Source organism: Homo sapiens, chromosome 17 (assembly GCF_000001405.40).
Source record: "Homo sapiens chromosome 17, GRCh38.p14 Primary Assembly".
NCBI lineage: Eukaryota > Metazoa > Chordata > Mammalia > Primates > Hominidae > Homo > Homo sapiens.
In genome coordinates this window covers 21477822-21610002 of record NC_000017.11, presented here as the reverse complement: position 1 = coordinate 21610002, position 132181 = coordinate 21477822, and the positions used below count along the sequence as shown (strand labels likewise).

Here is a 132181-nt window from a genome sequence, read left to right as displayed (position 1 = left end):
GAAAAGAAAGAAAAGGCACGTGAAAAAATAATGCCAATGCACTAGAATTATCTTTGATGACATTAAATATAGCCTGGTCTTCTTTTAATTCTTTTTAAAATTTACGTAGATTTCTCAATCCTTTGATACTTTTTCCTCAACACATCTTATATTCTCATATGTTAATGTATGGCTACATAGGAGAGGGCTCTCTTACAGTTGGACTGGAACAGCTTGATATTTATATTGATATTTACATCTAGAGATGCATCGGAAGTGTAACACTGACCCGTGAGCAAGATGAAAATGGCATGTGCTAGTTAGTGATTCATAATGTTGCTTTAAGTTTAGTGCCAACTGGTCTACATCGTTGAGAATGTTTAGTTTGATGGTTTACACAACTTGGCTTAAGAAGTATATGACCAACAATGTATGAGGGAGCCTGCTGTAAAGACTTTTCTGCACTTACCTTTAATTATTATAGTAAGCTCAAATCTTGAAGGTTCATAATATATACAGATAAACTGTGTCCGTGAGACTGAGAAAGGATCTTTAGGGAGAAAGGCTCTGTTCCTGAAAGACAGACATTCAATGATTTCCTGCATTTTATTTCTGTTGTACTTTATCTTTATTAAACACTAATAAGGTGGTTCTTATAGGGCCTCATAGGCCTTTTTAGTTTTCCAACCTATTCATACTTGGTGCAAACCTAGTAATTTTTTGCGTGATAGTATTGGGATTTTACTCTGAGGCTAGGCTTCACACTGTAAAAACAGCTTTTTGGAATTGTATCATTTTCAGTCTTTCCATCGTGTTCCACTGTCCCAGCCACACACACACACACACCAGATATGAAGACTACAAGCAACCTCAAAAGGTGTAACACGTCTATAGTAGATGTTTTTACCTCTTGTGAAATCTAAGGAAAATATACTAAAAGTGAAGGCATCAGTAAAACAGTATCATTTTAGGTTGACCTCGAGTATTTCAACATCAGTCTAGCTTCAGAACAATACATTTGCAAGGGGAAATGGGGTACTTTTGTGGTTTTTTACACCTGTTATTTCAATTGAAATTGAAAAAAACTAATTTGAACTAACTATAACCATGAAAAGAAGGTTTTATCAGTATTGAAATAAAATAGCAAAATGCATTTGTGGGTCTGACCTCAGGACACATTTTAAATAGTCAATACTACCTCTAACTCATTCCCCTTTCTCTGAGCATCAGCTTTTATTCTTATTCCATCTTACTTAATTTGGCACTGACAGATACAGACTCATTCTTACAACATATACCATCAGAAGTGAAACCTTCACACTCTCCAACTCTTGAAAAATCTGAGATGCACTTTGACTATTCTCAGATCATGGATCTATTACTTGGATCAAAAAGTACTGCACAGGGAAGTAGATACTATGATCTCTGACATTACAGTTTGAAGGCTGGAGTGAGAAAGGGATAGCTCCCTAATGAGGGAGTATCATAGAAATGATATTTTCGTGGTCATACTTTTGTGAACTAGGCAGACATCCCTTCATGTCAACTACATCTCTACTTTGAACAGATAAATATCCATGCATATACAAAATTATATAGTAATATAAGCATGACTTTTCATTAAAATTTTAACCAAAACAGTCTATTTAGGTGAATAAATACTGATACAGGAGATAGTTTTGCTTGAATGATCTTTACCCTTGGGGAGACATTTAGGTCATACTTTGTTATGAAATGACTGTCCACCATATTTATGAGTAAACTTTCATAATTTCTTTATTGTCTAAAGTAAGCACAAAAACCCTTTCAGTTAATTAATATCCCTTTTTAATATACAGAATAAATATAAGAAAATAGCACAAATGGTATTATGCCAGCACACAGAAACAGTTTCTGTTAAAAGTCAATCCTGTATTTTGAGAACTTGACAAAATCATAATTGAAAATAGTGTGTTGTCTTACATGCAGATGTTGTGTAATCAGGGACATCCAAATCAACTTACATCCAAATATTTCACAATTAGTCTTATTCTGTGAAGTATTATAAAACTACGCTCTCAGGAATATAAAAGCACAAAGGGAGCCAGGACTCCAAATAGCCATTTATTCATTTCCTAAGGTTAGGTACAATGAGGACTGCATTTTCAACATTATCAGGGCCATACAGACATTGGAGCTTAAGGATAAGATCCAATTTCATAGCAATCTGTTAAAGGATAATCCAGTGTAATGACCCAAGTGTTCACCATAATAATTACCATCTTGAGTGATGATGCTATGAATAGAAAGGAACACTGCATCTCTAAAATAAACTATGTTTATATGACATGAGACCAATTTGATGGAAAGAAGGCAAACTGAATGGTAATTTTGTTTTTTTAATTGTTTTCATTGTGTGTACTCATCTGAAAATACAATACCATATAATTAGAAAAGTTATAACAAAATAAGACTGGAAGCCTTAACTTTTTATATCAAATGTTCTGCACACAAATATAGCCTTTTACTGAAGATCTATGGCTCCAAAATATTGGTAGCTATAATTATGCTTTGTAAAACAGAAGCTATGAATGCCTTACTACAGAAAGACACAAAGAACCATTTCCTTACTCACTCGCTGCTAGTAGACCCCGAGGCACAGCATTTCCTGCCCAGATACCTGATTATTAATCCAGTTTTTGTTAGGGGTATACTAACAAACACAGATTGGTGTTTAAACCAGTTAATGTAAAGAAATGCTGTAGGAACTGAAATATTCCTTTTAAATTAACAAAAGTGTTCTTTCTAGATAGTTACATGAGGACCCAAATGTATACCAGAAAATCATTTGATGAATAAGGAATTAATAAAAGAATGTTTTGTTATATGGTTTTAGTACTTTGTTGGTGCCAGGTTAAAGACATGTGGCCCTAGATAGGATAACTCTACAGAAGAGAATTTAATTTGTTTACCTGCTTCACTAGAAATCCAACAATTAAGGCAGTGACTCTATTTTCCAATATTCATTTCCTCCATTTTCTCATCTCTTTTTGATTGATGGTATCATTTCGTTATTTCATTTTCATTGACATGGAATTCATTTTGGCTAAAATGACTTTTTGACTATTTGTGTGTATGTATATATATATGATTTTAAAATCAATGAACAATATTGTTTCTCTATTTCCAAGATTATCCCTCTATATTCTCTAAAGTAGATACTGTGAAACAGTCCAGATATGAGTCTAGGAATGGCAGTACGAAATACTGTAAAACTGGAAGCAACTTAGGAGGTAATCAATAGGGAAAATGAAAATATAATTGACTCTAGTTAATGTAATGATGCATTTATTTTACATTTTTCTTGCCTTCCTGAGATAAGTCCTGCCTGATTATAGTATATGTTTTATGTATTGCTGAATTTTGATCATTAGCATTTTGCTGAGGATTTTTTCCATCTATTTTTGTTGAAGATATTGTTCTGTGTTTTTGTTTTGTTTTTTTTTTTTTTTGATGCTATTGTCTGGTTTTGTTACTAGGGTAATACCAGCTTCATAGAATAAACTGGGAAGTGTATTCTCTTTTTTTTTTGCAAGAGTTTTTAAATAATTGTATTAATTCAACTTTGAAAGTTTGGTAGAGGCATTCTTGGCTCGAATTTGTTGCTGTTGTCATTGTTTCCTGAGGTGGTAGTTTTGATTACTAACTTTATCTCTTTACTTGATAAGATTTTATATTTCTCCTTGACTCATTTTTGCTAATTTGAACCTTTCTTAGAATTTGTCCAGTTCTTTAAAAATTTCTAAATTTTAGATATAATTGTTCATAGGTACTTTTATAATAATTTTTTATTTAAGTTTAGTGTCCTTTTAAAAATTTCATTAATACTTGAATAGTTTCTCTTTCTTGTTGGTCGGTCTATCTAAATTGTGGCCACTGTTGATGTGTTCAAAGAAACAATTTTTGGCTTTGTTGAGGTTCTCAATTGTTTTTCTATTTTGTATTTCACTAATTTGTATATCCCTAATACTTCCTTGTGGTTGCTGTAGTTTTAATTTGCTCTTCTTTTTTCAGTGCCTTATGGTGGCAGGTTAGAGAATGTTATTTTTGAGTATGAGAACTACTTTTATTGCATGACATAAGAGATATTATGCATTCTTAAAGTATTTTATCTTTAATTTTTAAAGTATTTTCTAATTTATCTTATTTCTTTTTGGACCCATTGGTTATTTAATAGCATGTTGTTTAATTGCCACATAATTCTGAGTTTCCCAAATTTTCCTATTGCTGATTTATTATTTTACTCAATTGTTGTCTGAAAATATACTTTGTATGATTCCAATGTTTAAATTCATTGAGGTCTATTTTATGGCCTGGGATACGGTATTCCTGGATAATGTTGCGTGTGCACTTGCGAATCTACTGTTGTTACAGTGTTAAATGTCTAATCACTCTAGTTATTTTATAGCATTGTTCAAGTGTTCTATTTCTTTGTTGATCTTTTGCCTAGTCATTTTATCCATTTGTGAAAGTATTAAAGGCTGCAAGAAGTATGTTAAATTGTCTAACCTTCATTTTTGGAGGTTTCTATGTCAATGGATTTTGAAGTCTTTTCATCACACATATGTATGCTCGTAATTATTTATTTTTGAGATATTGGCCCTTTTATTTTTATGAAATATCTCTCTTTACCTCTGTAACCCCTTTTGTTTTAAAGACTGTTTTTTTCTGATATTAATGTAACAATTCCAGCTTTCTTGTGGTTACTGCCTGCATCATATAACTTTTCTATCCTTTTTTTTCTATGAATTTTCATCTTTGGATCTGAAGTGTGTCTTCTGCAGACAACATGTAGATGGATCTTGTTTATTTAATTTGTTTTTCCTCCAGTCTGACAATCTTTTATTTGAATATTTAAATTCATTTTCACTTGAGGTTACTAGTATAGATTTACATCCATCATTTTACTTCAGTTTTCTGTATACCTTATGTCTTTTCATTCCTCTATTCCTCCTTTACTGCTTTCTTTTGAATTAGGTATTTTTTATAAAACATTTAATTTAAATTTAATAATATTTTATCTATATTTTTTCAATGTTTCCCCTAATTGTTACTTTAGGGTTTACTGCAGACATCTTATCACAATCGATTTTAGGTGCATAACAATTCTAGTGGCATATATGTATATATAAATTTTACTTTTGTTCACTGTTGTGTACTTTGGCTGTCCTTTTTGTGCTATTATGGCTGTACACATTACATCTATATATGCTATATACCCAATAATTTATTGTTATAACTGTTACTTGATGATATGTTTTGTTGTTTTGTCCTCTCCAAAGTTCATGTTGAAACTTAATTTTAATGTGACAGCATTAAGAGCTGGAACCTTGAGGATATGATTAGGGTATTAGGGCTCTGTCCTTATGGATGGTATGAGTGTGTTATACCATCCATAGTGTATAGAAGGGCTGGAGGGAATTAGGACATTAGGACCCTTTGCCTTTTCATCCTTTTCACTGTATGAAAATACAGCATGCACCCCCTCTGGAGGATGGAGTATTCAAGGCACCTCAGCAGACACCAAAACTGCCAGCAAATTGATCTTAAAATTCCAGCCTGCAGAACTATGAGAAATAAATTTCTTTACAAATTTCTCAGTCTCTGGTATATATATGTATCAGCATGAACAGACTAACACACTTGACATAATTTTATGTCTTAAAAAGATAAAAAGAAATGTACTATGTATTTACGGCTTTTGTTATATTAGCAGTCTTATTTATTATTTCAGGTCTTTTCATTTGTTCAGCATTTGGAACTTCTTCCTGACACCAGAAGGGCTCTTCTTAGCTGTCTTTTTCCTGGGTTATTCCTGGTAAACTAGCTGACCTTTGTTTCAAAGCATATGTCTCTAATAAAGTGCCAGTCTCTCTTATTTGCTTTTTACCATCACTTCATCGTTTTTCAAAGTACCCTTATGGTTGAATTTCCCCAAACTCTTCTTTTGGGAAAAGCTTTACACTCTCTGCTGTATGTTCTGCCCCTTCCTTTGGGCAAAACTTCTGAGCTTTGGCTCTGGTGATTGCAGCAAAGAGAGCAGCATTCTCCTCTCAGAGTGACAGCCCTACTTTGAGACTGGGTCACTGGGATGAGAAGTAGCCTTTGGTAATCTCAGCTTTGCCACTCCTGGAATGAGAACTTTGCCTTACAGACAAACCAGAAAGAAGGCAATCAGGGCTCAGTGTTCTCAGTGTGTTGCACCTAAACAGTCCTCATTCCATGAATTAGAGCTGGTAGGAAGAAGTGACATCCTACTTCTTGGCCACATTCAACAAAAGCTTAACCTCAAGAAAAGGTAGTGGCAGCAGGTGGGGGTTGAAATGAAAAATTCTGATGCACTGCTACTCCCAGAAAGATACTATAGCCCCCCAATGGGGTCTAGTAAAAATCCTGTGTTCTTGGCTACATTGCCTTGAGTAGAGTTTGTATCAAGATAGGCTGTGAGAAAAAGAGGTAAGAATGGGTTGTGGATCAAACGCAAAAAACTCTCACTGTTCTTAGTGAGTTTCAGTAGATTTTCTTGAATAAATACTTCATCATTTTCTATGTACCATTATGACTTTTCAAGTGACATAGGTGATGGTTGTTTTATAATTTTCAACAATTTTATAAAAGATCCATGGAACTCTTCACATTGCCATTCTAGAGGTGGAACTTCTGCATTTATTTCTTATGCAAGGAAATTAAGGTTTTCTTTCAGTTAATTTCTCTTCTTTCTTCTGAAATATGCTTTGGAATCTCACTCTCTGCAGCAAATTGGGTCTCAGTGTATTTCTTTCTCCAAGAGAAGTCTGCTAGATACTCAAATAATTTTTGTTTTATATTGTTATGTTTGAAAGATTGTTTTGTTGTTAAAAGACAATAGGAAGATCAACAGGAAACCCTCACATTCATCGTATGAATATTATCTTTTCATTCGGAAAGTTAAAATATATATGAGTGCTCATAAAGCTTTAAAAAGAAGTGGATTAAGTAATCAGTCTCCCTAGGCAGATAAAAAAGCACATGATATTTTGGTATTCCCCAACTTTTATTATTTAACTTTCATGTTCTAGCAAATAACATTCAACAATTTGTCAACTTATTTGCAGTCATTTATATTTTATATTATTAATTCCATTATTTATGCATGTGTTGAATAGACTTAAATATATAGAGTAGATGGCTTTCTGTTTTCCTGGCTTTCACTCCCTTTCTCAAGGCCTTGGCTTGTTCTTTAGCCCAAAGGGAGTGGGGTGGACAGACTACCTCCGAACCTTGGGTGCCTTTGATTTCTTTCTTTGTATTTGATGTCATTACAATGAACATTGATGCCTGCCATGTGCCAGGACTGAGTCCCGGATGCCCAGAGGAAGGAGGCACCATTCCCCTGAGCCTGCTAATGGGTCTTCCATCCACCCTTCTCATTATAATGCAGAGTTCAGGTTTTGAGACTAGGAAAACTTGAATTTGACTCCGCTGGGTCACCTGCCAGCTGCTGACAGCCACTTAATTCCTCTAGGCCCAACGTCCCTATGTGTAAGCACAATACACAATTAGGGTTGCTGTGAGCCTTATGCAAGGAGAGGCTTGGAAGTGCTTGGCAGCAGCAGATGGTCCACCCAGACTGTCTGGGTAGGCCTCGGTCTGCTTCCCTCCAGGTCTGTGCCACCTTCCCTCAGGCTCCTGCAGAGGCAGCCCGTCACCTTGTGACCAGGCTGGAAAACAGCACCTGGCAGGAGGGCATGGGGACTAGGAGGGTCCCTGTCTGGAGCCCCTGCCAGTCGACCAGGCAGCATCTCTGGGATGGGTGGCTGGATGCCAGTGCTCTTGTCCTGGCACCCCTCTGTTTCGTGCACAGGCTCGTGGTGGCAAACTTCCAGACCTCTCCACATTCTCTGTCCTGGTGATGGTGGGAGTGTCTGCCCCTCTGAAAGGTGCCCCTGGAGGTTGGGAAATGGCCATGCCCTTTGAACCTCACTTCTGGCCCAGGGTCTGGCTCAGACAGAGTGCACAGAGTGTGTGTTGAGGAGGGTGGAGGAGTGGCAGCCCTTTACCTATGAGCCAGTGCTCTGCAGGTCTGCCCAAGGGCCAACATCCCAGGTCCCAGCATCTTCTGAGAAGACATCCCAGTACCAGGGTCCCTGTTGGATAGTGCCTCTGCCCATCTCTCCTCTGGCTCCCAGCAGGTTCATGGTTGCAGTGGCCTGTGCGGGAGGGGTGCAGGTGATGGGGCCAGGGACTTTTGCAGGAAGGAACTAGGACATTGGCCAAAGAGGCTGCTTCCTGACCCCAATTGTGTCCCTAATTTACTGTGTGACCTCCACAAGTCATTCAGCATGTCTGGTCCTGTTTCCCCTCCCCCCCACTAAGTGATGGGTACAATAATACCACAGTCCCTGTGACTGTGTTTTATTCAGGAGTCAGCTGTGGGCCTCCCTGACACTCCATCCCCAACAAGGTCCAGTGTTGGGAGTTAGTTGGACCTCCACCCCGATCTTATATTTTCCAGCAGCATTTTGGGAAGGAATATCCTGAAAGGTAAGCCTGCCTGTTATCTCCTCAGAGGGTTCAGGAAAAGCCAGCCCTCTCTATCCCCTTTCCCCACTATGATCCTCCAGGTCCGTTCACCCAATCATTAGGCATGAACTAATTGAACACCTGCCAAGACCCAGGTAAGCTTTTGCATCTAGAGAGAACTAAGACACAGCCATGGTCCTGGGGGTCTCACCCTCTTAGATGAGAGGCCAGCAGGAGAGGACATGTGGGTCGGGTTCAAGAGTGGAGTAGGGAGTTGCAAGTAGCTAGTGCCCACCTGGGCATGGTCTCATGGGCCCTTGCCAGGAATGTGCATGCCTTCCTGTGGCCATTGTAAGGCTTTTAGCAGAGAAGGGAATGAGATTGAGAAAAAAAATCTCCATGGCCAGGGCTGCAAGAATGGCTAAGGTCCTTGGTGGTACCATGGGCACGTGGCAATGACCGGAGGTTTGAGAAGTAGAGTAGGCAGGGTCTGGTGGTCGAGGGGCATCTAAGGGAAATCAGACCGAGTTCTAGCTTCCCAGTTTGCACTCATGGGCAGACAGTGGTGCTATTTACTGAGGGGAGATGAATTGAGGAAGAGTAGGATGGAGGAAACACCGGGCCTGCCTGAAGGTAGATGCCAGACAAAGGGAGGAAAAGAGAAGCCTGAGAGGAAGAAGCAGGCACAGATCAAGGAAGAGAAGCACAAGAGTGCTGGCCCAAAGGGCAAGAAGTGTCCAGAAGAAGGGGGCTACAGAAAGGTCAAGTTAGATAAAGGCCATAGTACACTTATCCAATGTGGCCACCAGAAGGCCAGCTGGTCAAGGGTGTTGCTGAAGGCAGAGGACAGTGGGTCAGGAGTGAAGGTGAGGATGCAGATCGAGAGTGTAGACAACAGGCAGAAGGGGAGAGAGATGGTGTGGATAGAGGGGGTGTAGGGTCATAGATGGAAATATCCCCAAATTTAGGTGGATGGGCAGGAGATCATTGCTGAGAAGGGATCTCTTAAGAAAGGAGAGGTGGAGCAGAACAGAGGGGGCAACGATGTGAGGGTGGCAGTGACACAGGGTCATTGGAGAGTGGGGACACCTGTCTGTTGGGCATCGGCTCATGGCTTAGGGCAGGTTACTGGGCAAGCCCACAGACCCCTAGAAGAGAGGAGCTCCTGCCATGTATGGCGCAGTCTTGTCATTCACCATGCACTCTAATTTCACATATTGAGTACTTGGTATGTACTGGTCACTGTGTTGGACACAGGGGACATAAAATATGGTAAGACACATTCCCAAAGGGGCTAACAGTACTGTGGCCTCTTACTCAAAGGCTTGCACCCAGGGTTAAGCTTCTAACAAGTTGGAAGGCAGACATAGACACCTCCATTTGCCTTGAGTACAAACAGATGTTCAGAGAGGTTTAGTGACTGGCCGAAGGTCATGCTGCCAGGAAATGGCTGTGTCTAGGACAGTTCCAGGTCTCCTGCCCATAAAACCCACCCAGGCCACCACGTTCAGTTTCAGCCAGGTGGCCATCAGGGTTGACCACCCTGTTAGACTCGGCAAGAAGAATACAAGCCAAAGGCAAGCACATGCTCATTCTTCTGATCATCCTCTGTGTGCCCAGCCCTGTTGTGGGCATGGGCAGCAGGGAAGGAGACATGAATTCCAAATCGTGACCTTGCCATCTGCAGCTGAGGGTGTAGTTGGAGAATTTGATGTCCCAGGAGAGGGATGTCTCCTGTTTCCTGGCTCCCTAGGAGAGGGCAGAAAGCAAGCCCTCTTGAAGGAGAGAGAGGGTGGCAAGGGGAAGGTAAGCAGGGACAACTCTTCCCCTCCCTCAAAGGAGGCCACTCAGGAATCCCAGGGAAGCCAGGCAAAAGCCCGGAGAATAAAGGGGCCTCTGAGCCTCCTCTCCACTGCTGCAGTCCTGACTCGGGGATTTCAGGGTGCAGTCATCAATCCCGCCTCAAAAGGAGAAAGCCCAGGCCAGTGGAGCCTGGCTGCTGCAACTTCTTATACGAACAGCTCTGGAGGCCCCACATCTGAGCTGGCAGCCTGGACTGGAAGGAGCTGGGACCCCTTGTTCCTCCTCCTCTTCTGGGAACTGTGAGTGAGCCCTCACCCATGAAGGACCAGGAGAGGGCCACAGCAGTTTCCTCACTCTCTCCCCTCCCTCCTGAACTTCCACCTGGTCCTCCCCTTCCCCCATCCTATAATCCATCCAGTGACCCTTCCTCTCTGGATCCAGGCCCTGCACCCACTTCCTAGGTCAAACTCCAAGGGCAGCCCAAAGTCACTGTGATTGAGAGAAAGAAACTGACTTCAGGACAGACCCATCTGTTCTACTCCGGGGCCAGCTGGGGGCCTTTGGAAAGGGAAGCTGGTATCAGCAGGAAGCTGAAGCCAAGTTGAGGGGACTCCAGTGAGTCCCCTTGCCTGTGCTCCCTCCTACAACAACTCCCCCACCCCCAAGCTGGAGAAGCCACCCTGGGTGGTTCAGCTGGATTACGCCTGGCCCAACCTTTCCCTCCCCTGACTCACCTGCAGACCCAGGCTGACCCAGAAGCCCTGCTGCCTGTCTAGTGTCTGACCTCTGAGAGAGCAGGTTCTTGGGTCTCCCTCCATCTTCACTTCACATTCCTGTCCACCAAGAGCTCTCTCCATCCACCCCTCCCTTCCCTTCAGCCCCCATGGTCCTCTGGGGATCTCCCTGAAGGCTGCACCTGTTATTCACCTCTTAGTCCCTGGCTCCCTGCAGCCTGCAGGGGCCTGAGATGGGCACCAGGACAAGCTCATCTGCCCTGTCGCATCTTTCCCCAGCCACAGCAGTTGCCCTCATTCTAGATGGATTTTCTCTCCCCTTCCTAGAGCTGACTGTGTCCAGTAGAGGGAGGGGTGGGCATTAGTATGGAATGCCAGCCTAGATGGATGGTCAGTGCCAGGCTCCGGGACATAGGAAAGTCCATGGTCATGACCAGGAGTAGCTGATCACCAGGAATGCAGTTGGGGCTCCATGCCCGAAAGCTAGGGAGACTCAGAGCTGGATCTGGGCCACAGAGTGAGGGGACAGTGGCTGTTGGTTTATATTGAGGGGGAAATGGGGCTGACAGGACTAAGGCCCTGGGGCTGAAGGGCATAGGAGCTCTTGCTAAAATTTAGGAGGCTCTGTTTGGAGGAATCTAGTGTTGATAGAATTTCCAGAGCTGCTGCCTGGGCCAGGTAAGACCCACGGGACCCTTCTGTCCAGCTTAGGCTCCTGGTGGGTGCCTACCCTGTCTCATCACCTTCCTCCTAGCTAGAGGTCCCCTATGAGGCATGAAGGTGGTGGGGCAGAGGCCCCTGTCAGGGCCTTCATGTCTGCCTGGCGGCTGGACCACCTGGCCGGAGAAAGGAAGCCGAGGTAGCAGAAGGGCCTGCCTGAAGATCCTCTGAGCCTTCCTCCTCCTCTTCTACTCCTTGGCCCAGGTGGTTGTATAAATTACTATTCACCCTATAAAAATTGTTTAACTACATCATAAATATTTGGATAATGGGGGAAATCTCAATCTGATTACTGTTAGCATTTTGGTTTCTTTTCATTTATTCTCCTTCCTATGTGTGTGTCTTGGGGATTTCCCATAAGGGCATCGCAGAGTACTGATGATTGTGCATTCTGCTTTTTCACTTACCGTATTCACCTAGTCAGCCAGTGTCAGCTGCTGTACTGTACCAGGCACTAGAAACCAATAAAAAAGTGTGATTCCTACACTCAGGTAGCTTATTTTCCAGGACATATTGGCCATCAAATCCAGTTAGGATGTGGTATGCAGATATGATATCATATGGTTATGATATGATATGGTACATCTTCAAGAAGCTGTGTCAGGGACATGATGGAGAAGCCACTCTCCCAGGATCTTGTCAGCAAGAGGGAAATCCAGGAGTGCTTCCCAGAGGAGGAAGGTGTTGACGGAGGTGAATTCTAAAGGATTCTACAGTTCCTTCTCATGAAACCGTCTGGACCTGGTGCTTTTTTCAGTGGCAGATTTTTTTCTCGTCAGTGGTAATTAAGTTTCTACTCATTATCTAGTTCATTAGGGGCACTTTATATTTTACTAGGAAAGCATTCATTTTCTCCAAATTTGTAAACTCTCCACTTTTAAAATTTATTATGAATTTCTTTGTGGCCAAATGATTTTTCTAAGATTTTCATAGACATAGAAAAAATATATATTTTCTATTTAAGGGATATAAGGTCCCATATATACCAAATCAAGTTTTTGGTTATTCAAACTGTCACTTCTTTTGTATCCTTTGGGGGAGGAGGCTTTTACTGTAGTTCTAACAGAGATTTAGCCTTCCACTCAAATTTTGTCTATAAATCTCTTCTTTTACTAGTTTTTGCTTTTTGTATTTACTATGATGCTGTGGGGAGCATGCAGATTTTGAGTGTTCTCTATAATTTTCTCTATAAATTTTCTCTATAAATCTCATCTTTTACTAGATTTTGCTTTTTGTATTTACTGTGATGCTGTTGGGAGCATGCAGATTTCGAGTGTTCTCTCATTACGAATTGTGCCTATCATTACATGGTGTCCCTCTTTATCCCATTTCAGTGCTTAACCTTAAATTTCACCCTTCTATTATTATTATGGCCACTCTTTATTTTACTTTAGCTTTTGCACTTTCCTGGTATCTCTTGGCATTCTTTTATTTTCCACCATTATCATTGTTTAAGTGTTTTTCTTGTATATATACATCACTGGGTTTTTTTGTTGGTGGTGGTGTTGATTGAGACAGGGTCTTGTTCTGTTGCCCTGGCTGGAGTGCAGTGGCAACATCACAGCTTGCTTCAGCATTGACCTTCTAGTTTGAGGTGATCCCCCCACCTCAGCCTCTACAGTAGCTGGGACTACAGGCATGCACCATTACACCCAGCTAATTTTTTGTATTTTTTTTTCTTTTGGAGAGACGGGGATCTCACCATATTGCCCAGTTATCACTGTATTTTTAAACCCAAGCTGACCTTTGTCTTTTAATGGGAATTCATCTGTTTACATTTCATTATACAATTGATCTACTGTAGTTGATTTTATTTCTTCTGGCTTATTTTACATTTATTGGTTTACCTTGTGGGTTTTTTCCTCTGGTTATTGATCACTCTAGTTATTAATTTCCTTTTTCTAACCTTGTTACTCTTTCCATTTCATTATTGGCATCTACCCCTTCTCTGGAGTTCCTAATCAAACACATATTCTTTAGCATGTGATTCCATGGGGATTTTTTTTCTCAGCACTGTCATCTGGAGCTCCAACCTGTTGGTCTATAGACTCAGGTCTTTCTTTCTGCTTCAGTAAATCTATGTGTTGTTTGATTTGATTGTTGTTTTTGTTGTTGTTGTTTATTTTCTCTCTTCCCCTTTCTCCTTTCTTTTCTCTTCCATTTTCCTTTTTCTTTCCCTTCTCTTCTCTCTCTTCTCTTCGTTCTCTTCTCTTCCTCTCTCTTCTCTCCCTCCCCTCTCCTCCCCTTTTCTCCCTTCTCTCATCTTCTTTTCTTTTCTTTCCCAGGATCTCAGTCTGTCACCCAGGCTGGAGTGCAATAGTACAATCATAACTCATTGCTGCCTCAACCTCCCAGACTCAAGCATCTCTCCCAACTCAGCCTCCTCAGTAGCTGGGACTACAAGTGCATGCAAAAACACTTGGCTAATTTTTGTATTTTTTGTAGAGACAGGGTCTCACTATGTTACGCAGGTTGGTCTCAAACTCCTGGGGTCAAGCGATCCACCCACCTCAGCCTCCCAAAATGTTGGGATTACAGGCATGAGTCACAATGCCCAGCTCATTTAATCTTAGTTTGTGTGTTAATCATTTAACCTTCATCATTCCCCAAATCTCTCTTTAAAACTACCTTATAAAGATGTAAATCACTATAACTCTTATGTCTCTTCAACTTTTTTATATAAAGTGACAACTCAAAATACACTTTTCCATTTAATGTTATTTAATAAAAACCATTCTATTTTTTATGCTAGTATCTCCATTTGGCCATAAAACAATATATCTAGAAACAAAGTGTGAGCTTCAACAGAAACAATGATCTACTGTTTCTATCAACTTTTTACTATCCATAACCCTTCGCTTCCCATCTATCTTCCTCAAACAAATTGAAGTTAATTATCAACTTGAAATTTCTAGAGCTTATGCAACTTCAATTCATTTGTCTTTCCCTTGCTTTATTCAGCTCTACTGCCAAAATTACAACCTTGGTTAAATGCAACTGTCTGTGTGTCTAATCCTTGCCAGCACCCATGCAGCTGAACATGCCCAAAAGAACAATATAGCAATGATTTTCAACATTTTATATCCAGGCCAGAACTCTCCCCTGAGTTTCAGATTTATATGTTTAAATGCTTACTTAACATCTCCAATTAACTATTTAATGGAAATCCCAAAATTAATATATCCACAACTGTCAAATTCTTCACCTACATCATCTCCCATTTTACAAAAATTCCATTTTTTCCTAATGAATATTTACCATAGTCATCATTTTGCTCGAATATTTCCTCAAAGTGGTGCTTACCTTAATCGTATTACTAAAACTTTTTCTAAGCACTTCATTTTTCTGCCCTGCTTTGTTTTCCTCCTTAGAACCACCTGATGCACTGTATATTCTACTAATACACAGTTTGTTTCTCTTACCTGCTAGAATATAAATTATATAAGACCAGCGATTTTTTACATCATGTTTACTTTCCAATGCCGTACCAAGATCAGTAACCGACACTGAAACAAAGGTAGATTATTCAATTTTTTAAATGTGTCCTGTGGATTACTAGAACTGCAAAACTCACTTCAATAAGTCTACGACAGTTAAAAAATACATTCATGACACCTTATCTTCTTGGGGAATTACAGTGATTTCTAGTTTTTAAAAGTAAGAAGACATAAACTTCAGTTTGAAACCAGGACTCATCATCCCATAGTTAGAGTTGGACTTCTTTGTGTGCTCAGGGACTACAGAGAGGTCAGGGGTGTTGGCCTCAGCCTCTTTGACAAGGGAAGCGGGCACTCTGTGAGCTCAGGACCCCTGTCCCTAGCTAGCCTGGATGATGGCAGAGTCTGGCTCAGCCAGGTCCCTGGCCTGCACAAAGCCAGTGGCACCAGGTGAACATGCCCAGCTCAGTGACTGCCTGGAGCAGGTGTGGGGCAGCCAGACCCAGTGGGTATGGGCTTGGGAGCCTAGCCGCAGAGGATGAGCAGGACAGGGGCAGTCAGACAGCCCTTAGAAGGCCGCCATCCCTGAGCTGCAGGAAGAGATCCCCTCATCCAGCTCCTCCCCAGGGTCCCACTCTGGATCAACAGGAAAATGTAGCCCCTCAAGTGGTTGTGCATAACTGGACAGATGGGAAACACGCAGCTGAAGGCCATGTGGATAACCGCCTGCTGGTATCCCAGTTGACATCCCAGTACCACATATCGCTGAAACCCAGGTCACCACATCACCAACTGTCAAGTCGATGTGAACTGTTGATTGTTGACGAGTCCCAGGATCTTTTCTGCTCTTGAGCCTGACCATGAGGTAGTAGATGCCAAAGTCAGGCAAGGATTGCCAGGCCTGATGGAGGCACAGATGGGCCTGGTCGGTAAGAGCCAGGCCACATTCTGAGGGCTTCCAGGATCCGTGGGATGAGCTGCTTGGCCTTGAACTTTTGTGGAAGTGCAGGGTTGGGGGTGTGGAGGGAGTACCAAGACCACAGAGGCTGAGGCCCCTGACAACGGCGCCACTGCCCTGGGGGTGGTTGCCGAACCCGGTGCCTGTCTGCTGGAAGGCCTGCACCTCGCTGGCGGCTGTTCCCTGCACGGTGCAGCCCCTCCTGGGAAGCCAGCGGCAGCCCCTGCAGCATGCACCCGGCTGCTTCTGCCCCGCAGGTGGGGGTCGCTTGCCTCCGGTGAGTTGGATGCAGAACTCACAGCCAGAGACACTAACACCAGAAATGCCGTCACAGCCCTTGAGGTTGAGCTGCCTAGGGTGTGGGGCAGGTGTGCACTGGAGCGTGGCCTGGCTCTCATGGCAGGATTGCATGGGTTCCTTGAACAGCTCCCAATGCTGGCCTTAGCCCTTCAGGGTCAGCTTCTGGGGCTGGGAGATTTGGGGACACTCCTTGACTTATGTGACAGTGGCCAGGCTTCCAGCCCTTCTGTGGGTACCTAGCCCTCCAGCTTCTCCTCCAAGCTGTTGAGGGCTGCGTCCAGGCCATCCAGCCGAGTATCCACAGCTGGCTTGCCCATCTCCCCTCTCTGAGACAGCCTCTTTCCATAGGACTGCAGGGATGAGACACCATCAACCCCTCCTAGATGCAGCCCAGCCCTCCAGCAGCAGATCTCACTGAACAGCTCGCACAGCGGGGTCCAAGCCTTAGAAGTCTTGGGGCTGAAAGCGCAGCCAGAGGCGCCTGGCCCTGGCGCCCCGTTAAATGAGGCACGGCAGGTACCAGAGCCCTCTGTGTAGCAGGGATTCGTCCAGCGGGCGTTGGACCCTGGCGGGCGAGGGAGGGTCAGGCGGCGTCGGTCACCGGCTCAGCAGGTGGTCGCAGGCCTGGGTTGGCCACTGTCCCAGAAGTGAGCCAGCCTCCCCGGAAGAGCGCTGGAGCGAAGCTCCCCGCTAGGACCACCTTGGTCAGGTTGCACACCTCCTCGTCCGGTTCCTTCTAGTCTCAGGGGCTGGAGTGGGGCTGGAGGCAAATGAGCCCCACCTGCGGGGCAGGAGCAGCTGAGTGCATGCTGCAGGGGCTGTCACTGGCTTCCCAGGAGGGGCTGAACAGTGCAGGGAACAGCTGTCAGCGAGGTGCAGGCCACCCTTGGCCTTTCAGGAGACAGGCTCGGGACTCAAGCAACCACCCCCAGGGCCTTGGCGCCTCCGTCAGGGGCCTCAGCTTCTGCAGCCTTGGTGCTCAGGAACTGGAGTGGAGCCAGCTCCGGGACGCCGGGCACTGTGGAGGCTGTAGGTGGCGGCCGCGGCCCAGAAGCACTGACGAAAGCGCCTTGACAGATCAAGTCAAAATGTTACCGAGGGCCGGGCGCGGTGGCTCGTGCCAGTAATCCCAGCACTTTGGGAGGCCGAGGCGGGCGGATCACGAGGTCAGGAGATCGAGACCATCCTGGCTAACACGGTGAAACCCCGTCTCCACTAAAAATACGAAAAAAATTAGACGGGCGCCATGGCGGGCGCCTGTAGTCCCAGCTACTGGGGAGGCTGAGGCAGGAGAATGGCGTGAACCCGGGAGGCAGAGCTTGCAGTGAGCCGAGATTGTGCCACTGCAGTCCGGCCTGGGCGAAAGAGCAAGACTCCGCCCCCCAAAAAAAAATGTTATTGAGAAGGCCAGTTCATTCTCTAGGATGCCAGTGGCAAACAAACATGAGGATGACCAGGGAGACGAGGATTTTGAGTGCTTACTTTATAAAGTGTCTATAATATCTGCAGCAGAAGAATTTAATGGCAAGTTGTTCAGAAGATAAGCCTGGAAATCTTAAATGTCCTATACTCCTTTTTAATTATATTGTATGTTACATACTCTTTGGGGCAAGAATGATGGAGATTATGGAAGTGGAATAAGGGCTTTCCCTCTCTGTTTGCTTCAGACCACTTCTTTGTTACCATTATCACAATTGGTACAGTTAGCTGGATGTTGTGCTAAACACATTAAAGACATGTTATTGGATGCGCATTTTAACCATATGGGATAGGTTTTATTAACAGGGTGTGAATATGGTTCAAACAATTTCCCCAGAGTATGTAATGGATTAGCCAACACTAGTCTGTTTTCCTCCCAAGCCCTCTTGACTATTATTATATATTCTTCCCATGAGAGACCAGGAGATGCCTAAAGAAAGGGATCGAGGGAGCAGAAGACGTTTTGTGAGGAGGAGATATCTGAATGGTACTTCAGTATAAGTTGCTACACGGTTGTGTGCTATGACGTCTATCCACAAATAACCCAGTTTACCCCATAAAACCTTCAACCAACTTTCATGTCTCAATTTTTCTTTGAAGTATTCCTCTGAGTGTTGAAGAGAAGTATGAAAATTTGCTCCACAGTAAACTGCAGAGATAAACAGATGGCTATGAAAATACTACAACTATTATTAAGGAAGACGGCTATTTGCCTTTTAGTATAAATTGAGTCAATGAGATGCATAAATATTATTTCCAATATCAGTGAATATTTGCCTGACATAATTTATTATTATTATTTTCATTTTTAATTTGTAGATACCGTTGCACATATTGTGTACAATATGATGTTTATTTTTTTATTTTTTTTTATTTTTTTATTTTTATTTATTTTATTGATCATTCTTGGGTGTTTCTCGCAGAGGGGGATTTGGCAGGGTCATAGGACAATAGTGGAGGGAAGGTCGGCAGATAAACAAGTGAACAAAGGTCTCTGGTTTTCCTAGGCAGAGGACCCTGCGGCCTTCCTCAGTGTTTGTGTCCCTGGGTACTTGAGATTAGGGAGTGGTGATGACTCTTAACGAGCATGCTGCCTTCAAGCATCTGTTTAACAAAGCGCATCTTGCACCGCCCTTAATCTGTTTAACCCTGAGTGGACACAGCACATGTTTCAGAGAGCACAGGGTTGGGGGTAAGGTCACAGATCAACAGGATCCCAAGGCAGAAGAATTTTTCTTAGTACAGAACAAAATGAAAAGTCTCCCATGTATACTTCTTTCTACACAGACACGGCAACCATCCGATTTCTCAATCTTTTCCCCACCTTTCCCCCCTTTCTATTCCACAAAACTGCCATTGTCATCACGGCCCATTCTCAATGAGCTGTTGGGTACACCTCCCAGACAGGGTGGTGGCCTGGCAGAGGGGCTCCTCACTTCCCAGTAGGGGCGGCCAGGCAGAGGCGCCCTATTTTTTTATTTTTTATTTTTTTATTATTATACTTTAAGTTTTAGGGTACATGTGCACAATGTGCAGGTTAGTTACATATGTATACATGTGCCATGCTGGTGTGCTGCACCCATTAACTTGTCATTTAGCATTAGGTATATCTCCTAAAACTATCCCTCCCCCCTCCCCCCACCCCACAACAGTCCCCAGAGTGTGATGTTCCCCTTCCTGTGTCCATGTGTTCTCATTGTTCAATTCCCACCTATGAGTTAGAATATGCGGTGTTTGGTTTTTTTTTCTTGTGATAGTTTACTGAGAATGATGATTTCCAATTCATCCATGTCCCTACAAAGGACATGAACTCATTTTTTATGGCTGCATAGTATTCCATGGTGTATATGTGCCACATTTTCTTAATCCAGTCTATCATTGTTGGACATTTGGGTTGGTTCCAAGTCTTTGCTATTGTGAATAGTGCCACAATAAACATACATGTGCATGTGTCTTTATAGCAGCATGATTTATAGCTCTTTGGGTATATACCCAGTAATGGAATGGCTGGGTCAAATGGTATTTCTAGTTCTAGATCCCTGAGGAATCACCACACTGACTTCCACAATGGTTGAACTCTAGTTTACAGTCCCACCAACAGTGTAAAAGTGTTCCTATTTCTCCACATCCTCTCCAGCACCTGTTGTTTCCTAACTTTTAATGATTGCCATTCTAACTGGTGTGAGATGGTATCTTATTGTGGTTTTGATTTGTATTTCTCTGATGGCCAGTGATGGTGAGCATTTTTTCATGTGTTTTTTGGCTGCATAAATGTCTTCTTTTGAGAAGTGTCTGTTCATGTCCTTCGCCCACTTTTTGATGGGGTTGTTTGTTTTTTTCTTGTAAATTTGTTTGAGTTCATTGTAGATTCTGGATATTAGCCCTTCGTCAGATGAGTAGGTTGCAAAAATTTTCTCCCATTTTGTAGGTTTCCTGTTCACTCTGATGGTAGTTTCTTTTGCTGTGCAGAAGCTCTTTAGTTTAATTAGATCCCATTTGTCAATTTTGTCTTTTGTTGCCATTGCTTTTGGTGTTTTAGACATGAAGTCCTTGCCCATGCCTATGTCCTGAATGGTAATGCCTAGGTTTTCCTCTAGGGTTTTTATGGTTTTAGGTCTAACGTTTAAGTCTTTAATCCATCTTGAATTAATTTTTGTATAAGGTGTAAGGAAGGGATCCAGTTTCAGCTTTCTACATATGGCTAGCCAGTTTTCCCAGCATCATTTATTAAATAGGGAATCCTTTCCCCATTGCTTGTTTTTCTCAGGTTTGTCAAAGATCAGATAGTTGTAGATATGCGGCGTTATTTCTGAGGGCTCTGTTCTGTTCCATTGATGTATATCTCTGTTTTGGTACCAGTACCATGCTGTTTTGGTTACTGTAGCCTTGTAGTATAGTTTGAAATCAGGTAGCATGATGCCTCCAGCTTCGTTCTTTTGACTTAGGATTGACTTGGCAATGCGGGCTCTTTTTTGGTTCCATATGAACTTTAAAGTAGTTTTTTCCAATTCTGTGAAGAAAGTCATTGGTAGCTTGATGGGGATGGCATTGAATCTATAAATTACCTTGGGCAGTATGGTCATTTTCATGATATTGATTCTTCCTACCCATGAGCATGGACTGTTCTTCCATTTGTTTGTATCCTCTTTTATTTCATTGAGCAGTGGTTTGTATTTCTCCTTGAAGAGGTCCTTCACGTCCCTTGTAAGTTGGATTCCTAGGTATTTTATTCTCTTTGAAGCAATTGTGAATGGGAGTTCACTCATGATTATGTTTTGAAGTATATATATTGTGGAATGATTAAATCTAGCTAATGAACATATGCATTGCCTTACATACCATTTTTGTGGTGAGAATACAACAATTTTAAATATTTGTCCAATTCACATTTGGAAAATACAATTAAAATAAGTTTTAAATGCCTATAATTCACAATGCAGTCATAAAAATTAAACTGATGAAACACTAAAGTCATTTAAATGTATCCTTACTCATTGTTCTTGATCATATAGTAAAGCATCATCAAAATATAGTCTACTGTTTTAGAATTTGATTTTTTACATCTTGTCATAATTATGCTGTATAGATAAAACTGTGTGGTCTAAACGGATTTGAAGTCAGAAACTTGCACTGCCAAAACAACACTGTGTCTTATCAGCTCTGCCTCAATTTGCAAATCACGTAAGCTTTCTGAACTCCATTTCATTCATTTGGGAAGTGGGATCAATACACTAAATATTTCAGTTAATGCAAAGTAGAATACAAAAAGAACCACACTCTAGTTCCATTCCACATGAGCACTTCGGCTATTTTTCTCCAGAAATCACCTGTACACCATAGGAAAGTAAATTCATACCCACCTAGTTAACAGTGTGAGAATGTAAGTTTAAAGCATGTTTGACTAAGGAAACTTAATCATAATAAAATGGTTTAATTTCCCTGAGCATGAAATATTCTCCACAAGAAATGGCATGCTATGTTTAATTGGTTCTGGGAATGATTATCCAATATTAGTCACTTTCATATTAGTGTCCCCTAGAGTGGAAAATAAATAAGATAGTGATTGCACTTCTGCATGTCCATCTTCTGCCAAGACATTTTGCTAATGTGCAGTGTCTGCAACTTCCCATTTCTTGGCTAAGTTCAAGCTTTGTTAGTTTAGTGCTTAGGAAAGCCTCATGTTCTTACAGAAATTCTTTTGCTCTCATTACTTTTTGTGATATTATGGACAATAATTTGCCTTGGGAGCATGACAACTGATTCCAACAGTTGCCAATGTGGGGGAGGGGGGCGTCAAAAGGTAGGCTTTTTCAATGTCAATTTTAACCCAGCAGCAATTTCTGCAGTTGCAAATAATTCTATTTTCTTTCTGGTCACTTAAGTTCTGTCAAATTAAATTGGTGTTCAAAACTCATAGCACAGTTTTGCTTTTTTTTACTGCATCTGCAATTTGATTAGTGTGATATATTTTCATATATGAATGAATATCAATTAAAGGCAATGAACATTTATAGGTAACTTTTTCAGCCACAGAGGTTAGTAATTTTAACATGTAAACCATCTGAATTCATATTACAACCATATTTTTGTAATATAAGAAAATGTAGATTAAATAAGTTTTATTAGTATTTTAAATGTAATAAAATTATTTTCGGCTGGCTGCAGTGGCTCATGCCTGTATTCCCAACACTTTGAGATGCCAAGGTGGGTGGATCACCTGAGGTCACTAGTTCAAAACCAGCCTGGCCAACATGGCAAAATGCCATCTCTACTAAAAATACAAAATTAGCCATGCGTGGTGGCGCATGCCTGTAATCCCAGCTACCCGGGAGGCTGAGGCAGGAGAATAGCTTGAACCCAGGAGACAGAGGTTGCAGTGAGCCAAGATCGTGCCATCGCACTCCAGCCTGGTCAACAAGAATGAAACTCCTTTATAAAAGTATTTTCTTAAAATATTAAAATATAGTTTAATGTTTCATCAATATCATATGCCCATTAAAATGTTGTATTAAATAACTATAAGATTACTGAGAATAACTTATGTTTCAGACATTTCACTTACATTATTTAAATCAGACTTCCTAATAACCCACGTATAAACCTTGGTATGAAGTAACTGATCCTGAGACATGTAAATTATCTTCCGAAATTCAAGCATTTATTAAGTTTATCATCTCAGTTTTCTGACACCATGTGTAACATTTTTTTCTCCATGCCACATTGGTTCCTTACATTCCAAAGCTCTTAAAGAACATTGAAAGAAGCCAATGGCCTTCATCTGCATTTCAACCAACAATGCTACAATCACCCTTGTTCACAGTCCTGTCTTCATACAAAAAGAAATGTTTCCATTAGTTTCCAGCATCATCTCCCATAGTTATTATTTTGGTTTAGAACACTAACCCACTCTCAGAATTTCTCAAAAATACATTAAGTTGCTAACAATAGCACGTTGCACAATAGATCTCTTGAACTTTTACTCCTTCTCTCTGACTGTAGTTGTGTATCCTTTGACCAACATCTACCAAACTCCATTCCCAACCACGTTAGCTGCTGGCAAAAAAAAACATTTTACTCTACTTATTAACTTTTTTAGATTCCACATATGAATGAGACTATGTGATAATTGTCTTTCTGGCCTAGCTCATAATGTTATCCAGGTTCATCCATGTTTTCACAAACGACAGGATTTCCTTCTTTTCTGTGGCTGAATGTATTTCATTGTATGTATATGCCACATTTTCTCTACCCATTCCCCCGTCGATGGACACAAGTTGATTCCATACCATGACTACTGTGAATAATACTGCAATAAACATGGGAGTGCAGATATCTGTTCCATATACTGATTTTATATCCTTTGGATAGGTAGATACCCAGCAGTGGGATCACTGGATCATATAGTAGTTCAATTTTAAAATTTCTGGAGAACCATAATACTTAGCGGCCTAATACTTAATATTTAATACATAGCGGCTGTACTAATTTATTAGGTTAGTGCAAAAGTAATTGAAGTTTTTGCCATTGATTGTAATGGCAAAACTGCAATTACTTTTACATGAACTGAATATATTCCCACCAAGAGTGTTCAAGGGTTCCCTTATCTCCATACCCTGATCAACACGTTTAATTCTTGTATTTTTGATAATAACCATTATAATAGGTGTGAGATGACAGCAGAGTGGAGCTTTAGTTTGCATTTCCATAATAATTAGTGATGTTGAACATTTTTTGCATAAGCCTACTTGGCCATTTGTATGACTTCTTTTGAGAAATGTCTGCTCAGATCTTTTGCTTATATTTTAATCAGTTCATTTGCTTTCTTGCTATTGAGTTGTTTGAATTTCTGATATATTTTGGATGTTAATTACCACAAAATTCATAACAATATAAGGTAATATGTATGCTAATAAGCTAGATTCAGTCACCTCACGATGTAAATACACCTCAAAATATCATGTTGTACAAAATAAATACATAAAATTTTATCCTTCAATTAAGAAATTAAAATAAAATGAAATTTTCAGCATGATAGTCATTCAACTATATGAATCATGTCACTCCAACCTCTCTTTATTATTTTCAGTAGTTACGGGTGAAATATGAGTCAGGGCTGATGTTCCTAGTTCCCTATTACATTCTTAATACACTGCAGTTTCTCAATCATCCTTATTCAAGCAGTTACCAAAATTTAAAAATTAATTTTGAGTGTACTATGATCATCTCTGAAAATTATAATTTGAAGAAGTGCTTCTATGAATGGGATAAAATATTTCATTTTTTTTCAGCATTCCACATTTTTGACTCATTGACTCAGCTAAACCACATAAATCTTCACTTTTTTCTATTTTATATATCATAATGGCTATCTTTCAGCTGTGAAAAATTATCAACTATATTTGTTTATTAACTCTGGGAATATGAAATTCAGATCATGATCTTCTATAAATAAAATTTAGAAGTTTTTTTTCTAACCAAATCATTCAGACTTGAGCAAATGACAAATGCAGAATATTTTAAGGATCGAGACCATCCTGGCTAATACGGTGAAACCCCGTCTCTACTAAAAATACAAAAAAAATTAGCCGGGCGAGGTGGCGGGCACCTGTAGTCCCAGCTACTTGGGAGGCTCAGGTAGGAGAATGATGTGAACCTGGGAGGTGGAGCTTGCAGTGAGCCAAGATAGCGCCACTGCAGTCCGGCCTGGGCGAAAGAGCGAGACTCCGTCTCCAAAAAAAAAAAAAAGAGAGAGAGAAAGAAACACCACATAACTACATGTTCTCACTTACGTATGGAAGCTTAGATAGTAGAGTATTGGTTACCATATACGGGAAAGAGAAAGGGGAGTATAAGAAAAATTTGGTTAACACATATAAAATTACAGCTGGAGAGAAGGAGTAAGTTATAGTTCTCTACAGCACTGCAGGGTGACTGTAGTTAAAGGGAATTTATTGTGTGTTTTCAAATAACTAGAAGAAAAGATTTTTAATATTCTGCAAAGAAATAATAAATGATTTTGGTAATGGATATGCTAATGACTCTGACTTGATCATTACACATTGCATAAATATATCAAAATATCACTCTGTAACCCATAAACCTATACAATTATTACATGCCAATTAAAAATAATTTTAAAAGAGAAAAAATGAAATAAAAGTAAAGGTACAGAATTTAACTACTTTTTCTTCTATGAAACCCAAGGGTCAGTACCAAGAAGAGTGAATTTATTAGTTTTCTAAAATAAAAAAAAATCAAAATGACCAAAAAAGAGCAATATCCGAGAAAAACAACAGTTAGTAAGAATACTTAGAAAACTTGGGCACTATATCACCCTGTTCCTAGATAGCAATTTACAGATGACCACTTAAATAGAAGTTTATTCCAGTTAATTCATTTATAATCCCAGAGTTCAAAATTATGTTTTACTAACTACAATAAATGAGATAACACGTTTAAATTATATGGTACTCTGCCTAACACATGTTAATAACTCAATACAGGTTAGCAATAAGCTTTTAGTATAGTAGTCATAGTACTATTTCTCACATTGCAATTTCCTTCATTCAGAGACATGAATACAACTTTCCTCATGACTCCTTTTTCATCAAGATACCTCTTCAAATTATTCTTTCTTTCATTCAGTATATTAGCTGTGTATATCGATACTACTTTTTTTTTTTCTGAGATGGAATCTTATTCTGTCACCCAGGCTGGAGTGCAGTGGCATGATCTCGGTTCACTGCAACCTCCAACTCCGAGGTTCAAGCAATTCTCCTGCCTCAGCTCCCCAGCCAGCTAGGACCACAGGTGCACACCACCATGCCTCGCTAATTTTTGTATTTTTAGTAGAGTCAGGGTTTCACCATGTTGTCCAGGCTGGTCTCAAACTCCTGATCTCAGGTGATCCACCCACCTTGGCCTCCCGAAGTGCTGGGATTACAGGTGTAAGCCACCGCGCCCAGCCTGATATTGCATTCTTGGATTTTGAACACTGAATATCTTTTTGAAAGATTACACCTCTTTACCAATTTGTGCTTTGGAAATTATTTTCCTTCAAGTGTTCTAAGAGTCTAATGAAGAATGAAGGTAATGTTTTAGCACTTTTGTCCTTAAAGATTTCAGACATGCTGAGGCCGAGCTTGGTGGCTCATGCCTGTAATTCCAGCACTTTGGGAGGCCGAGGTGGGCAGATCACGAGGTCAGGAGATGGAGACCATCCTAGCTAACACGGTGAAACCCCGTCTCTACTAAAAATACAAAAAAAGTAGCCAGGCGTTGGGGCGGGCGCCTGTAATCCAGCTGCTTGGGAGGCTGAGGTAGGAGAATGGCTGAACCCAGGAGGCAGAACTTGCAGTGAGCTGAGATCGCGCCACTGCACTCCAGCCTGGGTGACAGAGCCAGACTCCGTCTCAAAAAAAAAAAAAAGATTTCAGACATGCTGAAACTGAATGAAGTATCATTTGCTACCAGATAGATTAGTTCTTTCTAGTTGTAGGAGTGGATACATCTTTAATGGTATATTTTGGGTTATTGCCTTATTTTTGATGCCATATTCTGTAAATAATTTTTTAAACCTGGCAAAACTCGGTGAGCATAGATTTGTCAACTTTGGTGTTATATTGTTTGCTTTTAAAAACTGCTTTTGAGTCCGGGCATGGTGGCTCTTGCCTGTAATCCCAGCACTTTGGGAGGCCAAGGTGGGCGGATTACCTGAGGTCAGGAGTTCGAGACTAGCTTGGCCAACATGGCGAAACCCCATTTCTACTAAAAACACAAAATTAGCCAGGCATGTTGGTGCATGCTTGTAGTCCTAGCTACTCAGGAGGCTGAAGCAAGAGAATCGCCTGAATCAGGGAGGCAAAGGTTGCTGTGAGCCAAGATGGCACCATTGCACTCCATCCTAGGTGATAAGAGCAAAACTCTGTCTCAAAAAAAAAAAAAAAAAAACTGCTTTTGAATAGAGTTGTAAATACAATTTTTTATGAAAAAAGAAATTATCAAGTGCATAAGTTCATAATACAAAAACAAATAAAATTCGGGGCACAAGTTAGTACTAAAAAAATTATGTTGAATATTCCCTAATACAACATGTTTTTTCCCTTCATGAACAATTTGTGTTTTACTGAGAAGACTCATTATTTATGGCAGAAGTTAGACTACAGATGAATATGTACTTTAAACACTCTCAGTAGCTTTCTTAATTTTACACATGCTGCTTTATGCTTCTGTTTATTTTCATTTTTCCAATGTGCATATTCTAGTAAATTTGAATATTTTAATTCAAGTTTATTGAATTTAATATTTAATATTGCTTGTATAATTTAGTATTTTTAAGACTCAAAAAGGTTTACGAAAAAAAGAAAAAGAGATCAACGTGTTGCTAATCATTTAAAGATTATTTTAAAATCTTTGACCTTTATATGTTAATGAATAAAATGTTAGTAGCTATTAGTGTAAAATAATTTATGTCTTTTGGACTTAGCATCCAGCATTTCTTTTTTAATAAATAAATAATTATTCTCCTGCAATATATTATGTTTATCTGGGTTTTGAAAAATGATGTTTCCTAATATGAGAAAGCCATTTACATGTTTAAATCTACAAAGGCAAATGAAATGGTACTAAATTATTTACAAATTTAGATGGTGGCCCTTATAACATTATTTGTATACTTCATACAGAGTTGGGGATATGCAATCCTAGAATATTTCTGGGGGCAAACCCTTCAGCTTGATGAACAAAACAAAACTTTTAAATAAAATTAAACTTTTAAATTACCCAGGTTATGGGGCCTTTTAATTCAATGGATATGGAGCATAATGAATTATCCCCTTTTCATTGGGTAATAAGTTCTCATTCTTAACTTATAATACTCAAAATATCCTTTAATTTTTAATTTGTGATTAACCATATCATTATCCCTAGGTATTTTAGCTTCTATCTTGAATTCTATAATAATTTTGAAACAGGAGAAAATATTCTTTATTACCATATGTGTTAAACATCATGGTTTTCAAATTTAACTGCAAATGTGTCTTTTTCATTGCTTCCTGATGACGCCCTTCACCCTATCCATATTGTCACTACCAAGTGGTAATTACTTTTCAGGTTCACATATTTGTTTTTTTGGAAAATCTTCTCTGTGCCTTGTAAAGTATATGATTGTAGGCATTCAAAAACCAGTGAAATACACATAATTAGCCTGTGACCTAACCCATTTCTTTAAGAAACTACACTAATTTTACCTACATACTGATATTTTTATTGCCGCATTATTTCTGGAGAAAATAAATACTGCTAACATGATGTTGGTAAGAGAGTAAAAAAGTCTTTTCTCGAAAAGTGCTCATTGTAGTATTAACATATAGTGTCAATTTCTTTATAAATTCCTCATACACATTTTATTCTTAGAGAAATAAAAATGCTAAAAGTGAAATGACTTTGTTTACTCTGCATATTATAAGCCACCCATCTTGGTAATTTAGGATCTTTATAGTTAGGGTAAGTTGTGTCATACCGAGGTAACAAAACAAAAGGTATTTTGTCTCTTTTGGGCTTTTCCTTATTCAGTTATACTGTCACTTTGGCTTTTTTTGTAGGTCAACTTATTGACCTCAGTATTCTGAAATAATATGTTTACTATCTTTTGATTGGCATTTAAAATATTAGATTTATTGTTACTCTTCTGCCTTTATTGGGCTGGATGAATAATTGTTTCTCTCACTCCAGAGAAAGTTGCAGAGAAAAACACATAGACATTCAATTGCAAAGCAAAGAAATGACTATTTTCTGCAATTTTAAAGTGTACATTGAATGAATTAAACCATCTTTTTATTTTCTTTTTTGCTCACTTGCAAATATTAACAACATCAAGTGTATTATTGTAACGTTGTCTAGGTAAAAATCTCAACAAGTTTTCATAATTACCATTTTTAAATATATAAATAGGGGACCTAACTTTAATTTTTAATGTCTGAGGCCATGTCTGTTATTTCACTCCTTAAACTCAGTTCGTAATGCAGACACTTAGTAAATACTCAAAAATTATGTGCTGAATAAAAAAGGTTAAATATGTAATATGTACAAAATCTACTGGAAAAAATGCACCAACAATTTTATTTGGTATACCAGTTTATTGTAGAATCTTTATTGCCTTTAAATAATAATATACTTTTCCAGTGTCTACAATGACTTGTAATATTTGTACACATATAAAATATTATTTCCAAAAATGTAATCCAGTAAGGAAATATACCTTCTAAATTCTAGATTTATAATTTAGGGGTTAAATTATAAAATCATTAAATAAAATACAAATGACATATAGTCAAAGATCCCCTTGGAAAAAAATTAAGTGGCCTCTAAAGTGAGGTATTCATATATATAATTTTACAATCACCCTCAGTTTGCTGTTCCTCTGGCATTAGAACAGATTGTTGTTGTTTATTTGCTTTAACATCAAAGGTAAATGTTTTTGTTCCTTTAAGGACATATGTAAAAATAAACGCATATGGTTTACAATAGCATCATATTTAGTGATAAGCACATAGGACATGAGACCATCCGAAATAAATGCAGAACCAAATCTCATGCATATGCACTCAACCACTCATGTTTATTGATAAAATGCTAAGTGGAAAAACCTGAATTATGTAAATTTATCTCCTTTGCCTTTTTAAATATACACACAATCAAACTCTTTGTGACTTAGTAATGAATAAGTAATACTCCATTGCATATGTAATGAAATGTGTGGCATAAAATCAATATTAGGTATAAAAAATCTATGGCAATAAGGTTAGAAGGAATGTGCCATAGCAGCGATTATCTCATAGCCAAAAATATAGGTATTTTTAGTCTCTGATTTTTTCATTGTCTACATTTTCTACGAATAACACAGATAACTTTTGTAACATTTTATTCTAAATCCTTTAACATGAAAGATACATTTAAAAATACTCATTCCATATACACGCTGATTTTTAAAATATTATGATTTCTCATGGAGTTTAGGAATATTCAAAATCTACTAAAAGTTATCATGTTTTATGATAGCTCTCACTTGCTTTAAAAAAAAAAAACAGTCTTGACAATTTACAAGTACGCAGTGGGTATCCACCTGGGGCCTAGATATCCTATTGGGGACTGATGTCAACCTGGAGCCTGATGTCCACCTGGGACTGGCTATCCACCAGTGGCCAGATATCTACCTACGGCCAAATTTCCATTTGGGACCTGAAGTCTACCTCTGGCTGGGCTGTCCATCTGGGGCGTGATGTCCATCCGACACCTAGGTATCAACTTGGGGCTTGATGTCTACCTGTCCTCAGACTGTGAACCCCTGAGGGTCAGGGACCACGTGGACATTTTCAGTACCATATGCTGGGCCCACCAGGGCACCTGGCACACAAGACTAATGCTAAGGGCAGAGTTGCTGAGTGAATAAATGGGAGGATGTCAAATGCCCCTTCCTGCTTCTGGCCACCTCATAATGTGGAGATCATTCATAAGAACAGGAACTGCATGACCTCAGCATGACTCTCCCCTGGATCCAGATGCATGAGAACAGCTCAGTGGGCACCAGGAACACAGAACACTGTCCTCCCACCCACCCCATAGCCAGCATCAGCACTGCAGCCTGAGGCAGGAGCATCACAGAACAAAACAGGGACCTGCATTTAAGATTCCTCAAGTCAGTGGCTCTCCAGGTTCCCAGGAGGCAGAGGAGCAGGATCTGCAGGCTCCAAGGGCAGTAAGAAGGACCTCAGCAGTCTCTCTTGTCCCCTCTTTGCCTCCAGTTCCTGGGGTGTAAAGTTCACTCTCGAGGTGTCCTCACCACAGCCAGGGCAGCAATTTACCCCAACTTCCAAATGAGGTTTGATCATGTTCCGAGACTTTTGACACAGGGTCCAGTGCCTGGGCACATTCTGTCCTATCCCAAATCCTCATCCACCCAAACCACCAAGCCTCTGTCTGCTCTGAAGGACCCCCAGAGTGAATAGCTTTTTCCAAGTGTCTCAGTACACACAGGGTCATTCATAAAAAACCAAGGTCAACAAACACTATCCGAGCATGTGGAACCCTGTGGTTTCATGCTCTAAGCACCTCACATTATATACAGGAGAAAACGGAGGCTTCATCTCCTGTAGGCCCTGTCTACACTAGGGCAGGTGGGATGGTCATAGTTCCAGGTGCCCACAGAGGTGGGCTGCAGGACCCCAGTTCTGTCCTTTCAAGGCTGTGCTGGGCAAGGCCCTGGCCCAGGCAGAACCCTGGGAAGCTTGCGGATTCTCCTGCCCATCCTCTAGGCCCTTGTCTGAGCCTTTCTCTAAACTCAGCACATTGAATAGGGCTTGCTGGCTACACGTAGGTCAAGGGCGTAACCCCCATATCTAATTCCTCACAGAGTTCTCGCTATATTCTCCCACCCACCCTGTTCTCAGACCTCCAGACTCAGAGAGGTGATGGACTACTGCCTGGTAACTCTATCTGGATATCTAAGAGCAAACCATACATAGCAAATTGTGCCAACAGTCTGTATATCCACCACCCACAAACCCATTCTGATCATAATGCCCAAACGGAAACTAAATACTTGAATTAGTCCCATATGCAGAAAAAGGCAAATTATAAACAAAAGATTGTTATTGGGTTGGTGGAAAATTATTGCTGTTTTTGACATTACTTTTAATGGCAAAAACCGCAATAACTTTTACACCAACCTAATAGGAGAGTGTGAAATGAACAGGTCTAGTTTGTTGTGCTTTTCTATTTTCTGTTTGTTCATATTTGTTGCTTTCTGTGTATCTTTGAGAGTTTGGAGGAATTTGTGAAAGGAACCAGGATAAAAATTTTTTCCTGCTATTTGAAGACCACATTTTTTATCTGTTACATCTCTATTAATAGCTTTTTCAAAATTCTGTTTCATCTGCATACCTTATGTTCTTAATTAGTGTTGCTACTAATATCAAAAATTATTTTAATATTTTGTCTTCTGTTGTTTCTTAGTTTGTTTCTTAAATTTGTTATGCTTTTTGTTTACTTGTATGCTTTTTCTAGGTTTTCAGATGGATGATTTAGTTGTTTTATTAGATTTTCAGTTTTTTCTAAAAAATGTACTTAAAGTTAGAAATATACCTCCAATTTCTGTTTTAAATGCATTCTCAAAAACTTGCATATCTAAAGGTATTTATCATTATACTACATTGTTTTCATAATTCACCTATTGTTTTCTTTCTAACTTCAAGATTACTTAATAATGGGCTTAGTGATTTCCAAATATCTGAAAATTTTAATTGTTGCTGGCTTTGAGGAATACAATATGATATTGATGGTTTAGAATACATTGATTACTCCTTTGTTGTCTAATTCATGACCTACATTTGAAAACATGACAAAATCTATATTTCTTTGTTGAATGTACATTTGTATACTTTTAGATAAAGTTATTGACCATGTTATTTATATCCTTTTCAGCTTTTTTACTTTTGATTTTCAATATTATTGTACTGGCTTACCAAAGAACTAGTCAAAATTAATTTTCTACCTATTTCCCTATCCCATTTGTTTAAATTAAAATTTCAAAATTATACTTTTAATTATACTTATGTTACAGATTTTCATATTTTTTGATTAATGTTTCTTTACCACTGTTTCTTAAAAGTCGTTTTTGGTATCCTGTGATTGGCCCTTTAAGTGGTGATGAATAGAAATAATAAAGCAACTGAAGCAAGGTGATACGAAAAAATGAGAAGACAGAATCAAATCAGTGTGTCCATTTATGTGAAATTTAACTGTATAAGAGCAATAATTTAAAAAAAACCCAGAAAGTTATTTTTCAAAATTATTCATAGAAACTGAGATTACACAGAGAGAGAGAGAGAGAGAGAGAGAGAGAGAGAGAGAGACAGCCCCCAGGTAAAGACCAGGCTCCTCATAGAACTCTGGCCCCAGGTGGACACTGAACTCCAGGTGTACATTAGGCCCCCAGTTGATGCTCAGGTCCCAGGAAGGTAACCAGGCTTGTGATGGATATATGGCTCCAGGTGGATACCCAGGATCCAGGGAGAAATCAGGGACAAGTGGGCACCAGGCCTCAGAGGGATACCTACGACCCTAGTGACCTCAGGCCCCAGTTGGACAGTAGGCCACAGGTGAACTCCAGTCTTCAGGTGGACATCAGGCCCCAGGGGAAATACAGGTCTTAGGTTTACTCCTAAGACACAGGTGGACACAGGTCTTAGGTTTACCCCTAGGACCCAGGTGGACAACAGGCCCTGGGTGGCCACTGGCCCCAAGTATCCAGTTTCCTAAGAGCTAGGGTGGGCAACCCCACTGGGCACTGTGGCCAGGCCTGCCATGTCTCCTTGTTCAGCTGCCACATTCTGATGGGGAGGGCGGGAGGTGTCGAGAGACCACAGTCTAAGTTCTTATTACCTGATTTTATTTCACCTCCAGTGAGTGCTCACTCTCCTCTCACCTGACGGATTTACTCTCATCTGCAGGTGGTTTAAATGTGAAGGTTTACTGAAGATTTAAAGAGTGTTATCACAGTTGGGATGATTTAAACTAACAGTACACACTGCATTTTAAGAAAATAATTAATCCCCAGAGGAGATATGGGTTATGGAGCCATGACAAATTTTCAACATTGCTTCCCTTACTTGTTTCCAAATAAAGGATTTTTGATTCCCCATTGATGTTGGATGAGAACGCTGAGTGTGCAAGCAAAATATTTTTTAACTAAGGGCCCAATAGTGTCTTAAATATGCATAGCTGAGTCTGCAGGTGGAGAGTGACGGGTTTGTTCAAAATGTGGTATAGAGTGGCCTTGGGTCTCACCTGCCTGCCCTTCCATCCTGTGGCCTCCCAGTGAGGCACCCAAGCCCCGCCTTAGGGCACACCCCTTCACAGGGCCACATAGGCCCCAGTCCTCACCTATGGGGTCATCTCCAAATGGCACAGCAACACCTTCTGTCCAGGCCCAGGCCAGGGTCCCAGTATCTCCAGGGGGGCCTGGCATCCAGGCATCTGTTGAGAACTGGCCCAATGTTGGGGTCTGGACTAGCCTGTGGGACCTGGACATGGTGGGGCAACTGCACGAGGACTCATGCCTGGCTTTATGTGTAGCACCAGGAAAGGCACATTAATCGTATTCATTTATTGCTCACAAAACCTCTGAGGTGGGTGCCTTCTCCATGTCACAGATGGGAATGACAAGAAATAATAAGGTTAAAGAGCATGCTCATGGTTGAAACCTGGTCAGGAACTCAGAACTGGAGTCTATAGACCCCTACCTGTGACCTCTGTGGCCGGAAGACCCTCTCTCACCGGGTTTGTGTTTGCAGCATGTCCTGTCCTTCCCTAAGGGTCTCAGGTTCTGAGGCATGGTGAGGGCTGCTGGAGCCCATCACTGAGCTGCAGAAGGAGATACTAACGCTGGCCATGCCACCCTCCAGGCAGACACAACTGGAGTTGAAAATCGAGATGGGGCAAGGCTGCCAGGAACAGAGGGAGGCAGGTGGAGAATAACTCACCAGGGAGGGGTTTCCCTGCTACAGCTTTCCAGGGCCATTTCCACTTTCTGGGTGGCATTTTGGGGCAGCTCACACAGTACACCCACATAGCCAGTCCCCAGGGTCACAATCCCCAGATGTTGTTCATCTTGGTGACAGGCCCTGTGCTTCTCCAGGAGCCTTTGTGTATGGGCCCTTCCCAGGTAAGCGTGATATGTCCTGGCTGTCGTCAGTCCAGGGCACTGCCAGCATTTTCCTTTCTGGTCAGGGTCAAAGTTTTGTTGACCATCTCCAGGATACGATGGCCAGCTGGCCCTTGGAGAGCCAGTCACTCCAGGTGACACGGTTTGGTACTGGACGTCCGCGGTCCCCTCTCCCACGCCGCCCCATACTGGGCCCCGTATCCAGCCGCCACCGCTGCTGCAGCAAGAACCGCCCCACTGCCTCCGCGCAGCTGCCATTGTTTAAAGGGACCTCAGCCTGACTTCCAGGAGCTACGCAAGACTTGGCCAAGTCAATGCGCATGCGCGAGGAGCGAGCCGCTTCTCCCCATCACAGCGATTCCCAGGGTTGTCATAGAAACCACTCCCTGGGGCTTGGCAAAGCAGGAGCCCTCCGTGGCAGGGCTTCGGTGTCGGGGCTCCGAGGCTCCGGCCTGACTTCTCCACGGGGTCCACAGGAGCGTCTCCGGATGCCAGGACCTGAAATGGGCCGACCAGGATGAGGAAACCACAGGCAGAGGCCGGGGAAGCAGCGCGGCATCCCATCCTCAGGCCTGCCCGGACGGTGTTCGGGTGAGTCTCCCCAAAAGTCGTGCCCCCGTGATCTGGAGGACAGGTCTGCTTGTGTGTCCGTGGGCTTCTCTCTCACCCGAGGGTCGTTCGCGTGGAGAGCAGAACCCTGCAGCCTCAAGGATTGCCTGCTGCCTGAGGTGGGGGTGCTTCCATGACACCGCTGTATGACCGTGTGCGTGTGTGTGTGTGCGCCATTCTCTTCTCTCTCGCTGTCTGTCACTCTCTATTTCTTTCCCTCTCTGTGTCGGTTTCTATGTGTGTGTGTGTGCCCTTGTGCGTGTGTGTTTGGACGAATGTGCCCTGTGCGTCAGAAAGCGATTTCTTGCATGTCGGTCGGTCTTTGGTGAGCCTCTTTCTGCGTCTTTCCCTGGGTCCTGTGGCCGGCTGTCGATCGTTTTCGCGGCGGTTCCGCTTTGGGTCTGTGAAGGCCTCGATCACCTGAGGGGATGCGTCTGGCCGGAGCAATGGAAGTCTCATCCCCATCCTGAGCGGCCTCTTTTCTAGGATCAAGAGGACCACACTCCAGCCCAGGACAAAAGCCCCACGGTAGCACATTGTCCGGCAGGAGAGGAGCAGACCCACGTCCAAGAAGATGGTTGTACCTTTCCACGCCTCTTCTCTGCGAAATGAAGCCACACCATGACACAATCTTGAAGAGGAAGCCGGGAATGGGAGACGGCAACAATCCCTGTCCCTGGAACGCTGGCCTCTATGGACAAGCCACCCGCTTCGCACCCCTCCCCTTATGCCCGTGGCGGTGGCACGGCGCCGTATCCTGCCTGGGCTCTGGCCTCTGCTCTGTCCTCCCTCTTCCACTGTCTCCCCTGTTTCTCAGCGGCCTAGATGCCTCTTGGTCTGGCTGAATATCTTCTATGAAGATCACTTCCCCGTCCATCAGGGAGACAATTCCTGGAGATTCGTGTCATGACTGTTTCTCTCTCCAAACCTGTTTCTGCTGGATTGCGCAGGTCTGATGACCCTGGAGCTCTTGGCTTCCATACGTGTCTCAGACAGGTAAGCTTCCTCGGTCTCCATGTTTCACCTCATGGGTGGGTGGATTGCCTAGGATGAGCGCTATGCCACCGTGACTGGCCTTGTCTTCTAGGACAAGTGCATTTCCTCTGCACTTCCTGTCTCATTCTTGAGAAACATCCTCCCCTCTGCTCGTGGGTGGACTGACTCCTTGAATCTTTTGGCTGTAAGGAACGTCAGGGATCCAATGGTACTGGGCTGGGGCTGGAGCTGGATGCAGGGGAGGTTCCGTCAGAGCTACCTGGGCATTGGAGGATTGGGGGTGGATTGAACTTTGCAGAAACTTCTTTACTCCTCCAGCAGGCTTTTCAAAATGTGGCTTGGACTCATGCAATAAGAAATTTAGGAGTTGAAAGGGCCCCTTTTTCATTGGCACTCTGGTTAACATTGCTTCAGCACAATCATATGATAGAGAAGCCTTATCAAATTTGCTGTCCCTCAGGGCTCTTAAAGATGCTTGATAAATGATTAGGGAAATAAGAAAAAAATTGAAAGGAAAAGGAAGTCCAAGGACCTGCCCCAGAAGAATCACAGATATGTTTGAATACTTAGTCGTTATTTGCCCCAGATAGAAAATGTTTTTTAATCAAAAGGCAAAAGTTATAATGAGGAAGATAATATTGCCTGGGGCAATGTTGAGACAAATAAGATGAAGATCAACCAAATGCCCTGAGTCCTTTGGCCCAAATCCCTGCTGGGGACCCAAATACTTTTGATATAGCATCTTGCTACCTGAGGAATGCAAGGAGAATAATACTCATAAGCAAAGAGCCTCTGTTTTCCCATAGGACTGACTCTAACTATGTGAAGAACTGCTACATATTCTACAGTGCTTGATAGGCGGTTCCCATCTAACAGGAGCTGTTTGGCTTGTGGATAGCAGTTCCAAGATAAACAAATGACATTGTGTTTGAAAGCCACTGCTCTTATTAAAGAAGAGTCAAGCAAATGTTTTTATTTTGAGTTATTTATAGTTTAGAAAAATTGGGTGAAGTGTGTTTTTGTGAGCAAGTTTATTTTTCTCTAGGTTATCCATAATTTGAAAGCTGTGAGTATTCTGATTAGGTGACAATATAGTTATTTGCTTAAGTACATCTTTTATTGTAAAATGGGACAAATGGAGACACTGGTTATTTTACCCAGGCTTTGACTAGAATAACTTAATTTTAGGTAAATTCCAACAAACCCAACTTAAGAGGAGCCTATATGACCAATTAATTGTTTCTGCACTTTAAGTGAATACTCAGGCTGTACTAGTCCCTTCTCACACTGCTATAAAGATATTACCTGAGACTGGGTAATTTATAAACAAAAGAGGTTTAACTGACAGTTCTGCATAGCCGGGGAGGCCTCAGAAAACTTACAGTTATGATAGAAAGGAAAGTAGGCACCTTCTTCAAAAGGTGACAGGAGAGACTGTGTGTGTGTGTGTGTGTGTCTGTGTATAAAGGATAAAATGTCAAACACTTATACAATCATCAGATTTCATAACTCACTATCATGAAAACAGCATGGGTGAAACAACTCCCATGATACAATCACCTCCCACCAGGAGGGATGACAATTTGAAATGAGATTTGGGTGAGGACACAGAGTCAAGCCATATCACAAGCCAACCATAATAAGCCTAAAACTTATTTTTCACACAAGTTGTTCTCACTATGACTTCTCTTTAATAAAAAAGGAGAGCTAGAGAGAGACAGAGAGATTGCTTCAAGGGAAAAGGGTAATGCTTGTTAATAAATGTCAGCCCTGGCTTTTATTTTATTGAGTACAAATTGAATCATAAAATTTTTCTATTTTATTTTATTTTCCTTTAAGTTCCAGGATACATGTGCAGAATGTGCAGGCTTGTTAAGTAGGTATACACGTGCCATGGTGGTTTGCTATACCTATTGACCCATCCTTTAAGTTCCCTCCCCTCACCCCTCACCCCCCAACAGGCCCTGGTGTGTGCTTTTCCACTCCCTGTGTCCATGTGTTCTCATTGTTCAACTCCCACTTATGAGTGAGAACATGTGGTGTTTGGTTTTCTGTTCCTGTTTTAGTTTGCTAAGGATGATGGCTTCCAGCTTCATCCATGTCCCTGCAAAGGACATGATCTCATTCCTTTTATGGCTGCATAGTATTCCATGATGTATATGGACTACATTTTGTTTATCCAGTCTATCATTGTTGGGCATTTGGACTAGTTCCATGACTTTGCTATTGTAAATAGTGCTGCAATAAACATATGTGTGCATGTGTCTTTATAGTAGAATAATTTATATTATTTTGGGTATATATCCAGTAATGGGATTGCTGGGTCAAATGGTATTTCTGGTTTTAGATCCTTGAGGAATCGTCATACTGTCTTCCACAATGGTTGAACTAATTTACATGCCCACCAACAGTGTAAAAGCATTCCTATTTCTCCACAGCCTGGTCAGCTTCTACTGTTTCTTGATTTTTTAATAATCGCCATCCTGACTGGTGTGAGATGGTATCTCATTGTAGTTTTGATTTGCATTTCTCAAATAATCAGTGATGTTGAGCTTTTTTAATATGTTTGTTGGCCATGTAAATATCTTCTTTGGAGAAGTGTCTGTTCATGTTCTTTGCCCATTTTTTGATTGGGTTGTTTGTTTTTTTCTTGTGAATTTGTTTAATTTCCTTGTAAATTCTGGCTATTAGACCTTTGTCAGATGGGTAGATTGCAAAATTTTTCTCCCATTCTGGTGTTTGCCTATTCACTGTGATGATAGTTTCTTTCGCTGTGCAGAAGCTCTTTAGTTTACTTAGATCTCATTTGTCAATCTTGGCTTCTGTTGCAGTTGCTTTTGGCATTTTTGTCATGAAGTCTTTGCTCATGCCTATGTCGTGAATGGTATTGCCTAGGTTTTCTTCTAGGGTTTTTATGGTTTGGGGCTTGACATTTAAGTCTTATGTTTAAGGTTTAAAGTCTTAAGTTTAAGGTTTAAGGAAGGGTTCCAGTTTCAATTTTCTGCATATGGCTAGTGAATTTTCCCAGCACTATTTGTCGAATAGGAGATTCTTTCTTCATTGCTTCTTTTTGTCAGGTTTGTTGAAGATCATATGGATGTAGATGTGTGGTGTTATTTCTGAGGTCTCTGTTCTGTTTCATTAGTCTATATGTCTGTTTTGGTACCAGTACCATGCTGTGTTGGTTAGTGTAGCATTGTAGTATAGTTTGAAGTAGTGTGATGCCTCCAACTTTGTTCTTTTTGCTATTCGGAAAAATTGAAAAGGAGTGACTTCCCCCTAACTCATTTTATGAAGCCAGCATCATCCTGATACCAAAATCAGGAAGACACATACACACACACACACACACACACACACACACACACACTTCAGGCCAATATCCCTGATGAACATCGATGCACAAATCCTCAATAAAATACTAGCAAACCGAATTCAGCAGCACATCAAAACACTTATCCACCACAATCAAGTCAGCTTCATCCCTGGGATGCAAGACTGTTCCACCATGCACAAATAAATAAACATAATCCATCAACATAAACAGAACCAAAGACAAAAACCACGTGATTATCTCAATAGGTGCAGAAAAGGCCTTTGATAAAATTCAACACAAATTCATGTTAAAAACTCTCAATAAACTAGGTATTCATGGAACATATCTCAAAATAATAAGAGCTATTTATGACAACCCTACAGCCAATATCACAGTCAATGGGCAAAAGCTGGAAGCATTGCCTTTGAAAAGTGGTACAAGACAAGGAAGCCCTCTCTCACCACTTCTATTCAACATAGTATTGGAAGTTCTGGCAAGGGCAATCAGGCAAGAGGAAGAAATAAAGGGTATTCATATAGGAAGAGAGGAAGTCAAGTTGCCTCTGATTGCAGATGATATGCTGTTATATTTAGAAAACTCCATAATCTCAGCCCCAAAACCCCTTAAACTGATAAGCAACTTCAGCAAAGTCTCATGATATAAAATCAATGTCCAAAAATCACAAGCATTCCTTTACACCAACAATAGACAAGCAGAGAGACAAATAATGAATGAACTCCCATTCACAATTGCTAAAAAAATGAATAAAATACCTAGAAATACAGCTAACAAGGGATGTGAAAGACCTCTTCAAGGAGAACTACAAACCACTGCTCAAGGAAATAAGAGGACATAAACAAATGGAAAAACATTCCATCCCCATGGATAGGAAAAATCAATACTATAAAAATGGCCATATTGCCCAAAGTAATTTATAGATTCAATGCTATTCCCATCAAACTACCACTGACATTATTCACAGAATTAGAAAAATCTACTTTAAATTTCATACAGAACCAAAGAAGACCCCGTATAGCCAAGATGATCCTGAGAATCCTGAAAGTTTTCATAGTTATAATAATCTTCTAATGAGTACAAGATTATCATTTTTCTTCATATTTTCAGTTGGTGACCTAATGAAATAGGGTATTTTTTCTCTTTTGACACACAAGTACTCTTCTGATGGTCAAAATATTAATCTTATTTATCTCTCCTTGTTTCACTTCAAAGGAAACCAGAATCATGGCATTCTGAAGATTAGAGATGCAAATCTCCATTATTTGGCATCCCCCTGGACCCGATCTGTTTTTCATTGCAAATGTCCTACTGCTAAGACGATGCAAGCACCCTCCCTCTAGGCCCAGAGACTGTTTCAGAAGAGATGGGTGCATGAGATTGTAAGGGCTGGTTTTGAGGGATACAGTTAGCTGAGACACTGCAAATCAACGAGGGTACACAAGTGCCTAAACAGCTTGTAAAACAAAGAACTTTGCTTTCTCAGCTATTACGTGGCACCTTTTTATCCACCCCAACCATGAAAAATGTCCTGCTTCCTGGAATTAAAAGAAAATAAGAGGATAAAGATACCTCATGGCCAAGCCTCCTGGGCATAATACTCCCAGTTATAAGTTTTGCAGATATATATATTTAGATATATAAAATTATTTTTTAGAAAAATGTATATGTTTTGTATAGTTAATCACTGTAAGCCTATAATTAAAACCAAGATTATAGTAGCTCAACGCATAGAAATGAAAGAAAACTCAATTTTTGTAAACTCGCCATTGGCTTTTTGTTTTTGGCTCTTTACTTTAAATAAATCTTTTAAGGGGTAATGAATGCCTGTCCGAGTCCATTCCTATCTTTCCTAGAACACTTACTTGTCTGTAAGTATTTTGACTTCAAGTCCCTCCACCACAGGGAGTCTCACTGAAGGACAGGATGGACACAGGGCAGGCAGATATGCCACCCAAGCAGTGCTAGGGGGAAAAAAAATTAATAGCCATTGATGCTGATGCTGGCAAATATTGGCCATAAAGGGAAGAATGGAAACCAAAAATAAAATTCTAAGCCCTTCAACCATCTGAATGTACCCCTCCTCTCAGCCATAGGGATTCCAGAGTGAAACTGAAAATCTTGTTCAGGCCATGATGGAAGAGAGCATTGGACATGCCTCATTATATTTCTCCAGCATTAACATCAACGCAGACCTTAAGACATCAACATCAAACCTAAGATTCTGATCAGAAATATTTAACATCTATTTTCTCTGAAGCCTGCTACCTGGAGGCTTTATCTTCCTGATAATATCTAGGTTTCTCCAACACCTTATCTTAACCCAGACATTCCTTTCTACTGATAATAACTCTTTCAACCAATTGCCAATCAGAAAATTTTAAAATCTACCTATAACCTGGAAGTCCCCACTTTGAGTTGTCCTGCCCTTCCAGAATGAAACAATATATACCTTACATGTATTGACTGATGTCTCATGTCTCCCTAAAATGTGTAAAACTAGGCTGTGCCCTGACCATCTTGTGCACATGTTCTCAGGGTCTCCTGAGGGCTGTGTCATGGCCCATTGGTCACTTACATTTGGCTCAGAATAAATCTCTTCAAATATTTTAGAGTTTGACTCTTTTTGTTGACCAGTCACTCCCTAGTAAGTTTAGGAGCAGGGATCTGACAGCAACCATATCATGCTCAGAAACAGCATTCTCTCATCCACTGTCCCCAGGCTCTGCAGAACCCAGGGTCCTGGTATCCATAACCCAAGGAAATGGGAAGGAGTCATGAGCTCTTGGGCTTTCTCATTCTCTGAAAATGGGCAATTGATAACTAGCCTTGATTTTGTTTAGAAGTATAAATAAATGTCACATTTCTAAGCAAAATCAAGTCTAGTTTCAAATGTGTGAAAGGAAAATAGAAACTTGGGACCCCAATTCACTCTGCCAAAAGGAGAAAGTTAAGCTGAAAGCTGAGTCATGCAAGAAGCTGACTTTCTTTTTGCTCCTAAGCACACAGCTCCAGATAGAAGGTTAAATATCCCCACAGGTAGGTGCTCTGTCCTCATCTTACCTTATGTGAAGTGCTGATTTACTGAGCATAAGATGAATACAAAATTGACTATTCCCCTGCCTTATCCTTTTCTTTTGCAATGTGTGGATTCAGTAATGTGGCCATACCCTTCCTCTTTCCCCTCCAGCATACTCTTCCCCTTTAAATATTGAAGCCTCAGCATCGTCTTTGGAGAAAGGCACAGACCACAGATTGTTTATATGATTCTGTGTTTTTTCCTTCCAACTTGTCCTTAATCTTGGCAAAATAAACTTCTAAATTGATTGAGACCTGTCTCAGATACTTACTCGTTTATGAATATTAGAAGCAGTTTGTGTTCTCATCGTGTGTGTGATTACAGCTATCCCTTGTTATCCAACCTTTTACTGTCAAGCTCAATAATTGAATAAAATCAGATAACTTTTTAGGTGAGTCCCTTTCTATATAAACTCTTGCTATTCATACTGGAGCTACATTCATTTGGATAGTGCTCTCCCTCCTGAGTCAAGCTTGGTGCTTGACTCTCCCTATCCAAATCAGAAGCCAAATAGACTTGAAAGGTTCAGGCAGTCAGTGTACACAGAACATGCACCGAACTTTTTGTTTAGCCATTGCTAGTTATCTCTAGTAGGTGTAATAATGAGAAATGTTTACTTTTCAAATACACTGCTGTGGTGTTTTAATTTTTACAAGCTAAATGTTTAACGTTTACATAACTAATTTTTATAAAATACACCTGTTGCTGGATACCTCTTGTCCCTATCTTGATAACCATCACCCAGATTTGCAAAGGAGGCCTTGCTCAAATATTTGGAAACTAATGCCCTCAGGGAGATGTCCACCAGCCTTGTTCCTCTCATTCCTATTTAAAGATTGTGATGTCATTGGGTCTTTCCCTAGGGTGGCCCCTGGTTTTCCAGGCTGGACACTCCTGTGTTGAAGATGCATCGACTCACGTACTGCATAAATGTTTTAGATTTTACTGTGAAGCAAACAATTCACTCCTCAGACCCTCAGTCACCCAAGTCCACATCTGGACTTGAGGTTTGGCTTCTCTGGTCCTAACTGGGACTTATCTGACCCTGACAGGAGATAACTTCAGTAGGGGCTTTCCCTAATAGCAAGCATGCACACTTCGACTTGGCTTGCCCTGAAGGTAACATTTACTCATTATAATGGTAAAAAAAAAACACGCCCCTGGGTGGAGATTTCAGACATTACTAAGACGTGTGATATATGTACTAGCGTGTATGACCATACAGCATGTGCACCCAGGAGACCACCCAAAACATGTTTGCTAGTAACACCCCTTCACAACCACTTTTATGAATAATCATATAAGACCCTCATAAGGGAACTTTCCCAGTGCAGATCAACGCTGTCTCTTTTTCCAAGCAGCCCGCTCTGACTTGGCTTTTAGAGGGTACTCTCTCTTTAAATAAACTCTGCAGCTGCTTCACTGTCACTGCTTACTTCTTGGCTGAATTCTTTCCTCCAAGAAGACAAGAACTGAAGACCCCACACCTCCCGGTAACATTTCCAACTCTTTCTCCTTTTTCTCTGGAGCTGGTGCTCAGATGGTGAGAGCCCTGTGCTAATGGTCCCAGGGTGGGAGCCTGTTTGCCCCTGTCTGGTCCTCAGCAATGTCCTTGGTCAGCTTCCTGGCAACAGCTGTCAATTACCAGAGGGAACAAGTGATCAGCACCAGAGTCGATCACTTCACAGAGGAGCTGAAGTGGACAGGGTCAGCTCAGGCCTCCTGGACCAGGGCGGGAATGTCCCGTGATGGCAGGCCAGTGTCTTAGCTACCTTGGAGGCACCTCTTCATAGACTGCAGGGATCATTTAGGTAAAAATATAGCCTGCTGATTTTTACACCTTTCTGAAAATCTTTGCTAATAGCAATCTGTTAGCTGTGACAATTACCGTTATTTTTTATTTTTCGTTTTGTTCCTTATTACTGAAGATATTCTATGGAGCTTTAAAGCCTCCTGCAGTAAGAAACTAGTAAAGAAACATACTGTTTGCAGGAAGGAAAATTACCCACAATTCTTGTTCTCTAAGGTGCGTGGTTATCATTCCAACAGCCATTCTCAGCAATGAACTGAGGACCCTCAGATGTGTTTCATTCCCTTAGTATTTTAATCCTCTCCTCCACTCTCAATTGCCACTTTTCCCATGAATGGGGGGAGAGGGGTTGGGAGGGACATCTCCTGTCTTGGGCCCACAGATTTTAAAGTTCAAGTCAGAAGCTCCAGTGATTTCCTGTGTGTAGTAGTCAGGGGCAAGTCAGATGTGTGGTTGGTAGTCTTTCCTTCTCTGTTGGGGCTTCATGGAGTCCCAGAACTTTGAACCTGAAGTAGTGTCAACAGCCATGTTGCAGCTGGAGTCAGGCCAAATGTTGGTCTTGCTCCCTAGTGACTGGGACACTTGGAAGAGCCAAATTGGCAGGCTTGGAGAGCGTGTACTTTTGGAACTCAAGTGTATCTTAAACCATTTCATTGCAACTACGTGTGTGTGTGTGTCTGTGTGTCTGTGTGTCGGGAGGATGCATAACAGCCTCACTGAGGGGTGACTGACATATAATAGGAGGACTTGTGCACCCGTGAAACCATCACTGTTATCAAGACAGCGAGCATGTCCATCCCCCATAGGTTTTCTTGTGCTCCTTTGTGATCTCTTCCTCCTGCCTCTCCTGCCATGCTCCACCCCAAGCAACAACTGATCTGCTTTCTGTCACAATATATAGATCGGCAAACTAATTATAATACCAGTTCTAACCTCATCAGGCAAATACTTTCTTTTTGTAAGTTGGACTTTTCATTGTGTGTTCAACATTCTTGATTCAGAAAGAGTGAGAGAGAAAGGCTGGTGTGGGCCCCTCCTGGGAGGCCTGGCCCTATCCACAGCTCCAGGGTGGCTCACATGCCCTGGAGCCCCTGCCCACAGGACAGCCTTGACTGCTCATCCACAAGCTTTGTGGTATCCTCTACCATTCCTGGGCAGGCTCTGTACAGTGCAGAACTTTCTCCCAGTCCTTGCACCAAAATAACAAATGTCAGAGATAGTACATTTGGAGCCAGTGGCTGTGCCCTCACCTCTAGATGCCTGTAATACTGAGCTGTTAAGCAAGAGGTCCCTCCCTTCTTGCCCTTTTCTTGGGGCCTCATCCCTTGTGCTCTGCTCTTCCTCACACAGGATATATCTTCTGATTGCTCCTCTCCCACCTCCTGCAGTCCCTGGACCCCCATGGCAATACAGACTCTTCTATATCCTCAGTCCATTGCAGGACCACAGCTCTGACCTGGCTGTCCTCTGTTTTCCAAGCCCTGCACCTGTGGAGTTGGGAATTAGCACCCACCTGACCCCATTGTGGCATCAGGCCCACCCTCCCCAATGCAGGAAGAGTTCCAGATGTCAGGGAGCTATGGCCTTATCCTGCACACATATCATGTCCTGGCCTGGGAAAGTGATGATGATGATATTTTCCCACAAAATAGACAATAACATCATGAAAGTGCCTAGTTCATTTTCTAGCATAAAATATATATCAAAGCAGTGCGGTTTAGTAGGCATATGTAGATTTAAAAGCTCCTCAGAAGGCAGGGAATGATTTCTTCAATAGAAAAAAAAAAACTACCCCAAAAGGAGAAGATCAATACATTGGATGATAGTAAAATTAAGAATCCCTCAAGAAATTCAATAAGAGAGGGAAAAGATTAGTCACCAATGGGAAATATATTTGTCACAATATAACAGGCAAAGGACTCATGTCCAGAGTGCATGAAGAATTTCTACAAATAAAATAAAGAATCCAACAGAAAAATGAACAAGAGAAAGGAATAGGAACTTCATTTTTTAAAAAAAGAAAAAGGAAGTAAGGAAAGACAAATGAACATCCAAATGGCCAGAAAGCATATAAAAATGTCCAACCTCATAAAACGTCAGACAAATGTGATCCACAATGAGAAGCCAATACACACCGACCAGCATGGCTAAAATTAAGAAGACTGTTAATACCAAGTGTTGGTGAGAATGTGAAGTAACTGAAACATTTATACACTGCTGGTGGAAATGTGAAATAGCACAACTACTTTGGAAAATTATTTGGGAATACTGCTAAAGGTGAGCACCCCTACAATCCTGAAATCCCACTCCGATGTGAAAACCCAAAAGAAATGCATCCTGATAGAGGCACTCTTCATAGTAGCCAATGTTAATCACGGAAGAATGGACAAATATATATTATATCATGGAATTTTTATGGTAATGAAAATAGATTAATAACTGCCATGCACAGTTGGTGAATCTCACCAACATAATATTGAGTGAAAGAAACCTGATACAAATGAATGTGTGCTACACTATTTCATTTCCGTGAAGCTCCAAAACAATCAAAACGAACCTATAGCGTTATAAGTCAGCATAGTGATTATCTTAGTGTTTGCATGGGAGCTCTGGTAATGTTTTATTTCTTGATCTAAGGGCTGGTGTCCCAGATGTGTTCACTTTGTGATAATTCATCAATCTGTTTTCTTGGGATTTGTGGCTTATCTGTACAGATATACTTCAATTAAAAAAATCATTCAACTTGACAACAACAAAAAAAACCTCGATTTTTTAACATTTTGTGGAGTGTTTATTATGATCCAGTCAGCGTACTAAATACACTATTTTATTTGATCCTTAAAATAACTTAAACAACTTGATTTAAATATGGGCAAAGGACTTGAGAAGACATTTCTCCAAAGAAGATATACAAAAAGCACATGGAAAGACCCTTGACATCATTAGTCATCAGGGAATGCAAATGTAAACCAAGGTGGGATACTACTTCACACATGTTAGAATGACTATTATCCAAAAATAAAACAAACAGAAAATAACAAGCATTGGCAAGGATGTGGAGAAATTGAAACCCCCATGCATTGTTGGTGGGAATATAAAATGGTGCAGCCGCTGTGGAAAACAGTTTGATGGCTCCTCAGAAAACCATACACAGAATTAACATATGATCCAGCATTGCCACTTTCAGGTATATACCCAAAACAATAGCATGAAACACATAAAGAGACATGTTCATAGCAGTATTATTCAGAATAACTAAAAGGTGGAAGCCATGTTAAGTGTTCATTGACAGATGAATGGATAAGCAGAATGTGGTATATCCATACAATGAAATATTATTCAGCTTTTAAAAGGAAGGAAATTTGATACATGCAACAACATGAATGAATCTTCAGGACATTGCTTTCAGTGAAATAAACCAGTCACAAAAAGACAAATGCTACAAGATTGCAATTACATGGATACCTAGAACAGTCAAGTTCATACAGACAAAGTAGAATGGTGGTTGCCAGGTCCCAAAGCCAACATAAAGCAGCGGTTATGGACAGCTTCAGTTTCAGCTGAACTTGACTGTACGTTATGCTGAAACCAGGGTAATCTGATGTCCAACACTCAGAGCCAGTTAAGACTTTTGTTTCTGGTGACCTGGGGAGCTGACGGTGCTTTTCAGGCACACCAGGGGTGACTCTTATTTCCCAAATGGGTTGGCAGATTGTTGTGGGTGCCAGGTCTCTGATGGAATGGATCTAGACACGAATAAATAGCCTGCTGGATTTTGATTGGGATTGTAGTCAATCTATATTGAATCTGTGTTTTAAGAGTATAACCTCTTAACAATATTGAGTCTTCTCACTCATGAACAACATATATCTCCCCATTTATTTATGGCTTCTTTAATTTATCATAGCAATGTTTTACAGTTTTCTGTGTACAGGCCTTTTACATTTTTTGTCAGATTTGTTCCTAAGTACTTTACATTTTTCATGCTATTGTAAATGTTGTTAATTTTTTTATTTTAATTTCTTTCTTTTTTACTTGACAAATACAAATTTTATCTATTCATAGTGTACAATATGATATTTTGCAATATGTATACATTTTGGGATGGTTAATCCAACCAATAATACATGCTTTACATTTTAATTTTGAATTAAGTTACAAAGCTCTCATTAAACAATTTTTGTACACTAATTTGTCCTAAAACCTTGATAAACACACTTATTAACTTCTTGTACATTCCACTGAATTTTCTACACAGACAATCATGTCATCTGTGAATAACGACCATTTATGTCTTTCTTTCCAAACTGAATGTCCTTTATTTCTGTTTCTTGGCTGATTGCACAGTCTACAGCCTCCAATACAGTGCTGGATAGAGGTGGTGAGGGCAGGCATCCCTAGTGTGTTCCTGATGTGAAGGGGAAAGTATTCAGTCTTCCACAATCAAGTGTGATGCTAGCTGAAGGACTTTTGGAATTGCCCTTTATCAGCGTGAGGAAGTTCCCTCTGTTCCTATTTAGCCTCAGTTTTTATCAATAATGGATGTTGGATTTTGCCAAATGTTTTTTCTGTATTGATTACGGTGATCATATAATTTTTTAGTTTGTTTATGTGGTAAATTACATTGATTTTTTTTTTATTCTTAAATCAACCTTGCATTTCTAGGATAAATACCACTTAATTATGATGTATTACCTTTCTATTATATTTAGGATTCCATTTGCTAAACTTTTGCATAGAATTCTTGCCCTATGTTCATGAGGAATATTGGTCTGTAGTTTTGTTTTCTTCTAATATCCTTGTCTGGCCAGGGTACAAGGATAATTTTGGTATCAGGGTAATGCTGACTTCATAGATTGAGTTGGGAAGTATTTCCTCCTCTTCAGTTTTCGGAAGAGTTTGTGAAGTATTGTTATTACTTCTCCCTTAAATGTTTGGTAAAATTCACTACTATCACCATCTGGGCTGGAATTTCTTTATAGGGAGGTTTTATGTTATTCTTTTTTTTTTTTTTTTTTTTTTTGAGACAGAGTCTCCCTCTGTCACCCAGGCTGGAGTGTAGTGGTGCAATCTTGGCTCACTGCAGCCTCCACCTCCTGGGTTCAAGTGATTCTCTTGCCTTGGCCTCCCAAGTAGCTGGTATTACAGGCTCATGCCACCATGCCTGGCTAATTTTTTGTATTTTTGTTAGACAAGGGGTTTCACTGTGTTAGCCAGGATGGTCTCCATCTCCTGACCTCATCCTGACCTCATGATCCACCCACCTCAGCCTCCCAAACTGCTGGGATTACAGGGATGAGCCACAGAGCCAGGTCTTTTTTTTTTTTTTTTTTTTTTTTTTTTTTGAGGGAGAGTCTCGCTCTGTCGCCCAGGCTGGAGTGCAGAGGTGTGACCTCAGCTCACTGCAACCTTGGGGGAAGCAACCCCTGATAATTCAATGTGGGTCCTTTTCTATTTTCCCTAAGTGTCGGCCAGTCTGAGAAATAAAGGGAAAGAGTACAAAAGAGAGAAATTTCAAAGCTGGGTTTCCAGGGGAGACATCATATGTCGGCAGGTTCCATGATGCCCCCCAAGCCACAAAAGCAGCAAGTTTTTATTAGTGATTTTCAAAAGGGGAGGGAGTGTACGAACAGGGTGTGGGTCACAGAGATCACATGCTTCACAAGGTAATAAAATATCACAAGGCAAATGGAGGCAGGGTGAGATCACAGGACTGGGGCGAAATTAAAATTGTTGAAGTTTTGGGCATGCATTGTCATTGATAACATCTTATCAGGAGACAGTGTTTGAGAGCAGATAACTGGGTCTAACCAAAATTTATTAGGTGGGAATTGCCTCATCCTAATAAGCCTGGGAGTGCCACGGGAGACTGGGGCTTATTTCATCCCTTATCTGTGACCATAAAAGGCAGACGTTCACAGAGCGGCCATTTCAGAGACCTCCCCTTAAGAACGCATTCTCTTTCTCAGGGCTGTTCCTTGCTGAGAAAAAGAATTCAGTGATATTTCTCCTATTTGCTTTTGAAAGAAGAGAAACATGGCTCTGTTCCGCCCGGCTCTCAGGCAGCCAGACCTAATGGATATCTCCCTTGTTCCCTGAACATCGCTGTTATCCTGTTCTTTTTTCAAGGTGCCCGGATTTCATATTGTTTAAACAATTTGTGCAGTTAACGCAATCATCACAGGGTCCTGAGGCGACATACATCCTCAGCTTATGAAGATGACAGGATTAAGAGATTAAAGTAAAGACAGGCATAGGAAATCACAAGAGTATTGACTGGGGAAGTGATAAATGTCCATGAAATCACAATTTATGTTCAGAGATTGCAGTAAAGACAGATGTAAGAAATTATAAAAGTATTAATTTGGGGAACTAATAAATGTCCATGAAATCTTCACAATTTATGTTCTTCTGCCATGGCTTCAGCCAGTCCCTCCATTCGGGGTCCCTGACTTCCCACAACACCCCCCATCCCAGGTTCAAGCAATTTTCCTGCCTCAGCCTCCCAGGTATCTGAGGTTACAGGTGCCTGCCACCATACCCAGCTAATTTTTGTATTTTTAGTAGAGATGAGGTTTCATCATGTTGGCCAAGCTGGTCTTGAACTCCTGACCTCAGGTGATCTGCCTGCATCAACCTCCCAAGGTGCTGGTGCTGGGATTAAAGGCATAAGCCACTGTGCCTAGCCTATAGGGAGGTTTTAAAACAACACTTTTCATCATTTCTAGGCCTTTTACCTAAGATCAAGTGTAAAAAACGATTTTGAGTTTCTTTAATAGATACAGGGCTATTCAGGTTATCTGTTTCTTCTTGGGTGACCTTTGGTAATTTGTCTTTGAAGAAATTTGTCAATTTTATCCGTGGTGTTGAATTTAATTGGCATAAAAGTATTCCTAGTATATTGAGAGAGGGCTATTAAAATATCTGATAGTTATGCATTTTCCTATTTCTCTTTGATGTTTTATTAGTTTTTCTTTTATTCATTTTGAAGCCTTATTAGGTACAAAAACATTTAGGATTGTTATATCTTCTTCACTGACCACATTGTCAGTATGAAATAACCTTTAATTCCTAGAAATAATTCTTTGCTCTGAAATCTATTTTGATATTAATATAGCCACTCTAAATTTCTTTTGACTAGTTTTAGCATGGTATGTCTTTTTCCATCTTTATACTTTGAACCTATTTGTGTCTTTATATTTATAGTGCCTTTCTTATAGGCAGAATATAGTTGGGTCTTAGTTTTTCAATGTAATTTGACATTCTCTGCCTTTTAGTTGGGGTATTTAGACTATTTACATTTAATATGATTACTGATATGATTAGGTTGAGCCACTCACCTTGCACATGTTCTCTATTCATGTCATCTGTTTTTTATTTCCTTTTTCCATTTTCCTTTGAATTAATCAAGTATTTTTATCGTACCATTTTATCTCATTTTATCTCTCTTGTTAAACGGCCACAATTCTTTTTTTTTTTTTTTTTTTTGAGATGGAGTCTCACTCTGTCACCCAGGCCAGAGTGCAGTGGTGCGATCTCTGCTCACTGCAAGCTCCACTTCCTGGGTTCACGCCACTCTCCTGCCTCAGCCTCCTGAGTAGCTGAGACTACAGGCACCCACCACCACACCCAGCTAATTTTTTGTATTTTTAGTAGAGACAGGGTTTCACCGTATTAGCCAGGATGGTCTCAATCTCCTGACCTCATGATCCACCCTCCTCAGCCTCCCAAAGTGCTGGGATAACAGGCGTGAGCCACTGTGCCTGGCCTACAATTCTTTTTTTTTAAATTGTAAACCTTAAGATAATACATTTTATTTGAAGAAAGGTGCTGAAGAGGTGTTATTTGTGTAGGGTGTTAAAATAATGGTAAGCTATGAGAAGGGGAAAAGGGCATTTGAGGCTAAGGAGTTAGTATGAAAAAAAAAAAAACAGACCAGTACACATGGAAATGTTGGTGTAGTTTTGTACTGGGGTGGTTAGATTTGGCAGTCGCTGAAGCTAAGTATGTAGGCAAAGACTGAATGAGAGATGAATCTGGAATGGCAAGTTCAAATTAGTCACTAGAAGACCTCAAACCATCCCCTCTACAACCCCAGTTCTGTAGATATTGAAAGAATGGTGGACCCGGGGCCCACTCTCTCTGAACTTGACTCCTCACTTCCCTATGAAAGCTGGCTTTGCTCTGTGCCCTGTGATATATATCTGTTTGTCCCCACTTCACAAAAGTATGAACCTTGTCTCTGTTTTACCTCCAATGCCTAGAAAACTATGTGGCAGAACGCATGCTTCAGTAAATAATCTTTTAATCACTGAATATTTCAAGAATTCCACATAATTCTATATGACATTATTAACTATTGTAAATTTTTAAGTGGAGAAAAAGTACTATGTTGCCTTTATTTCATGAAAGCAACCTTAAGAGTTGGCATGAACGCATCTATCCATCCACTTGTATTTGTGCTCATATACTCATATGCCACTTACTATGGATGAATGGAATGATCTATCATCTAAAGTCAATATTTCTTTTTCCTAACTTCCAATCCAAGGACATTATTCCAGAAATACTTCCTTGTATTTCCTACATTATCAATTTTGCCCTCTCTGTGGATGATTTCCATTGGCATGCAAACATGCTATTATTTTTTCTCATCTTATAGAACATTAAACACAGTGATCTTGACTCTACTTCCTCTATAATTACTTGCCTTTTCTCCATTCCTTTTTTGAGTGAAGCTTTTTGAAATTGTTGCCTGTGCTTACTGCATTCAACCCCTCTACTTTGTTCTCTCAGAAATCCCTTTCAGTCAAGCTTTCTCCTTATCACTTCACCCAAAGGACTCTTGTGAGGTCATGAGGGCTAGCCACTTTACTAAATCCAATGGCTGATTATCAAGTCTCATTTTATGTCAACTTTCAGCAGCATTTGATAAAGTTGGCCACCATTTTCTTGAAATAATGTTTTCCTTTGGCTTTGTGAACATCATACTCTCCTTTACTGGTTGCTTTTCAGTTTTTTTTTTTTTTTCTGCTTCCTCTTTACCCTTCTTTATTTTTATTTCAATAGGTTTTTGCGGGGAACAGGCAGTGTTTTGTACATGAATAAGTTTTTTAGTGGCAATGTCTGAGATTTTTGTGCATCCATCACCAGAGCAGTGTACACTGTACCTAATGTGTAGTCTTTTATCCCTCGACCCCCTCCCACCCTTTCCCCCAAGTCCCCAAAGTCCATTGTATCATTCTTATGCCTTTGCATCCTCATAGCTTAGCTCCCACTTACGAGTAACAATATACAATGTTTGGTTTTCCATTTCCGAGCTACTTCACTTGGGATAATGGTCTCCAATTCCATCCAGGTTGTTGCAAATGCCATTATTTCGTTCCTTTTTATGGCTAAGTAGTATTCCATGGTATGTATGCGTGTGTGTGTGTATATATATATACACACACACACACACATATATATACACACATACATACATATACACACATACATACATATACACATATATGCCACATTTTCTTTATTCACTCGTTGATCGATGAGCATTTGGGCTGGTTCCTTATTTTTGCAATTGTGAATGATGCTGCTATAAACATGCATGTGCAAGTATCTTTTTCATGTAATGATTTATTTTCCTCTGGGTAGATAACCAGAAGTGGGATTGCTGGATCAAGTGGTAGATCTACTTTTAGTTCTTTAAGGAATCGCCACACTGTTTTCCATAGTGGTTGTATTAGTTTACATTCCCACCAACAGTGTAAAAGTGTTCCCTTCTCACCACATCCACACCAACATCTATTTTAATTTTTTGATTCTTTTATTATGGTCATTCTTGCAGGATTAAGGTGGTATCGTGTTGTGGTTTTGATTTGCATTTCTCTGATAATTAGTGAAGTTGAGCATTTTTTTCATATGTTTGTTGGCCATTAGTATATCTTCTTTTGAGAATTGTCTATTCATGTCCTTAGTCCACTTTTTGATGAGATTGTTTGTGTTATCCTGAACAGCTACAATTCTTTGGCTTGTTATTTTAGTGGTTGCTTTAGTGTTTATAGTGCATGTCTTCAACTGATCACAGTCTACCTTCAAGTGATAATATATCATTTTAGTATAAGAAACTTACATCAGTATACTTCTTCCCTCCTAGTCTTTAAGCTATGACTGTCATCCATTTTATTTTACATGTTGTAAATTCCATAGTACTTTATTATTTTTGTTTAAACAATTATATTTTAAAGAGGCTTAAGTAATAATAACAAATCATATATTTGTCCATGTTGTTACTATTTCCAGTGTTCTTCATTCCTTTGTGCAGATCTAGATTTCAATATGGTATCCTTCTTAAGGCCTAAAAGACATCCTTTAATTTTTCTTGTGGTGCAGGTCTCCAGGTAAGAAAGTCTTAAGTCTTTACAAGTCTAAAAATGTCTTTATTTCTTCATATCCATTATTCTCTTTTTGGTAGTATCTAGTTGGCTGTGACACTAATCCATTAAACTTTCCATTTCAATTATGGTATTTTTCAAATCTAGATTTCTATTTGGTAATTTTTCCCAATCTACTTGGTTATTTTCATACTCATGCTCTTTAATCCCCTTGTTTCTTTACATGTAAGACACACTTTATGTGATGTTTGGTGACTCTAATATCTTAAGTCTCTGTAGGTTTTCTCCTCTGTACATTGTTTCTGCTGGCTCTTGCCCATTATAAATGTTTGTGATTTTTGATTAAAAACTTACATTCCATGAAGCTGTCTTCCATTTTGCTTTTGCCAGGCACCTGGAAGGCATTAAAAACCTGATGTCACTTTAAATTTGCAGCTTGAGACTTTTTAGATTATACAGTTTGTGTGTGAAGCCACCAGTGGAAGGGCTGCCCATGGTTATATATTAATGTATCCTCACTCTCAGGAGGGATGTTTTCCCTCAGGATGGATAATCTTGTCTGCTGCTCCAGGGGCTGCAGGGATTGAGGGGGCAGGAGACAGGGGAGGCAGACAGGTTGATTCATAGTTCCCTCCTACACTAAACCTATCTTTTTGGTGTCCTACTTTTTTTTTTTTTTTTTTTTTTTTTTTTTTTGAGACAGAGTCTGGCTCTGTCGCCCAGGCTGGAGTGCAGTGGCGCAATCTCGGCTCACTGCAACCTCCACCTCCCGGGTTCACGCCATTCTCCTGCCTCAGCCTCCCGAGTAGCTGGGACTACAGGCGCCCGCCACTACGCCCGGCTAATTGTTGTATTTTTAGTAGAGATGGGGTTTCACCGTGTTAGCCAGGGTAGTCTCGATCTCCTGAATTCGTGATCCGCCCGCCTCAGCCTCCCAAAGTGCTGCGATTACAGGCTTGAGCCACCGCGCCCGGCTGGTGTCCTACTTTTGATGTCTTCTGCTAACCGTCCTACCTTGGACAGGATCTAAACTTTGTCTGCTATTCTGCTGCCCCATCCTCTTCCCAGACTATGAAAAGAGAGTTTCAGTATGACACTTGGCAACTATCTTAAGGGTGAAAAATGGCATCTAATTACTTCTTTGGGTTTCTACTTTCACTTTTTAATTTTAATTTTTTTGCCTTTGCGAACTCTTAATTATTTTGCAGCTCATTGATACATTTTTTAAAATGGTTCTTGATATGTATTCCAGAAGTTTTTGTTGTTTTCTGGTTCTTGTCAGCCCATGTTGCCGGAAATAAAATTCTTTCAACTTGTTCTTTAACAATTTACAGTATCCATATATTCCTTCCTGTTCTAGAGGCAATAGAGTGAGAACACACACTTAGGAGCCAAGCTGGCCTGAGATTAAGATCCACCAGCAATGTGACCTCAGTAGCCTATTTACATTCTGAGTCTCATAGGGTTGGTGTGATAATTAAATGAGGTAATATATGAACAACACTTAAAACAGAGACTGACACTGGTAAGGATGGACTTTCTTGTTATTACTATCTGAAAAAGTTGAAAAATTATGAGCCTGAGTAACAGTTATACATCTTACCCAATGGTTCACTAACCTCTGGTCCCTGGCTACCCCGGCCCCCTCTACCATGCAGTCACCCACACCCATGCTTATACTGATGGAGAGGAGTCAACTATGAGCTATTCACTGGATGACAAGCCCAGCTACTGTCACAGGTGCACCCCAAGTCCAGGACAGAATGCTAGCAGATAGCTGCTGGTCTGAGAAATGTCATCATCATATAAGCCTGAGTGAAAACACAGCCCCTTTACTACTAAGAAATCTGAAAACAAACAAACATAAACAAACATAATTTTAAATTTTGTATTTTTTATGATGTCATTTGTCCCAACAGCCATCTGACATCAATAGCCCTGATTACTAAAAGTCTCAACGTTATAGAAATGTTCTCCTCCTTTTTGAAAACCATGTTCATTTTTCCCCCACGATACAGCGCTATCTGCAAAGCCTTGAACTGATAACATAGCTCAGGGGCTAACTCTTGTCTTAGCAGAGTAGCAGCTGAAAAAAGAAGACAATTCTTAACAAACAGGGAGATCAGGAATGCTCACTTCTAAAAACATTATTTATTCAGGGCAAGTGGTATTTGTGACGTGCGAATGAAGCTTAAACTTCAGCTTTAATTTATAAGAATTAGGAAATGCAGATTAAATCTCTGATGCCATATTGTGAATTCAGTAAAGGTTAACTAATCTACGACGCAAAGACAAACGTTAGCTATCCTACGCTTATTATTCTGGAAATTTAATGAAAATTAAACAAGAAGACTCACAGAGTATAAGAATTGTCCCCCCGCCTTAACAGTGTTGTTTTCAGCCTCTGTTGCCTGAAACATTGCAGAATAATTCAGATTTTTTTAACCCCACCTTTTTATTGAGTAAAACCAAAGTACTAAACTAATAAATGTGAAAAAGGATGTTGGGTTTAAAAAGAAAAAGCCTCAAGACATCGAGCCTCTTAGATATTTTAAAAGTGAAGACTGAGAAGGAACGCACTGTTGCTAAACAGAATTATAGGATTATGGTCAATTTATAATCTTTTCAATATGGGATTTGAATGTTCTGATATTAGATACCGTGTACGTGCTTTATTTATATAGTACCTCCCGAGAAGAAAAAAACCAGTATTGGTTTATACAGTATTTGGCATGCTATTCACGTATGCAGTGATGTATACGATGTCAGAGCTAGAAAATAGCTTAGATACGATTTGGATTCAGCGCTGGGCGGCTCCGCCCCCGCCAAGCCCCGCCCCGTCCCCTCAACCCCGCCCGGCTCCGCCTCGTCCCCTCCGCCCCGCCCCGTCCCCTCCGCCCCGCCCCGTCTCCTCCGCCCCGCCCCGACCCCGGGGCATGCGCTGTGCGCCCGGCCGGCGTGGCTGGCTGTTTGAGGACTGCGCGCGGAGCTCCGTGGCGGGTGTCTGAAGTCGTGAGTTTACTGCTTGTAAGGAACATAGCGATCACTGGGAACCTGGAAGTAGAGACTCCTTTCTGCCATCCATCCGTCCCTCGGGCTGCTGCGAATCCCCCCGCCGGCCTCCAGGACCCCGGGCTGACTGAACGCCCGCACCGGTCCCGCCGCCCCAGGGCCCGCTACGCGCCCGGCATAATGGGAGAAAAATCACGACGGAAAGGCCCAGCCCCTCGCCATGCAGACGGGAAGCTTGGCCGCACGTGTGATCACCCTTACGCCCCTTGGAGTTTCACCCCCTCTTCGCGGGCTCCAACAGCCTGGGTCAGGCCTCCTTGTCCTGTGTGGGCCTCTCGGCTGCAAGAACACAGTCCCGAGCCCCGGCGAGCCCGCGCGCCTCCCACCCGCCGTGCACAGGCTGCACTTTACGCCCCAGCACTGCGCCTGCGGGACCATCTGGATCGCTTTTCCATTCTGATGACGTCCTGTACTTCGTGGCTGCAGGCTCCTCAAGCCCCAGGTCTGTGCAGAGACGAGCAAAGCAGCAGAATATCCGTGCCACAGCTTTCTGGAGCACCCATTTTACTACCAGATTTGGAAGGAACGAAGTTAAGTAATTTCCAAGGTAAGTAATTAAAATTTTACGATGAAAAGGCTAGAAACTCTTCTGCTGGTAATAACTGTCAGACATATCTGTGCCTGAAATGTCAGACTTTTTCTGAGAAAAAAACTGAAAACTTGTTTCCCATTATTTTAAATAGGAAAAATTATAGGGCACAACAAGTCAATAGAAAAAAACCTACCAATTTCCTAACTCACAGTGTGGCAGTAGGTTTAAGTTGCACATAAGTTAGGATGTAAAATGCTTAAATGTTGCCACTTGGTCACCCACATTTGATATGGTTGTTAACATGCATTTGCCTTGGATGCAGTAGCTGTGCGACCAGCAACATCACACGTGAACCTCCCCTTTGTCAACACACCAAAGCTTTTTGAAGTGACTGTCATGATCCTGATGGTCTACCAGTTGTTTCTGGAAGGAACATGTGGTTTTTTCCAGCAAACTATTTAGTTTAAAATGTTGTAATTTTTGAAAGCTCAAACATTATGTCTACAACCATCAGCCAAAAAATTTGAGACAGGTTCTTGCTCTTTTGCCCAAACTGCACCACGAAAGGGGTTCCAGCGATCCACCTGCTTCAGCCTCCCCAGTAGCTGAGACCACAGGTTTGTGCCACCATGCCTGTTAATTTCTAAATTTTTTGTAGAAACTACATCTCCCCACATTGCCCAGGCTGGCCTCGAACTTCTAGACTCAAGCAATTTTCCTGCCTTGGCCTCCCAAAGTGCTGGAATCACAGGCGTGAGTCACCAACCGCACTCAGCCTGAAAAATGTTTTGTGAGATAAATAGCTGCTATACAGTTTAGATATTAAAAACTAAGATGTGTTCTTCCAGGAAAGTTATACTTTCAGATATATTCTGTGTCACATCCTGTATGATGAAATAGATGGCAAAAAAAAAAAAAATCCCATTTAATTTAAAGATGGAAGCTGTAACTTCAAGTAAATTTGGAGCTGAGGAGTCCTTTCGGGCTATGACCCCAGAATTCTGGGGTTCTCTGTACTGATTTTTTGCTAGTGTCCACACACAAGCATTCCTTAATGCTGTGCATTAAACAAATAGACCTTTTTTAACCCCAGGTTTCTCTCCATTTACCATTCTGTTTCTCTGCTCCATGCAACTTCCTCACCTCATGTCCTCTCTTGCACCCACTCCTTTCCAGCTTTCCTCCAAGGTACTTTGCTGAAACGACTTTTATCTCAGTCATTTAGCTGCATTTGACACAGACGATACAATTGAGGAGTTCCACCCTTTCTTCTGGATTTTAGGGACCTTCCCTCCTGGATTCCCTCTCACCTTTATCCTCATCCTCCTGCTCCTCCTCCACCAGATCTCTAGTGATCCTCTCAGAATGATCCCACACAGTCTCATAGCTTTAAATACCATCCATCTGTTGATAACCACTAGGCTTGGGGCCTCTTCCCTGAGGGGAGCACCAAGAGTCATCCCTGACTCTTTTCCCTTCTCCCCCAACCCCCATGCAACCACACAGCAAGTCCTGTGGCTCTTGAGTGCAACCAGCATCCTGATTCACCATCTCCATTTCCACAACCAGTTTCAGTCACCTTCCTCTCCTACTGGGCTACTGCCAAGAATCCTCCAACCTCCCTGCATCTTGTCTTGCCCTGCTACAGTCCAGCCTCCACTCAAGCATCCAGAGTGATCTCTTGAAAATGTTAAAACATGATATAGGCATACCCCCACCCCTGTGTAAACCCTGCCACTATCTACTCATTGCAGTAGAATAAAAGCTCAGACAACCTGGTGCCTGCCTCTTCAGCCTCATCTCCTGCCCTTGCTTGTTCTTGCTATGTGGGTCAGATTTTCTGGTCTCCAGAGCTGAAAACAATCTTAACTGACAGACGTTAGATCATAGACTTTATCTACAGCATAAGGCATGGAAGGAAAAGTCTGAGAGAATGAAGGGCCAGAAAAGCTTGTTTAAAAAAAAAATAAAAAGCACAGGAAACTGGAAACGTAACTAACCTGTATGTATATACTTAAAAGAACATGGTAACAAAATGAACTCTTTAGAAACTGAGCCAACAGACTTGCAAACAAATAGAAATACCTTTGGTCCTACTCTGAAAACAAGAAGAATCCTTAGTGAGTATACAAGAACAAAAATTGTACACATTTCTGGGTCATAATGCAATAAAACTAGAAATAATCAAAAGAGAATTTAAAGATGTTCAGCTTCCTGAAAATGTTAAATTATCCTTTTAAACAAATTAATGCCTGCATCAGGGTGCAAATCCAAAACACAAATACCTTGCCTATAAAAATATATTTTTGCAAACAACAGTGTATCGGGATGTGAGGAGAGAGCTCACTGACTCAAAAGCTCCCAGAGTGACCAGATGTGTTCATGGGAACCGGAGCACTGCCCTGGAGTCATTTGACATCACCTTATTACAAGTAGGAACAGCCATGCTGGGAGATGCTCAGATGCCAGTAATAAGTCAGAGGATTCCCTCCTGAATGGGACCTCCCAGTCCTCTTTGGCACAGGGTTCCAGGCAGTGACCACAAATCCATCGGTGATGGCTTACAAGATCAACCTGCCCTCAGGCAGTGGAGTGGAAACTGGCACTAGCAGCTACAGTGGAAAAAATGAATGGCCTCTAAGAATATGTCATCTGCCCCATGCAAAGATTCTGGATCCCAGAAGTCCTCCTAGTAAGGACTCGGAGCCAGACAACTTCATTTCCTGTCACCTGGGCTGCTCTCCCTCTGACAGCTATGGAAATTGGTGAAGCACAGGAACGTATTGGAAATGGCAATGATGTGCCATGCCAATGTGTGGAAGTGTACAAGTTAAGTAATATTTTAAAAACAGAACACACAACAGTTTGCACAATCCGACCAAAGCTCTGTCATGTATGTTTCTAAACAAGTTTGGAAGAGAATTTGGAAATGGCTGAAATTTTTTTATAAAGCTTATGTTTTTAGTTTGTTTAAATGTAAAAGCATACACTTAGAAACAAGTTAGTATGTAAAAATTTTTAATCTTAGCTATCTGGAAGCTTCAAATACTTAGAATGAGGCATTTCCCAAAGGTATCTGTAACTTGAATTTTACCGTAGTTTGAAAACTCTTGCCCAGCATAATGGCTTACAGCGGTAATCCCAGCACTTTGGGAGGTTAAGGTGGGCAGATCACTTGAGCTAGGAGTTAGAGACCAGCCTGGGCAACATGGTGAAACCCCATCTCTACAAAAAATTTAAAAATTAGCTGGGAGTGGTGGCACTGCTGATAGACACAGCTACTCAGGAGGCTGAGGTGGGAGGATCCTTGAGCCCGGGAGGTCTAGGCTGCAGTGAGCCGTGATCGCACCAGTGTACTTCAGCCTGGGCAACAGTGCCAGACCCCGCCCCCTCCCCTAGAAGAAAGAAAACTATTAGTTCATAGTGCAGTTGATGAAATAATGTACATCCACAAAGAAACAAGCAATCATAATATGTATATAATTACTCAGTATTAAAATATTGTGTATAGTATTACATATATTGAATACCTATAATGAATGGGGCACTGCTTTAAGCACTTTATACTCATTATCCCACAAGAATTCTCTCTCCAGCAGGTCTTAGTATATTCAATTTAAAGGCTAATTAGTAAGCAATATATAGAATTGAATGAGAAACTACTTAAAACATAGAAGGCTCTCGAAAATACAATGTGGAATGAGTAATGCAAGTTACAGAGATACACAGCACATTTATAGAAAGTGTAAAAACTTACAAAGTTAAACAGTATATTATTTAGAGAAACAATATATTATTTAGAGATATTATTATGTAATAAAAGTATAATGAAAGTCAGGGAAATACTTTTTGTAAAGCTTCAGATGAATGATTGTCCCAGATGGGGTTACATTTCAGAAGGGCCAACCATGCAGATGGCTTCAAATGTAGTGGTGCAGGTGATGGGTACAATGTATTTATTTTACTTTTATGTGAGTCTGTGTATGTGTGTGTGTCTGTGTAATTTTGTATGTATAAAATAGTTCGTAATAATTTTTTTTTTGAGTTGGGATGTTTCTCTGTCTCCCAGGCTGGATTGCAGTAGCATGATCACGGCTCACTGCAGCCTTCACCTCTCAGGCTCAAGTGATCCTCCCACATCAGCCTCCTAAGTACCTAGGACTACAAGTGCGCACCACCATGCTTGGCTAAATTTTTTAAATCTTTTGTAGAGATGGGGTCTCACTCTATTGTCCAGGCTGGTCTTGAACTCCTAGCCTCAAACAATCCTCCTGCCTCAGCCTCCCCAAGTGCTGGTATTACAGGGTAAGTTGCTGTGCCCAGCCTAATTTTTTTTTTATTTTTAAACAGCTTTATTGAGGAAAAATTCACATACCTTATGATCTGCTAGGGTTTAGTATAATCACAGATATGTGCAACCAAAACCATGGTTAAGTTTACAACATTTTTATTAGTCCTGTACCTTTTAGCTATCACCCTGTTCCCCCACCCCTACCCCAGCTGTAAGCAATCACAAATCTAGTTTCCATCTCAATAGATTTTTCTTCCCTGGGCATTTCATATAAATCAATCCATATAAGTGTTTTTTCATGTCTGGCTTCTTCACATTTGTCTCATCCAGAAGGTGCCTGAATTTTTCCACAACTGGGAATACTAAGCTGTGGGGTGAATTTTTGGTTCCCAAGTGAATGTGAATGAGGCAGATTGGAAGGAGAGTTCTTTTACTGAGGGAACGGGACAAGAACCAATGAAAGAAAGAGATCCAGCAGGAGGGGAGGGAGGAAGCGGGGTGGAGAGCTGCTTGAAGCAGATGAACAGAGCTCTGGGCCATGACAGCAGAATAGAAGGTGCCGTGCAGTGGGGTGCAGGTCCTGAGGGGGAGGGAGGGGGAATGTGGAAAACAGCAGGTCATAAACTCTGAATTCCAGCTGCTGGAGCTGTGGGTCCCAGGGGCCTGGTTATCCCCTCACAGGCAGGAGCTGGAAAGTGGGGCTCTGCTCAGGTCCAGGAAGGAAGTGGGTGCACGGGTGGTGTGGACATGTGCATGGAAGCCCACAGTGCCCACAACGTGAGGTCAGAACTTCAGGGAGAACCTGCATTTGGGCTCCAAGCTGGTTGGAAGTATTCTTTCATTCAGCAGCCTTCTCATTAAGTGCCTGCTGTGTGACAGACACTGCAGAGCACAGAGATGCAATCTTACCTGTCCCAGCCTTCCAGGCACCAGGGGTGCCACGCGCTTTCAAACAACCAGCTCTCATGTTTCATAGAGCAAGAACTCACTCACTACCACTGGGAGAGCACCAAGCCATTCCTTCCAGGGACTTGCCTGGAAGGCTGGGACATGGTTATTTTCCATCTCCCCACGGTTCATGGAACTGTATTCTGCATAGAATGGGCAAAGTACAACTATCATTGATTAGTAATTGAAGAAACAAAGATTTTACCTTCATGTTTTTTACAAAATGCAATATCTGAGATGTAGCATTCTATATCTTTGGCTTCTTTAATGTTAGCTATACAGACAAAATAGAAAATGAAAAAAAATTTTCCAATATTAAATATTCACATTGATGTCTGTATTAGTCTATTTTCTGTTGCTATAAAAGAACACCCGAGGCTGGGTAATTTATGAAGAAAAGAGATTTATTTGGCTTATGATTCTGCAGGCTGTACCAGCCTGGCACCACCATCTGTTTCTGGTGAGGACCCTAGGAAGCCTCCAGTCATGGTGGAAGGGGAAGTGGAGCAAGGAAGAAAGGAGGTGGGGTGCCACGTGCCTTCCAACAACCAGCTCTCATGTTTCATAGAGCAGGAACTCACTACCACTGGGACAGCACCAAGCCATTCCTGAAGGATCTGCCCTCAAAGACCCAAACACCTCTCACTAGGCCCCGCTTTCAACATTGGGAATCAAATTTCTTTCTTCTTTCTTTCTTTCTTTTTTTTTTGAGATGGTATTTCGCTCTGTCACCCAGGCTGGAGTGCAGTGGCATGATCTCAGCTCACTGCAAGCTCTGCCTCCCAGGTTCATGCCATTCTTCTGCCTCAGCCTCCCGAGTAGCTGGGACTACAGGTGCCCACCACCACGCCGGGCTAATTTTTTGTATTTTTAGTAGAGACGGGGTTTCACTGTGTTAACCAGGATGGTCTCGATCTCCTGACCTTGTGATCTGCCTGCCCCGGCCTCCCAAAGTGCTGGGATTACAGGCTTGCACCACCACACCCATCCTAGGCCCCATTTTCAACATTGGGAATCAAATTTCTTTCTTCTGTTTTGTTTTGTTTTGTTTTGTTTTGTTTTGTTTTGTTTTGTTTTGTTTTGTTAAAGAGATAATCTGACTCTGTCACCCAGGGTGGAGTGAAGTAGCGCAGTTATAGCTCACTATAGAAGCCATGGCTGAGCTGAGCCGTAGCTTACTGTGGCATCCAACTCCTGGAGCTCCAGAGGTCCTCCCACCTCGGCCTCCTGAGTAGCTGGGATAACAGGCTCAATCCACCATGCCCAACTAAGTTTTTAATTTTTTGTAGAGACAGGGTCTCACTAGGAGGTCAAATTTCAACATGAGATCTGGAGGGGACAAATATTCAAACTGTATCAATGTCAACAGGTTTTTTTTTCCTCATAAAAGAGTATCTATGTGTTAGGAACTTTAGATGTTCAAAAAGTGGTGGGGGGAAGAAATATATAATAAGGGACACACACTTTATAATTTCCTCACATTTTAAATTACTCCAATAACTAATACATAGATGGATTTATGGGTCTGGAATTTTTTCAGTGAGACATTTGTTTATAATTAAAATATGGATTTTATCTCCTTATTCCTTTTTAATTCAGTCCGAGGCCTGAGCCACCATCAAAACCTTCCTACATTGAAGCTGGGGTTTTTCCCTGAAAATGTTGCTTGTTAGGAAAAAAGGAGGCAGTTGCCTTGAGCCAGCTGACCTTGGCCGCCATGCCGCTCTCACATAGGAGTGTTATTCAGTGGGAAGTTTTGCTCTCTGCATCGCACCGCAGCCCCTCAGCCATGAACTCAGCAAACACTGTCCCATTTTGCCCCCAGTAACAAGCACAGGGGCACCATCACAGGCTAGTACCCAGTGTGAACTAAGTCTTGGGAACTTACTGGAATTGTTGGAAGATATGCCCCTTTTTAGTAATGCACATGGCTGTAAATATTAGGTACAATTTGATTTCAGACTCAATTCATTATGTGTTTTGGCTCAGCTGTGGCCTGCATATGGTGTTGCTGATATAGAAATGAAAATGCTGGTGAGCCACAGAAAGAAAAATCCTGTGTTTTCTGAAAGCTTCAAACACCTTTGGCCTTGTTCCTTAATCACCTGGGAGGAAGAGAACCTACAAAAACTGGAAACGCAGTGGCCAGCAACCAGCCCTTGAGAGGCTTGCTGAGCTGTGAGGGTCTGGAGGAGGAAGAAGCTCTACATTGTTTCTGCAGCCCCCGTGCAAAACAATGTTGAATTCCAGCGTGATATTGAAATGAATGTATTTTATTTTAATGTTAAATCTTAAATTTTTTATTAAGTCCTTTGTTCACAAATGGAAACAACAAAATGACAAATTATTTAAAATTTTCAGATTTTATAACCTTCCTGTCCTCTAGCAAAAAAAAAAAAGAAAGAAAGAAAGAAATTTGATTCCCAATGTTGAAAGGGGGGCCTAGTGAGAGGTGTTTGGGTCTTGGGGACAGATCCTTCAGGAATGGCTTGGTGCTGTCCTGGTGGTAGTGAGTGAGTTCTTGCTCTATGGAACATGAGAGCTGGTTGTTGTGAAAGCGCGTGGCACCCCACCTCCTTTCTTCTTTGCTCCACTTCCCCTTCCACCATGACTGGAGGCAGCCTGAGCTTCGGAAAGGAGGCAGTCCTTTAAGACAGCCGTGTCCAATATAAACAGAATATGAGCTATGCCTGCCTGTAGTTTTAAATTTTCTACTAGCCAGGTTAAGGAAACTAAAGAGAAACAGATGGAATTGATTTGTAATAATATAATTTATTTGACCCGATGTATCCAAAATATCATTTTAATGTGTGATCAGTATAAAAATACTAATGAAACGTTTTACATTTCTTTGTCCTAAATCTTTAAAACTCACTCCATATTTTACACTTCTAGCATATCTCAGTTCAAAGCAGCCAGATTCCAGATGTTCTGAGGGCTCTGACTCCCTGAACTCAGGAAGGTGAAGGGCCTGAACCCCACTTCTCTGCCAGGAGGGAGGGAGCTCCCCCTCCCTACCCACATCTCTTCTCAGTCCCAAAGGAAGAGAGAGTGCCCTGAGAGAGCAGGGGCTGCCAGCAGGAGGTGGCCACAGGTAGGCCACTGCTGCCCATCTGCTGCTTGGTGGGGCCATTCTCCCCTCCAGAGATCAGAGGACAGCGGGGTCCCAGGAGGTGGGTCCTGTCCACAGCCTTGACCTCCAGAGTTTAGATTTGGAGGGAATAGATTCCAGACAAATGCCTTACCTTGCTATTTGGCCTTTGCCCTAGTGGTCAGGCTGTCATCTATTTCCTCCTGTGTTGTGTGATACTGTGTGAGTTTTAAGCACATACATGTCTACATGCATTTCTTTATAATTCAAGGGACCCAACTTCTAATAAGGGGAAAAGGAATTCAGTACCTAGACGGTCCCTATAGTGTGCCAGCTAACTTGTAGTCAGCATGTTGTTAATCCTGGCATCCTGTCAGCTCTGGGTGTGTTAGTTAGCTGTTACTGTGTAATGAGCCATCCCAAAACTTATTTAGCTCATGATTGAGCAAGTCAGCAATTTATGGCAGGCTCCTGCCATAAATTAATTGCTATACCTATAAAACCTGCCGTACCTTTATAAGGTATAGCAATCTTCATGTGTGTGTATGGGAGAAGGGGGTCAGCTGCTGGTGACCAGACAGCTCTGCTGTTGAGAGTGAGTTGGCTTGTGGACTGGGCAACTTTGGTTCTCTTCCGCAAAGTGTTTCATCCTCTAGCAGGCTAACTTGGGCTTGTTGTCACGGAGATAGCACGGTTCTGAAAGAAAAGGAAGAAGCATTCAAGACCTTTTGAGACTGGGCCCAAAACTGCCAGCTGGATCCAAGTCTTGGGAAACAGATTCTAACTCTGGATGGGAGCAGCTGTAAAAGCGCATTGCAAAGGGTGTAGACACAGGGAAGGATGAAGAAACACGTATAAAGCACTTCACATGTTTGGAAATTCTTTTCATCCCATTTTGGTATTTGTAGGCTATTACTGGTCTTCAACACAGACTAAATCAAAATGCTGTGCCCAAAACAACCTCTTACTCTGAAAGCAAGTGATGTAAAGATAGATCTGCTGAAAAGACATTTCCTCCTGCTGCAATTTAGTCAAGCAGCTGAGCACGTCTTGAGCCGTCCTTTGATTTTAACAGGGCAGAGCTGTTTTCTAAGACTGCCCACCACCCCTCCCCGCAAAGCTGAGATGCTGCGATGAGGCAAATCCCCGCAGCACACAAGGAAATCAGGCACAGCTAAGGTTCTCACCCCTGATGCACCTTACAATCACCTGGGTGGCAGGGGGCTTTTAAAATTCCCAAAACCCAAGTTGCAACAGACCAGTGAAATCAGAATCCCTGGGGTAGGATCCAGACATCCTTGCTGTTTAAAGCTCTCCAACTGGTTACAATGTGTGGCCAGAATTGAGAACCACAGCATGAAACCAACGTCTTTTGATGAACTAGTAGCAAATGGTTTCTTAAACGAATGTGAAGTCTTTGCTGCCGAGCTGTAGCCTTTCAGTCTTAATTGCGTTATTTACATTACTTACTTACTTACTATCTTTTGCAGGACTTGACCTCTGCTCCTCGTTTTGTTTCTGATTCAACTCAATTTCACAAGTGCTGAGTGCATATGATGTGCAGAGCACCGTGCTAGTTATTGTGGCCTTGGTTTGGGGAGGACTTTGCTGGGAAATAAAATCACATCGTCAGAAATAAGAGTCTTACTACTTACCAAATTGAGGCAGAAATGGGAAGACCTAGGGGGTCTCACCCAAGGGTTAGGACACTAATAGATACATCAGAATATTACAGTTCATCTGATGATGCTGTGAGTGGAAGTGTCCCACTTTGAAACAAAAAACACTGCTGTTACTCTGAGATACTAAGTTATGTGTGCAAATATGTGGTATTTAACTATTTTGTTGATATATAACATGCATATAGAAATACGTGCATAAAGCATTTACTTAAGCTCAATATATATTATGACAAAATTGATACACGTGGGTAACCAAGAAATAGAAGCAGCCTCACTCATGTGGCCCACAAGCGCTTTCTGCCTCCCTCCTCTTCAAATGTACCAGTGTCTTAACAGCTGACATTACAGATCAGTTTTGTCTTTCTGTGCAAGTCTTTTCGTTACAGAAAAATTTAAATATATAAAAAATGAACAAAATTGTATAATAGAGCCGTGACCCAGCTTCAACAGCTAATAATCATGTGCCATTTTTGTTTCTTCTGTACCTCAGCCCTTTCCCTACTACCCCTCACTTTATTTTTTTTTTTAGTTCTTTTTTGGTGAGGTAAGATACACATGCATTGAAAGGCACAAATCTTAATTGTACAGCTTTGAAAAATAAATACACCCATATAACCTTCACCTCTTTTCAGAATGGAATATTTCCATCATCCCCAGAAAACACCCTCATGCTCATTCCTAGGCAATTTTTAACTCCCCCAGAGGAAAGTACTGTTGTGGGGGTTTTTTAACTGTAAGTTCATTTTGCTTGAAATCATAAAATATACATTTTTATGTCCAGCAGTCTCAGCATAATATTTGTGAAACACCTCCATAGTGTGTGTTTTAGTAGTTTGTCCCTTTGTATTGCTGAATAGTATTCTGTTGTATGAATGCACCATGGTTTGTTCATACATTTCTCTGTTGATGAATATTTGGGTTATTTCCTGTTTTGGGCTATCATAATAGTAAAGATCTATGAACATTCTTATACAAGTACTTTTTTGTATTGTTGTATTCCTTTATTAGCATTGAAGTGACACATTTTTTCATTTTTTAGCAGTTCCTCCAAGGATTACAGTGTGCATCATTAACATTCTCACAGTTTAGAGTTAATATTGTACTGTTACAGTGAGTGTAAAATAGAAAAACTTGCTACAGAATAGCACCATTTATCTCCTATCCTTTGTGCTGTCGTTGCCATAAATTTTACATCTGCACATGTCATAAACCCCACAACACAGTGTTATATTTGCTTTAGTCATAGATCTTTAGGTGAAATTAAGAGGAAAAAAAAGAAAAATATATAATAAATATTTGGAGGGAGATGTTTTGAGGCCACAGAAACATACTGTTTCTTCATCCACAATTTTTGCATTCGTTGATGACTCTTTCCTGCAGTAATGATTACTGTGGTGTTCTAGTGGTAGTTTTCTATTTGTGCTCCTTCAACATTTATTACTTGGAATTCTTCTGCAAGGAAGATTTGTCTTTCCTTCCTGATTTATGTAATCTTTTCTATATCAGTATGGACTTGTGGATATTTATTTTATGTTCTTGGTTACAATTTAGTGCTGTCATAACTGTTTGCCACTCACATTGTTCCACCTTGAGTCATAGAGAGCTCTTCCAGGTTGGCTTCTTTTGACATGTCCCCACCCTTTTATGTTTTTTAAAAGCACTTTCTTATTTTCTGGCACTGCAAGTTGCTCTAGTCTCATCTTGTGTTTTTCGTGGCAGGCCTAGAATTAGTCATTTCTCCAAGAAGCCTTGGTTTCTTTTATAGGAGAATGGTATTTAGAAACCAGGATCTGGGTACTGGGTGTGCTCATTAATACTGGGATATCACTGCTTCGAGGCCCTCTCAGCATAGTTTGGAAAAATGTGAATGTTTCCAAACATGTATGCATGAATACAAACTCAGCATCTACCTATCTACATCTGTCCATCTAAACAGATACATTAAAATAGACATGGGTTCATACTGACATTCCTAACTCCAGTCCAGCACCTTAGGGTTTATTCTAGCATTCTCCCTTTGTTTATTTATAACTCTTTCACCTACAGAGAGAAACTGGGCTCTAATTCTCTAAAATATATTTGCTAACATGGAAAATCATTTCAGAATTGCTCACCCATACCCTGAAACAAATTTGCCAACCAGAATACAGTATGTTTGTGTGCAGTTCTTGAGTCTTACAGTATGCAGTCAAAACAGTATTTTCAAAGGTTACTTAGGTGAAGACTTTTTTCCCCCACACTCTTCAATATGGGTTAGTCATAATTTTTAACTCAGTAAGATTCATTTGTCACCAACTGCATTCCATCTGACCCGCCCACCATCTTTGTTGATTTTTAAATTTACATAGAATAAAATTCATTCTTTGTAACATACAGTTTCATGAGTTTTGACAACTGTATAGAGTTATACATTCACGTTCACAGTAACACAACTGTCTCATCATCTCTAAAATTCTCTATTGTTGACGCCTCTTTGTAGTCAACCGCTTCCCCAACCGCATTCTTTGGCAACCACTAATCATTTTCTATCCCTATAATACTGCCTTTTCTAAAATATCATATAAATAGGATTATAGAACATATACAACACAGATGAATCAATTGGGTTGTTTGTTGTTGTTGAGTTGTCAAGAATCACTTGGCAATATATGTGAGAGTTTATTTTGGGGCTCTCTAGTCTATTCTGTTCATCTATATGTCTGTCTTTATGCCAGCACCACATTGTTTTGATTTCTGTAGCTTTGTACTAAGTTTTGAAATCAGGAAGTATGCGTCCTCCAACATTGTTCTTTTTCAGGATTGTTTGGGCTATTCTGGATCCTGAAATTTTATGTGAATTTTAGGATGAATTTTTCTGTTTTGCCCAGCACATCATTGGGATTTTTACATTCTTGGTTTAGTTAATTCCTAAGTATTTTATTCTTTTTGATGCTATTGTAAATAGAATTTTCTTAATTTCCTTTTCAGATTATTCATTATTAGTATTTAGAAACACAGCTGATTTTTGTGCACTGATTTTGTATCCTACCATTCAGCTGAATTTGTTTATTCTAACAGGTGTGTGTGTGTGTGTGTGTGTGTGTGTGTAATCTTTAGGGTTTTCTACATCTAAGATCATATCATCTGCAAACAAATATAATTTTACCTCTTTCTTTTCAGTTTGGATGCCATTTGTTTATTCTTCTTGCCTAATTGTTCTGGCCAGAACTTCTAAGCCATTTTGAATAGAAGTGGTGAAAGCAGGTCTCCTTCCTCTGTTCCTATCTTAGTAGAAAACCTGTCAGTCTTTCACCATTAAGTATGATGTTAGTGTGCGTTTTTCATATATGGTCTTTATTATATTGAGGTAGCTTCCATCCCCTCTGCATTTGCTGAGTGTTTTTTCATGGAAGGGTGTTTAAATTTTGTCAGATGCTTTTTCTACATCAGTTGAGATAATCATGTGATTTACCACTCCATTCTCCTCATGCAGTGACGTTTGAATGTTCAACCATCCTTGCATTCCAAGAATAAATTCTACTTGGTCATAGTGTATAATTATTTTAATATGCTGCTGAATGTAGTTTGTTGGTATTTTGTTGAGGATTTCTGCATTGGTATGCATCAGGGAAGTGATATGTGTCTCTAGTTTTCTTGTCTACTTTTTTTTCTGACTTTGGTATCAGGGTAATGCTGACCTCATAGAATGAGTTTAGAAATGCTCTCTGATTTTCAATTTTTTAGAAGAGTTGGATTAGTGTTATTTAAATGTTTGATAAGATTCACCAGTGAAGCCATCTGATTCAGGGCCTTTCTTTGTCAGAAAGTTTTTGATGACTGATTCAGTCTTCTTAGTATTTACGGGGTCTATTCTAATTTTCTGTTTTTTCATGATTCAGTCCTAGTAGGTTTTGTATACCTAAGAACTTGTCTATTTTATCTAGACTGTCCTATTTGTTGGCAAATAGTTGTTTATAATACACCTCTTATAATTCTTTATTTCTGTAGAATTCGTAATAATGCCCCACTTTTATTTTTGGCTTTGAGTCTCTTTTTCTTAGTCAATCTAGCTAAAGTTTTGTCAGTTTTGTTCACCTTTTCAAAAACCAACTTGTGGTTTTGTTTATTTACTGATAAGGAGGGATTTATTTCTGTCATATACTGTTGGTTGTTTATATGCCTTGTAGCTTTTTTGTCCTTCATTTCCTGCATACTGTCTTCTTTTGTATTTAATTGATTTTTGGTAATGTTTTAATTTCCTCATTTCCTTTTGTATATGTTCTATTGTGTGTGTGTGTGTGTGTGTGTGTGTGTGTGTGTGTGTACCACCATGGGATTACATTTAACTTGCAAGTTTATTCATTCTATTCAATTGTACAAACATACCGTAATTTATTTATCCATTCTACCCTTGATGGTCCTTTGGATTTTTTTAAATTATTGGACTTTTTTTTAGAGCAGTTTTAGATTTACATGAAAAATGAGTGGAAAGTACAGGGAGTTCTCATCTATCCAGTCTCCTGCCCACATGCCCTGTTGTTACCCTTACAGTCTTGCCTTGTGGTACATTTGTTACAGTTGATGAACAATGTAGAAACATTATTATTAACTAAAATTCATCAGAGGTCACTCTTTGTATTGTACCTTCTATAATTTTGAGAAATGTGTAATGACATGACATGTATCCATCATTAATGCAGCATACAGAATAGTTTCACTGTCTTAAAATATCCCTGGTGCCTCAGCTACTTGTTCCTTTCTTTCACCCTCCCCATCCCACAGCCCTGGCAACTTCTGCTGTCTTTACTGTTTCCATAGTTTTGCCTTTTACAGAATATCATGTGGTTGGAATTCTATGGTACATAGCATTCAAGTGGGCTCCTTTCACTTACCAATATGCATTTAAGTTTCCTGTGTGTCTTTTCATGGCTTGTTAGCTCAGTTTTAAATCAAGGAATAATAGTTCATTGTGTGAATCCACAACAGTTTATCCATTCACCTATTGAAAGGCATCTTGATTGCCTCCAAGTTTTAGCAGTTATGAATAAAGCTGTCATAAACATTTACATGGAAGTTTTTGTGTGGATATAAGTTGTCAGCTTACATATGATAAGTGTATACTTAGCTTTATAAGGAACTGCCAGGCCAGACACAGTGACTCACACCTATAATCCCAGCACTTTGGGAGGTTGAGGTGGAAGGATTGCTTGAGCCCAGGAGATCATGACCAGCCTGGGCAATATAATGAGACCTCATCTCTACAAAATAAATTTAAAAATGAACCACGTGTGGTGGTGCCTGTTGGTGTTAATATCATTGTTATGCAACCTGCTCTAGGAAATGACGACCCTGTGTTCTCTAAGATGAACCTAATGAGAACCACTCAAGTCAGTAGTCACAACCCATCATTAGCAGAAGCTCAGAAAATAAGATGTTAAATGCCTGGCCATTAAGTTTTCTTATCTTTGTTTATTTCTACAGAATCATCTCCCCTGCCCCACAAACATGAAAGAAAAGACAAGAGAAGCACCCCAGAAGAGGAGGGGAGAAGTGCCCCAGAAAAAATCATCCAGTCTCTGAAGCTTTGCCCAGGTGGGCACAGGCCAGCCAGCCTCTCCTCTGGTTGCCCAGCTGGCTGCAGGCTGTCATTTAACCTTCCGCCCAGCATGCTTTTGAGTGTGCAGAAGTGCTGCATGCCCTCTTCTTTGAAAACCTGTTGAGCAAATGCCTCCGCATTTTATGCACCTTCAACCTCCACAGCCAAAGGCCCCCAAGACCAAACATGCTGTGCACACACAGCAGCTCTTTGTGTCCCACTCCTGGCCGATCTCCTGCATCATCTCGTTGAGCTTCATTGAACCCCGCAGTCTGCATGCTCTGTGGAACTCAGGGTCTTCATTTTGCATGAAACTCAGGGTCTTCATTTTCCGTGGAACTCAAAGTCTTCTTGCTCTGTGGAACTTGGAGTCTCAGGGCCTTTGTGCTCCATGGAACTTGGGGTCTGTGTGATTCATGGAACTCAGAATCCTTGTGCTCTGTGGTACTCAGGGTGTGCGTGCTCTGTGGAACTCGGGGTCTGCATGCTCCATGGAAAGCACCAGGATGCACTTGACCCCCCACACCCATACATACATCCTTCATTTTATTCCTGGCCCTCACCTGTCCACTCTGTGAGGCTTCTTCACCCCCACTCTCCTTTGAGCTCATGCCGGGTCTTTCAGACTGGCCTGAAGCATGGGTGTTCGTAGGGGGGAGTGGCTGATGTCACACCTTCAGGCAAATTCTGCTAGTGTCACACCTGATGGAGCTGCCTAGGGAGGATGTTTCCTTGGAGGATGCGCCCTGGCAGCCACTGGCTTCTTACGGTGCCTGCACTGCTGCTGCTGCCATGGGGGTGCCACAGGGCCACACTGGGGGCTGTTCTGGAATTGGTGGTTTTCATTTCCAGGTTAGGTAGGGACTGGCAGGCACCTTGGCTGTCCTTGTGGCTTCTGTCTTGACCCTGGTCCTCCCCAGGCAGCTGATTTTCTGGGCTGCTGCTCTTCCAGGAAGAATTAAAGGTGGGAATGGCTGAAACCTCAGCTTTGGATTCACAGAGACCCTAGGCTGTGTCATGCAGAAAGGGAAAGGATTGCAGATGGTGGTGGGATCAGCCGAAGGCAGGGCCTTCACTGTGATGCTGGAGCCCTCCATGCTGGGATGTTTGCATACAGCCCAGGTTCAGTTCGGTGGTCCATCAGCGAGTCCTGGATCTGGTCTCACTCACAAGCCATGGACAACATGAGCTCAGTTTGCCAGGACTCTTGGGGTTAGGGAGAGCTCAGCATCCGGGTGGCTCTGGTTCCTTCTCATGCTGAAACTCTGCTGGTGTTCCTCCATGGGGCAAATGTGGGTTTTTCTGAGGTGCCCCTCTTGCTGGAGTTGAGGATGAGAAATGTTTTCAGTGGGTTTGCACCCTCCACACATATGTAAGAGGTGTTGTGTTTCATTCCTGTCAGGATCCATTGCTGCAGCTTCCTGAAGTTGTGTCCGTTAAAAGGCAGGGACCCGGTGTCCAGGCTACAGAGGGTGACTCCAGGTTCCACACCACCACTGTGGACCAGTGTGCCTATGGACTTAGGAGAGTTCCCAGATCGCACAAGGGGGCTGCCCCAGAGGGTGTTCAGCTTGTTGCCAACAGTTGCTGAAGCCAAAGTCTGCAACCTTGATGTTCAGGTCAAGTAGCCAGAAACAGGTGTTCTGGCTTTAGGTCCCTGTGGACAATGCCATTCTCTCCTTCCCAGGCTACTGATGTCCTGGGTTGCTCCTCTTATGGTAGAAGCTCAAGATGGAATGGCTGGAGCTTGGCTGCCTCCGGTTAGAGCCTGGGCTCTGTATTGCAGACATCACCTGGCAGAATTCCTCATGGGCCCCTTTTGTCGTGGGTGCGACTGCTGGGCCAGGGTTGTCGTGGGTAGTAAAGGTATTTACCAAGACAACCGTGAGTAAAGAAAGGCAAATTTATTACAGAAACTATGAAAATACATTGCAAGAATGCAACATGCAGCACAGCAGAGAAGGGGCTGTCTGCAAAGATAAAGGGCTGGAGGGAAGTTTTCTAAGGTTGTGCTGGACGGCGCTATGTGCAGGTGAGCTTGTGCTATATGCTAAGAATATGTTGGAATAATTTTAACTGCCAGACCTTTCCTCTTCTGGTGCCCGAGGGAAACGCCCTGCTGCTTTTAGCTGTCTTGTAACCCACACGCCTTTTCACTTCTGAAGTTGCAAGAATAACGGCTGTGGTTTTTCACACAAAAGGGTTGCAGACTGGGTTAGGTCCCTGTTCCGCCAACCTGGCTGTTTCCCAGTTTCAGTTAACTTAGTGGTTTACTAGAGCCCCACACCTTTCTCTTTCATATGGCCATGATCCAGGAGGTAATCCGTCACCTCCCCTCCACTAGAGTGCTCCATGGCCAGGGATAATCCGTCACCTCCCCTCCACCAGAGTGCTCCATGGCCAGGGGTAATCCTCACCTCTCCTCCGCTAGAGTGTTCCATGGCCAGGCAGTGTTTCCTGGGTCCAGAGCACCTCAAACAATTTCAGTGTTGTGGTGACTCAGGGCCTTCACCATACAGACTTGACAGCATAGTCTAGAGGCTGGAGGGGCTCTGTGACTCCCATTAATGACAGTCACTGCCACGGTTTCCCCAGGCAGGATGTGCCAGGAGAACTGCTCCATGTTGGCTCAGCAGAATGTTATTATAGGTAGCTCAAAAAGAGAGGGAACAGGGCTTCTCTAGATTATTTCAGGGAACGAGCTATTATTTGAATGTTAATTTAAGACTATTTTATCAATTAAAAATGTAAGGCCCAAGAAACTTCAGTGAGGAAGAATGAACAAATTGAATAAATACTGTTAAACTTTATGCTTCTTTCAGCAAATATTTTCTGCTCGTCTCTATGAGTCAGGCACTTTGCTAGATAACATAACATAGAAACATAGCATCAATCCAATATGGTGTGGGTACTGTATGTCAAATTTAAAAATAAAAGTGCTATATAAGAAACCTCTCAGTGCCCTGGAGGCAGGGTCCAGAGACATATCCTGTGGATGACTGGGGCTGAGGTTTAAGGGATGAGCCTCGGTGATGAGACAGACGGGAGAGGGCACCCTAGGAAAAGCGTCTTCAGGCAATCGTGGTTCAGTGAGCTGCAGCCGTCGCGGCAGGAGATTGAGGAGCGCGGCCTATCTGGTGATTTGCTGTGGTTATGTTCTGTAAACTCGCCTTGGGTCCTGAAGTATTGCTTCTGGGGAAACACAGGGTAAGGTTCCTGCAAGCCTCTGGTTGCAATATTTTCAACTGCCAAGGCACCATTCATGTTCCATGGGTTCATTTTCCAACATCCCTGTAAAACAAGGCAGTCCCATCAGTGTTGAAAACTGCTCTCCACATACCCTTTTCCCGTAGAGTACTTCCTGATCTACAGAGCTGCCACTCCTGAAAAGCTAACACTTTCCATGCCATGCTGCCTTTTGAAAGGTGCCAGCCAGGCAGCATTAGCTAAGGCCTCTTTTTGGCTCTCCTCACAACAGTGCTGCCCGCTGTGCTTTCATTGGTCATCATCTCATGAAGTCACAAATGTAGCTGCTTTTCTATGGTTTCCATGGTTTTGCCACACTCTAGGGGATATTAGTTTTGCACTTTCCCAAGCAGCCTCGTGTACAGGTTGGTGAAGCTCCCCTTCCTCTTTCTGGATGCACTGTAGTGTTTGTCATTAGCGTTGAACTCACAGTTCGCAGCACTAGAACCCACACCTGAACCAAGCTTGGCTAACAAGCGTTTTCTCTGTAAGGCACATTACAGCCTTCTTGCTCATAAGGACACTAGACAGCGCTTCAGCATTATGCTTGGAGGCCGTTTCAAACAGTGAAATCAACAACAAGAAGCTCAAAACTGCAAAAGAAGTGGTACTATAGAGACCATGAGAAGACTGGTTTGCAGGTTGAGAGTAGGAACAAGAAGGCAGCGTGGGGCCCTGCATGGCCTCCGCTGGGAGGCCGATGGCTCAAATTGTTGCCCTACTCTGCACATGTTTTCCTGTGACTGTGAAAGCAACACGAGTATTGATTCGGGGGTTAAAAATACATTTTAACAAGCAGAAAAGTTCACAAATATGAAATAGTGGCTAGTGAGGACCACCCCCATGCTGGAGCTGCAGACAGAGGCTTTTGTGAGTGCGAGGCTTGCTCCTATCCCGGGAGCTTCTGGTTGCCACCAGCACCTTGTAAGCCAGGGAGTGGTGTCACCTGTACTGTAGCAAAAGCACCTTTTCTAAATGTGAAGTATGGCTTGAAGAGAGGAAGATGGAAGATGGCTGTGTTAGGGATGAAGCAAGGATGGGGGTGGATTGACCAAGCTGGGCCAGAGGTGCGAGGAGCTGATCTGCGAGCCCTGTGTGCCTGTGAGTCCTGGCGGAGTGGCCGTGCGTGGTGACAGGGAGGAGGCATCCAGGACAGCACCCACGTTCCCGCCTGAGGCACATGAGGGTGGATGACAGGGTTCGGGGCCCTAGCCTTCAAGTCAGACACACCTGAGTTCAAATCCAGACTCCACCACTGACTGGCTATGTAGCCTTAGACATGTTCCTTCACTTCCCTAAGCGTCCATTTTCTCATGTCCAATACATAGATTACTATGCCATAGGAATATTAAATCACTCAGTGATTTTGAGGTTAAAATGAGTGCTGGTGCTTTTTATTGAAATAAAATGGGAAAAGAAGCAGCATTTGAGGTGTGAGGGAGGGGAATCTGGGCATGGGGAGTTGGATGTGCCTGTGGACACCCATGGACAAATGTCCAGCAGCCATCCAATGTGCTTTCGGGATGCTGGGGCCAGGATGTGGGGCAGCAACATACAGACCTGGAAGTTACAAGCAGGCAGGCAGCTGCTGCAGCTGTGAAGAGCAGGCAGTGCAGGATCAGAGGCCCAGGGTAAAGCCTGGGGAATGCCAGCATTTAGAAAGAGGCCGCTGGAGATCAGAAAAGAGCAACAGGAAAAGCAGGAGGGTGTGGAGGGATGGGAGGTGCAGGAGGAGAGTTTCCAAGAGGGAGGGGCAGGAGTCGGTGTTCTGCAGGCATGGACTGGAAGTCGTAGTACTTTTGAACTGTAGGGACCTAAGACATCTTTTAGTCTAATCCCCTTATCTATCCGGAAGAAGAAATCATGATTCCAAGGTGACATGAGTTGCTTGCTTTAGGTCACAGTGATTTCACATTGGGATACCTCGATTTCTAATGAGTAATAGAATATTTAATAAATACTCTCGAATTTGGAATTGCTCCTATTCCAGTCACACTGGATATTTTCCCAATTTGGTGAAACTGATATTTTAACAACTGTTAACCATTCCATGTACTAAGATGCTTATAGTCAAACTGTGCCTCTTAAACCTATTTTTATTGTGTATTTAACAAATTTTGCTATAATGTTAAAAACAACTTATAACTCATCAAACTGCATTTTAATTTTAGTAAACACAAATTACACTGAAACGGGAGTGTTCCCTGGCCCCTCTCACAGGACGTGTGACAAGGGTTCGGCTCGCTGCCTGTTCAAACCCCTTACGGGAGGGGGATCACGCAGAGGGACAGGTGCAGGAGCCCAAGTGGGTGTGTGCTACAGTGTGCTCTTTTAGCCTTGGCATCTGTGGATGGCTTGAGTGTTAACTAGCTCAGTGGACCCTCAGCCTTTCTGCAAAGGCAGAGGGTCATTGTGACAGCTTTCTGTATCCCAAGCTCTTGTCCATGATCCTGGAAGAATCAGGTCACACACAGACTTGAAGGATAAATGCAGGGGTTTCACTGAGGGGTAGAAGTGGCTCTCAGTAGGATGCATGGGGAGCTGGAAGTGGGGAGGGAGTGCGAAGACGATCTTCCCCTGGAGTTTGGCCACTGGACGGCCAAACTCCTCTCTTACCACCCGCAGCTGAACTCCTCTCAGCGTTCAGGTGTTCCTCATCTTCTCACTTTCTCTGCCATGCCGTTCTGCTGTTTGACTGCTTTTCTCTTCATCTCTTCATCTGCTCCTGGAGCCTGGGGTTTGGGGTTTATATGGGTACAGGATACGGGGGTGTGGTGGGCCAAAGGGCAACTTTTTGGGTACGAAAACAGAAATGCCTGTTCCCAGTTAGGGCCATGGGTCTCCAGGCTTGAGGGTGGGGCCTTTGCTGGGGAGCCGCCCTCTTCTATGCAGTATTTCCCTGTCTCTTTTCTATATCAATACCTCAATAAAATTTAGTTTTAAAAAATAGCACATGTAAAAAGTTTGGCTATTTAAACTAAAAAGTAATTATGTCCTAAATTATTTTGTATACAAAGACCTGAGGACTTGAAATATTGTAATAATTGGAGCTTGTCTCTGCTTTAAGGGCACCACTCGCCCCTGATCCATCTTGGTTTCCCGCACAAGGCAGCAGGATTGCCCATGAATGAACATGGGTGAAATCGTTGGATACAGGTAGTAAATACATTCTATTTCCTGAAAAATATTACCTAACTACATGTCTAGATATGGAATTGCATTTTCAAGCCAAGCTGGAATTACAAATTGTAGCCCATTTGAAAATGCATACAAATGTGTGACATATACACCCAGAGGAAAAGAAGTCACAGTTATGAAAGAACAAAGTGGGAAAATATCTTTTTCATGTAAGATTGAGCATTTTGGTTGATACTGTGATAAAAAATCTTGTGACTGATTCTCTTTTGCATTGGTTTTTAGTGTCATGTGCACTCTGCCCAACTCAGATAAAATTGTATATGATGTAAATAGCAGGAAACTATAAATGGTGATATTGTCCTGAAAGGAAGCCACTTCATTTTTCAAAGATTTCTTCCGCGGCAGGGATCTAGGAGTGTGCAGGGATGGAGTTTTGCATTTCTAGAGGAAACAGCAGGCAGGGTGTGTGCAGCCGGAAAGGGGGCGTCTAGGTTCCAAGGGCAAATCCCACCCCCTTAGAGGGGATTGGAGAGCCTGGGAAAGAGGCTGGGCTGCCTGTGATCCCCACCCCACACCCTGCCTCCTACAAGCCCCTAGAAGGTCCACACTTTGAGTTGTCAGCCAGAGACAGTAACTCAAAACCTCGGCTTCGGGCAGCCAGAAGCCCAGAAATGGGGGAGAGGGCAGGCCTAGACACCAGGGATGAAAATAAAGTGAATATTAAAAATTACCTGCATGTAATGTTTCATATATTCTACATATTTTAATATAAATGCCAGAGGTTTTTGAACCAGAGCAACTCCATCTTGAATAGGGGCTGGGTAAATAAGGCTCCACCCTCAAGCCTGGAGAATCTTGAATAAGGCTGAGGCCTACTGGGCTGCGTTCCCAGGAAAGTAGGCGTTCTAAGTCACAGGATGAGATAGGAGGTCAGCACAAGATACAGGTCACAAAGACCTTGCTGATAAAACAGGTTGCGGTAAAGAAGCCAGCCACAACCAAGATGGTGATGAAAGTGGCATCTGGTTGTCCTCATTGCTCATTACACGCTAATTATGATGCATTAGCATGCTAAAAGACACTCTCACCAGCACCATGAGAGTTTATGAATGCCATGGCAACGTCAGGAAGTTATCCTATACCGTCTAAAAGGGGGAGGAACACTCAATTCCAGGAATTGCCCACACCTTTCCTGGAAAACTCATGGATAATACACCCCTTGTTTGGTATATAAGCAAAAAGTAACAATAAGTACAAGCAGTTGAGCACCCCATTCCACTGCTCTGCCTATGGAGTGGCCATTCTTTTATTATTATTGTTATTATTATTATTGAGACAGAGTTTCACTCTTGTTGCCCAGGCTGGAGTGCAATGGTGCGATCTCAGCTCACTGCAGCCTCCATCTCCTGGGTTCAAGTGCTTCTCCTGCCTCAGACTCCTGAGTAGCTGGGAATACAGGTGCCTGCCACCACACCCAGCTAATTTTAATATTTTTGGTAGAGACGGGGTTTCTCCATGTTGATCAGGCTGGTCTCAAACTCCCAACTTCAGGTGATCCGCCTGCCTCCTCAGCCTCCCAAAGTGCTGGGATTACAGGTATGAGCCACCGTGCTTGGCCACTGGAGTCGCCATTGTTTTATTCCTTTACTTTCTCTAATAAACTTGCTTTCACTTTATGGATTTGCCTCGAATTCTTTCTTGCACGAGATCCAAGAATTCTCTCTTGGGGTCTGGAACAGTGCCCCTTCCCAGTAACATAAATATGTAATAAAACAAAGGTCCATAACTTGACCCAATTGGAAACACAAAATTTACTATAAGGATTTATATAACAAAGAGATAAAAGGGGCCGTGATTGGCTTTTGTGCCTGTGCAGCATGGGCTCCAGATTAACAAATGCACCAATTGACAAAGCTTCATGAACTTAGTCAATGCTGGGACTCAAATTACAGTTATACCTGGGAATCTCACTAAATTTAAACACTGCAATGCCTGTGATCCTGGCAAAATAACTATAGAGGAAAAATAGCCATGCTTTATTTTAACTGTAGCTTTGCCTAAATTTCTCATAAGCATAATACTCATTGCCCTAAAACATGCTCTAACACAATGAGTAATATGTATGATTCAATTAAGTCTTTGGCACCTACAAATTGGCTTGGACCTTGGAGGTCCCCAGTAAAAATAGTTAATATTGCTATAATTATGAGGTAAATTGGACCTTGCAGGTCCCCAGTTAAAATAGTTAATATGACTCTACGTAAGTTATAGCAAGATGTGTTAGTCTGCTAGGGCTACCAGACACTGGGTGACTTTAACAATAGAAATTTATTTTCTCACTGTTCTGGAGGCTGGAATTCCAAGACCAAGGTGCGGGGTATTTGGTTTCTCTGAGGCCTCTCTCCCGACCTGGGATGACCTTTCCTATGAGCACACCCAGCACTGAGGTCTCTTTATGTCTCCAGATTTCTTCTTTTATAGCGACACCTGTCATGTTGGATTAGGGCCCACCTTAATGGTCTCACTTTAACTTAACCACTCCCTTTAAAGGCTGTATCTGTAAATTCAGGCACATTCTGAGGTACTGGGGTAAGGGCTTCAGTATGTAATTTTGGGAGAGACACAATTCAGATGTACAGGACCTTCAAGTTTAAAACTTAATATATAAAACCTAATTAATAAAAGGGTGATTCTCTCTACTGCTTCTCCATTTGACAGCTCAGTCTTGCCTGTGCTTAAGCCTGGAAAAAAATAAATGGTGCTTCACAGTGGATTACTACAACCTTAACATTGTAATCCTTTCATTAAGACCCCATACCCAACACCCAGTATTATGGAACTTACTGACCCCATCCAATCAACAACTGGTAAATATTTTGCTGTTATAGATTCGGCTATCATGTTCTGTTCAGTGCCTATTTCAATAGCCTCTCTGCCTTAATTCACCTTCACCTGCAATGGGACACAGTACTTCTTCTCTAGGCTACCCACGGGGTATCCCAGCAGCGTTGCCACCACATACAATCTTCATAGAGCTCTTAACTGCACCCGTTTCTCCAGGAGCTCAGGGTGCCCCAGACCTTCATCCCAGACAGCATTGCCCTGGAGCTCACAGCTGGAGATGACATCACCACAGACATCCCCAACCCAGCCCTGTCCTGCAAGCAGGATTCTGGCCTCCCTAGTTAGGCCTCAGAACTGGCTGATCACCTGGCTTCATAAACCTGGGTGTTTTCAGGGAAATTTTTGATCTCTACAAACCGTGACATGTAGAGAGGGAGACATATCTGATTCAACAGTCCCTGATCCACTGATCCATGGACATATTTGCCCACAAGGAATAACCAAGAATCTCTCTCTGGTGGAGGTCAGGGGCATTACATGAGCTGAGTAGAGCTTAGTTTTTAATCCCTAGACATAGGCAAGGTGTTTAAGTTATTACGCTTCCAAGCAGCATGGCCCTCACTCACTCAAGGTGAGATAAATATTGCTGCAAAGGAACAGCAGCTGCATTGTTGGAGTTTCGCTTTTGAGGCATGTGTGTGTGCGTGTGCGTTGATTTCTTTCACAAAATACATTTTCAAATACTTCCTCACTCCAATCAACATTGCCCCTTCCTTTTAAATAAATTTTTTGAAAACTAATAAGCCTATTTTATTTATTTACATTTTTTATTTACATTTCTTTACAAACTGTTCGCTATTAGTCTACAGTGAAAAGTCAACACTTTATAAAATAAGATTGGCATTTAAAAGCTTCTCAATTCTAATACTTTGAAAGGCTACGCCGATTTTCAGAAAGTCTGGGCTATTCAAAATATTTTACAAAATTCTGAAACTTTGAAAAGCTGCAAGATTTGGAGACAGCAAGACGAGGCGTTTTTTCTTATATCCAGTTTTGTTCGTTATATGATGAAATAAGCACTTTTTAAATTAACAGCTTGAATTCTAAAATATATTTTTGAAAATCAATAATGATTTTTGTAAAAATAGAAAATCTGTTGTACTTTTATCTTAAAATTCATTTCTTATCTATTTTCTAGATTTGATGTTTTGCCATTTTAAAGAATACTAGACAAGAGGATCTCAATCTGGATCACTATATTGGGCTCCTAATATCCTGATATAATTTTAAATCATCCCAAACAACGCATTATTACCATATACATCAGCATTTCCCAAACTGTGCTATAAGCTATGTATACTATTGATATTTTTGAGCTAAAATATACTTATAAATACATAAAAATATATTTATCTAGGTGGTGTTATGCAATAATGCACTTTTCAAAAAGAAATGATATACCAGTCTCAAGAATACCCGGAAGCTGCATGAAAATTCTTGATTCCTTTTATATATAGTGACAGAAAAAGATGTAAATATAACAATTGGTTATTTTTATTGTATAAAGTTTTTTCTATAAGCACATGTGAATTAAGTATTCATTATTCCACATTCCCCATGTCACCAACGCTGGGTGCCCACAGCACAGTTATTCTAACACTGCAGCTGCGGGACTGAGGGTGGCAGACTGGGCACCTGCACTGAGCCACATTCTTCACACAGTCGGACCAGCCCTGAGCCGGGGGCAGAAACATCCTGACGTGAAAAGCTGTTTGCCAAGTACAATGACCACACGTTTCGTCTATTTTGAATACACCATCACAACAAACTCTACGTTCTTGACAGATGAGACAGGCAGATATGATCTTTGAAGGCGAGTGAGAATGACGTTCACACAGACTCCCATCCTCCCTCACATGACTGGAGGATTAAATGGCGGCGGAGGGGTGGATGTTCAGCTCAGGGGCAGATTAGTGACACTGTCACAGCTATTTTAGGACCTGAAATATTTATATGATCCTATTCCAAACCCTAATACATAAACAATGAACTCAAAACTGTACACAAAGGGAAACAAAAAACCACTCTGACAGTGTCCAGGTCCCTCATAAACTCCCCAGAAGTCAAGGAGGTCCAGGCTGTTCTCAAATTCCTGGGCTCAAGCGATCCGCCCACCTGGGCCTCCCAAAGCTCTGGGATTACAGGCATAAGCCACCACACACGGCCTAATAAGTTCTTTTGATATGTTTGGAATGAATGTGTTTCCAAGGGTAAAAGCTTACAATGACATCTTTCTTACCTGTAAGATACCCGAAGAGCAGAGAGAGGGTCCCCAGGCTGGCTAAGCATCCAGAATGCTGGAGGAGCTTTAAAAACATAGATATGAATTATTGTGCTTCACCCCTTACTTACTGAGTCACAATCCCAGGGATGGAAGCGCCCAGAGATCTGTCTTTTCAGAATTTCTCTGGCTCTCCAGATGGTGCTGACAATCAGGCAGATTGAGAGCCAGTGCTGCAGGCAGCTCGTCCCAGACCTCGGGAGCAGGGGAGTCACCCAGGGCTAGGTCAGACTGAAGGTTCTGGTGCATCAGGGGTGGGGAGGGGCTTGAGAGTTGGCCTTTCCAACAACCTTCCCAGAGGGGCTGGTTTGCTGATCCTCAGACCAGGCTTTGAGGGTGCACAGCACTCTTCCTCTAGGTGTGTGTCCACATACCTGGCACCTTTGTTGTTGCATTGCCCCAGGTATAAAGTGCAGGGTGCCCCCTCTACGCCTTCAGCCCTGCTCTCTCCCCTGCTGACCCCCAAATCTCTGGGGCTTGGACTTGCCTTTATAAAGGGACCTCTCAGCTCAGGGGAGGGCCCTCCCCACTGGCCCCCTCTTCCCAAGGCCCAGCATCAGTGGGAGCTGCTTGAGCAGCCCCTCATCCTGAGGGGTCTATGTGGTGTGAAAGGCTGAGGGACACTGTTCTGTTTATTGTCAAGGGCCAGGAAACAAAGCCTGGAAACAAAGTCTGGTATTGCTCAACCCAGTGGTGACGAGTGACAAGATAGGGTGGGGTGCAGAGGAGACTCCCACACACAGCAGGACCGAGTGAGCATCAATTCTTCCTTCTAACACTGGCACCAAGGAGAGACCGCTGTCCCTTCCCATAAAGGCAGTGGACAATTGGAAGCATCGCTTGGTGTGCCAGCTCCTTTGGGGCAGGAGAACAAGAGGAGCCCCATCCCAAGCACAGTGGATGATGAAGGGGGTCCCGGGCTCCCCAGATCCTGGGCTTCTCTTGATTCTCAGTGTTAAGCTTGTTGATTGAATATAGTTGGTTAATGTGGACCCCAAGGCAAGGAAAAGACACAGGCCAAGAAACGGGGGCTTCAGTCAGCTCTGAAAAGTCAGGAAGAGCATTTGTCTTTTTTTTTTTTTTGAGACGGAGTCTCGCTCTGTCACCCAGGCTGGAGTGCAGTGGCGCGATCTCAGCTCACTGCAAGCTCCACCTCCTGGGTTCACGCCATTCTCCTGCCTCAGCCTCCCGAGTAGCTGGGACTACAGGTGCCCGCCACCACGTCTGGCTAATTTTTTTTATTTTTAGTAGAGATGGCGTTTCACCATGTTAGCCAGGATTGTCTCGCTCTCCTGACCTCATGATCTGCCTGCCTTGGCCTCCCAAAGTGCTGGGATTACAGGCATGAGCCACTATGCCCAGCCAGGAAGAGCATTTCTAACATCCAAATGCAAACGTCTGCCACCCCGGGCTGCTCCCCTCTGGAAACTGCACTGCAGGGCACAGCACGTCCCAGGTTTGCCTTTCCTAATTCCCTGCACCACCCAGCTCCCGCCTCCCTCACTTTGCGGGATGAGAGGCCCACACAGACAGTTCCTTCTCACCTTTGAAATGGCAGTGGTGGCTGCAGCCTGGGAGCTGAGGCCATCCCAAGCGGGTGAGACCCCCACCAGGGGCCCTGGGTGCCTGCCGGCCACAGGCCGAGCCATCCAGGCTATGCACAGGCACGCCTCAGCCACCAGGATTTCTTTCCTGTGGAACTGGGCCTTCCATCCAGAGAGTCTTGCAGCAGAGAGCAGAAATGGGCTTTCTCTCTGCTGGTGTAGGAAAGCCATGGCAGGAAGGTGGTACCAACAACACACAGCTGCCTGTCCCATGTGGGGTCCCACACCTGCTGCCTCCTGGCTTTCCTGCCCCTTTCCTTTGTAAGTGTGTTCTTTGATTAAGTGTCCTCATTTTAATTGTGTCCAAATGTTCACACTGTCTCAAGTGATGCTGGAGCCACAGCCTGGGGCCACTGCAGGTCCTTCCTCTGGAGCAAAGGGTCTTTGTCACAGTGTTTCTCTAAAAGCATATCCATCCTGAGTGACACTTATTTTAGAAACAGATAGAATTGCTGAAAAAAGGGTTGAGCATTTGAAAATGTCTCCAGATTTCAAAGAAGTTGGCCACTATCTATGGGGAATTGGGGGTGAGTAATGGCTCTTTAAGTAAATGAGGACAGACCAGGCGTGGTGGCTCACGCCTGTAATCCCAACACTTCGGGAGGCCGAGACAGGTGGATCACTTGAGGTCAAGAGTTTGAGACCAGCCCGGCCAACATGGTGAAACCCCATCTCTACTAAAAATACAAAAATTAGCTGGGCATGGTGGCGTGAACCTGTAATCCCAGCTACTCAGGAAGCTGAGGCAGGAGAATTGCTTGAACCCAGGAGATGGAGGTTGCACTGAGCCAAGATTATACCACTGCACTCCAGCCTGGGAGACAGAGCAAGATTCCATCTCAAAAAACTGTAAATGAGCACAAAATCCCAAAGGCTAGAGCCACCGCCCAGAGCAGGTTCAGGATTGAAATGCCCCCGTGGTTCCCCTCCCACCCGAATGCTCTATTTCAAAATGAAGGTCCAGGACAAGGGGAGAGCATGTCATTACTAAGGTTCAGTGTTAAATAGAGACGTTCTTCCACCGATGACAGCCATGATGGGCCACCTGAGCTTTCTTTGGTTTTCCCTGCCATCTGCATGGTCCTCCATTGCACTTGAACAAGGAGTCCTGAGGGTCCAAGTAACTTGCAGAGATTGCTGTGCTGCCAGGAGCGAGTGAAAGAAGAGGCGAGAGCAGCTGCCTCAGCTAAAAAGAAAGCCAGAGGAGAGGGTGGGTATTTAGGGAGCGGGGATTTTTAATTTCAAGTGAATTCTGTAATTAAGGACAAGGGGTGGTGGTGGTGGGGCTCGGGGCTGGGTGCTCTGGCACTGTCCCTAACCGCAATCACAGTGATGGCTTTGCTCCTGTGCTGCCGTCCCTCCTCCCTCTCAGCAATAGGAAGAACGTGTGTGCTTTGATGCACGTGGTGCAGCAGGCCTGGAATGCCACATTTCACACAAACTTCAGGTGACCCCAGTGCTGCTGATGCATGGACCACGCTGTGAGTAGCAAGGTCACAAACTCCCTTGAGGGAGGGGAGTAGCTGGGCTGGGTTTCTGAGAGACCCTATTACGATTGGACTACTTTGGGCCTCCCTTCTTGAGAACCCAAAACAGCTGCTGGGTGTGCTGAAGCCATATTCACCCCACCACAAAGAGGACAGTCAGCACCTTTCTCCACACAACGGTATAAGGTTTTGTTTTCATATAAAACCTCAACAGATGAATGGGGCCATTATCAATCATTTTCAGAAAGAAAGGCTCAAATACCAACTATTTATTTTTTATGGAGTCTTGCTCTGTCACCCAGGCTGGAGTGCAGTGGCACGATCTCCACTCACTGCAACTTCTGACTCCCGGGTTCAAGCAATCCACTCGCCTCAGCCTCCCAAGTAGCTGGGACTACAGGTGTGTGCCACGCCTGGCTAATTTTTGTACTTTTAGTAGAGATGGGTTTCACCATGTTGCCCAGGCTGGTCTCGAACTACCCTGACCTGAAGTGATCCACCTGCCTCTGCCTCCCAAAGTGCTGGGATTACAGGTGTGAGCCACTGTACCCAGCCCCCAAATACCAACTATTCTTTTAAAAAAATTATGAGTATGTTGGAGGCACAGTGGCTCATGCTGTAATTTCAATACTTTGGGAGGCCAAGGCAGGCAAATTGCTTGAGCCCTAGTGTTGGAGACCAGCCTGGGAAACATGGCGAAACCCTGCCTCTACAAAAAGTTTTTAAAAAATTAGCCGGGCATAATGGCATTCATCTATAGTCCCAGCTACTCAGGAAGCTGAGGTGGGAGGATTGCTTGAGCCCAGGAGGTTGAGGCTGCAGTGAGCTGTGATGGCACCACTGCACTCCAGCCTGGGTGACAGAGTGAGACCCTGTCTCAAAAAAAAAAAATATATATATATATATATATAATATATTTATTATATATATTTATTTATTATATATTATATATGTATATATTTATTATATATATATATATTATGTTGGGAGAGATGTCCCTCATAATTAAACTAGGTTAATACAGATGATTTTATTTAACAGCTGAAATGGTTCTGTTACCTGGGAGCTTGTTTTATATTTAGTTGATCTTGGAGGATCCATCATGAACCGCCCTAGAAGCGCCCACAGTTACATGTTCCATGAGTGCTTGATGGAAAACCATGTATTTCTGAGGCTCTGGTGGCAGGTAGCAGTTATGCAATGGCATGAGGAAAATCCATTTAGTAGAGTTGTCCAAAAGTGCAATGGCCTGGCTCGGTAAGCTGTAAATTCTCTGTCCCTGTGAGGGGTAGAAAGTGAGGATGGAGAAGGAAGGAATATGCCAGACAGGGGTTGAACCAGATGGGCTTCTTCCAGCTGTCAGCTTCGTGACTACGGGTACTGTCCATGTCTCCAGGATCCACCTGGGATGCCTCTGATAATGTAACCACGTACCCCCATTTTTCTTAGGCAGTTTATTCCAACAAGTGAGCTATGGTGCAGGCATTGGGCCATGCGGTATCTGTTTGACTTTCAGGGCCTTAGGTCAGCTTGGTGGAGTTCTCTGGGTCCCTCTAGAGAATCATCCAACCCAGGGATGGCCTGCAGGGTCCCGCCCCACCACTAAAGCACTTACATTCACACAAAATCCTGGAGCTGAATGTTCTCAGCAGGCTTATTCCTCATAGCCAAAAGCTAGAAACAAATCCAGAGGTTCTTTGAGGAGCGAGTGGTGAAACAGTTGGGGTCATTGTGGAAATGGAGGGAAGCCTTTGGAGAGATGTATAGGAAGAACGAACAGGACTCGGTAATGGATTATTCATGACATGGGGGGATACAGGCTGAAGAAACTCTCCTAGAGTCTGGATTGGGGTCCCTAGGTGAGCCGTCACACCATTTATTTAGACAGTAAGTCTGGGTCACAGCCAAGTCAAGGAAGATGACCTGGACAATAGAGTGGGATCAGTTTTAATCTGTAATGTCAAAGAGGCATTTCAGTCTGGAAATCAGCTAGGCAGCTGTACATATAATTCTGAGTGGAGATAAAATCTGGAGGTTGTAAGAATAGAGTTAATAATTAATGCTTTAAATATCAATTTGGTCACCCAGAGAGCTTGGGGTTCTTTTTTTCTGGCATACCAATAAAAGAATAACAGAGTCCAGGGGTGAGTTATGACGCACTTCAGATTTTAAATCCCAAGCAAGGGTTGTGAGCGCGCTGGCAAACCTTGGGGAGGAGCACAAGAAATGCAGGAGGAGAAGGAGAAGCATCGGCGTCAAGAGCCAGGAGCGAGATGGACCCCAGAAACAAAAGGAGCCACTTACCTGGACTGCTCCTGGGATGTGGTAATGGAAAGTGGCCATTAGATTTTCCATCATGGAACTGTCAAAAGACAAAAGTACAACAGATTTAGTTTAAAGATCCTAATTGGCTTTATTTGCTATTCTAGAATCAGGCAACACTTCATTCCATAAAACAGACTGAGCGTTCCTCCAAGCAGAGTGGGGGAGATGGGCTTTATGGATAGAAAAGGCTGAAGTGGAAGCAAAGAACAAAGCATAGATTGGTTGCAAAGTTACTTTCCTTGTAAACATTAAAGCAGAGGGGAAGGACTGCTTATCACTCTGGCTAAACCTGGCCTGTTGGAGATTTGCCTTTTATCTCTCTGTGTCCTGACTTCTCAGAAGGTCAGATAAACAACTTAGTTTTGGTTTGGAAAAGTGGAACTTTAGCGCAAGGAACTCCATTCCAGTCCGGTCTTGTTACTGAACTGAACCTGGGTCTGCTTGCCCCGTGTGGTAAAACCAAACACCCACACGGAGGTTTGCAGCAGGAGAAAGGAGGGTGTTAACTTGCAGGACACCAAGCAAGGAGAATGGGGCAGCTTACACTTCAGACCCAACCTCCTGGATGGCTTACAAGCAAGGGATTTTAAAGGCAGGGGAACAATTCAGGAAAGCAGAAGTTACAGGGAAACCATAAATCAATGCAGAGGGTATACATTGGTTTGGCCCAAAAAGGCGGAAGCTCTTGAAGCAAGGGGCTTACAGGTCATAGGCGGCTTCAGGATTCTTTGATTGCAATTGGTTAAGGAAGCCAGGCTTTGTCGAAAACTTGGGGTCAGCAGAAAGGAATGTTAAGGTCTGGCCTGTGGGCATGACTCTCTCCAGGCCCCTGAGAAAGAAATTTACAACAAAGAGCAGCCGTCAGAGTGCAGCCCTCAGCTCCCCGACATCTGAGGTCTCTGTGATGATGGTCAGTATTTTCCATCTGACGTGGGTCCGGGTTTCTGAAAAACCATTCATGGACATATGCTAAGATGTAATCTTTAGTTTCAATAGGGGACCAAACACCTTGTGGCTCTGACTTACTTGAGTGCCTGTTACTTGAAGCTATTATTCCCTTCTTGCTTATCAGGTGGCTCATTTACTTCTCAAGGCCAGCTAGGTACCTGGAATTTCCCTTGAAGGAAATCAAGATTTTCCTTTGTTTCCATGCTGGAGGAGGCCCAGCAGGCCTCTAATAGGGGTCCATGCTCCGTCTCAGTCTGTTGGGCCTAGTGCAGAAGCTCAGTCCAAACTAATGGCCTCCTGTAAATGTATTTTACAGAAGTCAGCAGTGTCCACAGCAAGGGAGAGTTTCTTGAGCAACCTGTTGGGAGACGTAAGAGTGCAATAAAGAGTGAATGTCAGGTGAAAACACTGAAAAGATGAGGACTGACAAGTATTTACAGAGGGTTAACTCTGAAGTGGTTCCAACAAACTGGGATCTTGAAAAGCAGGTCGTGGAGGGAAAAATGGCTTCCCCTTCCCCTTCCCCTTCTAGGTTCTTTGGCTGGGCTAGGAATTAAATTGACATAAGAAAAGCTAATAGGAGAAACACCACTTTAATTACATCTATATGCACAGGAGTCCCCCAAACTATAGACTAGGAGAAGGGCCAGATGAATGAAGCTTAGATAGTGTCCTGAGTTACAGAAAGGAACAGGGGCTTGGGGCTTGCTGAGGATGGGCACAAGTTCTGGGAGGGTGAGGGGAGGCAATGTCTGGTGAATAAAAGGTGTCTTGTTCTGCAGAGAAAAGTCTCTGGGGTGATAGAAGTTGTCTGGAACCAGCCCTCTTCCTGATACAGATACTTCACTAATGTAGATTTCTTTTATAGTTATAAATTTCTTTTACAAAAGGGCAGTTTTTCAGAGCTACTCCTGTGTCTGCAATTTCTTAGAATAACAAGATCAAAATTTGCCTAAGAAGTATATTTTGTGTTCACATATCTGGTTTTGTACTGTCATATTTTGGGGTGGTGTGTCCTGAGCCCCACCAGCAAGGGCCATGTTATAGGAATACAATTTTTAATTGACTTTTTAGAGTTGTTTTGAATTCACAGCTGAAGGGGCTTAGAGTATGCCATCCCAAAATATGCCACTCTGATACAAAGATTATTTTGAGCTGAAGACAACTGAGACCAAGTAGACACAGGACAAACTCTCTGCCCTGTCCCCATCTACCAGAAGGGCAGGATGGCTCTTACCAGCCCAGAGGTAGCACCAGAAAAATCAACATCACAAGCACACCAAATCAACCTTATCTGTCAGCTTCCCCCATAGATCTACCTTCCCACAACTTGTTATCCAAAGAAGCTCAAGGTCCCCTTCCTTTGTCTTTCCACTTCTCTACAAATACATTGCTCTCTCATTAAGATGCTAATAAGCCCAAGTTCTAACCACCTTTTTGAGTTATTACTTATCACTGAGCTCTCCCATGTGTATTTGCGATGCATGAATTAATAAATGCGTTGTTTTCTCTTGTTAACCTGGCTTTCATTGGTCTAAATTTGTGGGGCCAAGGCAATAAACCTTAGATGGGTGGAGGAAAGATTTTTTCTATACTTACACAGCAAAATTGAGCTGAGCGTGCAGAGAGCTCTCATATACACCCCTCACCGGCCCGCATGTGCTCACGTGCGCACACACACACACACACATACACACACACACATGCACAGCCTGCCCTACTGTCCATGTCCCACATCAGCAGGGCGCATTTGTTACTACTGCTAAACCCACACCAACACATCATTATCACCCAAAGTCTGTGGTTCACATTAGGGTCACTCTTGGTGTTGTATTGTCAGTGAAAAGAGCCAAACTCTGTAAAATATTTGAAGAGATTTATTCTGAGCCAAATGTGAGTGACCCAAGGTACAGTCAGTCTCAAGAGGCCCTGAGAACATGTGCCCAAAGCAGTTGTTTTACAGTTTGGTTTTATACGCTTTAAGGAGACATGAGTCATTAATCAGTACATGTGAGATGTACATTGCTTCAGTCCAGAAAGGTGGGACAGCTCGAAGGGGGTCGGTGGGAGGAAGGCTTCCAGGTCATAGGTGGATTCAAAGATTTTCTGATTGGCAATTCATTGAAACAGTTATTATCTAAAAACCTGCAATCAATACAAAGGAGTATCTGGGTCAAGATAAGGGGTTGTGGAGACCAAGGTTCTTACCATGTAGATGAAGTCTCATGGAGGTCGCCCTTAGAGACAATAGATGGCCAATATTTCCTATTCAGACTTTTAAAAGGTGCTAGACTTTCAGCTAATCTCTAGAGGATTGGGAGGGCCTGGAAGGGAAAAGAGCTAGTTATGGTAATAGAGATTCTTTACGGATGCAAATTTTCCCCACAAGAGACAGCTTTGCAGGGCCATTTCAAAATACACAAAAAAAATCCTATTTTGGGGTAAAATATTTTTATTTCCTTCTTTATCTGTCATATGATGTTATACGAGAGTCAGGTGGGAAAGAAAGCTGTGTTATATATAGGGTTAAATAAAGCCCATCTGTTGAGATGTCAGTTTCTAGGGTATGACTCCCCAGGCCCCTTAGATAGGAATTTGGGCAAGAGAGAAAAAATGTCAGTTTAGTCCTCAGTACATTCTGTGGGTTTGAACAGATGTCTAATGCCATATCCACCACTGTCATATCATACAGAGTAGTTTCACAGTCCGGCAAATCCCCTGTGCTCTGCCTGTTCATCCCTCTCTCCCCCAACCCCTGCCAACCACTGCTCTTCTTACTGTCTCCATGGTTGTGCCTTTTCCAGAATGTGACAGAGTTGGAATCTTACAGTATGCAGCCTTTTCAGATCAGTTTCTTTCAGTTAGTAATATGCATTTAAGGTTCTTTCATGCAGCTCAATAATGTTTGGCAGAGACTCAAAGGCAGGGAGAGGAATGGGAAATCTGCGGTGGAAAAGGGGAAGAGGAGTCCTGATGGGGTTGCCAGCCACCAGAGGCGGCTGCTAGTGAAGTGGCCTCATTGTCTGGGGTGACACCCAAGGTTCATTGTCTCACAGCCACAGAGATCAAGGGCGAGGACACACAAAGGGTGAGGTTAAGAGTGGAAATTTAATACGTGAAAGAAAGAGAATAGCTCTCTGCTACAGAGAGGGGTCCCGGAAAAATAGGTCGCTGATGCACAGTGGAATGCAAAGATTTTTATAGATGAGCTAGTGGGGAGCAGTGTCTGATCTACATCGGGTGCGAAAAAACAGGACCAGGTGTGCCATCTGCATAGGGCACGAATCTCTGGACGCCCCCACACCAATCTTTTATTACGCACGTGGGTAGCTACTCCATGTTGCTTATTTCTTTCTTACTGTGCATGTGTTAACAACAACAAAAAATAATTAGGGAAGGTGAACCCCCCATGGTGGACATGCCTGGCGCCAGGTAGTCCCTTTTATCAGTGCAGCTGCAGGCCTCCCCCACCCCCCTGCAAGCTTCCAGCTTCCTCATCTATGTTTGCAGCTCCATCTTTCAGGCTGCTCTTTGTTAGAAAGAAATGATTTCTTGGGATGTTTTTTGTTAGAGTTCTGCCAAGGACTCTTTTGCCCTATCTGCCTAAACAATTTATTTCCATCTCCTGTATCCAGTCAGGGGATCCTACCTGACTGGTAAGAGGGTGCCTATTTGGTTCTCCCTGTTGGTCCTAAGTTGGAAGCAAGGGCAAAAAGGAGGGAAGCCGTCAGTGCAGTCCTGACCATTAGGGTTGCTGTATGCAGTTTCCAGCTGGCTGCTTCACAGACTGTGGGTCAGAGCGTCACCAGGCTCTTGGGTGGATTTTTTAAATCCCACGGACTGAAACCCTTCTTTATTATCTCCAGTCACTTGATCACCTTTCTTTGACAGAGACAGTTTATTCAGTGTTGCTATTTAAAAAAAAAAAAAAAAAGCTGCTACTATTACTACTACTACTACAATTACTATTTATAATAATGGTAATAATTACAATAATGATGAATCCCAGCAAGGACCAAATAATTATAATTACTGATTTAATATTTATACATAAATATTTACTAAAATATATAATCTATATATTACGCATATTTGTACTATGACATTTATAGTATCTACATAAGTATATATTATTTGTGTATTTATGACAATTTATATTTATAAATTACATAATAAAAAGAATATTATTACTACTACTACTATAAACCTCAGGACGCCCCCCCACCCCCCACCATAACCTAATATCCCGTTTAACCATCCGGCCACCCAATCCCACGTCGCCCCCGCTGGTAGAGCTTGCTATATATAAAGGTGACCGCCAGGTGTCGCTAGACAACCAGCGTGAAAGCCAGCCGGACGGATCCGGATCGCGGGCGGGCGGGTAGGACGCCAGGCCTCGTCAGGGTCCACCTCGGGTCGCATTCCCACCTCGGGGTTCCCTGGCAGGCGTGAGTGGAACCGTGAGATCCCTGGCAGCCAAAAGAAGCCTTGGAAAATTTGGGGAGGAGCGCCCTAGGCCAGGGACAGCTGCCGAGCAGGGGACAGACTCCCCAGCGCCTCCCGGGCCAGCTCCCCACCCAGAGTGGACTTCAAAATTCACCGGGGTCGACCTACCTCAGCCTCCCCAGGGGCATTTAGAAATTTCTGCAGACAGAAAGCCCCTCCTGCGTCCTCTTCAGAAGTATAACTGTTTATGTCTAATCACTATTTATGTAGATTTATTATTTATAAAGTATAATTTATACTTATAATTCTATAAATGTATATTATTTATATTGACATAGTTTTTAAATGTAAATAAATTATTATTTGTTTATAATACTTGCTTATAACAATTACTATTGCTATATAAATCTCAGGTTCCCCCATCCCCCTACCCTTACCTCCCCACAGGCCTCCCCCGACGCCCTTCTCTCCTCGCCTTTCCCCCTTCTCCTCTCCCAAATTCTAGTTGCCCATCTGCTTGGTTGGGCTGCTGGTCGATCTGATCAGCTTTCTGAGGCCACATCAAAACTGCAGAAATGAGGCTGATCGACCCAGCAACTCTAACAAAGATCATCCATGGGACATCTGGTCGCCCCTCTATCTCGGAGCCAGAGGCTATACGCTCTTCCCCGGTGGGGAGGGTGGGGCCCCAAAGTCCAACCACAAGATCCCATTATGCGGGCCACGGCTAAATCCACTGCGCCTTCCCCGTTTTTCTCGTACTGCCCAAGCCAGTCTCCACCTCCAAAACAAGACTCAGAAAAAGGTGTGAAGCTCAAGTCGGATGACCATGACCCACGCGTGGCCACGGACGGGCCCATGCTACCCTTCGCAGTCCTCCTGGAACAGCCGGGCCGGTCCTCACCTCCGGGTCGGGGCTTGGAGATAATGGGTGTAATGGAAGGCCTGAGGACCGGGCCCCACGCCAGTCAGCGTCCGGGCGGGATACCCCATCCCCCGTTCACACTCTCGGAAGGCCCAGCGATTCCCGCGTGTACTAATTGACCCGCTCAGGCCACAGCACTCCGAGCTCAAGAGCGCGCCTACAACGCTGACCCTCAGGTTTAATCTCCGACGAAAGGACGAAGAGTACACCCAGCAAAGCCGGGCTCATCCTGCCAGCGCTGCCAGTCCCCTGGAACTCTGCACCGCGCCCTGTGGCCAAATCCCCTTTCTTGCCGGCTTCGCCAGAGCGCCGGAGAGAAAACCTTAACAGTGCAGCCAGGTGGCGCCCGACAGCCGGCGCCAGCGGCCGCGGATCGGATCCGCATCTCCGGCGGGCGAGGCCTCTCCTAGTCCCTGACCAACTGGGATCGCGTTTCTCGGCCTGGGGCGGGTGAAGGAGCTCCCAGTTGGCACCGCCTGGAATGGCGCGACCCCGCAGCCGAAGGAGACTTGAAAATTTTTCCTAACTACCGTTCTGCTCCGAGTGACTGCTACCTGCGAGGACAGACAGCCCACGCGGCTCCGGGCCGGGCGATCTTCCGCGGGAACCGGGAACGTTTCCGAAGACCCCCGCAGGCCGGCGCCCTGCCTCGGCTTCCCAGCGCAGCGGGGTCCCGGGCTCCTCGCGGATTAGAAAGTTTTGCTGGGCTCTGGCGGCGGGAGAGACAGTGAAGTTGAAACCGTGAAAGGGAGAACATGGGTGAATCGCTTTTATTCTGTCTTTTCGGAATGGGGAAGCCTTTCTAAAGCATTAAATAAACCCAGAAGCCATCAAGGAAATGATTGATCGGCTTGACAACATAAAGTTTGAACAAAATACACAAGCAAAGTCAAAAGATAACAAATGAGTGTGGGGATCGCTTATGCATAAGATAAGAATATTGATTTCATTCACAGTAGCCAAGATACGGAAGCAACCTAGCCAAGATATGGAAGCATCTACTAGTGGCTGAACGGATAAAGAAAATGTGGTGTATGTACACCACGGGGTACTGTCCCGCCTTTGAATAAAAGGAAATCCTGCCATTGGCGACAACATGGATGAACGTGGAGGTCATTGTACTAAGAAAAGTAAGCCAGGCACAGAAACAAATACCACCTGGTCTCTCCTGTATGTGGAATCTGAAAATAGTTGAACTCATAGAAACGGAGAGTAGAACGGTGGCTACTTGAGGCCGGGGGAAGGGCAGGAGGGGGAAGATGTTAGTCAAAGGGTACAAGGATTCAGTTAGACAAGAGGAATATGTTTTAGTGATCCACATGGCACGGTGACTGTAGTTAATGCATTTTATATGTCAAAATTCCTTAAATAGTAGATTTTAAATAATCTCACCACAAAAAAATAGATGTGTTGGTGATGGATATCTTAATTAGCTTAAAGTAATTGTTCCACCAATGTATACATATATCAAAACATCACATTGTATCCCATGAATATATACAATTATGATTTGTCAATTAAAAATAAACTTTAAAAAATCTTTTAAAAATATTTCAGCATTATTTACTATAATAACAAAAAAAACTGGGGTGGGGGATAATAGCCATTGATTAAGAGGGGTCGGGTTAAATAAACTCCAGTACATCCACACCGTACACTGTGTGAATTTGTTTTGTTTTAGATGAGATAAATGTTGATGATGAAATGTTAAATGAAGAATTTAAAACAAGTATTAAGTTACCCCTATTTCAACACGTTAAATAGCTAGTAAAGACAGTGTGGTATGGACAGAGGGAGATGATCTACAGAACAGAAAAGAGACCAAAACAAATGCACCCAGCTGGTGTTTGACAAGCATGCAAAAGCACCTTGTGGGAGGAAAGGTAGCCTTTCCATCAAATGGGAGTAGGGCAATTGCACATCACAGGCACAGCAAACAAGCACGCAAAACAAAACCCTTGACCTAGACACTGTCAACTTTAGAATCCCAGGCCCCCACCAAATGAATGGACCCCCTCTTGGCCAAGGGGACCTCAGGAAAATCTTAAAAGTTTAGTTCTAGTCATGATGGGGTGGGAGGTCAAACACGCCTCATTATACCCCCTGCCTTTTGGGGTTTAGACCAGCATTAATGTTAACACAGAGATCAGAAGACTGACAGAACAGACTCTGTGGCAATAAAATGCCAAATTATAAACAGGACCTAAGGCCATGCCAGGCAAGGGTTAAGTCATTAACCCTATGCTTAAAGAATAAACTGTGTTCTAAGGACCACAAGGCTTTTCTTTTTCTCTAGCAGCTAAACAACCACTGGCCTCAAGATAGACAAGAGTAAAACAATTTCCAGCTCCACCACCCACTGACTTACTAAACCCCTGCTCTACCAGCCATAACTTCCTGATAAGACCACCAACCATGGATTGTCTTTGGCTGGTTTACAGAGGCTGCACACTTGTGTGACTTCATGCCCTGAAAAGACCTGTTGACATATAGGACCTAACTGTAATACATTTAAATGTTAAGTCTCCACCCCAAAGTGAACATGGGTCATATGCTACATGCATGTCTGTTCAATATGCATGTGTCAGGACCACCTTCATGAATATTCATAGCACCTCCTATAACCTGTTGAATATGTATGTTTAGCCTATCTGCCCAGCATAAAGCTGCTACCCTAACCCCTCCTCCTTCGAAGTGCCTGTTTCTGGTCCCTTGGCTGGGATGGCCACCTTGAAGGCTGTAATCCTTATGAGAAATAAAGTCTCCTCACCTTTCTTAATGGATAAATTGTGGGGGTTCTACCCTCACACCTCATACAAACATTAACTCCAAATGGATCACACATTTCAATGTAAAATGTAAAACTATAAAATTTTAGGAAAAAAAATTCTTAGAGAAAATTGGGATCTAGGCTAAAAAAGGAGATTTTATACTTGACATCAAAAGCATGATTCATAAAGAGAGATGGGTAAATTGGAAGTCATCAAAATTAAAACCCCAGGCTCTGTGAAAGGTCCTCTTTTTTTTTTTTTTTTTCGAGATGGAGTCTGGCTCTGTCGCCCAGGCTGGAGTGCAGTGATGAAATCTCGGCTCAGTGCAACCTCCTCCTGCTGGGTTCAAGCGATTCTCCTGCCTCAGCCTCCCAAGTAGTTGGGACTACAGGTGCGCACCACCACTCCCAGCTAATTTTTGTATTTTTGGTATAGACGGGGTTTCACCATATTGGTCAGGCTGGTCTTGAACTCCTGACCTCGTGATCTGCCTGCCTTGGCCTCCCAAAGTGCTGGGATTACAGGCGTGAGCCACCACACTCAGCTGAAAGGTCCTTTTAAGAGAAGGAAAACAAATTATAGATCAGAAGAATATATTTACAAACCATATATTCTACAGGAATGTGTAAAAAAAAAAACCTCAAAGTGCAACGGTATTTTTCTTCAAAATCCAATTACAAAATTGATGAAAGACATGTTAAAGTATGCCCCCTGCAGAAAGAAAAAATGACTCCCAGGAGACTAACTGAGGTGCTCAAAGTTAAAATGGAACCAGGGAGCCGTAGCTGGGTGACAGAGCCTTCATGTACTCTGTGTTCTCAGAAAGATGTTGTAAAAGTATCACAAGACCTCCCTTCCACAACCAAACCAAACCAGTTCCTGTTGTCAGTGCCAAGATAACTGTATCCTGAGCACCACTTCCCTGGACCCCTGACAGCCATTTATAAGAAATTTCTGACAGTCTTCTGCTTAAGGCTTAAAGAACAAGTCAGAACTCCCCTGCCCTGGCCAATCAGGACTCAACTGCATCAATCAGGGTTCACCTGTATTGACTAATCAGGATTCAGCTACATCCACCGATCAGGACAGCACAAGTTTCAGTCCTTCATTTACATAAATGAAAGTAGTTGGAAACCTGGACAGAAACTTTTACCATAGAACCCAAACCCTTTCTTAGTTTTCTAGAACTTACTTTCCTTTTACACTGAAGGCTGCAACTTCCCCATTTACAAACTGTTCACTGAAATAAAGTCACTTTCCACATTCCTTTTCAGAAAACTTAGTTCACAGACATGAACTAGCATTTCACTGAGCAGGATGTACAGATGGCAAGTCGGCACATGAGAAGACGTTAGCCTTTTGTGGGAGTGTAAATTAAAATGACAGTGAGACGTCATGACACATCCATCAAATGCCTTCAACAAAATATAGGAACAGCATCAAATGCGGGTGAGGCTGTGAAGGAACAGGCTTTCTCACACATTGCTGGTGGTAAGGTAATATTGTACTGCCACTCTGGAAAACAGTGTGGCAGTTTCAAAAAAGAAAACAGCAACAACAAAAACGTGCAAGTGAAGCGTGGCAGAATATGCCACCCCAAAATATGCCACTTTAGCATAAGGGTTATTTTAAGCTAAAGGCACTTGAAAAACAGCAGACACAAGGAAGATGCCCTGACCTCCCCTTTTTCTTCCTGAAAGTAGGAGGTGAATCTCCCATGGGAAAGGCGCCCTCCCTGTACCAGGAGGAAGGAAGCCATTCTTACCATCAGAGGCAGGGAGTTGGGGCCGAGGGGAATCTGTATGAACAAATCTCGTTAAACTAACCCTCATCTGCCTCGTCACTTCTCCACAGTGAACTGCCCTATCCCAGACCCCATTGTCTTGCACGTTTTCACAGCTTACTCTTTGTCCAACCTAGTATATAAGCGTTCAGGCCTAACTGCTTCTTCGGATCTCTTTTTCCTACAGGGTTCCACTTACATGTGCAAATCTGTGTGCTTTTCTCCTGTTAATGTGTTTTATGTCCACTTACCTCTTAGGCCCAGCCAGAGAGGTAAAGTTTAGGCCCAGCCAGAGAGGTAAAGTAGAGGTAAAGTTTTGCTTCCCCTGCCTAAGGACCATGTAACCCAGCAACCAAACCCCTGGGCATTCGCCCCAGAGACACGGGAACTTGCTGTGAGTGAAGGGTTGATTCAGCACCTCTGGGGCCGAGGACTCCCCCTGACCTCTGACCCTGGGCTACAGCAGGAATTAGAATATTTCCTAGCCTGAAACTCCTCCTTCCTCACCTTCAGTCAACCAGACACCCTTTATGGATGGGAAAATCTCATTCAGTGTTTTTATAACAATAACAAATAATAATGGTAATCATTACAATAATGATGAACAACAGCAACAATAACTATTATTATTGTTAACCTCGGAGGATGAAAGGGTAGAGTACAGACCTCCGCACGTGCTCCTGGAGAATGACCACCTACTCCTGCTGGGTCCCAGGGTGGGCTGCAGTCAGAGACCCAGGTTTGCACATGCAACACGCTCTGTGAAGGCAAGGGGCGAGCAGCAGGAGGAAAGGGAAATTGCCCTAAGACAGTGTGGCAGACCAGTGAGGACCGTGGGAAGGGAAATGGGGGAGGGGCGCGCAGGGAGAGGGACCCAGGTCGGGCACCCGCTGCCTGGTCAGTGAGCTGCCAAAGCTTCCTCCACAAGTGCTGGACTCCTTGTCCATGCCTGCCTACCCGGCCCCCGGCCAGCAAACTGCGGGCACCAGCTCACGGTGCACAGAAGTATGCACTCCAGATGAATCGCACACCTCGATGTTAAATGTAAAAGAGAAAACTTCAGTAGAGAATGCTAAGTGTTTGTGTCCCCTGGAGAAATGTTCTTCAGTGTGGCACAGCAGAAACCCAGGTGGTCGGCAGCCCGGTCTGGTGTGGTGCCAGGGAAGAGCGCTGACCTGGAGTTCTGCCTGCTGTGATCTACCGCGGCGGCCTCTGCATCTGCAGGGTAAGGCCTTCAGGTTTAGCACCGCAAATCCAGGCACTTGGAGTCTGTTGGGCCAGTATCGCTGCTCAGGTGCAGATGGGCCGGTGGACTTCGCCCGAATTGTAGCTGCCAGCCTTCGTGAGAAATGGGGGCGCTGCTGGGACCGGCCGGCCGGCTGGGGCCTCGGGTGCACCATTTCTGCTTAAACTCATGTCCCCCAGGCACTTGGGGCCCCCAACCCCCAAAGCGACCACGAGGTGCTGGGCCTCCCTCTGGCTAGGGGGAGCAAGGAGATGGCGAGTGTGGCAGCCAGGACTGGGCCTCAGCGCTCCCAGGGGGTGGGGGTGTGACGGGTGGCATCACGACAGGTCCACGGGGAAGGTTTGTAGGACTGGGGCTGGGGGCTAGCCTTGAGTCCTGAGCCACCCACCAGTGGCAAACTGCAGTTTTGCAGAGTTTGACCCTCCAGCACCTCTCTAAGGCAGCTAGGCTGGGACAGGACTGGCAACAGCAGCACCAATGCCTGTGTGTCCTGAGCAGGGGGTGCTGCACTCACAGGCTCCAACCAGCAACGTCATTAACGTTTTTCTCCACTGCGAGGATCATGCAAACCCTACCAGTTTCATTCCAATGTTTTTTGAAAAACATACTTGAACACAGAGCTGGGAGTTTTGACAGGTAGGCTTTAGGAGCTTTGTCACCACTGCCAGGACACAGGGATCTCCCAGCAAGGTGCTCAGGGACCTGTGGGGCCCGGAGGCCAGGGGGCTGGGAGCGCCTGGAGTGGCCGGCAGGGAGGCCTCAGAGCCATGCCTCCTCCTCCCCTAGTCACCCCAGCAGACCTTCCCCTGAGAAGCAGCAGACCAGGGAGGGGGCATCTGTCATTCTCTGCCTGTCACTTTCTTCTCCACTCCACCACCTATGCATTTAACACAGAAAGTGCATGAGGCCACGCCGTCTGCAGTCAGCCACTGCCACTGCTCCATCCAAGGACTCTGCACCAAAGGCCAGCAGGACGCCCTGGGCTTCCTGCAGGGGCTAAGCCGTGCACGGGTCCTGGTGAAGTCAGGGCCCCAAGGCAGTGAGAAAGGTTCAGCCTGGAGGCTGTGGTTAGAGATAGGTCCTCGAGGGTCCCTTTAAGGTCTCAACGCTAGGATCCCGTGGGGTCCCGTTGCTGTGGTTCAAATTTCTCAGTCTCCCTTGATTTTGCTGGTTTTGCCTCTTTACAGATTATTTCCTTTTGGATTTTCTCTACTTTTTTTTTTACAGCCCAGAGGCCTTTTTTTTTTTTTTTAACACCTATTATGCCGTGAATTCATAGGGAAGAGGTTCCAGCAGCTCAGGTTCCTTCCCATTGGTTCTACATTGGTTCTCCCATTGGTTCTCCCATTGCTTCTCTGGGTGGAGCAGGCTGGCGCTTTAGTTGAACCCAGGTACCTTTCTCTTTGGCTTCTTTCTTTTTCTGATCATTTTCCTTCACATGTTTCAGGAAGCTATCTCGGCTCTCAGAGTGCTTAATGTGCTCAATACGCACCTTAATTCTCTTGGCAAGAATCTTGCCCTTAACTTGTTTGTTTACAACAATGCCAACAGCATGCTGGGTAACATTGTAGACTCTTCCAGTTTTGCCATGGTAACACTTGTGGAGCATTCCTTTTTGAACAGTACCCATTCCCTTGATGTCTACAATATCACCTTTCTTATAGATTCGCATATACGTGGCCAAAGGAACAACTCCATGTTTTCTAAAAGGCCTAGAGAACATATATCGGGTGCCTCTCCTCTTTCCCTTTGTGTTCGTCACTTTGGCGAATTACTGGAAGATGGCGATTCTGGCCGAAAGGTGGGTTTTCTGTCCTTATAAAGAACTTTTTGTTGTGATTATTTCAGACACTGCCTGAGGATTGAGATTTTACGGTTTTCAAGAGTTATGGTTTTCAATACATCTTTATGTTCTCTCGTCCTATTCTCCTAGAAGTTGGCTCTGTGCTGTTAGCTGCCTCCACACATGTGCCCTTCATTTGTTAGGACTCGAGCGTCACATCTGAAATGGGGGCTAGCAAGGTAGATCTGCAAGACCCATCCCTTGGTTGAAGTAGCAAGCCCTGGAGTGGCCCAGCAGGTGCTGATAAGCTGACCTGTGAGAGACTGAATATACAATGACAGTGGCGAGACTACACACAAAAATCAAACTCTGAGCCATAATCTGCAGCAACCAGCCCCAAAGCCAGCCTGGGATCTGCAGCAACAGCCCAGGAAGCCAGCCCACTAGAAGTCAGACCTGCAGGAAGCCAGCCCGCTATCTCCAGTCAATCCAGGGAGTCTAACACCGCCCTGTAACAACCAGCCCAAAACAGCCAGAACTTGACTAATAACAGCTTCCCTAATTTTTGTCCCAGCTTCCAACTTAGAACCAACCAGAAAATCTGCTGCCCTAACTGACCACACAGGAGGCCCCGTTTCTGGTCGGCCACCCCAGCTTCCCCAAGCCAACAGCCTCCACTCGGAGTGCACCTGGAGCCTCCTCTTTTTCCACTGTGAACTTTTCCCATCCTCTGTCTGCCTGGAAATTTCTACCAAAATGCAACTGGCGATGGCTGACTCCCTTGCTGGGGCCTTTGCGTCTCTCATTTGAGTGGTCTTTGTTTATCCCCATGCTGCTTCCCATGCTACTACGGATGGGCATTTCCTGCCCATCCACGAAGATTTCACGTGCGTGCCTGGGGTGGCAGCATGCCCAGGTGCATTTCTCCTGCCTCCTCCTTCTCTCTTTATCCCGCAGTCTTCCCCCTCACCCAGCTAGCCACAGGTGTCCACATGGAGCACAGTCTGAGGAGAGAGCAGGGTCAAACACAGCCCGGTTCTAGGCGGAGCTGGGTGGTGTTTGACAGGTGCCAGGTGCTCCCCCAAATGGATCTTTACATCATAAAAATGATTTTGTGCTTGAGGATGTTGCTTCAGATCCACCAAGCATAAAGTCACCACCTGAAATTAGAAAGAAAACATCCAATAAAGAGACCTTCTTCACTCCAGCATCCCTCTCCCTATGTGCCTTCTGAAGCTCCTGCAGCAGGCCTGCAGATGGGTTCAGAAACTGTTTCCAAGAGGAGCACCACACAGCTCTAACACACACACACACAAACACACACACACACACACACACACGGAGTCAACATGAGGGTAAGAATGAGGAGAGTGATGGCATGTGGTGTCTGAGAGAATTTAGTCTCGAGGATTAAGGGAAGGCTCCCCAGGTGAGTGGGAAAGGTGAGCAGTGTTCAGTCTCTCAGAGGCGTGGATGGAAGTGTCGTCCAGGCAGAAGACAAATGCACGAGGCTTGAAGCCGGAGCAAACAGATTCCATATGCAGGAGCGCAAATGGCAGGTGCTTCTATGGCAAATCCAAGAGTGAGGCAGGAAGGGTCAGGGCCTGGCATGCCAGGCCAGTGACTTCGTGGAACTAGCAAACCAAGCTAGGCAAAGTGTGGCATGTTACTTCCTTATAATATTTTTAATTAGAATAGTAATATTTTCTCTTTAATGCAAAAAATCAATAAATTCTTAAATAATACCTAGCCCAAGGCCCACTATCCAGAGACATTCATGCTGCTAGAATTTTTAATGTATCCTTCAAGAAATATTTTCTATATAAACAGAAGGCTGAGATGTATATGCCATTTTTTGTGGTCTCTTCCACCAAAACTTCCTCAAATGTATTAAGAGCACAACTCTTGAAAACATGTTCACACAGAAACGTGCACACAAATGTTCTTAGCAGCATCATTCATTATAGCCAAGAAGAGGAAACAACCCAAATATTCACCGACTGATGAGTGAATAAACAACACGTGCTCCATCCACACAATGCGACATTCACACGTGAGAAATGCCACACCATGGTGAACGCCAGAAACAGCACGTTCAGTGAAAGAAGCCGGTCATAAATGACCCCATTCATGGAAATGTCCAGAATAGGCAAATTCGTAGAAATAGAAAGTAGATGAGCAGTTGCTTAGGTCTGGAAGGGATGGGGAGCATCCTTTCAGGATGCTGAAAATGTTCTGCAATTGACTGGATAATGGCTTCACGGCTCTGTGAATATGCTACCAACCGCTGAATTGTACACTTCAGTGGTGAATTGTTTGAAATGCAAATGACGTCTCACTAAAGCTCTTATTAAGAAATACATGAGTTGATGGCACATAGCTACCAGGATTATGAGGGTGACATCGCAGGGAAGGGGCTGTGTGTGTGGAGGGGCCAGCACTGCACAGGACGTCAGCCATTGAAGGGTCCTCTGATGTAAAAATAGGAATTGTGACCTGAGTAATTAATGAGACACTGGCTGTCCTGAATGTGCAGCTAGTAAAAAAGTTGTGTAGCAGGAAGAAGCTTGGTTTTTCCATAACGGGATTTTGGCTGCTGCATAAGAGAATTGGCTGGAAGAAGCACCATTCGCAAGCGCTTACTGTCAAGAAGTAAGAAGCACAAAGCACTTACCATCAAGTAAGAGGGACAGGACTCCCAGTAAGGGGGTAGCAGAGAGATGGCGGCAAGTGGACAGATGCATGATACACTTGGGAGGCGACACTGACAGAACATGTCTCTGCGGATGTGCAAGAAGAATTAGGTAAAAGCATAGGTCATATCAGGGTATGTCAAAAACAGTGACAGGAGCAAATAGATAATCTAAATTGAGGAACGCTGATTTAAGAATTCTCAGACATGGATTATTGATGGAAAAGCCAAACTCTGTAAAATATTTGAAAAAGGTTTACTATGAGTGAATGAGTGACAGTGGCCTGGGGAAACAGTCTTGAAGGGCCTGAGGAAGCACTCCCGAGGCACTCGGGTTAGTTTGGTTGTACATATTTTGAGGAGGAAAGAGTTCTAGGCAAAGACATAAGTCAACACATGGAAGATGTACATTGGTGTGACCTGAATATGTGGGACATCTTGAAGCAGGGGTTTACAGATTATAGATGGATTCAGAGATTCTCTAATTTGCAGTTGGTTAAAGGAGTAAGCTCTGTCTAAAATTTGATGTCAGCGGAAAGGCATGTTTTAAGTTAAGGATGCTATGTAGCAAGGTTGATGGCCTGCAGGCCTGACTAAACCCTCACCTGGCATGGCCTTAGGTCTTCTTTATAATTTGGTCTTTTATTGACACAGAATCTGTCTTGTCAGTCTTAGGATCTCTAATGTTAATGCTGGACAGTTGCACCTAAACTCCAAAAGGGAAGGAGTGTAACAAGGCTTGGGATTCCCTTGGCCAAGAGGGGGTCTGTTCAGTCAGTGGGGGTGGCTTAGGATTTTATTTTTAGTTTATAGGATGGATCAGATTGTTTTTCTTTTGTCATTACAAATAAGGCTGAGGCCAAGCATAGTGGCTTACGCCTGTAATCTCAACACTTTGAGGGTTGAGGTGGGAGAGGCATGTGAGCCCAGGAATTCAAGACCAGCCTGGGCAATACAGGGGGACCTCGTCGCTACAAAGAATAAAAAAATAAAAATTAGCTAGGCATAGGAGCCTACTCATGTGGTCCCAGCTGCTCAGAAGGCTGAGGCAGGAGAACCACTGGAGCCCAAGATTTCAAGGCTGCAGAGAGCCGTTGTTGTGCCACTGCACTCCAGCCTAGGCAACAGAGTGAGACTGTGTCTCAAAAAATAAATAAATAAATAGACAAATAAATAAGGCTGAAATGAACAGCCTCATCCATATCTTTTCATGAACACTCACCAACTTTTCCTTCCAAATAGCTTTCTAAAGCTTTCGAATAGCTTATTTTTAAGTCATGCAATGACTTAACAAATTGCATGTTAGAAAGCCTGTTACGAATTTAAACTCCTGTGCTATTTTGAGATAGATATTTTGTCTTCATCCCCGTCCCCATTTCCTGGCAAAAAGCTCCTAAAACCCTTGGAATCTCCAGAGTACTAAGAGTGTCATTTGTGTGCTAATGAAATGACTGGTGGCTGGGGACCCTGGAGAGCTTCAGGATGGGGGCTGGCCACCAGAAAGACAGAGGCGGGATTAGGGAGTTGGGACTTTTAGCCCCACCTGCCAACCTCTGGGGAGACGAGAGGGACTGAAGGTTGAGCTGATCACCAATTGCCAGTGATGTGGTTGATGATGCCTCTGTAATGCCGCTTCAGTGAAAACCCACAAGGACAGGGTTTGGAGAGCTCCCAGATAGCTGAATACGTGGAGTCTGGAGGGTGGTGTGTCTGGAGCTGGTGTGGGAGCTCTGAGCCCCTTCCCAGATGCCTCACCCTGCGCACCTCTTCCATCTGCCTCTTCATTTTCATCCTTTGAAATATCCCTTGTAATAAATGAAGAAGTGTAAGTAAAGTGTTTCCCTGATCTCTGTGAGCCACTGTAGCAAATTAATCAAACCCGAGGAGGGGATGCTGGGAATCCTGATTTGCAGCCAGTTGGGCAGGAGCACAGGTCACAACCTACTACTTGTGACTGGCATCTGAAGCAGGGACAGTCTGGTGGGACTGAGCCCTTAACCTGTGAGGTCTGACACTGTCCAGGTAGAGAGTTTCAGAATGGAATTGAATTAGGAGACACCCAGCTGTTATCTGCTGAAGGAATGGTTGGTGCGGAGAAATCTCTACACTTTTTAGTGACCAGTGATCAGAGAAATACAATTATCCTTTGGTATCTTCAAAGGGATTGGTCCCAAAACTCCTCCTCTGGAAGGGTTTTGGTGATTTGGACACCAAAATTACCGGATGCTCAAGTCCCTTATATATGAAAGTATAGTATTTGCATATAACCTACACATATCCTCCACATGCTTTAAATCAGGGGTGTCCAATCTTTTGGTTTTCCTGGGCCACAATGGAAGAAGAATTGTCTTGGGCCATACATAAAATACACTAACACTAACGATAGCTGATGAGCTTTAAAAAATCGCAAAAAAAAAAATCATAATGTTTTAAGAAAGTTTACAAATTTGTGTTGGAGGGTAGGCCACAGGTTGGACAAGATTGCTTTAAATCACCTCTAGATTACTTATATCTAATACAATGTAAATGCTATGTAAATAGTTGTTATATTGTATTGTTCAGAGAATAATGGCAAGAAAAAATCTGTACATTTAGTACAGACACAATCATTCTTTTTTTTCAAATGTTTTTGAATCGAGGTTGGCTGAATCCATGGATGCAGAACCCGTGGATATGAAGGAGAGACTGTATTCTGTGTGGAATTTATGCTGAATGGAGTGGCAGAACATACATATTCAATAAACTATAGGAGGAGCAATGAATATTTATGAAAGGAGAAATGTGAATGTGCCATTGAGTTTCATGCCTCTTCATGGGTCACGTGTTCATGCGAGGGTGTAGTTTTTAGCCTCTGACATCAAAAGGTGAAGCAGGGGCCACAAACCACTCACTGTGCATCCTCTGTGAGCCAGCCAAAACTGGTCCAGAGGCGGTGGTCCATTTTAGGAAGGATGCACTGTGAAGCTGGTGACTGTCACTCCAAAACTGCAAAGAGGTAGGGTGAGTCCAGCCACGGCCTCAGATGATTGGCTACAGATGATAAAGGAATGAGTCCTGTGTTTCTTGTTTGCCAGAGCTGGTTTCTGCTTACTCCTTAGGAAAGAGTTCTGGCTAAAGGTTAATATGGAAGGGACATGGTGAAGTGTATCTGACCTCCCATCCCATCATGGCCAGGAGCTCAGTTTTTAAGGTTTCTCTGGGGCCCTTTGGCCAAGAGAGGGTTCTATCAGTCAACTGGGGGAACTTAAGATTTAATTTTTATTCCTCGGGTCAATGTAGTAGACCTTGCAACTTTAAAATAAGCATTATCAGGTCTAAGAACTCAGTGTGTGAGCACCGCTCAAGCATCACAGCCTGCTGCCAAGATGCTAAATGTTGTAAGAAAATTAATAACTTAAGGTAAAAACTGACCTCCATGAAGATGAAAAGCCTGAAGACACTGTAACTCTAGAGAAAGGAGCATGTGTCCCTGTTGCAGGGACGGCAGCGTCCATTTCAGGGCACACTGCAGGCATGCCAGAGTTTTTCAGGAGTCTGCCAGGTGTCCTGTCCTGTCACTTGAGACTCCAGCCCAGGGACAGACAGAAAACCGGAAGACAGCACCTCCTGGCCAGGATCCCAGCATCTATTTGAGGGAGACAAGATGAGAAGGAACATTGTTGTAGCAAAAATAATAGGTTCTCCACTTCCCTACACAGGAGGAAATTCCCATACCTTGATAGGAGGCAGTTCCCCTTCCTGCCCACCTTGGCACAGGCAGTCACACTGCCCACCTGTATGTTGAGGGATGGTGCAAGAGGGCAGCACTGTCTGAGTTGGGACATCCACAAGCCCCTGCTCCTGCCCACCCTTGGCTTTAGTGCTGGTCCCTCTTGGCCCTGGCCTGAGGTCCTCCACCCTTCTTCAGTTCTCCCTCTCAGGCCTCCATCATCTCACAGCTTTTCTTCCAATCTCTCCTCTTTTTTCTTTTTGATGATGTTTCAAAAGAGTCAGCACTTTGGAAGACAACTGTAGACTTGCTTTCAAATGCAGAGTGTCAGAGAGCCATGGTCTGCCCGCAGGTGGCCTGCAGCTGGGCAGAGCTGTGCCTCTGATGGCCAAGGGGGAGGTCACAGTTGCTGCTTCTGTCCTCCTCAATGCTCCTGTGACACAATTAGAACAAAGCCTTACTGCCGTGACAAAGAAGAGGCAAACTCATGCTGGTGGGTGTCTTGTCCAGAGTATGTCAGCCACCCCGTGAGTTGGCAGAGCCAATGGGCAGACACACAGGATGAGGTTACAGGAAGATGTTCTCCTGCAGCAGATCTGAGGAGACAGAGACCCCAGCAGTTGGCCCGAGAAGCTCCCACCTGCACCTCCAGCATCAACAGGCAGACAGAGCACTCCTGTGAGAGGGGACAAGGCAAGTCTGGGGGCCTTGGAAGACTGCAGGAAGAGCTGTGGAGGGTGTGAAGCAGGTTCACTAACGACCAGTCCAAGGGAGGCCTCCCACTGCATGGAGAGCTGCAGAGATCATCACTGCTCCTCCCACAAGGAATATTTGGCCTGGAATATTTGCTACTTTACACAGTATGAATCTCCCAGTTACCTGTTGGTGTGCTTTTAACTAACATGAGAAGCAGGGACTGGGTTGTTTGTTGAGTATTATGTCTTGATATTTTTTAGTTCAATTGTACGTGTTAGTAACAAGGGTAGGGGTGGAGGGTGTCCTCATGCATGGCTGCTATAAAGGTCACAAGCAATCAAAAATAGAAATAATTATTTCCATTAGTTGGGATATTATTGTAGGATGAAGGTGGAGGATGTATGCTCTGAACATGAAAAAGAGGGCTTGGATCACAGCTCTGCCTTCTGATGTTTTGTTTGTTTGTTTGGAGCTGGTGCTTGATCCTATAGGTAGAAAACAGACTTAGTGAAGTTAAGTGATTGTCCAAAATCATGCTGCTTCTTACCAGTTGGCTAGAATTCAAACCCGAGCTGACTTGAATAAGAGCCCAAATTTACACTGGTTATGTGGGAGAGGGGTTGCTTTTGTTTATTTCTCATTACTGTGAAAAGACATCTTATACTCAGTAGGGGATATAGAGTCTATTTTTATACTCTAAAAATTATAATGAAATGGACATGCATGTACCTTCACCCACTGGAGATATGCACCGGTCCACCTGCCTCTGTAGCTCTGATTTCACACTCCAGCCGCTACACTCACGTCAGCGGTGCATAGAAGAACTTCAGTTATTTCTCGTGTGAGAGTTCACCTTTTGCAAAGGCTGACAGGAAGTGGATGACAAAGAACTGAGTTTTATGTAAAAGAGAGGGAGAGGTAATTGATGGATCAAGGCTGAGCGCACCACAGGGAGGAAGGATGGAGGGCACGGGTGGAGGGGAAGGTCACCATGGCAGAGACGGGGACATCTCAGATGAGATGCCCAGAGGTGTAAGAACTCTGATAGGAAGCTGTGTGTGAGCCACATGCCTCTGCAGGCTGCAGCCCAGTTTGGATCTTACTGGTCTACGTATCAAGATATGGAGTGAGCTTACCCTCTCCAGGCTGCAATTCCTGTGAGTTTCTCTCTTCTCCTTGGAATCTGAGTTTGTTGGTTCCAGAGTAGCTTTCCGGCTGGAAATCTGGGGTGAGATGTTACCAGCCAAAGGCTGTTGGAAGGCAAATCAGGATGTTGGGTATGGGCTGGGCTGACTGCAGGACTGGACTGAGCACTGGACCCTCAGGGTATCACCCCTGGGGCAGGGTGGGCTTTGGGAGGAACACAGCCCTGGCAGGTGCCCACCTCTGCCTAGTTTGTGCTGGTTGCTATGGGAGTGAAGGGGCTGCCAAGTGGTAGCTCCAGGTGGGGCTGGCCCTCCAAATTCCAGGCCTATAATTTGTCTGGCACACATAACCCCTCATTTGAGGCTTAATTTGTTTCCCAACCCTTGGGTTTGAGAGATCTTATAAAACTTTTATTTTATTGTCATCATATTGTGACAAGTGAAGTTGTACCCCAACAAAAAATTGAGGATAAACTCCAGTTTGATGAGTTTTTCCTCCTTTTGGTGTGTTGATATCAAGGACCCTGCTAGACATATGGATTAATATCAGGTCTGCTTTTCAGACACTGACTCAGCTGGGAGAAGGGGGACACGGCCCTGGCCCAGCCAGTAGACATAATAGATATGGACCTCAGGCAGCTGCAGGCCCAGGCGCATGGGCACAGAAGTCTGTGGTGCCGGCTGAAGAGGCTGAGACTTGGAGGACAGCCAGATTCCTCCTTGCCTCTGCTTAGGATGCTGCATTCTCTAACCAGGCATGGCTGTTGGTTCTGGCCTCTGCCTGCCTCACAACTCCAGTAAGACCCCTTCCAGATTGTCCACCCGGGAGATCAGTGAGACTGGAGAGAAGGGCGGGTTATCAGAGCTGTGGGTGGAGCTTGCCTTGTAGCAAGCAACCCCAGGCCAAACTAAGCAGGACAAGCAGCACCATTGAGTGTCCCGTCGCGTGACTGGTTTCGTGTGTTGAAGAATCTGCAGCCTGGAAAACAAGTGGCAGAAATCTGAATGGCAGCATGGTCACAGACACTGGCTGTCTGAGTACTTTCAGACTGTTGTGGTACTTTCTCAAGGCTTCTGTTCCCTTACTGGTCCAATTAGAGTTGACACCAGACACACCCTAAGGTCAACTGATCCCTGTCTCTCCTGTGGATTCACTGCTACCTGGAGTCAGGAGAAGGGAGCGGGAAGCAGTCAAATCCTTCAGGGCCTTAGTTCTTGTGGACCAACATGTTAACAAGTGCAGCTGTCCCAAGCTCTTCGTTACTGTGGTAGGCAGAGCAATGCCCCCCAAAAGCTATTCCCATCCCAGGCCATGAAACCAGCGACCATGTTACATATGTGGCAATGGGGATGTGCCCCTGCATTGAGGTGAGGCTCTGGAGAAGATGTCCTGGATTTCACGGGTGGGTCCAAGATGATCACAGTGTTCCTAAAGAGGGAGGCAGGAGGGCCAGGTCATAGAAAGAGAGGTGGGCATGGAAGCAGAGGTTGGAGTGATGTGGCTGTTAGCTAGAGAATGTGGGCAGCTTCTGGAAGCTGAGATGGTGAAGAACAGTCTCCCCAGGAGCCCCCAGAAAGGAGCGCAGCCCTGCAGACAACGTGACTTTAGCCAGATAGACCTATTTGGGATTTCTCGCCTCCAGAAATGTAGCACAGACGTGTGTGGTTTTAAGCCAGTTTGTGGTATTCAGCCATAGCAGCAATGAGAAACAGACATAACTTCCATGTGATTCCTTGACAGGCCACGTGGCTCAGGGCTCCCGACTCCTTCCTGGCTTTGTTTGCTTGACTGCAAGACACAGTGGGGCTAGACACCTGCTGTGGTCTGAGTGTGGCCCCCAAAAGCATGCATTGGAAACTTGGTCCCCAGTGCAACAGCATTAAGAGGTAGGACCTTTTATTTTTTAAAATAAAAAGGTGCCATGAGGAAGAGCCAAAGTAGGTGGAATCTTTAAGACGACGTGATTAGGCCGTGAAAGCTCTAACCTCATGAATGGATTGATGCCCTTATCTCGGGAGTGGGTTAGTTATCATGGCAGTGGGTATCTCTCTCCCTCTCGCTCGCTCGCTCTCTCTCTTCTCTCTCCCCCGCCCCCGACCTTCCACCATGGGATGATGCAACAAGAAAGCCTTCCCTTACCACATGTCAGCATCTTAATACTGGACCTATCAGTCTCAAGAACTGTGAGACATAAATTTCTTTATAAATTACTCCGCCTGTGTGGTACTCTGTTGTAGTAATACAAAATGGACTAAGACAACACATAATGTTTTATAAATAAATTGTATTTGTGGGGTGCTTTTGTCTTTCCAATCTCTCCAACAAAAGACAACTTTGCAGGCCTACTTCTGTTTGCAGGCCCTCTGAAAAGCCATCTCAAAATATGCCAAGAGTATCCTTTTCCTTTTTTTTCCAGTCTTTTTTTCCAGTGCACCAAAGTATATATTGAGATAAAATATTTTTGGTTTTCTCCACTCCCCACTTTGAAACTTCAAATGTTTCACATATAAAAAGGCAAGTTGATTCCTTTGGAGATATTTAGGTTGGAGCTTGTTAGATAAGAGACAGGCAAAGAAAAGAAATGACAAATTTGAATGAGCAGAAAAGAACAAATTTAAATATTTTGTCTCAGATCTTCTTGAGACATTTCTATGGAAACAGAAGAAAAACAAAGGTTAATGTCTGGAATAGTGTATAGACTAGTTTTTCCAGAGTCGCTGAAGCATCTTCAAATTGTAGTGGTAATCTGACAGATTTTTCTGGATATTAGTTGGAATCAGGTGTTCCAACAAACTTTCTGAGTAGTCTATACATCAACAGGTACAAAGGCTGTTTACATGTAAAGTTGCTATAGTGATTTCTCCTAAAGTTTATATCAAGTTTTCTAGCGTCAATTTGCAGGGCTTTAAGAAAAGCACAGTTTTTTTTGTTTCTAGTGATTCCAAGTCAGAAAAATGTGAGAAAATGTGAGAACATTAGCTTGGAGACTTGTAGCCAGAAAAGAATTCAGGATTCAGTCCCAGTTGTAGACAAGTAATAAAAACTGAAAAACAATGGACAGGGCTAGAATAGAATAGTGGGTATACTATAGTTTTCTTCTGAAACATAGTTTTTCTCTCTCCAGTTCCCCATTTCTAACAAAGACAAATCACAATAGGACCAATTTATTCACAAAATAAGTTTTCGTTTTGTTATAATTGGCCTGATTGTTTGAATAAAGTACAGAAAAAAATGGTGATTGGCCATTCTTTTAAGTTGGCCTTGCTGGAACTTTTTCATAAGGAATTTCAGATTAGACTTTTAAAATCCTCTAAAGGCTAGGAAACCAAGCCAAGAGTTTGCCATCAGACTGCGCCTGTAATGCCTGTACAAATTTGGTGAATTCCTCCCTTCTTGAGGTCCCAATATATCTTGAGGTTCTTGGGCCCTTCAGAAAGTGACATTCTTTACTTACTGCAAGGTCCAGAACCTTGTAAGGGAACTGTGTAGACAAGGTACCTGGCCAGTCTTTCCACAAGGATTTTTATTAGATCTATAAAATCAACTTTAGTTCTGCTAAATACGCTCATCATATCTGAAAATATGCCATTCTTGTCAAAACCTTGGTAAAATAACCAGTGTCTCCAGTTATGTCCTGTTATTTTAAAAAAAACCATTCTTACTGAGCTTATGCAAATAACAGATTTCTAGAGAAATCTGGTAGAGAGAGAGATAAATGTTTCAATTTTGTTCAATTGTTAAAAGCTATGGATGGCTTAAGAGGAAATAGTTTTCTTGATTCTGGAAAACAAAGCATAGAAAGAATCCACAATGTTTCAAACCAAAGAGTCGAGAAAAAAAAATGTTCAGTCCTCTATCAGTTCAGTCCCATGTAATTAACTCTTGTTCTGCTTGATGTTGGGTTAGCAATCTTCAGGAACCCATCACCTTCTCTTATCAGAGTTCTGGAAGTTTTTGCCTAGTCCAATGGTATGATATCCAAACTTACCGGAAATCTGTATCCAAGAGTACTTGTCAAGGACTTTTTGATAAATTTCCTTGAAGAAGAAGCAAGCTTTTGACTATAATAAATCATAAACTGCTTTCTGAGAAGAGTCAAAGTAAAACAAAAATTATCTGTGGATGACAAAAGACTTAAAATAACCAGGGTTAAAGACACAAGTGACAAGGAAATTTGGTTACTTCTGTGACATTCAGCAATTTAATATAATAATCATAATTATTACTGATAACACATATGAAGACATATCAGAATTTTAGTAACCCCATACCATTTAGGAACACATATTAATAACACATTTTTATAACTACAACTCAAAGAAATTTAAATACAATTTCTTATGTGGCCAGTCTTTCCATATGATTTTTGCATACCAAATAAGACTAATACGTCCCTCTTGGACTTCCAGGAGTTCTTCATGAAAATACTTACTTTCATAATTTCAAATTAGATTTTGGGAAGTTTTCCAAATATCAACAGTTTAAAACACTTGATAAAAAACAGGATGAATCACACGCCACTATAAAGTAATAGTCATTCATTAGTGATGATTACCCCAAGTGATAATGTAAAGATTTTTAAAACCAAAAACTTTTACTCTTTGATAGAAGGGAGACTCTGTTTCCCAAATAATCAAAAGACCTAATGAAGACAGCATGAAGCAAACAAAATCCATCTCTCTCCTCTTTTTTGTGCAGTTTACTTACAAGGAAAACAAAAATCATTTACTATCGCTTATTAATACTACATGAAAATCATGTTTAAAAGAGAAAAACAAATTCTGCCTTTGCAACGGTGTATTAATGCTAAAGCTAATTTTAATAAAATCTTATAAATAGATCCCTTCAATCTCAGTTTTGATCACATAAAATAAGATTTTCATAAACCTTTTATAACTTCTTGCATTTTTTCTATTTTCTTTTCCCCCCCGCTATCCATTCAGTTTTATGACTGTAAAACACCTAACAGAGACAGTAAAAACCTGCCTAATTAGACCCAGGCAAAAATGTCTAAATTAAATTCTGAAGATGTTTCTGTTTTATTTACTTTTCTTTTTATTTATTTATTTATTTTTAGAGACAGGGTCTCGTTTGTTACCCAGGCTTGAGTACAGTGGTGCAATCATAGCTCGCTGCAGCCTCCAACTCCTGGGTTGTAGCTGAGATGACAGGCATGCACCACCACAACCAGCTAATTTTTTTTTTTTTTTTTTTTTGAGACGGAGTTTCGCTCTGTCACCCAGGCTGGAGTGCAATGGCATGATCTCAGCTCACCGCAACCTCCGCCTCCCAGGTTCAAGCGATTCTCCTGCCTCAGCCTCCCTAGTAGCTGGGATTACAGGCATGTGCCACCACACCAGGCTAATTTTGTATTTTTAGTAGAGACGGGGTTTCTCCATGTTGGTCAGGCTGGTCTCGAACCCCCGACCTCAGGTGATCCGCCCACCTTGGCCTCCCAAAGTGCTGGGATTACAGTCATGAGCCATCACGCCCAGCCCACAACCAGCTAATTTTTTACATTTTTTTGTAGAGATTGGAGTCTTGCTATGTTGCCCAGGCTGGTCTCAAACTCCTGGCCTCATGTGATCCTCCTGCCTCAGCCACCTAAAGTGCTGGGATTACAGATATAAGCCACCATGTCTGGCCCTTCTATTTTACTGTAGCAATAACTTAAAAACTATCTTTATGGCTCGGCATGTAGCGCATGCCTTTAATCTCAGCACTTTGGGAGGCTGAGGCAGGTGGATCACTTGAGACCAGAGTTCAAGACCAGCCTGGCCAACATGGAGAAACCCTGTATCTACTAAAAATAAAATAAAATAAAATAAAGTAAAATAAAATAAAATAAAATAAAATAAAGTGCCAGGAGCGGTGGCACATGCCTGTAATCCCAGCTACTTGGGAGGATGAGGTATGAGAATTCCTTGATCTTCGAAGGTGAAGATTGCAGTGAGCTGAGATTACACCACTGTATATCAGCATAGGTGACAGAGTGAGACAGTCTCAAAAAAGAAGAGAAACTTTTTTTTTGGAGACAGAGTCTTACTCTGTCACCCAGGCTGGAGTGCAGGGGCACGATCACAGCTCACTGCAGCCTCGACTACCCAGGCTCCAGAAATCCTCCCAGCTCAGCCTCCTGAGTGTCTGGGACTACAGGCCCATGCCACAACACCTGGCTAATTTTTGTAGTTTTGTAGAGACAGGATCTCACTTTGCTTCCCAGGGCTGGTCTCGAACTCCTGGGCTCAAGTGATCCTCCTGCCTCAGCCGCCCAAAGTGCTGGGATTACAGGAGATTGTACCATTGGATCTTTTTTTTTTTAAACAAAGATACTGCCTCAAGTGGCTCACCAAAACCAATAAGGCTTAATCAAGATTATGACTTAACCAAGGACACATGAGGCATCTCCAGAGAGGAGCACAGCAGTCCTCACCAGATCCAGAACCACCTCAAAGACAGCTCAAAGAAAGGAAAGTTTTGCTAGCCACAAATGGGGTACAACCCACATCTGCCAGTCATATCTTCCAGGGTCTCAGCCTTTCAGCTGACCATATACACACAAAAGCCTAAGAGCCCCGTGTAACCCCTCAAACAGGAGATGACAGAAAACCAAAAGCTGTCTATGGAAGGGGAAAGGATCAATGACAAGTGGGTACGCCACAAAGTCAAAAGTCACACAAATATCAAACCAAAAGCGACTGGCTTCCTGACCAGGACCTGCACCCAGGCCATGGCAGTGAATGTGTGGAATTTTAACAACAAGACTGCAAGGTGGGGCCAGGTGCAGTGGCTCACGTCTGTAATCACAGCACTTTGGGAAGCCGAGGCAGGCAGATCACGAGGTCAAGTGATTGAGACCATCCTGGCCAATATGGTGAAACCCAGTCTCTACTAAAAATACAAAAATTAGCTGGGCATGGTGGCACATGCCTGTAATCCCAGCTACTCTGGAGGCAGAGGCAGAAGAATCGTTTGAGCTTGGGAGTTGGAGGTTGCAGTGAGCCGAGATTGTGCCATTGCACTCCAGCCTGGGTGACAAGAGTGAAACTCTGTCTCAAGAAAAAAAAAAATAGACTGCAAGGTGGAGTGGCTGGCACTGCAGATTCCACAAGGGACCCAGGGCAGGCATTTGGAGCATATGAAGGATTTTAGCTTTGTTTCAGGTCAGACTTTTGCTCTTTAACCTCATCAAGAGGATTTCTAAGGCAAGCCATGACACTATGATGTGTCTTTTAATTTAATCTTCCAATGAACATAAATAAGGCAGTTGTTTAGAATAAGAAATCTCTAAACTATTTTTTGTAATTTAGAGGTCTTTCTGACTTAAAGAATCCATCTTTTGGCTGCTAATGGCTAGAATTTCCAATGATGTACTTACTCTAATAGCAACTCCATCCCACAGCCTCTTCATGGAAAGCCCCGGATGTGGTTTTTCAGGCTTAGAGTAGGCTATTACCATTTAAGAAAGACTTGTTTCCTGAAGAGGGTGAGGATAGGCAGTTCCAAAGATCCCTCCAGTAAAATTCACTCCTAGAAACAGGCTCAGATAGGAAGAGACTTTTTTTAATTTTAACCCACAGTTTTTATTGGTTGAAGTAATAAAATAAAAATTAGCTCCTTAGTTCCTATTTCTTGTCTATTGTTTTTCTTTCTTTTTAAAATTTAATTTAATTTAACTTAGTTGTAAGTTCCAGGATACATGTGCAGGACATGCAGGTTTGTTACATAGGTAAACATGTGCCATGGCGGTTTGCTGCACCTACCAACCCATCACCTAGGTATCAAGCCCCGCATGCATTAGCTATTTAACCTGATACTCTCCCTCCCCACCACCGACAGGCCCCAGTGTGTGTTGTTCCCCTCCCTGTGTCCATGTGCTCTCATTGTTCAGCTCTCACTTATAAAGGAGAACATGCAGTGTTTTGTTTTCTGTTCATGTGTTAGTTTGCTGAGGATAATGGCTTCCAGCTCCATCCACGTCCCTGCAAAGCAACGGACTCTGTTGCCACACATGGTTAGGATGGTGTTTGTGTACACAGTGCCTCTGGTGACCCACACATTTCTGGGGACACCCATCAAAGACCCCTTAATTCATGACACTGGACAGCTCTCCTAGGATGGGACTTTCCCAGGACTATCCAGGCAACAAGGGCCAGACCACAAAAATTCCTTATGGATGGGACTTCTTATTAAGACAAACATTCCCAACAGCTGGACACATTCAGAGCAAAAAGTGTGCTGCCTAAAACCTTGTATCTCAGGTTCCCAGGCATCTTCAGACTGAACACCTGATGGGACCCAAAAATCACACCCCAGATGGTAGAAACAAGAGACAGTGCTCCCACTTGTCACAAGTCAAACACTCCAGGGCATAAAACAAGATGAGAGGGGTCCTCATCTGGCTTCTATTTTGTTTTTGTTGTTGTTTTGAGACGCAGTCTCTCACTCTGTCACCCACGCTGGAGTGCAGTGGCATGATCTTGGCTCACTGCAACCTCTGCCTCCTGGGTTCAGGTGGTTCTCCTGCCTCAGCCTCCTGAGTAGCAGGGATTACAGGTGCTCGCTACCATGCCTGGCTAATTTTTGTATTTTTAGTAGAGATGGGGTTTCACCATGTCAGCCAGGCTGGTCTTGAACCCTTGACCTCAAGTGATCTGCCCACCTCAGCCTCCCCAAGGACTGGGAGCCACCGCACCTGGCTTGGCTTCTATTTTGAGGACCCACAGCAAAGTTTGAATGCCCATCTGATCTCAGCCGCAGACTGGCTGCTCTTCAGGTCTGGCCTGAACAATGGGCTGGCAGGATCTTCAGCCCCCATTCTACCCTACAAGTCCTCTCCTCAGGACAGAACACAGGAAGACCAAGACAGAGGAGAAGAATCCTCCTGGAAGGAAGGGCACTAAACAATATGAATATTCACACCAAAAAGTACACCAGAGTCGCTGCACCCAACATTGTTCACACAGATCCTTTCTCACACTAATCAACATCTTGCAGAGGAAAAATGACTGATTTTTACCATCTGCTCACCTGGATTCCACAGAGAGACCAGCCAGAAGCCTGGCTGGTAAGAATTTGTTACCCTTCTGCCAGCTTGTCAGGTCCTGGGTCCCCTGACTGAAGCTTCCAGAAGAGCAAAGCAGCTTTGGTATTCTGTTCAGGACACCAAAACTGTAGGGGCCAAAAGAAAACCTCCACTTTGCCCTTGAAAAGTTCACTGAAAAATCAACTCACAAAAGTCAGATTAATTGGAGAAATGGCATGCACGTTTATTAATGTGCAGATGGAGAAGGACCAGAGCGATGATCCCAACCCCACAATGGTGTGCAGAAGCTTATTTACCGCCTTGAGATTACAGAAGGAACAGAGGCTGGGATGACAGCAAGACAGGTTAGGGGAGAGGGAGGAGGAGGCCTGGCTGGCAAAGGTGGTCTCAGAATGCAGACAGAACCACACAGACAGCAGTCCTCGGAGAGAATAGATGGTAAATGTTTCTTTCTGATGGCTAAATATGTCAGACTGTGAGGGACTCCTTCCTAGATCCAGACAAGGGAAGGCTTCAGAGGAAACTTGCCTGCGTCAGTGCGGATTCTCTACAGATGCAAACCTTCCCCTCAAAAGACAGCTTTGCAGGGCTGCTTCTGTTTGCAGGCCCCTCTAAACAGCCATCTCAAAATGTGTCCAAATATATTATGGGGTGAAATATTTTGGTTTCCTTCAACTACATCCTTACTACTTAGTTCAATGCAATTTCTCTTAGCCATGAACTCTTCAAGTCTTCTTTTTTGCCTGAAAAGGTTTTGATTCAATTCATAATCTTGAGTGATCACTATGTAAGCAGATAAATCTTGGTTGACAGTTATATTTCCTCAGTATATTAAAGAAACCTGGCTGGGTGCAGTGACTCATGCCTGAAATCCCAGCACTTTGGGAGGCCAAGGTGGGTGGATCGCTTGAGCTCAGGAGTTTGAGACCAGCCCGGGCAACATGACGAAGCCCTGTCTCTCCAAAAATTACAAAAATTAGCCGGGTGTGGTGGTGCATGCCTGTAGTCCCAGCTACTCAGGAGGCCGAGATGGAAGGATCCCTTGAACCCAGGAGGTGGAGGTTGCAGTAAGCCTGAGATCACACCACTGCACTCCAGCCTGAGCAACAGAGTGAAACTCTGCCTCAAAATAAATAAATAAATCTTTCCATGGTTGTTGTGTGGCTGTTGAGATATCTGCCTTGTCTACATTAATTTCTCTAATTTTTCCTATCTTTTATTTTGATGTAATTTCAGACACTTTAAAAGTTGCGGCCGGGCGTGGTGGCTCAGGCTTGTAATCCCAGCACTTAGGGAGGCTGAGGCAGGTGGATTCCCTGAGGTTTGAGACCATCCTGGCCAATGTGGTGCAACCCCGCCTCTACTAAAAATGCAAAAATTAGCTGGGCATGGTGCGGGGTGCCTGTAATCCCAGCTACTCAGGAGGCTGAAGTAGGACAATTGCTTGAACTCAGGGGATGGAGGTTGCAGTGAGCTGAGATCGCACCACCGCACTCCAGCCTGGGCAACAGAGCAAGACTCCATCTCAAAAAAGAAAAAAAAAAGTTGCAATAGTAGTGCAAAAAAAATCCATTTATGATTCCTTCAGATTCCTCTCATATTAACATTCAACTACATTTGCTAAATTCTCTTCTCTTGGTGCAGATGTAGAATACTATCACTATTTTCCTAGACCCTGTGAGAGTCAGTTGCAGACATGATGCTCCTTTACCTACAAGTATTGAGCGTGTGTTTCTGAAACCAAGGGCAGCTCTTACATTATCACAGTACAGTGATCAAAAACAGGAAATCTTCATTAACACAATACAATTCTCAGACCTTCACATCTTCTTCGGATTTTGCCAACGGTTCCAATATTGTTTTTATAGGGGAAGAAGATCCTGAACCATGCCTTCATTCAGTTGTCTCATCTGGAACTGTTCTGCAACCTCTTTGATTTCTTGATATTGATGTATTTCCAGATACAGGCTAGTCATTTAATAGAACGTCCCTCCATTTGGTTGCCTGATACGTCCTCACATTGAGAATCAGGTTTTGCACTTTCAGCAGGAACAGTACAGAGGGGATGCCGGGCTTTTTCAGTGCAACCGCTAACAAGAAACATGAAGCCAGTTTCTCCCCTGCTGTGAGGGTGAGGTGGGCTTTCTCCCTGGACTGCAACCACCTGGGTGAGTGTGTTTTATAAAATTATGCTTTCTCCACTGTAACCTTCTCCCGTTTCCATTTCTGAGTGCAAACTATCTTGTGGGTGGATACTTTTGAGATTCTGGGTCTCTTAAACATTAATTTTGGTTGATTTACTTCAGTATCACAATACTTCTGCATATTATCTACTTTCATTTATTCTTGGCACTCATTGTGGTTCTGGAATCTAAAGATCAATAGTTTTCATCAATTCCAGAAATTCCTTAGCCATTATCCCTTTGAATAGGACCGTTCTCTCATTATCTGCATTTTCTCCTTTTGTAATTATTGTCAAGCATATTTTGCATATTCTCATTTCAATTCTCCAGTCTCCTGATGATCTTTCACAGTTTGCAAATCTTTATTGCTATATATTCTAGACAATTCCACATATGGATATTCTTATAATTTCTATCATCATCTGAGGCTAATCTGTTGTGTTTTAATTTTTAACTTCACTGATTTCACTATTCTGTTGTGTTTTAATTTTTAACTTCACTGATTTCACTATTCACTTCCAGAAGTTCCCCCTTGGTGTTTCAAACAAACCTGTCTTCTGTGATGGCAATGTGGTATTTTCTAGTGACTGCAGCCATTCTTACCTATCTTTAATCCTTTTAAACCTAGTTAAAAGATTGCCTTCTTCCATGTTCCCTCTGAATGTTATCAGCTTCACATTGCTAAGGTTTTTGAGGTATAATTGACAAAGTGAGGTGTAATTGCTTTATTGAAGTATAGTTGTCTAAGGTTGTATACATTTAAGGTGATGTGATGATCACAGTGTGATGTTTTGATCTATGTATATATTGTGAACCCATTACCACAACCAAGCTAATTAACACATCTGTCACCTCACACAGTAAGCTTGTGTGTGCGTGATGAGAACCTTAAGATATGCTCTCAGCAAATGTCAAGTATTATTAACTATAGTCCCCATGCTGTATATTAGATTCCAGAACTTATTCGTCTTGTAACTGGGAGTTTGTGCTTATTTATTTATTTATTTTTGAGATGGAGTCTGGCTGTGTCACCAGGCTGGAGTGCAGTAGCATGATCTTGGCTCACTGCAACCTCTGCCTCCTGGGTTCAAATGATTCTCCCACCTCAGCCTCCTAAGTAGCTGGGATTACAGGTGCGCACCACCATGCCCAGCTAATTTTTGTACTTTTAGTAGAGATGGGGTTTCACCATGTTGGCCAGGATGGTCTTGAACTCCTGACCTCAGATGATCTGCCCTCCTTGGCCTCCCAAAGTGCTGGGGATTACAGGTGTGAGTCACCGCACCCAGCCAGAAGTTTGTACTTTTTGATCAACATCTCCCCATCCCCTCCACTCCCAGCCCCTGGCAACCCCTGTTCCCCTCTCTGCTTCTGTGAGTACAATTTTTTTAGATTTCACATCTAAAAACAGGAGTTAGGGGAGATTGTGCAATACAGTCAACCCTTGAACAATGTGAGAGTTGGGGGTGCTGACACCCCCATACAGTTGGAAACGTGTGTATAACTTTTGACTCCCCAAAAACTTAACTATTAGTAGCTTACTGTTGCCTGGAAGTCTTATGTGTTAACGTAAACCATTGATTAACACATTTTGTATGTTATACATATTATACACTGTGTTCTCATGGTAAAGTAAGCTAGAGGAAAGAAAATGGTATTAAGAAAACCATAAGGAAGAGAAAATCTGTTTACTATTCATTAAGTGGATCATCATAAAGGTCTTCATCCTCATCATCTCTAGGTTGAGGAGGCTGGGGAGGAGGGAGAAGAGGAGTTGATCTTGCTGTCTCAGGGGTGGCAGAGGCAGAAGAGGTGGAGGAGGTGGAAAGGAAGAGGCAGGAGAAGCAGGCCCCCTTGCTGTAACTTTTTTTGAGAAAAATTCACGTATAAATGGACCCACACAGTTCAAACTTCTGCTGTTCAAAGGTCAACTGTATCTGCCTTTCGGTGTCTGGCTTATTTCACTCAACATAACATCCTCTGGGTTCATCCACAGTGTCACAAAAGGCAGGATTTCCTTCTTTTTTAGGGTGAATGATATTCTATTATCTCATTATATGTACATCACATTTTCTTTTTCCACTCATCCGTGTGTGTACACTGAAGAAGTTCAGGAAATTCCTTCCCCCCACCCAGAATATGCCAATTTGATGTGTTGATTGCTTCAAACTGAGGGCAGTGGTGGAGGAGCAAATGCAGGGAGGGTTTTCTCTGGTTCTCCCTCATCTGTCGAAAGACAGATCCTCCAAAGGGAGCACAGCTGGCATGAATCCCCTCCCTGGGAATCTCGTCAACAAGGGAAGATTGGTTCATGTCACAGCAGCCCAGACAGACCTCGTCACAGCTGTCCCTTTCTCATTATTCATTCTTCCAGGGATCCATTTATCTTTCACCAAAGTCATTTACTCTCCCTTCGGTTCCCTTTGTCTCCTCTCTTTCTCCCCTTTGCAGAAAAATACATAAGCTTCCGGCCTCACTGGGTGTTGCATTTCACGTTTCTTTCATGTGATGCCTCCCATGCCCACATGAAAATTTGTAAGCCTTATTCTCCTGTTAATCTGCCTGCTGCCCATTTATTTCACAGACTCAATTATCAAACCCTCTGAGGGTAGAGGGAAAGCTTTTCCTCCCCACAACACCTGGGTTGATTCCGTTTTTCAGCTATTGTGAATATGCTGCAATGAGCACGGGGATGCAGACAACTCTTCAACACCCTGAATGCATTTCCTTTGGATATACACCCAGTAATGGAGTTGCTGGGTCAGATGGTGGCTCTATTTTTAGTTTCTTGAGGAACATCCATGCTGTTTTCCACAGTGGCTGTACTAACTTACATTCCCACCAACAGTGTACAAGTGACACTGTACCGTGGTCTGCTATACCCTCCTTTTCTGGCTTTGACATTTTGTCTGCGGTGCACTCCTCAAATGAGTTCCATGGCATGTCTTGTTCCTGTTTTCACTGGAACATACTGCATGCCATGAGGATTATTTCTTTGTGGAGGCCTGGTCATACTTGGTTGAGTAGCAGAAGGATCATCTGCCTTTTAGAAGCAGATGTTTGACTTCAAGTTTAAAATCTTCTGTAATTACTGATCAAATTAACATCTCCACGATACTAGTTAACACTTTTCTTAAAACGTCTTTTGTTTCCTAGTAGTTTTTCTACATTTTTGCACAAAATTATTTCATTTTAATTACCCTTAATTTACTTTAAATTTGGAAGTGAGCTTTCTTTTCAACAATCCATAAATGGTTTTTTGTTATTTTCTCTTTTTTCTTGTTCATATTTTCCCAACATTGTCCATTATGTATTTCCTTATAGTTAACCAGATTTATTTCTCATCAATCTAATTTGTTTTATATTTTAATCAATTTATCTTTTATCATTATGAATTTCTTTTTTTTCTTACTTTTTTTTTTTTTTTGAAACGGAGTCTTGTTCTGTCACCCAGGCTGGAGTACACTGGTGCTATCTTAGCTCACTGCAATCTCTGCTTCCCAGGTTCAAGTGATTCTCCTCCCTCAGCCTCCTGAATAGCTTGGATTATAGGTGCACACTACCACAACCAGCTAATTTTTGTATTTTTAGTAGAGACGGGGTTTCATCATGTTGGCCAGGCTGGTCTTGACTCCTGGCCTCACATGATCTGCCCACCTTGGCCTCCCAAACTGCTAGGGTTACAGGCGTGAGCCACCACACCTGGCCATTTTATCATTATGAATTTTTGTTCTACTTTTTCTTTCTTTCTTTTTTTTTTTTTTTACAGATTTTAGTCTTGTTCCACTTTTTGTTTACCTAACTTCTTCAGTTAACGTTAGCTTATTAAAATGTTAAATTTCTTAGGAAATGGTAATCTTCAGAGGTTAAAAAGATTTAAATTTCTTATTATTCTCACAAATGCACCTAAAACTATACAGCTACACATTTTTTCTCTTAGAACAGCTTCTATTGTATTCTGAATATCTTCTTATGTTGTACTTTCAATCCTAGATACCTTCTTCTCTAAACTTGGTAGGATCTTCTGAAAGTAGGAGCAGAATGGGCTTTATAGTTTAAAAGGTCCACTGCTGTCCAGGGATGTGAATTCTTTGAGGAGGGAGTTACTGCACAGGGAGGTCTGGAGCTGAGGGAGTCTGATGACAAGGCCCTGGGGTGTAGGAGAGGGCGCAAGGCACAGCAAAGCCAGCCTCACTGCTTGTCCCTGGAGCCTGTGCCAGGTCTACTTCCTGGCTGCCAGCTTTTCCACAAATGCCCTGTGTGCCTCGCACTTTCAGATCAGACTGAAAGCTTTCTGTAGGTCACGCCAGGAAAGGGAGGTTAAGCAGGCAGCTGTCTAAGGGGTTTGGGGGAAGCTGGGGGGAGTCACAGGATTTTGTTGAGGAGAGAGAGGTGAAGAAGATGGGGCTGGGTGTTGGGGAGGAAGGTTCAGACTGGAGATCTAGAAATCCATTGGATCCTCTGGTGGGTCAGGGACGAGAGTTGGAGGTGTTGGGGGTATAAGTGGGTGGAGGAGGATTTATGGTGGGAGTGGATTTCAATGTCTGCTCTAGGTCAGCTTTTGGTTCCTTAATTTTGTTAAGGGATGTTTTAAGACTAACCATAGTACATTCTGTGTTCCTCAGTGTGATCTTCCCATAGATGCCAACAGACCAGTTGTTTAGAACGAGCACTCTCTAACATGTTTTAAACACAAATCCATCTCTGGCCGTGGCCAATTCAGATCTACGCCGGTGCATATGTTCCAGTAGTGCCTTAATCTGCCTTTCCAGGGAAAGGCCAGGAGGTGGCTTCCCATCATTACCAGAACGCAAGGCGTCTTCCTGCAGTACGTGCAGAAAAGGCAGCCCGTCATCCAAAAATTCACTCTCAGAGATGGATGAAGAAAGCAAAGACTTGCGTTGCCACGTGCAGGTAGGGAGAGTGCTTGTGCAGACCACACCTCCAGTCTCCCGTGGAAGCTGAGATGCCTTCAGCCTCAGGTCCACTCACTGTGACACTGGGCAGGTGATACTGGAATGGGAATCTCCCAGCACTAATCAGGGCAACAAGGATAAGATGAAGAAAGCCCTTATGAATTGGCGTCTTACAACAAAACTCCGTGAGCGCTTGACACATACAGACAGAGAGAGTGCCACCTGGGCCTCATGCGTCTTGAGTCCCCAGTCTGGTCAGACTGCTGCCTGACACAGAGCCACACTCTGTGCCCCTCAGATGGCGGAGACCAGAGAGGCGTCCTCCTTGTCACACAGCCAAGCTCTCAGGACATAAAACGAGGCGAGAGGGGAACCCCATCCCTTTTGTTTTTTTGTTTCAGGGACCCACAGCACAGTTTGCTTAGGCAGACATGGGTCTGACAAGTGCCACAAACCCAAGCGCTGGGGACCCAGCAGACTTTGAAGGACCTGTGCCTGTGTTCTCTACCTGACGCTTCCTCTCCTTATGACAAATGGCAGGAAAAAGACAGAGACAAAGGAAAACAAAGACCATCTCTGAGATCAAAAGGATCAAATAGAAACCTAGAGAACTCACAAAAACACTAAAAGTCGCTTTTTACCCAAAGAATTAGTTCACAAATGTTTTATCCTGTCAATCTCAATTTAGAGACAGAAAAAGACACAAATCTTTTATCCTGTCAATCCCAATTTAGAGAGAGAAAAAGACACAGACAGCAGAGACCTGGAAGGCTGGCAGTAAGAACCCTGCCTTTGCTGGCTCGGGTCAGAGGTCCCGGGTCTTAGCTGCAGTAGCTCCAGAATAAGCAGCGTCCTAGCCTGTGAGGGAGGGCCCCGGGCTCTGCGCCACGTTCTGCAGAGACCCAGAGATCGCCTCCAACCCCACTTAGCTCTTACATGGGATCCTTGGCTGGAACCTCGGCTAGAAACCAAATTGAAACCAAGCATATTAACAAGAGAAAAGCATAAAAATTGTATTATATTAAAGGTACATGGGGATCTTCCCAAATTAGTGACGTCTGAAGAAGTAGCCAAAGCAAGATGCTTTTGTACTTTTTAGACAAAGAATAATAAATTTGAGAAGAAATGACAAGGCCAAGCAGAATCTGGCTAGGGACAGTAAATTTCCAGGGGAGCCTCTAGGTGATATGCAGGAATATAAAATCAGTGGGCAACACGGCTTACTTCGTGAAGTACATTTACTCGGGTCCGTTGCTACCCCTAATCCCCAGTCTCTGGTGCTAAAGGCTCTCTTCTTGCCCTTGTGTGGGGGTGCCGCCCCCAGAGGAGTCTTTATGGCTTGCTACATGCAGGAAGAGGCAGGTCAGCTCACCCTTTCTAAAACTACAATTTCTCTAATGTTTTTAACATAAAATTATCAATATACCAATTGGGCATATTTTGGGATGGCATTCACTCCTTCAAGGGAAAGGTGGGCTGGGGAGGTGCGGGGTCAGGTGAGGATGTGGTGAAAGACTCGGTGGGGTATGGATGGAAATGGGCTCTAGGGGAAGAGGGAACAGGCATGGAAGGGGTGAGGAGAGAGAGGGCCATGAGCCATGGGTCTGGAGGCAGAGAGGCAGGCACTGGTGCAGGTGATGAAACCTCACATGAGGGGCGGCACAGGTCAGGGGGAAGGTGGAGGCCACTGGTGAGGAGACCGGGGGTCGGGGTGGACAACTCCATAGATCCCAAAGGTGATGGGAAAGAGCAGCATCTTCCCTGGCTTCCCACACAGCAGCATGTTGGCCCCCAGGGATAGTCCATCACCCCCCTGGGCAGGGCTCACACTTCTGACACCCAGACTCTAGAATACTCCTCCATCCCCACCCAGGGCAGATCCCTGCCCTAGAAGTTCTCTCTCTCATGTCTGGCAAATGCTGCATAGAGCCCTGGAATTCCACAGGGCAAGTTAGGAAGAGGGACAGCTGAAAAGAGGAAGTAATCACCTTCCCCAAAGAGAAGTTCAGTCCAGTACCATCTTGTGCCCCTGGGCAAGCTCTCCAGGCTGAGGGAACAGGAGCAGGGGTTATGTTGGGCAAAGGTGGAAGCAAGGGACCTCCCAGGAAGTGCTGTAGAATGTTCCAATGGGGACACCTCATACCCTTCCAGGATTAGACCTTGAAACCTGGAGATCCCAGGAAATTAGTATTCAAGGTTGAAGGGCCAGCGACAGGAATAGGAAGGCCCACTGTGTCATTCACAAAGCACTTCCAAACACATCACCCCAGGTGACCCTCACAACAACCCCGTGAGATCTGCAGGGCAGGGGCTCCCACAAAGAAGGA

General features: G+C 43.1%; 3 long non-coding RNA genes and 2 pseudogenes across 8 annotated transcripts, besides 4 other annotated features; 2 read left to right on the top strand and 3 right to left on the bottom strand.

The window, feature by feature from the left end:
* On the bottom strand, positions 15793-17325 carry LOC100533653 (FERM domain containing kindlin 3 pseudogene; annotated as a pseudogene).
* On the top strand, positions 35495-42720 carry LOC124903953 (uncharacterized). The gene is made up of 3 exons (XR_007065668.1): positions 35495-35763; positions 36268-36777; positions 41324-42720. It is a non-coding gene; the product is annotated as an uncharacterized LOC124903953 (long non-coding RNA).
* Positions 58262-58431: a silencer, noted in NCBI's record as "silent region_8321". NCBI's record gives its function as "represses an Ori minimal core promoter by ATAC-STARR-seq in GM12878 lymphoblastoid cells {active_cell/tissue: GM12878}" and the evidence as "EXISTENCE:reporter gene assay evidence [ECO:0000049][PMID:35858748]".
* Positions 58325-81693, top strand: LINC02693 (long intergenic non-protein coding RNA 2693). The gene is made up of 2 exons (NR_160801.1): positions 58325-59007; positions 74465-81693. It is a non-coding gene; the product is annotated as a long intergenic non-protein coding RNA 2693 (long non-coding RNA).
* Positions 87225-87725: an enhancer, noted in NCBI's record as "H3K4me1 hESC enhancer chr17:21425539-21426039 (GRCh37/hg19 assembly coordinates)". NCBI's record gives its function as "activates a minimal SCP1, AML or CMV promoter by ChIP-STARR-seq in primed H9 embryonic stem cells {active_cell/tissue: H9 hESC(primed)}" and the evidence as "EXISTENCE:reporter gene assay evidence [ECO:0000049][PMID:30033119]".
* LOC105371589 (uncharacterized) lies at positions 88734-96440 on the bottom strand. Of its 6 annotated transcripts, none has more exons than XR_007065665.1 (5): positions 92591-96440; positions 91544-91601; positions 90855-90913; positions 90299-90518; positions 88734-88938 (listed from the first exon to the last, which is right to left on the bottom strand). It is a non-coding gene; the product is annotated as an uncharacterized LOC105371589 (long non-coding RNA). The 6 variants fall into 6 exon arrangements; XR_934331.3 differs by having other exon boundaries at positions 92671-92758; XR_007065666.1 differs by lacking the exon at positions 92591-96440 and adding an exon at positions 92268-92347.
* Positions 97772-98393: an enhancer, noted in NCBI's record as "H3K4me1 hESC enhancer chr17:21414933-21415554 (GRCh37/hg19 assembly coordinates)". NCBI's record gives its function as "activates a minimal SCP1, AML or CMV promoter by ChIP-STARR-seq in naive H9 embryonic stem cells {active_cell/tissue: H9 hESC(naive)}" and the evidence as "EXISTENCE:reporter gene assay evidence [ECO:0000049][PMID:30033119]".
* Positions 104080-105017: an enhancer, noted in NCBI's record as "H3K4me1 hESC enhancer chr17:21408312-21409246 (GRCh37/hg19 assembly coordinates)". NCBI's record gives its function as "activates a minimal SCP1, AML or CMV promoter by ChIP-STARR-seq in primed H9 embryonic stem cells {active_cell/tissue: H9 hESC(primed)}" and the evidence as "EXISTENCE:reporter gene assay evidence [ECO:0000049][PMID:30033119]".
* RPL21P120 (ribosomal protein L21 pseudogene 120) lies at positions 104909-105485 on the bottom strand (annotated as a pseudogene).